Source organism: Adiantum capillus-veneris, chromosome 14 (genome assembly GCF_014529385.1).
Source record: "Adiantum capillus-veneris isolate H3 chromosome 14, ASM1452938v2, whole genome shotgun sequence".
Taxonomy (NCBI): domain Eukaryota; kingdom Viridiplantae; phylum Streptophyta; class Polypodiopsida; order Polypodiales; family Pteridaceae; genus Adiantum; species Adiantum capillus-veneris.
In genome coordinates, this window is record NC_140944.1 from 136,548,392 (window position 1) to 136,692,570 (window position 144,179).

At 43.1% G+C, this 144,179-nt stretch overlaps 4 protein-coding genes across 9 annotated transcripts; 3 read left to right on the forward strand and 1 right to left on the reverse strand.

Moving 5' to 3' along the window:
* Positions 1-10,341: 10,341 nt before the first annotated feature.
* On the reverse strand, positions 10,342-11,174 carry LOC147443202 (uncharacterized). Its single transcript, XM_086529487.1, has one exon. The coding sequence runs from the start codon at positions 11,062-11,064 to the stop codon at positions 10,342-10,344; it is 723 nt and encodes a 240-aa protein (XP_086385613.1). The 5' UTR covers positions 11,065-11,174.
* Positions 11,175-14,670: 3,496 nt separating this feature from the next.
* LOC147443203 (serine/threonine-protein kinase VIK-like) lies at positions 14,671-89,307 on the forward strand. Of its 3 annotated transcripts, none has more exons than XM_086529105.1 (11): positions 14,672-15,300; positions 41,680-41,754; positions 41,831-41,947; positions 42,333-42,427; positions 42,799-42,919; positions 43,003-43,082; positions 87,622-87,681; positions 87,760-87,875; positions 87,999-88,084; positions 88,760-88,875; positions 88,961-89,307. In XM_086529105.1, exons 1-11 carry the CDS (start codon positions 14,998-15,000, stop codon positions 89,115-89,117), a joined length of 1,326 nt encoding a protein of 441 aa, XP_086385231.1. In that variant the 5' UTR covers positions 14,672-14,997; the 3' UTR covers positions 89,118-89,307. The 3 variants fall into 3 exon arrangements, with proteins under 3 accessions (XP_086385232.1, XP_086385231.1, XP_086385233.1); XM_086529107.1 differs by having other exon boundaries at positions 15,162-15,300; positions 41,666-41,754; XM_086529106.1 differs by lacking the exons at positions 42,799-42,919; positions 43,003-43,082 and having other exon boundaries at positions 14,671-15,300.
* Positions 89,308-89,475: 168 nt separating this feature from the next.
* On the forward strand, positions 89,476-111,985 carry LOC147443204 (uncharacterized). 4 transcript variants are annotated; one of them, XM_086529110.1, is made up of 5 exons: positions 89,476-103,843; positions 104,009-104,449; positions 104,546-104,727; positions 104,887-105,346; positions 111,214-111,985. In XM_086529110.1, exons 1-2 carry the CDS (start codon positions 103,643-103,645, stop codon positions 104,225-104,227), a joined length of 420 nt encoding a protein of 139 aa, XP_086385236.1. In that variant the 5' UTR covers positions 89,476-103,642; the 3' UTR covers positions 104,228-104,449; positions 104,546-104,727; positions 104,887-105,346; positions 111,214-111,985. The 4 variants fall into 4 exon arrangements, with proteins under 4 accessions (XP_086385236.1, XP_086385234.1, XP_086385235.1 ...); XM_086529109.1 differs by lacking the exon at positions 104,887-105,346 and having other exon boundaries at positions 98,290-104,449; positions 111,214-111,334; positions 111,425-111,985; XM_086529111.1 differs by having other exon boundaries at positions 98,292-104,449.
* A 21,279-nt stretch (positions 111,986-133,264) lies between these two features.
* Positions 133,265-136,258, forward strand: LOC147443205 (GDP-mannose 4,6 dehydratase 1-like). Its single transcript, XM_086529112.1, has 3 exons — positions 133,265-133,432; positions 133,786-134,222; positions 135,293-136,258. The coding sequence occupies exons 2-3, from the start codon at positions 133,830-133,832 to the stop codon at positions 135,950-135,952; spliced, it is 1,053 nt and encodes a 350-aa protein (XP_086385238.1). The 5' UTR covers positions 133,265-133,432; positions 133,786-133,829; the 3' UTR covers positions 135,953-136,258.
* The last annotated feature ends 7,921 nt before the right edge of the window (positions 136,259-144,179 follow it).

Consider the following 144,179-nt stretch of genomic DNA (forward strand, 5'->3'; position numbering starts at 1 on the left):
GTTGCCGAGAGGAAAAACATGTCACTTACAAAAATTGCACGATGTATGGTCAAAAGTCAAGCTTTGCCGCATTCTTTTTGGCTTGAGGCCATCATGTGTGCCACTTATGTACTAAACAAATGTCCTACAAAATCTTTGTAGTCTATTACTCCATATGAAGCATGGCATGATAGAAAGCCTTCTATTGAGCACATGCATGTTTTTGGTTGTTTGGCATATGCTTTGGTGCCACAAACACAACGCAGAAAATTGCATGATAAGGCTGTCAAATGTATTTTTGTTGGTTATAGTGGTGAAAGCAAAGGTTACAAGTTGTATCATCCACAAACAAAGCATATTCTGGTTTCACGGGATGTTGTGTTTGTGGAAGATTATGTTCAACCCTTGCTATCATGTACTAGAGACAGACTAGAGACAGGACTAGAGACAGTAATGTAAGCTCACAAGACATTTATGACACTTTGTTGCCTCTTTTCAGTGGTGGAAATATGAATGAAAATTCCAATGAGGCAAATGTTACAAATCAGTCTATTACTGATGCAGATGTACATGATGTACTTAATGAGGAAAGGGCTGAAAATGAGCAGTCTCGAGGTATGCTGAAATGGATGGTGCATGCTTTGCGTGACAGTAAATTGGATGCACCTTTGTCTAGTTGTACTCGTTTAGGTTCTCGCCATGCATCTTATGCATCAGATTGTTATGCTTTGGTTGTGTCTAGCCTACATGATGTTAAGGAACCTCTGTCTTTTGATGAAGCACATAATTCAAACAATTGGATGGCTGCCATGCAATCAGAATATGATGGACTTATAGAAAATGACACAAGGACTTTATGTTATTTGCCTCTTGGCAAAAAGGCCATTGGTACAAAGTGGGTTTACACATTGAAACGCAAGGTGGATTGTGAGGTTGATCGCCATAAGGCTCAACTTGTTGCAAAAGACTATGTGCAACAAAAAGGCATAGATTATGAAGAAACTTTTGCTCCCACTTGTCGTATGACTACTGTTTGTTTTCTATGTGCATTGGTAGCTCATTTTGGTTGGGATGTACATCAATCAAACATTATTGCTGCTTTCTTAAATGGTGACATATTTGAGGAAGTTTATGTAACGCAGCTTCACGGTTTTGTCAAGAAAGGACAAGAGGACAAAGTATGCAGATGTAAGAAGGTTTTGTATGGGTTGAAGCAATAATCTGCTTTATGTTGGACTGTTACGAAAGCCTCGTTTGACCAAATGCGTGTCAGCTTCCTCTTGGTATGAGAAAGCTGACACGCATTTGGTCAAACGAGGCTTTTGTAACAGTCCAACAGAAAGCACATTGTATGTCAAGCGTGAGGGCGATGTACTTCTCCTTGTTGTTCTTTATGTGGATAATTTATTGATCACTGGTCCCGATGAGGCACATATTGCTAAATTTAAGGTTGATTTGAATTCTACTTTCAAGATGAAATATTTGGGGATGTTGCATCATTACTTGGGCATACATTTTAAGCAGTGTGATGGTGGTATTGCCTTGTGTCAAAAAAGTTACATAGAGACATTGCTATGTAAGTTTGGACTTGAGGATTGCAAACCTATTCCCACTCCCATGGAAATAGGTTTGAAGTTAAGTCTACATGATGCTGGTGATCTTGCTAATATCACTCTTTATCAAACTGTTGTTGCCTGCCTCATTTAAGTATGCAATACGAGGCCAAATATTCAGTTTGCAGTCTCACAAGTCAGCAGATTTATGCCTAGCCTAGGGTCTAAGCATTGGCAGACTGTCAAGAGGATTTTTTTCTACTTGAGTGGCACTTTACATCTTGGCTTGTTTTATCCCAAGGGGGGGGATCATTGCCGCCAGACTTACATGCTTTTTCGGACTCAGATTGGACTGGTTGTTTTGACACGAGAGTGTCCACAAGTGGTATTTGTTTCATGCTTGGCAGTTCATGTATATCATGGTTGAGTAAGAAGCAACCTACTGTGGCCACTTCTAGTTGTGAGGCTTAGTACAGGGCAGTCTTCACAGCTATGGTGTGTATGGCACAGATGCCTTATGGCTGATTTGGGTGTTCAATAGGACATTGCCAACACTATCTACACTGATATAGTCAGAGCGCATTTGTAGTTGCGAGGAACCCAATTTTTCATGCTCGCACAAAGCACATTGAGGTGCATTACCACTATGTTAGGGAGAGGCTCTCATCATGAGAGATCAGCTTGGTTTATGTGCCAACACAGGACAACCTTGCTGATCTTTTCACAAAAACATTGTCTCATGAGAAGTTCAAAGATTTCCGCAAAGCTTTGGGCTTACTCCCCTTTGTGGACTGATCATGTCCTCATGGCATGGCACTTCCCTTTACTCATGTGCCAGCTCTCGTTCACCCTATCACTCCCAGGGGGGATTTGTTACCATATACATGTGGTAGTGATATGTGTGAACACACTTAGGACCTTCGGGGCATTTTTTCCCTCTTTAGGAGGTTTTTTTCCCGTGCATTGTATATATGCCCATTCATTCTAGGGCTATCCATCTTTTCCATTGCACACTAAGTAATATACTCTCACTTGTGTGCCTTGAGCTTCCTTTGTCTTCTCCAAGCTGTGTGCATTTCTCTGCAACCCTAATTCCAACATTGTTATCCTACATTTTAGATTACTTTTCAATCTAATCTTCTTCCTCTCTCTCCCTGCTAAAACTCTATAGAAGCAATTAACATCTCATACAAAGCATTGCTTCCATGACGTGTATTTTTTAAGTAGACTGCTTCTGCTTGATAGTGTGAGCGCTCCATTCCATGGCTACTCCAAATACCGAATGAATCATAGGTGTGGAGAAAAGATGTACCATGTGTAAAACGTATGTGCTACAAACAACTGTAAATGACTTTAGTTCAAACATAGAAGCAATTAGACTATAGAGATCAAGTGTTTAGCCCACCATGTTGTTGTGTGTTTCCCCCCTCTCAACCATTTGGGCTATGAAACTATTGATTACAAACTTCAAGGTGGAGATCTTATCAGAGATTAGCTTTGCCTTTCAAGAAGAAGAAAAAAATCATTAACAGACTACCACACATGAGTACGTTTAATTGCAATGCCTGCTTTGTTACCTCTATAGGTGGCTATATCCCACACCTTTTTCCATAATTGAAATTCATCGGGACTTTGGGAGTCAAACGAGTTTGAAAGAAAATGCCTCTCTTTACTACCACCCATACATATTTTATTGGGGCGATCGTGTGTAGATACCTTCTTTTCCCTACTTAGCTCAACCACACCACCATGGAGACCAACATTTGATAATATAGTCTCAAGTTCTCTTATACACTCTTGCCTTCCCTTTGTAGACTCCATGTTTCAATCATAATTAATACAGAGCATTAGCAACTTGTCAAGATTACAAAAACGGGCATGAAGGGTACACACATGCATATTTGTCAGTGGAATTTATAGAATAGGATCCCAATCTTTCGTATATTGATTAGGGGATACACTTTGGTCATAATTAAGGATACCTTGAAACCATTGTCGTAGTGCTTCTCTAGTGCTTTACTCATTGTTTGTGTAGTGGGTACACCTTTCACAGAGTTGGCTCCAACTTTACCACAATTTCCATTTCCACCTTTTGACTTACTAGCCTTTGCACCCTTGCCTTCAGTGATCATAAAGACTTTACTGTGGTAGAAATAAATGGATGGAAAGAAGGTCATGGCACCTTGCTTGCACCCTAACATACACTTCACAGTTCTCAAGTCTCCTGCCAACTGCCATTCAACCAAAACCGAAACCTGCAATCTTTGTCCTCCGGTTGTTGTTCGTATGATGTCAACAATCAACGTGTGATTGAAATACCACTTAACTTATGTGTCTCATGTGGGAGATAAAAAGGTATAAGCCACCAAATATTTTCTCCAATTGAATCTCAAAACACGTATTTTTTGTCTCGTTGACATTTATCTCAACATCGACACCCACCGAGGTTTGGTTCATCAAGGTGATGCTTACTCTTTCGAGACGTTAACCTTTCACAACTTTGCACTCATCAAGCTTCATAAAACAAAGATAAATTTACCATCACACTCTTCTTGTGCCAACCCATAAAACTTGATCATTGACTCTTGGAGCTTCAACAAGTTAACATACACATTGTTGAACTCATTGAAGTGGAAAGATTTGTTATCTTCCAAGGACATGACATCATCGACATATTGAAATCCGCTTAATAAGCTTGCAACGTCATTATTTTGCAAGGCTCACACTGTACAGTGCTAGAAGCAATCCAAATAGTCCCTTTGCCCTGTGTCCTAGCATAACGGTTCTGTACAAGGCTTCATAAGCTTTGAAACTTATTCTTGTATTGTCACATACCTCCATCCTCTCTTGAGGCAACCCAATGTTCTTCAATTAATTGAAATACTTGTGGCATAAAACTTTGGCAATGCTATCATTGGATGGATCATCCAATAGCTCCACAAGCTCCTTTGGCTAAATGATTAGATTATGTCACGTTGCTTCAGCATCGAAATTCATTCTCATCATCATTTGAACCAAATGCTTACAGGTTGAAATAAAGTTTCAGTAGCCTGCAAAAAATGTAGATTGTACTTAGATAACTGTAATTAAAATCAAATACATTATGACCCCATTAGGAAGTGAATGGAATATAGGAGGGCCTCTTTTTATTGTAATTTAAGGAAATGCTTAATGCCTAAGGCTTAAGCATTATGAACCCATTAGAAAGTGAACTGAATATAGGAGGGTCTTTGGCAGTTTAAGGAAATGATTAAGGCTTAAGAAAAATTTGACCAAGCTTAGAAGAGTGGAAAAAAAAGACCTATATCGGCCTTTTTAAGAAAACTATCTTTATATTTTGTCTTTTAAATTTTTTACCAAAAAGGGAGATAGAGAAGTTTATTTTATAATATATATTTAAATTTTTAAATTGTCTTTTTTCCACCCCTATCCTCTCTCTCTTACATCGAAACCACTCTCTCTCACTTTGAGGTCATTGAATGAAGCACTTTTTAACCCTCCACCCACCAATTTTTTTTTTCATATTCTTTCATTGCATTATCTCTCTAAAATGTGAGCTAACTCTCCCTCTCCCTCTCCCTCTCCCTCTCTCTCTCTCTCTCTCTCTCTCTCTCTCTCTCTCTCTCTCTCTCTCTCTCTCTCTCTCTCGTATATCAAAGTCACTTCCCTCTCCCAATCATTGAAAGGACATTCTTTGCTGCATAATTTTGATAAAAAGTGGAGAGCTCCTAAGGTTGCAGATCTATACACTCTCCCACTCTCCCTTCCTTTATTCTCTCTCTCTCTCTCTCTCATGCTTCTCCATCTCCACCTCCAGCTTAGAGCAATGTGATACTCCATTGTGTCTTTGTGTAGCATTATTTCTCTCTCTAGCACACTCATGAATAACCATTTGAATTCAAAGGAGACTAGCCAAGATTCCCTCCCTTTCTTCCCTCCACAACATCATCCAAATCTCATATCTTTGAATTCTCTTTGCTTCTTTCCTCCATAGCCAACATCCTTGTAGTCGTCACCATTACACCTTCTCTCTTTGTTAGCTTACTCCAAATGTCATTCAATCCCCTTCCATTTCAAGACATTACTACCATGCCAAAACAATATCGTCTAAATGTTGAATTTGAGAGCAAGAATATGCAACCATGCAAGTTGGCACATCCAATCCCAATGTTGCAGATTAGCTACGAATCATTGGGTGCAATGCAATCAATTTATGAATCGATACTCATATTTACTTGACCGATCCTCTAACGATGCATCACTACCATTTCAAAATGTCAATGAGCTATTGCATTTGTAGGTGATGAAAGAGATGGCCTATTTGGCTATTGCAGGAGATTGTATTCTATGTTCTGAGATGAAATGGAAGCTAGAATGCAACTCTTTGTTGCAAGAGAAGTATGTCAAGGACATTCAATAACTCCAAAAGGAAGCCAATGAGAAGACTAAGTAGCTCAACAAGGAAACGGTGAAGCTCAAACAAAATCAGACCATCAAAAAGAGGAGCAAGAGTGGCATTTGAACAACTACACTCAACTACAGCACACTGTATGTAATATGCACTATTCAATTGATAATCTCACACACATTTTCCTTTGCTTTCATATCCACAAATGCAAGAGACAAGGGATATATATGCTTATTACAGGGCACACCTACCAATTGGCCTCTAGGGCATGAAGGTGGTACTAGATGTACACTTTTGCATGAATATAGTTTTTTCTTGAGGCATGTGCTCGATTCCACAAAATCTATAGCAGCTTGTAGGCACCGCACATCACCAATATAGAGAGAGTCTAAGAGCATTGAGAAGTGATTATTGTCTCACTTGTTACTTGTGCCAGGGATGTATATTCAGCTTTGAAGCTAAGCCAGAGAGAGAGAGAGAGAGAGAGAGAGAGAGAGAGAGAGAGAGAGAGAGAGAGAGATGTTGGGAGCTACTCAAAGACAAAGTAGTACTAGCTTGTTGTCAGCTTGACATGCCCAACAACCTCATCACCCCACTGCTCCCCGCCATTCCACCATGGAGGCCACCACCACATTCAAGAAACCCATAGTCTATTGGTAGTTCAAGTTGGGGTAAGGAGATAAGGGCCCGACAGGCTGAGCTACGATGGCCCAATGGGAATTCAAGAGGCTGACGTGCATGTGGAGCCTGGTAGCACAAGAGTGATAAAAATAAAGCAAGTAGGCAGTGCGTATTGAAGCCGGAGAGAGAGAGAGAGAGAGAGAGAGAGAGAGAGAGAGAGAGAGAGAGAGAGAGAGAGAGAGAGAGAGAGAGAGAGAGAGAGGTCAGCAGGCTGACTCATGCAATGCAGTGGACCGTGGTTTTGGCTATCATACTGTTCAACTCGTGGGGTTGAAGTAGTTAAACCATTAATCCTACTGCCATGAGAGCAAAAATATGTGTTGCTTGTGGAGTTGCGGACTTTGGAGTCGAGTGGCATAGAAGAGAGACAGGTGGGACAATGACTGCCTCAAGCAGTTGCTACAAGTAGGGAAGGCAAACTCAATTCTCCATGACTTCTACACAAAAGGACTACCTAAGATTTAACACTATATTAACAAACTACAATCTTGGTAGCTAGTGTAGAAAGGCATTGATCCACATTTGTCATTAACAATGTTGCCCATGATAAAGAGAGATAGAGAGAGTGTGCGCCTACTTCTTTCTTCTTACACTTTCACCACCCCTAAACAATGTCACATATTACATTGACTACATATCTCCTTAAAGACTACGAAGGACACCCATCTATTCTTAGCAATAAAAGGACTACATATAAATGCTACAAATTCAATGTGTGTGTGTGTGTGTGTGTGTGTGTGTGTGTGTGAGAGAGAGAGAGAGAGAGAGAGAGAGAGAGAGAGAGAGAGAGAGAGTTGTTGGGGGCTACTCAAAGACAGAGTAGCGTCATCTTGTTTTCGGCTCGACATGCCTAACGACCTCATCTCCCCACTACTCCCCGCCATTCCACCATGGAGGCCACCACCACGTTCAAGCCCTTGAAATAAGTGTCCATGTATACATCCATCACCTTCGAAACACTGACTCCAGGTCAACTCCACTGGCCAGCTCTCACCACAACAACCCTCGAATCAATTGTGCACTATTTAAGTCAGCTAGATTGTGCTTATTAACTACCTAATTACAAAGCTTATCAACTACTGTCGAACATGCTTATTAACTACCAAATTCCACGTATGTAGTTATCTAGGATCGTGTCCAAGTCATGGTCTGCAACTCCTTGTCGGGTACATCAACTATGTAATTTGGGCTAATGGCTATGGAGAGTATGGGTGGGGTTAAGGGCCTAGAGGGTAGAGTTTACAAAAAACATGAGCTAGTGTTGAATAGGGCCACGAAGGCAACGAAGAGTACGCAACCAGGGCCAATGGCTACAGAGAGCAGGGGCGGGGTAGCGACCTAGAGGGCCGAGGGTACAAAAGCAGAGCTTGGTGTTGAATAGGGCCATAAAGGCAACAAAGAGCTCGGCACATAGGGGAGAGAGGGAGTCAAGAAGTAGCCATTGCCAACCCATGACTTGGAGAAGCTAATTGGAGAAGCAACCGAGGTCGGAGAGCTCGTGACTCTCATCCTTATCCTTTTTTTGCACAACGCTCTTGACTCTTGGAAGTCGACCTCGCCAAAATTTGTGATCTCGCTTTGTTTTGCTCTAGAAGGTGCCGGATCTTGCATTCATCAACATGTGTAAAGGTCAATCTCTTTGTCGTTATATTATCTATACTAATTATACTAGTAAATCAAGGGGGGATTCTGGTCCCCTCATAGGCCACGTGGCGCTAGCAAATTTCTCCAACGAGTGTGGCTTTCAGCCCAACATCACAGGTGATGCTCAACGTCGAGATGCGCAAAGAGAGAGAGAGAGAGAGAGGCCCCCGACCAGCCTAGTAGTATCTATACTCTATACTATATATAATGCAACTTAAAATTTTTAAGAAAAGAGAGAGCCTCCACGTGTCGCACTCCGATACATTTCAAAGAAAATCTTAAAAAACATTTCATTTGAAATGCAAAAAGTGAAAGGTAAGGACTTAAATCATAGAACATGAAAAGACTTTTTGACTTTTTTGAATGTTAGCAATGTGAACTCAAAAGACCAGAACTCAATTTAAGGAATGTGCAGTCAAAAAATTAATACTCTAGACCTCCACTTGTCACTCTTTGTTTCACTTCAATGAAACCTTACAAAATATCTCATTCTATGAAGTTTGAAATTTGTGCACCTTTTTAACATTCAACCTTTCAACTGGCAAGTTTTTTTTATAAAAAGAGGGTTGACTCTACTTCTATTCCTTTTCTTTATGGAGCTTGAAAATTTCTTAAGCAAGGAGACTTACCACTTGTCAATGTATGCAAATTTCCACTCTAACGTGTGTGCATGCAAAATCGTTGTCATTGTCCCTCACTTGCCCCTGGGCGAATAGTAACCATTTCTCTTTCTTATGCTTGAAGATGATCACCTCAACCTCAACATTTTGCCAGATATTGTACAATCGTGTGCGTGCACATGCATACGTATGAGAGAGAGAGAGAGAGAGAGAGAGATTCCTTCAATCGCTTCCTTGGGAGGTTCACTGTTCGGTACCCCCTGTATAATGTGCATTCACGGGGTATTTAAAAAACCCCTCTTTTAATGAATAAAATGACCCCTTATTTTAGGATCTTTTTTTAAAATTGAATATAAAATCCCCTTATTTGAACGTATCTCTATTAAATTTCTTAACGTGTTTTCATTTTAAAACCCCTTTTTTTGAACTCACGTTATACATTAACATGATTACAAAGTGCACCCATCGAGGTCGCTTCTTACCAGAGAGAGAGAGAGAGAGAGAGAGAGAGAGACGCTCCTTGAGTCAGAATGTTGTTGTGGGGTGTGTGTGTGTGTGTGCGCGCACACACACACACACACATGAAAGAGAGAGATTTCAGATTTTCATCGTTCACTCAGCCAAAACACTCAGACCCATGTGTGTGTGTGTGTGTGTGTGTGAGAGAGAGAGAGAGAGAGAGAGAGAGAGAGACGTTTTCTAAGCCAGAACGTGCCAATGGAGAGGGAGAGATAATTGTACACTACTTAGCTAAGAAAGAGCTACCAAATACATGAGAGAGAGAGAGAGAGAGAGAGAGAGAGAGAGAGAGAGAGAGAGCTATCGCCAGACACAAAAGGAGCTTCTCATTCACAATAGAGATTGAAGGACACATCCAAAAATGCTTTTGGGTAAGTTGTTGGCCTCTACACACACACACACACACACACACACACACAGAAGAGATGCTAACAGCCATCCATGATCGAGTCTCCGAAAGATAAGCTATTAGATTTCACATTTTTCACCATTCGCTCAGCCAAAACACTCAGACCCATGTGTGTGTGTGTGTGTGTGAAGAGAGAGAGAGAGAGAGAGAGAGAGAGAGAGAGAGAGAGAGAGAGAGAGAGAGAGAGAGAGAGAGAGAGAGAGACTTTTTGTAAGCCAGAACGTTGCCAATGGAGAGGGAGAGATAATTGTACACTACCTAGCTGAGAAAGGGCTACCAAATACATATGAGAGAGATAGATAGATAGATAGATAGAGAGAGAGAGAGAGAGAGAGAGAGAGAGAGAGAGAGAGAGAGAGAGAGAGATAGATAGCATTATCGTCCACGGAGGTCATATATGACCCATTGGACCGGAGAAAAAAAACATTACAACGCAGCCTTTTAAGTGAGGGCATTGGATACATATCAGTTATGGACTGAGGGTCCGTCAACAGGGTAGAAGATAAGAAAAGAAAAGGAAAACAAGACTTAAACTTGAGTAGGGTTGGATGAGGGGAGAACCCCTTTGGGAGTTTGAAACTCTTGAATGATGGCCTTCCCCCCGCGGTAGACTGCCCATTTGCCTTGCTTTCGGGCTTCTCCGACCTTCTTGAGTTCGCACTTTTTAACCTTGAGTTGATTCATGGTCAGCTCCTCAGCAATCCAAACCTTTGTTCCTTTGAGGAGGTAAGATTGGCGCAATAGCCTCACTCGCTCCTCTTTGTCCTTAAAAGTGAGAAGGCAGTGCTCCGGTGATACTTTCCTGTGTGTGTCGTTAATCCAAGAAATGTCTTCTGGCTTGATGGCGATGGGCTGAATAATATCGTTGAGCTTGATGATTGCTTCTTCAAGCGTGTCCTCGGTAGTGCACCATGGTGAGGGAAGCCCACCTATTCGGATCTTAAGGGCATTCTCTTCCTGGAGTTTCTGCTCGTGAAGCTCCATCGTCACACAAGTTTGTACTTTTGCCAAAGCCACAGACTTAGCATTGGTGACTTTCACCTCAACTTCTCTTACTTTGTCTGTGGCAAGATCGACCATGGAGTCGAAGCGCGCCTCAAGCTTACCGAGGCGAGCCTTGAGATCCCGATTCTCTTCCATAAGCTGGTCAAGGGCTCTTTGAAGCTGTCCAATCCGGTCGGTCTTGCTCGGTGCTGCCACAACGGCTGCAAAACTGGGTCGGCTCCTCATGGTGACCTTTGGTGTATTCATGGTAAAAAATCGGGCTGTGATGGCTGCTGCTCACTTTGTCCCAAAGTGCACAGAGATTTATCTGGGTTTGATTTGAAGCCCTTAGCTTTTAGGGGGGCGGGGGCTCTTTAGGTTCAGAGTGGCGAGAGAAAGAGAGAGAGAGGGAGAGAGGAGGAGTCTCCTCTGTCGGCTCGGGTGCCACCACCTGCAGCAGCAACTCCAACAGCTTCAGTAGCCCCTCGTCGTCCCCAGCAGAGGGAGGCTCGCCTTCACCATCGTTAGGCTTCTCGAGTCTCCGTTGCTGGTGTCGTCTCGGCTCTGCACGCTGTCACAACAGCAGGTCACGAGGATGCCGCAGGTTAGCTTGGAGGGGGCGGGGCTATGGCTTCATACCTCCCCATAGGGCAGCCCCTCGCCCAGGGGGAGGCTGGGGGACAGAGGACGGTGGCAGTGGCAACCTGCACTAGAGTTAGGGTTAGAGAGAGAGAGAGAGAGAGAGAGAGAGAGAGAGAGAGAGAGAGAGAGAGAGAGAGAGAGAGAGAGACGTTTTCTAAGCCAGAACGCTGCCAATGGAGAGGGAGAGATAATTGTACACTACCTAGCTGAGAAAGGGCTACCAAATACATATGAGAGAGATAGATAGATAGAGAGAGAGAGAGAGAGAGAGAGAGAGAGAGAGAGAGAGAGAGAGAGAGAGAGAGAGAGGAGATGCTAACAACCATCCATGGTCAAGTGTCCGAAAGATAAGGTATCATAGCTTGTGAGTGTGAGCCTTGCCAAAACCCGTTGACCAATTTTGCATGGGCGGAGTCAGACTCCTACTCAGAATTTTCTTTGTTTCACAGTGGTCTGTGGCTCCATGCTGCCTCACAACATTCGTTACCCCAAAAAACAATATTGTTTTAAATTATGAAGAAGATTGTGTTCTTCTTGAGGTTGATACCACTTCTATTCCTTCTTTTATGGAGCTAGAGAATTTCTAAAGTGATGAGCACTTCCAAGTTTTTCTCTAGACTACAACCTGGAGGAGCTCAGCAAAGGAGGACATTGTGGGCAATTTAGCAACAATGCAAGTGCACCCATGTGTGTGTGTGCGTGCGCGCGTCTGTGCGTGAGAGAGAGAGAGAGAGAGAGAGAGAGAGAGAGAGAGAGAGAGAGAGAGAGAGAGAGAGAGAGAGAGGCTTATGGCACTTGTGGTTAGGAAGAGACATTGAGGGCCCTGTTCACTTTATTGAGGGCTCGGGAAACATTTTTTTGGACCTAGCTTTGGAACCTTTTCACATGCATATGAGCAAGCTAATACCAAATTTGAGAGGGATAATCACACTAAAAATATCATATTATAACTAAAAATTCCATAATTTGAACCGGCTTGAGAGCCTTCTTGCCCAAATTTGAGCCGACCAGTTTTCATTTTGAATAGGCTTTGGATAAAGCGAACCTATCTTTTCCCGAGCTCGGGATTGTTTGTGTGTGTGTGTGTGAGAGAGAGAGAGAGAGAGAGAGAGAGAGAGAGAAGAAAAGAGAAGAAAAGTTTTCAATGTCGTAAAATCAATTTCAATAGACCTCAAAGATCTTTTTGGCAAGTTTGAAGTAAGAGAAACAATCTACCACACTTGGGTGATAAGAGAGAGAAGAGAAGAACAATAATGCCCATAAGAGAGAGAGAGAGAGAGAGAGAGAGAGAGAGGAAGAAGAAGAGAAGGTGAGTATTCACGTGGTAGAAACACAACACACACACACACACACACACACACACACACACACACAAAGGAGGAGAAGAAGAAGAAAAAGAAGGTAAGTTTTCATGTTGTAGAAACAATCCCCCCCCCCCCCCCCCCCCCAAAAAAAAACAAACACACACACACACACATAGAGAGAGAGAGAGAGAGAGAGAGAGAGAGAGAGAGGAACAAGAAGATAAGTTTGAATATAGTAGGAACAATCCAGAGGACCTCAAACATCTATTCCATGAGTCTTAAACTCAAGATTTGGTATTTAGTAGGGAAATTGAGGAAGAGAAAAGACAACTTTTAACTTAATTGAAACGAAGCCACAAAACCTTAAATATCTATCTAGCAAGTCATGAACTTTAAAACTTTTACCATAACATAGATTTTTTGGCCCTGAGAAGGAGGTGTTTGCATAGTTCCATGGCCATTTCATGAGCTTAAATATCAACATATTTATGTAGATAGACATGAGTTACAAGAGTGTATCCAATAGCTCGTAGGTTTGTCTTAATTTCCTTGCCGTATTGGTGTTATTGTATACATTAATGCAACATCGATTGTATAGTTTGATATTAAATGATGGGATTAGAATGAAAGCATCGACACTTTTACAAATAGAAGTAGAGGAGAGCTTTGTGAGATTAATAGCCATGTTCTTTTTTAACTGCAGCAACATGCGGGTCACATACCTTACTTGGTCTATCTTACATCCATTAATTAATTTTGTATCGAGATTCTAAGCATCTGCCAAATCTCGAAGGAAAAGGGCTCGTAGCCCCCGTTCATGTGTGCACCCCGTCCCCCAATCTCCCTCTCTGTACTCGTGAGGAGACCACTTGCAGACCAAGACAGTTTCTCACGATTCTAATCTGTGTGCATCCAGGACACCTATAGACTCCATCGCCTCTGATTGCTGCTACTTGCCTCGTGTTATCGCTGCTTTGCTTCTTTGCCATCAGCATAGTCTATCAACGCCACCCCCAGAGTCCACCGCCTCGGACTCTCCTACCCGACCGTTCGCTACCCCGTCTCCACCAAGCTCTTGCTTGTCATTGTTGCGTCGTGGTCGCTCTCTGTTCATTGTAGCTGACACTCGACTTCTCTCTCTCTCTCTCTCTCTCTCTCCCTCTCTCTCTCACCCCTGCAATTTCTTCACCTTAATGCTTCTGGCAACCGCAAGATTGCTTCATGCAGACAAACAAGAGGGGCTAATCCACAGGCCCTGCCTTGTAAACAGACAAGAGGGAGAGAGAGCAATGTCATTGTTGCGACTGTGGCTTACCTGTTTGCACACAAAATTGCCATGCAAAGTGTCGGCATGAAGACTACACCCATCCCAGCTCGTTGACAATGCAGATGATCGCCAGAGACAAACGTATTGATTTATGCCTCAGATTCCAAGGAATGTGAGAATCTAGAGGTAAAATCGCCCACTCCTCATTGTTCTGCAAACCGAGCCTCCCTCGGCTCTGTGCTCTGTTTTCCCCATTTGTGCCCTCTAATCCCTACTTTGATCTCTCTGAGCAGCCTGATCATTGGTGCAGAGACAGAGAGAGAGAGAGAGAGAGAGAGAGAGAGAGAGAGAGAGAGAGAACGCCTTGGCTTCGCCCGTGCAATATTGCCTTGCGCACGCATGCCTCCCTGCCCACGCGACACTTGTCCCTCTCCACTCTTTTCCTTTCATTTCCATTAATTTATGAGCATCTTCTATGATTCTCACTAAAAGAAATGCAAAAAAAATTGTGGGGACATACTAAGGTAAATATTATAGTATAGATGCTCAAAATGGGATACGATAGGCTAGACATCCTATTCAAAAACGGTAGCATTTGGGAAGACAAGTCGATACCCACAAAGTGGGTGTAGAGAGAGACCTTTAGTATTTGGGTGCATTATAAAAATGTTGGTCGCGTCAATCTGATGCAGCAGTAGTCAGTCAGCACAATAAATGAGGAAAGGCGCACCGTGCATGGCAACTTGCAAGTCGTCCTGACTCCTTCCTGCTTTGCTCTCCAAGAGCAAGAATCCTCCAGGCTCCCTCTTCTTCTCTTCCGCGGGCAGATTTGTGAAATTTGTGAAGGACCCAGCAGCACGTCAGGGAGTGGCGCATCTTGACAACAATCTTTTCCTGACACTGAAACAGGAAGAAATTTTCGCATCTCGCTGTTCATGTGTGTGAATTAGGGGAAGAAAGAGAGAGAGTGAGAGTTAGAGAGTGTATATGGCCGAATCCTGGCCGAGATCGCCCACTTCAGCCATTGGATCACCTTCTCCAAAATCCCCTTCGACGCCACCAGACTCCCATCGGATTGCTCGAACATCTCAGCTTTTCTGGCACACACGTAATGATGATGAGGCTGCTGTGGAGCGATTGCTGCAGGAGGATCCCTCACTTGTCTCAGCATATGATTACGATCATCGCACTGCCCTCCATGTCGCTGCCTTTTTCAACCGTCTCAGAGTTGCCGAAATTCTCATCCGCTACAAAGCTCCTGTAAATGCTACAGATCGCTGGGGCAATTCGGTTAGCTCTCTCTCTCTCTCTCTCTCTCTCTCTCTCTCTCTCTCTCTCTGCATCTTTTATGTTTCTTGTAGAAGCTATTGTGTATCATGCTATGATCTCTCTCTCTCTCTCTCTCTCTCTCTCTCTCTCTCTCTCTCTCTCACACACACACACACACACACACACACACACACACACACACACACACACACACACACACACACAGCTGGTTGATGGCTTATGCTGTATTTAAAATAGCGAATCCATTCTGCATTTCCTTTGTCGGTCATAATTGCTAGCGTCTTGACATGCAAGGCTTGCATCTTTGTGCTCTTTTCCTTTCCCCGGCTTACTGGCTTGAAACAAGCTTGGCCCTATGAAGGTCGATGGTGAACAAGATGACAACGTTTTTCAACGCAAACATTGATACCAAATTTGATGTTTTCTTGCAAGCAATGTCCTGAATTTGTAGTAATGTATTCAACAATAGAGCTTTAAATTTAGAAGCACATAGCACAATTTTTAGAAGGTTGCAAGCTCGGCCATTCTCTATTTTGAAGATCATGAGAAGTGCCCGCTTTTATTTTCAAGAGCATCATAAATTTACTAGATAGGACTTTGGCTAAGGTGTCCAATCTTGCAGAGCTATGTCTTTTCTAGTTATAAAGCATAGTAATTGGCAAGCTTGCTTAGAGATGATTCATGAGGTACTATTTTAGGTCCAACGAGCAGGTTCAATGCTAAACACTAAAATATCTTCATTCTCTTTCTAGAAGTCTAACGAAGGTGCAACAAGAAAGATGAAGTGGATGACGATCAAGTCTACAACTGCGAGCAGCACAAGTCCTCTTGATTTAGGGCAGCCATTGGATCTCGGATCCACCGCGAGAATCTACTTCAAATCAACGCCCAACCGTGGACAACCCTCCGTAGCAATAATGCACATCTGCAAGGGAACAACATTTCAAAATACTGGTAGCAAGGGGGGGGAGAGAGCGTCAAAGTTGATGATGCGGAAGCGTAGAGACCAAGGGGAGAGAGAGAGAGAGAGAGAGAGAGAGAGAGAGAGAGAGTCTCCCGAACCAATCAACCTTGGCAATGAATAACTGAATGTGTACACAATGGAGGCAAGGCGTTGCTTATATAGCAATCCCAGTAAATTGCCCTACTCAAGACTTTGGCAAATAAGTAAAATAAATACCTAAAAGCCAAACTAAATAATGGGATCACATTGGGCAGTTCACTTGAGATGCCTAAACTTTAACACCCTCTCTGCAGCTCATAGTGGACATCAATAGTGAGACCAAGTCGGTGAAGAAGCTACCATGGACACCCCAACACCGGCCGAGATGGATACACCTTGGTGTTGCTCTCCTCAACTCTGTACCTGAAAGTAATGCCATCTTGAGCATCGGTTGCCTTTGTAGAAACTTGAATCGTAGACCATACTACGTCCAATAATCCCCATTCGTGAACTGTGAACACATCACGTCCAAAATATAAAACTTTAAGATAATGAATTGTTGGAACACATCCTGTCCATAATCTGACCAACAACAATGGATTGGTGCACTCATCCTTGGTGTTTTAGACGTTTGATTGGTTCCTTGCCAGATGCATGTGCATTGAACTCCGACTTACGGGTTCAAACACCAATAACTTGAACTCCAACACAAGGGTCCAAATTTAATTATAGGGAGCATTGCTTGCCCCTCTCTGCCACTCACAAGCCTCTCTCTGGCTGAAGCTAGTGGTGACACCTGTCATTTGACTAGAAATCTGACGTCGAGGCCACTGTGGCTACCGCCATGAATGCCATGCCGATCTCCTCGTTCAAATCTTTATTACCGTTATCTTTGTCCAGCTTGCCTTTAACTTTGTCTTCAAGTGAATTCCTGCTTTTGTCTTTGGCTTCCAACTCCCGAGCCAAACAAAGCGTCGAATTACAATCATGACAAATGTGGTCATACCTCGTGGGTACCAAGGCAGCTAATAGAGTACTGGTACTGTCATCCTTGCCTAACTGATCTTTGGCGTTGTCCTCTACCGAACTCCTCCATTTGCTTTTGACTTCACAAACTCGAGCCAAACAATTTGTCGGGTTCCTTGAAAAGTGTGCCGTTGCATAGGCCACTACATGGATGGTTGCCGATCCGTTATCCATAGCCACTTGTTGCTTTTGATCGTTGTCTTCTCTGGTCCTCGAGCAAGGTAGGGACATATTGAAGTTGTAAGATCTGGTAATCGGGTACCTTCTTGCACTCCAAAAAATGGCCGTACAAACCAAGTGGCAAATGCTCCAAGCCGATTCAATTCCAGCGCAAAGGTAACTCCACACGCAATGGGCTTTGGACAATCTGCTATCCCTCTTTGAAATCCGAAACTTTGTCGCCGATAGCCGCTTCGCACGTTTACCCTGTGGCAGGCCTTGAACAAATCCGAAGCTCCACAATAAACTGTGCATAGCAAGGGCTAAGAGTTCCATCCAAGCTGATGTCAATCCGCTCCACGGCTTATGCCAAACTGCTCTAAAGATTGGGTACAAAACCCTCTCGTAAGTTCCAATTTCTCCGCACCTCCCAAGCCGCTCCAAACTCCAAGCTCCCCACACGCTTCCTTTGCAAATCCTCCTTCCAAACTACCACCTCTTCCAGCCGCTCAAAATACTGCAAGACACACAAAGTGTGTCTCCTCCAAGGCCGTCCACTCCTAGGACTCGCATGCCACCTCTTACTAGCTGGCCCACAGGGGTTTAAAACGTTGGGTCAATTCTGCTGGCGCCGCCAAGGGGTTTGCCTGTCGGCGTTTCAAAACGCAAGGGAGGGGAGGATTTTTGCCGTCAAGGTGGCCGAGTAGTGCGTTTCAAAACGCAGCAGAGAAAGAGTGCCACCGTTGAATGCCTAGCAGCGTTTTAGAACGCAGGCAGGCAAGGGGCCGTCAACAGGGTAGGTTCTGACAACGTTTTAAAACACTATCGCAAGGCAGGGGGGAACACCAAGTGGCGCCAACGCAGGGGCATGAGAGGGAAGCAGTGACAAGCGGGTTCGTCCTTAACGAGCTTTTCTCTAGAGCAGCTCTGTCACGCCAAGGTTCTTCACGCACGAGCTACACCAAGCTCTGATACCACGTCAAAGTCAACGTTGCGGAAGTGTAGAGACCAAGGGGAGTGAGCACGAGAGAGAGAGAGAGAGAGAGAGAGAGAGAGAGAGAGAGAGAGAGAGAGAGAGAGAGAGAGAGAGAGGGATGAGAAAGAAAGCTGCCAACACAAAAAGCTAGAGAGAAAATGCGACCGGGAATCTACAAAGGCTAGAAGAGGAGAGAGCGTGATCCCAAAATGCTGGCCTCAATATTGCGGTAGCCCAATGTGTACAAGAATGGGGGGGGGGGGGGGGGGGGTATATGGACCTAACACATTTACCGGACCCACCCAGAATACTCCACTATCTTATAAAATAGGGGCGCCTTGGTAGGAATGCCACATCATCGGAAAAAGATCCACCGGGCACAAATATGCCACTTGGCTTAATTATGCCACATCATCTAGTTGAAACACAGGTGAAAATTGCAATGTATTGAGAGTGCGATCTCGTGGAAACCTAGGAACAAGGGTCCCGTCTCATGCAAGCCGACTAGATGGGCACATACATGGCTCGTACCCTTGCAAAAGGTACGTCTACCTCAAATATGGTCAGACAACCACAAAAGAGGGTTAGACACAACCACAAAATAGCCCCTACTCTCTAATTTTTTCTTGGGGAAGCCAGTGGCTACGGCTGGATTGAAGATGAAACATTAACAAAGTCTAGCGTATCTTAGCACAAGCGCCGAATACATCCACACATAAAATCCTGCAACTACCCTTTAGGCAATAAAATACACACATACTGAATAATGATTTATAGAGTTTAAGAAAAGCAATACACAACACACCTCTCTCTCATTTTGAATAGTGAACATGCTCACAGACTTTGAGAACACACAGAAACACGCGACAACAGTGGCACAAGACATTGCGTTGTCACAAGATGGGCACCACGTGCCACTAGAAAAGAACAGACTGAATAGACTTTTAGCACTTCAATAACAACTGAACTGAGAGAGAGAAACGACACGCGACATGGAGTGGCGGAATTCCACCCCAGAGAGTATTGGCCAGTACAAGCCGGTACTCTAGACTCTGCACCTTCTCCAGGAAGCATGCCAGAGAATGAGCCCTAGCCTCATATTTAAAGGCCCTTGGCCTGAAAAGCAGTTACAGTAAAAAGCCTTTAAAACTCAAAAGCTTATCGTCCAAAAGCAAAGCCAAAAAGCTGCCAGCGTAAATCACTGAAATCCGTACAGCCTGCCACGTCATCAGCCAACGCAATTTTTGGAAATCTCCCTGTTGCCCTTAGGGTTAGGGTTATGGTTTCTGCAGTTTTAGGGTTAGGGTTTTCAAAATTAGGGTTGGTAGGTTTTAGGATAGGGTTTCTAGAATTAGGGTTTCAGCAGTTAGGTTTTTTGGCAGAAATTACGGTTAGGGTTTCTACTCGAGCAGCCACGTCATCACTTTGTGACAGTTTAGGCCCCTTGGCCACATCTGTAAGTTGGCTCCATTCTTTAGGCTTTGACACGTCAGTAGTTTGTTACAGTTCTTCATAGCTCCTGGGTCACAGAAAACAAGGGCTTTCAAGCCGTTGACTTTTCCATAAGCTCTGCATAATTCATTAAAACTCTCGCTATGTATATCATAAATATCGAGTACTTGTCCAATAGTAGGTCTAGCCCTCTTGGCCGGAGGTGGCCCCAGGGATCTGTTTGACGTGGGAGCAAAAGGTTGCACTGAGGATGTCGAGGCTTGCTCAGGACATGTATTGAACAAATACCTTGTTTGGAAACATTCGAAGCATCAGCCTTCTTGTAACAAGGCGTCTCGTTGACGGTGTGTTAGACGGGGCCGTTGAGGTTGGTTTCACGGGATTCCCGAGAATTTGTTCGTTGTTGCCGGGAGTTCTGGTTAGTGGTCGGAGGTTCTTCTGTGGTAAACTCCAACTTTTCCTTCATGAGCTTGTAGCCGACCGCGGCATGGTCCATAAGCTCTTGCATGGTAGAGACTTGCTTGGAGAGAGAATATTCCTGCAATGGTGATGGTAGTCCAATGGTATAGCGCTCGCACTGGTCCTCCACGGAAATGAACTTAAAGGACACCGGAAGGTACACGTCGAGAAACCTTTGGTTATAGTCGTCCATGGTTTCGGTAGCAAGCATTTTCAAGTTGCCCCACTCTGTCAAAATCCGGACTTCAAACATCGAAGTCATGTAACTACGTGCAAAAACTGTCTTGAAAGCTTACCAGGTCCTTGGAGCATGCGGTTGTGTTGCGATTGAACTCCACCATTGCATAGCATTATCTTTAAGAAATCCCGCTACTCGAGAAATCTTGGATTCTTCTATATAGTTCCCCAAAGCATAGATGTTGTCGAATTTTTGTAGGACCTGCAATGCTTTCTTGCGATATTTCACCTCGGAAAAAGTGAAATTGGACGGTCGTGCTGTTGCCAAATTGGCTTTATCTGACAGAAAAATAATTCTAAATGAATTATTGGATTTATAAGTGAGAGGGTTTTCTCGCTTGAAACACCAAGGAAAAATAATTCTAAATGAATTAAATTTTAAGTGAGAGGGTTTTTCTCACTGGAGACATCCGAGTACAGAATATTCCTAGTACGTCATTCAGAATAATGACGGGAGCACTGTGAAAGGGAATATCTGTAAGGCCACCAAGAACGGGTACTTTTGATGCGTCACATTGGATGGGTGACAGGGAGCATCGGGAAGAAGTATCCGACCATCCGGGAACGGACATCTCTGATGCGTCATAGGATGGGTGACATAGAGCATCGTGAAGGAGATTGTACTGTAAGTTCGGTAGGAAAGGACTAGGTGATGGGTATTCCTGATGCGTCACAAGGTGGGTGACGGGTGCATCGAAAAGGGAATATCCATAGTCGGGAGGAAATTCCGAACTGTGTTAGAATTGTGCACAAGGAAAAAGCAAGCACTTGAATGAAGATGGGTTCAGAGGAAACTTTGAGGAAAAACAGATGCTTTCTGAGAAAGCAGGATTGCTTTCCGGGAAAGCAGATGCTTTCCCGCAAGGAAGTTTATGTTTGCATTGCAATTGTGCGTGTGATTGCATCCAGGGACGCCTGGGAAGTGCTGTGAAAGCATTGTTTTTAACTTATAAGGTTTTATTGAGTTTTTGGGCAGGTTCAGACTATTTTTTAAAATACATCAGCTGCCCATTTAATAAGTGGGCAGCCATCTGATAAATAAGGCAACAGATCAGCCAACGTTTTCTCTCTCTTTTTCGGGTAGAACGGAAAAAAAAAAGAAAAAAGAAAAAAGAAGAAAAAAAAACGGCCGCGATCTCTACGCGAGCAGCTATGCGTGCCTGTGGCTAGGAGCTATAAAAGCATCACATGCCCTCACTTAGAGGGGAGGATCAGTTTTTGCAAGAAGGAGATGCTACTGCAGAGTTCACCCGCAAAGAAGACGTTTGCCGGTGATGTCCATGACTATCCCAAGTGTACCAGATGTCGCCAAGACCCGGTGCGCGAGTTCCCTCGCGAAGAAGTGCCTACGAAGCGTGTTTCCATCGCGACAAGTTACTGTTTTTCTCTGTTTTCAGCCCATAAACGTCGTAGACGGGGTTGATTTACGAGAAGGAACCCGAGAACACACCTCTTTTGTGTGTAGGATTGGAAGAGAGGATTTTCTATGGAGAGATCTCTTCCGGGGAATTGCTTTTCGAGAACGGAGTTGCATTTCGAGCGTCGAGACTTTGAAGGTAACGATTTTCATGTTATGAACTCTTAAGTATTTGTTTGCAGGTGTACTTCCTCTTAGTGAGGGAGTAGGAGCAGAGGAAGGTATGAGCCTTTGCAGGAGAAAAGCGCTCTGAGGAACTAGAGCTAGATCAGCCCAAGGGTTTCGTAACCGAGTTTGGGAAGTAGATCCACGGATCGGAGAGAGGTAGTCTCTCAAGTTGTGATCCGGAAGTTGGGATTCCCAAGTAAGGACTTCGTGTCCGGGAAAGCAGAGTTGTTCTGCGGGAAGAGGACTCTGGAAAGAGAGTTGGAAAAGAGTTGCAGGGATGCCATGCCCTGAGTCTGGAAGGTGAGATCCAGAGGCGAGAACCTTGATTCTCAAGGAATTGGAATAAGGAACGGAAGTTCCTTGGAATAGGGTTTTGCCCTAGGAATTGGAAGCTGAGGCTTCCGGGAACCATCAAGTCTTATTCTAGAACGAACGTGGTAATACGTTCGGTTCAAGTGCTTGTATAGACTTCTCCTGAGTAATAAAGATACTATTACGGGGGGGGACCAACCCATCTTCTGGTCCCCAGTACTGTGTTGATCTTCTCACTCTCTATCTCTCTCTCTCTCTCTATTTATTTCTCTCTATATCCTCTGGCTTCAGTAATAAGTGATAAATCCTATTTATCCGAATGTATTTTATATTGTTATGCGCTCCCGTTTGTGACAGTGGTATCAGAGCATGGTCTCCTCTCTTTCTCTGTAAAGGAGGACGACTCTGCGAAGATACGGGAAGAAGCCATGACAAGCCAAGAGAGAAGTAAGCAGGCGGAACCCTAAGTCTAGCAAGGAAAAGCTCGTAGAGTTGGAATTTTTTATTTTTATTTTTCTCTCTGCAAGAAGTCGACACAAGGCTTGGGATTCTCTGAAAAGGCGAGAAGAGCATGATGCTCAAGAACCTAGAGAATCCAAGGAGCGGAATGCTCGGGATTCTTTAGAATCCAGAAAATATCCATGAACGTCAATCGAGAACTATAGCCATGAAATCCCGTCATTCCGGGAAGGATATGAAGAAGGTCTCTAGACCTAGGAACACTTCCCGTCAAGTTTGATACTTTTGACGGAAGGGAAGATGCCCCGAAAGCTACCGCATTGATTCGACAAGTTTGAAGTTGCCTTTGCAAACGGCAATTTCTGAAAAAGTGTCGAAGATGAGGCATGTGATTAAACACCTCAAGGGGATTGCAAGTACTTGGTGGTATACCAAAGCTCTGCAAGGAACTTACAACAAGACTTGGATTCAGTTCAAGGCTGAATTTTTTGACAAATTTTTTTCCTCTATTCTTTGAAGAAGGCATCCAAGAAGATTGGGATCGGCTTGCCCAATAGGAACACGAGTGAGTCAAAGCAAGTAGTGGTTCACTCTTGCCAAGGTAGCTCCATTCTTGATCCTCTCTGAGGAAGGAAAGATGAACAAATTTAAAGGACTTTTGCCCGAATTTGTAAACCCATCTGCAAGATACTTTGCAGCAGATGGTGGAGTCAGCAATACAAAGCTGAAAGTGTACGCCTTAGTGTACATAGAATCCAATCCCCGTGGTGGGACGGGAAACATTGAACACAGAAAGTTTGGAGTAAGGGAATTAAATCTAACTCCAGAGTTCTTGAATAGAAGACCCTTGAACTTTAAGTGAGAGGGCAGGTTTTTAATCAAAGTTACATCTTTGAGGAAATCATAAAGTGCATTATGCTTGTTTGCTCTTTTGCACGAGGTATGGTTGTGTCTAACCAAGACAATCACTCTCGAGTGTTTATGAGAGTAAGGTTGAGTCAGAACATTGTTTATACGATGAACTGCTTTGCTTAACCATCCGGAAGATCCATGATTGATATGGTATCCGGTAGTTCTCCAAAAAATTACCTGCTATTGCGGGTAGGAAATTATGAAGGAACCATTCTGAGTTTTCAAGCAAAGAAAAGCTTTCATGAAGCTTGAGTACTCTTTAAGCCCACACCCCCTACCCGGTAAGGGAAGATATGGTAGTGCTTTTTGCACAAGTGAATGAACACTCTCTTTACGAGGGAAGGAACAAGCGACGACTACGGCTTGTGCTTGAGGAATCCAAGGATTAAAATCCTAGATTATTTGATGAGCGGGTTTTGCTCTAAGATCGAGCCAAGTGATCGTCAAGTTGAGCTTCTTCGCTCTAAGGATCTTACGAAGGGAAGGTAATTTTCCAGGTTCACCAAAACTCTAACATAGCTTAAGAATTATGTACACCTTTGGGTACATGGATAACACACAAAGATACAGACCTATGCCAAGGTGGGTCATCTACAAGTTGAATTTTTTTTCTGCTAAACGGAATGAGATGAACCAACTTCCTTTTCAGGAACTCGACGGGAGTTTGGTATACTCTCTTGAGCGCCTTTTTATGCGCAAGGATATTCCAACACGAGAATCTCTATTTGAGATGTGTTCGGTAGAAGGATTCTCTACGGAGAAGTGCTTTTACCATTATAGTAGCAACTTTTGGTTGCGGTAGATGTTTCTCCATGAGAAGGTCAAGTAGCATTTACACGCTGCTGGAATAAATTCGAACTATTATGTTCGTAAGAATATAGTTCGCCAACCGTTTCAAAATGGTAAGAATTACATATGGGAGAACATCCCTGAGAATCAAAGAAGGTTTGCTCTATTGTGAACCGGGTTTGAACGTACGTTCAGAAAATGTTATGGCTAGAATCCTATCTGCCTTAGATTTTGCAAATCATCATTGATGCTCGCAAGGTGAATCATTTTTTATGATTTTGTAAGGAAGAGACGCTAATGGGCGTCGGGAAATCACTGCTGGTGGTAATAACTCGCAGGAGGAAAAGATTGGAAGGAAGTGCCGCCGTGCACAAAGAATCTTCGGATTGGAACCGTCCGCCTACGTTGAGCGACGGCCCGAAACAAGAACCTTCTTTAAGGTGATCGCAAACTTTGTTTGTGAAAGAAAGACATCGAGCTTAATGCTCTATGACTTGAGCATTCCCTATGTGGGAGGACACAAGAGGTTTAACACCCTCTGGACTCACAGCGTAGGATTATGCGCAAGGATAGATACCTAGATTGATTTCTAGGAGGATTATTCTTCTCGGGATTGAGAAGGTGGAATTGAGTTAACAGATTCTCGGATGAGGAAACTTCCAATCTGTTGGAAAGACGCGAATGACGAGTTCTTACCCGACTCGTAAGTTTAATGAAAGGTGAAGCATATCCTCGAGGTACCAAAGGAAAGACATGATCCGGTAAGGTAAGTATTGAATTATTGAATTATTGAATTTTTGTTTAATTTCATTTTTAAGTTCTCTACTGAGAAAGGACCAGCTCAACTCACCATTGAGCAAGATTTGGAATTTTTCCGGTTTCTCCCCGGCAGTTCAGTTGGACCTCTACAATTGAGGACAACTGTTTATAAGTGAGAGGGATGTTGCCAAATTGGCTTTATCTGACAGAAAAATAATTCTAAATGAATTATTGGATTTATAAGTGAGAGGGTTTTCTCGCTTGAAACATCAAGGAAAAATAATTCTAAATGAATTAAATTTTAAGTCAGAGGGTTTTTCTCACTGGAGACATCCGCGTACAGAATATTCCTAGTGCGTCATTCAGAATAATGACGGGAGCACTGTGAAAGGGAATATCTGTAAGGCCACCAGGAACGGGTACTTCTGATGCGTCACATCGGATGGGTGACAGGGAGCATCGGGAAGAAGTATCCGACCATCCGGGAACAAGAATCTCTGATGCGTCATAGGATGGGTGACATAGCATCGTGAAGGAGATTGTACTGTAAGTTTGGTAGGAAAGGACTAGGTGATGGGTATTCCTGATGCGTCACAAGGTGGGTGACGGGTGCATCGAAAAGGGAATATCCATAGTCGGGAGGAAATTCCGAACTGTGTTAGAATTGTGCACAAGGAAAAAGCAAGCACTTGAATGAAGATGGGTTCAGAGGAAACTTTGAGGAAAAACAAATGCTTTCTGAGAAAGCGGGATTGCTTTCCGGGAAAGCAGATGCTTTCCCGCGAGGAAGTTTATGTTTGCATTGCAATTGTGCGTGTGATTGCATCCAGGGACGCCTGGAAAGTGCTGTGAAAGCATTGTTTTTAACTTATAAGGTTTTATTGAGTTTTTGGGCAGGTTCAGACTATTTTTTAAAATACATCAGCTGCCCATTTAATAAGTGGGCAACCATCTGATAAATAAGGCAACAGATCAGCCAGCGTTTTCTCTCTCTTTTTCGGGTAGAACGGAAAAAAAAAAGAAAAAAGAAAAAAGAAGAAAAAAAAACGGCCGCGATCTCTACGCGAGCAGCTATGCGTGCCTGTGGCTAGGAGCTATAAAAGCATCACATGCCCTCACTTAGAGGGGAGGATCAGTTTTTGCAAGAAGGAGATGCTACTGCAGAGTTCACCCGCAAAGAAGACGTTTGCCGGTGATGTCCATGACTATCCCAAGTGTACCAGATGTCGCCAAGACCCGGTGCGCGAGTTCCCTCGCGAAGAAGTGCCTACGAAGCGTGTTTCCATCGCGACAAGTTACTGTTTTTCTCTGTTTTCAGCCCATAAACGTCGTAGACGGGGTTGATTTACGAGAAGGAACCCGAGAACACACCTCTTTTGTGTGTAGGATTGGAAGAGAGGATTTTCTATGGAGAGATCTCTTCCGGGGAATTGCTTTTCGAGAACGGAGTTGCATTTCGAGCGTCGAGACTTTGAAGGTAACGATTTTCATGTTATGAACTCTTAAGTATTTGTTTGCAGGTGTACTTCCTCTTAGTGAGGGAGTAGGAGCAGAGGAAGGTATGAGCCTTTGCAGGAGAAAAGCGCTCTGAGGAACTAGAGCTAGATCAGCCCAAGGGTTTCGTAACCGAGTTTGGGAAGTAGATCCACGGATCGGAGAGAGGTAGTCTCTCAAGTTGTGATCCGGAAGTTGGGATTCCCAAGTAAGGACTTCGTGTCCGGGAAAGCAGAGTTGTTCTGCGGGAAGAGGACTCTGGAAAGAGAGTTGGAAAAGAGTTGCAGGGATGCCATGCCCTGAGTCTGGAAGGTGAGATCCAGAGGCGAGAACCTTGATTCTCAAGGAATTGGAATAAGGAACGGAAGTTCCTTGGAATAGGGTTTTGCCCTAGGAATTGGAAGCTGAGGCTTCCGGGAACCATCAAGTCTTATTCTAGAACGAACGTGGTAATACGTTCGGTTCAAGTGCTTGTATAGACTTCTCCTGAGTAATAAAGATACTATTACGGGGGGGGACCAACCCATCTTCTGGTCCCCAGTACTGTGTTGATCTTCTCACTCTCTATCTCTCTCTCTCTCTCTATTTATTTCTCTCTATATCCTCTGGCTTCAGTAATAAGTGATAAATCCTATTTATCCGAATGTATTTTATATTGTTATGCGCTCCCGTTTGTGACACGTGCCGACATCTTTGAAATCTTTGGGTTGGTTAGGCGCATATCCTATAAGGGTATCCATATGGACTCCAACCATTGTAGCCTGGTGGTGGTGGCGGTTGTGGGGGTGGGGGCAATGGCGGTGGCAAAGGCGGTTGCACTGGATCTGGGTCAGATGGCTGCACCATATTCTTGAAAACTCCCCCGATCGGAAAGACGGCTGAGAAGGTTGCCTGTTGGAAGCTCTCGTACTTTCTGATGCCGGCGGAGGAGGTACCACACCTGGGGCATCAGAGGGGGTAACATTTAGTTCAAAAATTGTTGAAAACTTTGCAGCATCGGAAGATTCTGCTAAGGATGCCGCGAAAGAATGTCGTGAAGCTCGTTTAACGGAAACTTCAAATATTCTGCTGAATCCATGAATTCCATCTCTTGGGTTCTTTATGGCTTATGCCCTGTAAGATAGAGCGATGAAGACAAGAGCGCGCCCGATGCGCGATGAAGTAAGGGTGGGAGTGCCTAATAAGTCCGGGGTCAGGACCCGAAGATACTTCAAGTAAAATTCAATAGCTCTGTTTGCTCCTTTGTAGGACCGGTATGCTTTCAGAAAAGTACATGCCTGATGCTCTGATACCACTGTCACAAGACGGGCACCATGTGCCAATAGAAAAGAATAGACTGAACAAACTTTTAGCACTTCAATAACAACTGAACTGAGAGAGAGAGAGAGATGACACGCGACATGGAGTGGTGGAATTCCACCCCAGAGAGTATTGGCCCCAAACCTTGGCGCCCCTTTTGGTATTTCTTTATATTGCATCAACACAGTACAAGGCGGTACTCCAAACTCTACACCTTTTCCGGGAAGCATGCCAGAGAATGAGCCCATGGCCTCATATTTAAAGGCCCTAGGCCCCAAAAACAGTTTACATGAAAAGCCTTCAAAACTCAAAAGCTTCTGGTCCAAAATCAATTCCAAAAAGCTGCCAGCGCGTTTTGCGGAATTCTGTACAACTGCCACGTCAGCAATCAGCGCAAAACACGGAGTGTTCGTATAGTTGCCACGTCTTTTTTTTTTTTTTTGTGGGGTGTGTGTGTGTGTGTGTGTGTGGGGGGTCTTGCTGTATTTTAATTCATTTGTCACTGGGGCCCATCGGACAGGGTCCCCATAAGTTGGTAGGACTTCTTCTTCTGTTACTTGTTCTTCTTAGGGTTAAGGCCCCTCGGCTAGGATCTGCAAGTTGGCTCCATTCTTCAAGGCTTTGACACGTCAGCAGTTTGTGATATGCGTTACATTTGAGGGATTCAATTACATGAGTTATGTCCACGATTGAGGAGAACAACTTCTTATATTGAGTTTGAAACTCGAGTTGACTTTTCACATCTCCACTTGTCCTAAGGCATATTAAGGTCTACAATATCTACCTTCCACACCTGGCACAGCCCGGTGGTTGATTTGCAAAAATCAGACTCATTTCCCACAATCCTTGATCAAACTTCTCAAAACATGTCAAGTGCCTTCTTCAAAAACTTTTTCTGTTATTAATATCATTCTTTTTTTAACAGGTTAAGTGAAACTTACTGAAGTGCTTGGAATTTTATCCAAGATTGAGAGCTATACAAGAAAATTTAAACCTACTTACAGTCCCACAACATAAACTTCAAATCGAACCTCCTCCTTACCAGCCTTCTCTTTCTCACTCCCTTTTGACGACCTCTTCCTGGTCTTCAACTTCCCATCCATCATTTCTACATCAGGTTGATCATCTGCTTCATTCTTTTCTTCTTTAGTCACTTCTAATTCCTCATCACACCTCACAAATGCTGTATTATGCATTGGTAAAACTTTAGCAATCTTTTCTATATACTCCTGCTCTTTTGTTCCTGTTGTCTGAATCTCTTACTGACCTACATCAATCTCTTGATATACTGCCTGTTGAGTTTATGTACCTGAGAACTTAATTGCAGAGGTATGAAACATGACTCCTTTTTTTTCTACCTTCTCTTTCATTAGATCCATCTACAACTTTAACTCCATGTTCTCTTGCTTGAATTTCCCCAACATGTCATTAAGTTCTTCGTTTTCCTTTAACAACTCCACTTCTTCCTTTGGCATAAATCCTGTGACAGGTCTGCATATCGTTTAGAAACCATAGCCTCCATTTTTTCCATGAGAATCTGCCATACTCTTCTTCAACATCTACTTCAGCATCAATAAGTAAAACGCCTTGCAACTCTATGTCCTCATTCTCCTATACCTTCTTTTCCATCATGGGTAATGGTTCTATTCTCCTCTTGAACACTTCATTTTCAGCCAGCAAAGTACTATTTACTTCCCCCGATGCTTCTAGCTTCCCCACAACTAAAGCCTTCATTTCATTGGTCCACTCCTCAAACGGCTCCAAGATTTTTTGACCTTTAAGGTTTCTTTTTTCTTCTTTGAGCTTCAACTGAATTATTTGCATCTCTAACTGATGTTCATCTCCCAGCCACTTCACTTTCTTTTCCAAATCATTTGACTTATGAGCTGCCAACAACTCTATCTAGTGCTTTTGAATTGCTTTAGCTTGGTCAACTACATGTGCACCCAACTTTATCACATAATCCATTGCCATGCTGGAAGTAATCAGAGATTCTGACACATTGTCTCTCTGTTCCTTCATTTCTTCTGCTTTTTAGACTTGCACTTCTTCAACTCTGTTTATATCTCTTCTAGGTACCTTTTTGTCTTCATTAAAAAACTGTTTTTTCCTGGTTGAGAATCTGACTCCCAGTTTTGGTATAGCTTTTAATCCCTTTGTCAATGATGTCTCAAACACATCATCTTCACTGACTTCCACTTGCTGTATCTTACCTCTTTTTGCCTCAGCACTATCAGATACTCCTTGAACCATTTCAACAAATGACTTCTTGTGATTTCTCACTGATATTTTTGGTGTCACTGATTCGAGTCCCTGTTTCTCTGAACTCTACTATTTTGCATCAATAACTTGTATTGGTAATGGAACCACTGAAGAAGAAAATTAAGCTTGCAAATAGTGGCCAATCTGCATCAGTTCATTGACTTTCTTTTGTCCTTTAACTCAATGTCTGCCATCGGTTTTTCATATAACTATCTTGCCTAATGTACAGGAAATCCCTTCTTAGCTGCCCTGAAAGGTCCATATGCCTCTTTAGACATGCAATCAAATTTTATGAGCAAACACATCCTTTCCATATACCATCTAAGTCGTGCCTTTTTGAACACATTTGTCCCCTTCAACTGATAATAGTACTTGTTTGTGGTTGGTGTCGCAAACTCTCTTCTCATCTCTGCATCAGAAATTACATGTGCTCTATAACTATTGAGCCTTAACTTGAAAGCTGCTGCCACCAGTGCATCAGAAATTTGCTGATCATATATATTCTTTTCGCTTGTCATTCTTACATATTCTAGTTGGGCATTGGCATTTACATTCTGACACCACTCTTCCCAAGGTAGATTTTCAAACTCACGTAGTCCAATGAGTTTAAGCCATAGCTGATTTTTGTTATGTGACAAGTTCAGATCATATCTGAATTCATATTGGCTATCAGCAGCATCCAATCCCTTGCCTGCAGACATAGCTTCGACCACCTGAACGTTTGGCTCGTCCGCCGTCTCCATTTGACTAATTTGTGCCATGGTGCTGAGAGTTGCTAAGCATGGTGATGTCCGCCACGGAGGGACTCGTATAGTCTCGATGGATAGCTCTAACTCCAACTGTGCCACTTGTGCATGTGGAGCGTTAAGTGTCAGGTGCAACGGAAGAGAATAAGGATTTGCTCGAATCTAGTACTCCGCACACGAACACAAGGGACACTTTACTTCACTTGAAAGAACTGAACTGAACTGAAAGAAAGAGAGAGACGAGAGAGAGAAAAGAGACGACACAGGGATGTCGGGTCCCAACCCTCGAGGGCCCCCTTGCTCTGTTGCCAGAGCAAGTACTTTCTTTATTCTTGCACAATGCTGATATAATGACTAAATGCCGAGATGCTGATGCTAAGGGATACTGACACTATTGATGCTGGGTACTGGGTACTGAGGTACTGAAGGGGTATTGGGGTTCTATGTCGAAGAGGATGATGTCGACGATTGGTACTGCGGGCTCTATGTCGAAGACGGGGAGGTCGACGACGAGGTCTGTGTCGAAGACAATAAAGTCGAGACGAGGTACTAAGGGTCTTTGTCGATGATGACGACGGTATTGTGTCGAAGACGATGAAGTTGACGACGGTTCTGTGTCGAAGACGATGATGTCGACGACGGGTATTGCTGGTCTATGTCGACGACGAGATGGTTACTGTGACGATGACGACAATGGTGTCGTCGTCAAGTTCTGCGACGATGGCGACGAAGGTGTTGTTGTCAAGATAGGTATCTGCGATGATGATGACGAAGGCGTTGTCGTCAAGATAGGGACTGCGATGACGATGATGGTGTTGACGACGACGGCATCAAGGCTGACAACTGAAAACGCTAGATGCTCTGTTATGGATCTGCTACGGTGGTGGTACTACTGAGCTGATCTGCAACCGCCGAGTCGTGCAAGGGCTGAGAATGCAAAATTTTAGCTGTTCTGGGCTGGAATTGCAAAACGTTGGCTGTCTTGGCTGAAAACTGAAAACGCCTTGCTGATCTACTGCTGGTGGGTCAATGCGGTGAGGAACTGCAAAGGGGAGGTGCGGTCCGGCGAAGTTGAGGGCTGAAAACTGAAAATGCTGGTGGCTGTGGGCTGAAAACGCTGAACTGCTAATGCTGAAAACGCTGGGCTGAACTGATGAGAAAACGTTGGGGAGCTTGAGGGTTCCTGTCGGTTTGTTGCGGTGCATGTCCTTTCTGTATCCTTGCTTCTTCTGCTTCTATTGAGTGCCCAATGGGTTTCTTTTATAGATCTTTTGTAACAGACTTGGACACTCCAAGTCAAGAATCAATCGCGATAGCACCAAATAACCACTTCAAAACAATTCACAGATCACAATAGATTTACACTGGCCCGGCGGAGTTCCGTGCCTAGAGATATTGGCCCCAAAGATTGGCGCCCCTTTCGGTATTTCTTTATGTATTAATCAATGATCAAAGTACAAGAGAGCGGTTAGGGTTTCACTCTCAAACTTTGCGTCCAGATGCTCTGAGAAGTGAGGCCCTCACCGCATATTGGGATACCCAAAAGCAGAGCCCTAAAGCTTGAAAGCAAAAGCAGATTCTCTCTCTCTCAATGAGAGTAAAAATAAAGCATATTCTCTCTTTATCTCTCTTCCAATTTCCTTGCAAAGCTAAAAAGCAAGGATTTGCGTCGCTAAAAAAAAAACCAATTTTTTTTTTTGCCTCCGCGAGTTTTGGAAATTAGGTTTCTGGCAGAAATTAGGGTTTGCAGGAATTTTAGGGTTTCTGGCAGAAATTAGGGTTTCTGCTGTCGGTAGCCACGTCATCACTTTGTGACATACCCCCCTCTTGAAAGCATTGTAATCGACCGCGATTACGCCTGCAAAACCGACAAAAGCCATAAACCGTCTTAGCAGACACTGACTGTTAGTACCTACGTACTAGGGACACACATCTAGCACATGTACCAAATCGACAGTCACATCACACGACATCACAGGACATCACTAGACATCACAGAACATCACATGACATTCAACATTCATTCGGATCTTAGACCATGATTTATCAGCAATGTAGCTAGCAATCACATCTAGGTCCAATCGGGACCTTATCGATGTCCGATTGACTAACCCCTATTGCAACCATGTCTATTCGAGATCAATCAGACGAAAATGTTGCAGTCATTTCGTCTATCAGTTCCTGCACTCAAAAGAAGTTAAGAACAAATAAGTATCATTATCAGGAATTCCATTTCATAAAGTCATCGAGTAGAATACTGTGAGCTCTCAGTATCCCTGAAGCTCAAAGAGACATCAGTGACTTTAGTATCAAAATCAAGGCATCTGTTGACAAAGGAGTGGAGTGACTCCCCTCTTGTGCATCCCACTGCACCAGATCTTTGGCCAAGCTGAATTTCTGGGTTCCGTTTGGAGTAGACTATGCTAAACCCAAAACATCGAGGTAAAGTTTCACAATCCGAGGAGTATCTGCTAGGTCCTTCTCCTCCATCCACTTCGCATCAAATGCAGGAAAGTTCTTGAACTTAACCAAGAACCGCCTTCGGACTTTACCTTTCTTCGTATCCTCATGTGCCAAAATCTGTTCAGGAACAAGGATCTCCTCGTTTTCTTCCTCTTTAGGTTGCTCATCAGGCTCCCCATCATCAGGCACATCACCCTTAAAAGGTTTCAAGAGACTCACATGGAATGCATTGTGAATCCTCCAAGTATCTGGCAGTTTCAATCGGAAGGAGACATCATTTATCTTTTCAGTTATTTGGAAAGGTCCGTAGTATCGCATACTAAGCTTCGGAAAAAGCCTCTCCTTTCCCTTTTTCTTTCGTAGGCGTGCCTTCTCAAAACGTAAGAGCACCCAATCATCCTCCTTCAATTTCAAGTCCCAACGATGGCGATCCGCTGCTTTTTTCTGTCGTTCTTGAGACTCCTGCAAAGTCTCGCGAACCTTGGCAAAAGCCGTATCCAAATCTCGCGACTATTCATCCGCTTCAAATATCTAATCTTTTGTGCTCAGGAAGGATGGAACCTTCGCAGCACTTTCAACAATCTCAAATGGCATCTTCCCTGTCGAAGAGTCTATCTTGTTATTGTAGGCAAATTCCACCAAAGGTAAGTTCTTTTCCCATTGAGTCTTCTGATCCGAGATATAAGATTTCAATAAATCTAAAACCTCTGAATTGGCAATCTCAGATTGCTCGTCAGTCTGCAAGTGGAACGATGGCGAGAACTGCAACCGCGTGCCCATGTTCTCCTAAATTGCCTTTCAAAACAAACTCGTAAATCTGGGGTTTCTGTCGGAGACAATCGTCTCAGACGAGCCATGTAATCGGAAAATCATCGTGATCATTCTGTGTTCTCGGGAGATCAAAAATGAAATCCATTTCAATATTTTCCTAGGGGCGGGTGGGTATGGGTAAAGGCTGTAACAATTCGTGTGCCTTATGCCTATCAAACTTGACCTTCTGGCATACTGTGCACAAACTCTTCCACATCCTTTTTGAGTCTCGGCCAAAAGAAGTCTCTCTCTACCCCTTCATGGTGGTAGCAATGCCGCGGTGACCCGTAAAAGGTGGACAGTGGCATTCAGTCGTAACCTTTTCCCGCAACGGCCGTGTAATTCACAACATAGTCTTTCTCATCAAGTAGCCTTCCCCAAGGGAGTATCCAGCTCTACTGTCTCCCCATCCCGTATCCGTGTGAAAATATGTGCAAAATCTGTATCTGTGGCATACTGATCGACCATATCCTCGAAGCTCCTATGATGTATCGTGGAAATAGCCAGAACCAACGGCTTCCGAGACAAAGCATCTGCCACCACATTCTTCTGTCCCTGCACATGGACAATCTGGAAGTGAAACTGTGACAAGATGTTCGCCCACCGCATCTGCTTTTCCGAAAGCTGCTTCTGCGGCAAGAAGTAGCGCAAACTCAGATGGTCTGTAAAGACAGTAAAATCCACTCCGAGTAGGTAATGCCGCCATTGAGTAAGAGCATGGATAACCACCAAAAGCTCTTTCTCATAAATCTGTGCTGTCATCTCCGGCCTAGAGAACAATCGGCTCTCGTAAGCAATGACATGGCCTTCTTGCATCAAGACCGCACCCAAACTACGACCACAAGCATCACAATATACTTCAAATGACTTTTGCAAGTCCGGCAAAGTCAAAATTGGTCCCGTAGTCAATTTCTCTTTCAATGTCTGAAAGGCAGTCACCTCCGTGGATCCCCACGAGAAAGGGACTCCTTTTTGTATCAAGATATACAAAGAGGAAGCAACCTCTGCAAACTTTCGTATGAACCGCCCGTAGTACGAACACATTCTTCAAATCGGGCCAATCACGAATAGTGTCTATCTTGGCCGAATCCACTTGCACTCTTGCTGCTGAGACAAAGTGTCCCAAAAAGTCTCTGAAGCAGATGATCTTTGTGTTCTGCCTCATTCTTGGAGAAACAATGATATCATCAAAGAAAGTGCCAACAAATAGCCTGTACTCTCGAAAAATCCCGTCCATCATCCGGTCAAATGTCGTAGGAGCATTGGTTAAGCCAAAAGGCATCACCAAAAACTCAAATAACCCAAAAGTAGTCCGAAAGGCTGTCTTGTAGAGACGTCTCCCGGCGTGATTCGGATCTGATGATATCCACTCTTCAGGTCAATCAAACACGAGGATCCCTGTAACCTGTCGAGTATATCATCGATCCTAGGAATTGGAAATCTGTTCTTGATGGTGATTTTGTTGAGAGCTCTATAATCGATGCACATTCTTCAAGATCCGTCTTTCTTCAAATCCAACAACAATGGAGAGCCATACGGTGAAGTACTAGTCTGGACAAGACCCTTTTCCAAGAGGTCTTTCACTTGGTTCATAATCTTTTCATTGTGTACTCGGCTCACACGGTAAGGTGGCCGGTTTGGTGATGTGCTTCCAGGTATCAGGTCAATGGTTTGATCTTTAGGCCCTCTAAAAAGCAATCGGCATGAGTGTGGAGAAAAATCTTGGCGTTCTTTTGATCATGTCAAAACATATTCAACCTTTATTCATCGTTCAGTTCTCTCCCAAAAGAATGAGTAAAGAAACTGAAGTTCATCAAGTACAATTCTCTGAGCCCTTCATTTATCAAAGTCGCTTTCTCGGCCCGGTAGTCAACCACGGCGTAGTTCTTGTGGTACCAAGGGATCCTGAGTAGAATGTCACTCGTGTGCCTTGAACACCTCTGTTATTGCATTTGCCAATGCTCGGTGTAATGGCAACCACCTCCGCTTGTGGCGTCAATCTGTCGGGCGTAATTCCAAATCGAGCCGCCAATTCCAAGTGAAAAGAAGTCGGCCTTGGCTCCTTCAAAAGAGCTTCCTGATCCTTCACTTTGCCCCAAAAAGCGGCAAAGTTTGTACTTTCATTCATTTGATTCGGTGCAGGTCCCACGCCATGTGGTACTAGTTCTGCTTTTCTATCTGCCTTTTCTGCCACGTTCCTCAGTTGCTCTCGAACTCTCAGGCCTGTCGTTGTCTTTATCATTCTGTTCTTTTTGTGCCTTTTTAGGGCACTTCGCGGAGATATGTCTCTGTTCCCCGCATCCAAAGCACTTCCCCTCTCTGATGAAGCGAGCTCTCTCCTCAGGAGTAAGCTTGGGTCGTGCATCCTTTTTCTCTGGGTTGCTCTTTTTCTTTCTACTTTCATTCCCAGAAGTCTGTTCGGCTCGTTGAGTCATGGCCTCATCTGTGGGGTAGGTCAGATTGCTAGAGTGAATGGCAAAGCCCCGCTTCGCATGACTCATCAACTTCTGAATAGAAGCTGACTTCTGTTCCAAGCAGTGATCTCGGATCTCTGTAGGTAGACCCAAGGTGAACCGCTCAATCTGTTCTCTGAACGAGATCTTCTTGAATGAAGAGGCGGGTAGAAAAGAGCTCCAGAATCTTTCACAATAAGCATTGATTGTCTCTTTCTTGGTCATCCGAAGATGGTTCCAAGCAGCTCGTATATCTCGTTCATATTCTTGCATCAACCAAGAAGAAATAAAAAGCTTTTTAAGTTCCAGCCATTTAACTGGCGCAGTCTTGTTTAAAAGAAGCGTGGACCACCAAGTACGAGCATTCCCCTTAAGGTAAGAGCTAGCTCTCCGAATCTTGGAGTGCTCTGAATAGCGTCCTCCCGCGAAAGCAATGTCAAACTGCTGTATAAAAGACAAAGCCTTCGAAGCATCTGAGTATCCTGAAAAAGTATCAAACTTGATCGAGTGGCCACCTTCCTTAAACTCTCGGACTTTCTTGCTTTTATCTTTGAGAAAGTCATACTGGCTGGCTTTGTAAAAATTCTTCTTGTTCGCATAGAAGTTTCCGTCATCGGAATCTGAGCTGTCTGTAGACGAGTCCTCAGTAGAACTGTCAGTCTCTGGGCGAGATGTAGCCTTCTTTGCCCTTTTCTTGCCCTTTTCGAAGCTTTGTTTCTTGCTTCGCTTTTTACCTTTTCTGTCTTCTTCGCTCGAATTTGAAGAGCTAGAAGAACTGTCAGATGAAGAAGAAGAAGAAGAAGAAGAACTGGGTACTCATTCAAATCGAACACGCTTCTTCTGTTTCTTTGCCTTGTCAAATGTCGACTGACGACCCAAATATCCTGGGAAGTCGATGCTTTTCTTTTGCTTTTTGCCGTGCTTTTTGGCTTTCTTTTGCGCGTCAAAAAGCTGAGCAATCCGTGCATCAACCACCTCTTGTAATTCCTTCTCTGAATACTGTTTGTGATCAGAAAGTTTCTTGAGAGCGGGTTTCAGTGATGGTGTAGTGGTTTTCTGCCACTGTTCATGCACTTCCTGAAAAGAAGTCTTGCTCATATATTTGCCAATTTCGGATCCTTCGCAAAACTGAGCATCATCTTTGTTGCATCGTCGATCAATTGACGATGCTTCATCTCTCTTTGCTCCGCCTGAGTAGGCCGAGGCGGGCCATACTCTCTGTCAGAATCTTCGTTGTGATCCTTGCCCGCATCTCCAGATGCAGAGGGAGTCGACTGATCCTTGCGTGAAGCCATAGGTGCCACGGGAAAAAATTTGGGGATCGGATTTCCCATAGAAGAGAAATCAGCCGTGCTCTGATACCACTGTAACAGACTTGGACACTCCAAGTCAAGAATCAATCGCGACAGCACCAAATAACTACTTCAAAACAATTCACAGATCACAATAGATTTACACTGGCCCGACGGAGTTCCGTGCCTAGAGATATTGGCCCCAAAGATTGGTGCCCCTTTCGGTATTTCTTTATGTATTAATCAATGATCAAAGTACAAGAGAGCGGTTAGGGTTTCACTCTCAGACTCTGTGTCCAAATGCTCTGAGAAGTGAGGCCCTCACCGCATATTTAAATGTTACAAGGGATGCCCAAAAGCAGAGCCCCAAAAGCTTGAAAGCAAAAGCAGATTCTCTCTCTCTCTCTCAATGAGAGTAAAAGTAAAGCATATTCTCTCTTTATCTCTCTTTCAATTTCCTTGCAAAACCAAAAGCAGGGATTTGCATTGCTAAAAAAAAAACCAAATTTTTTTTTTCCGCCTCCGCGATTTTCGGAAATTAGGGTCTTTGGTAGAAATTAGGGTTTGCAGGAATTTTAGGGTTTCTGGCAGAAATTAGGGTTTCTGCTGTCGGTAGCCACGTTGTCACTTTGTGACATCTTTAGCAATTTGCCCTACCTACTTTTCCAACAAACTTACAAAAAGAATTGCGAAAGTCACTTTTAATAAAATGACTTATAAGAGGTGGTTCATGCGGTAAAATGCCTGCATGATGAAATGACTGTTCTTGTGCCTTCCTACGTATGTCCACTATGAGGTGGAGAGAGGGTGTTAAAGTTATGCATCTCAAGCGAATGCCCGGTGCGATCCTACTTATTTAATTTGTCATTTTTAGGTTTTTAATTTACTTATTTGACATCGGTTGGGCAATTCATGTGAAGGGTATACAAAATCCCAGAGTGGTATATAAGTACACTTTGGCCCCATTGTAATAATCATCTAATTCATTGCCTGGTTGGTTGGTTCGAGCAATCCTCTCTCTCTCTCTCTCGTGCATTCTCTCTCTATCTCTACGCTTCCACATTGTCAACTTTGACAATCACAACATCTATTCTTCTTGTAATTACACAAAAGGAATCCAAGATTTCTCGTGCGATAGCATTTCTGGAGGACAATGCTTATGCAATGGTGGAGTTTTCATTGTCTACCAAACCTCATGCTTCGAGGATATGGCAAGCCTTCAAGACAATTGTTGGTCGCAATTACGTCACATCTCTTATCTAAGTACAATTTCTTGGAGAGTGATGCACTTTAAAGATTCTCTATAACAAGATTAGAATTGGAGATGTGATGTGTATTTGCTAGTTTCTTTCTTAAAAAAATTAATTATGGAGGATTAATGATAGAGAGACACTATTGGTTGCCTTCATTAATACAAGAATTTTACCTTTTCCAAAGGTGACAACTTTGTAAGAACTTATGGAACGCGCAGTGGTTGTTTATAAGTTAATGAAAGGTAGACATATTTGAATGTGAAAAATTAAACAACCGTTGGCCTTGTACCCAATGTAAATTTAGCCCGCATTCCTCTAGTGAGCTACCTAGAGGCCAAGCAAAATTCAGGGTAACACAACTTTGATTTTTTTGATCCGGCATTTTATTTGATTTTGTCAAAAGTCTTTGAATTGACTATGAACAAAGGGGAACTTAGATTGAGTTTGAATAGCTACAGGATATAAAAGCAACGTTACCCCACTCATTGGGTCGCTTTTAGTTTCTATTCAAGGATACCATGGACAAGTCTGTCACAAAGTGACACGTGGCATGATCGATTGGACTGGAAGAGAGGAGCAAGAGTGAAGCAGGAGCCGGACTGGAAGAGTAGATAGAGATATGAGTCTCCACACGCATGAAAAGCAGCGAGAATCCCGGGGGGATGCATGGCGCGAATCATGAGACTATTGACATGGCATCCGTACGACGTAATGATGTGGCAACGTGCACGATGCAGGGTAGCTTTCCTGTCTCAGTTATGGAAGCGTTGACTTTCTAGGGCTTTTGGGCGCCGACTTTTGATAGTAGTTGCTTTTGGGCCACTAGCATTAACCTTAGGGGCCAATGCATTTGAGTTGGGAGCTCCACCCCATTGTGTCTTGTCTCAAGTATTCAGTTCTATTTCAAATTCAAGTATTTTGCAGTTTCAGTTCAGTTTGTGTTGGTGGTGTCTGTTTCACCCTAACTTACTGGTTACAAGATTTCCATAAGACTTGTAGAGCCAAGGCATGCCCTATAGAGCGTCACATCCTTCTAGCTCCATGGTGTAGAATCCTAGTGGGTATGCGACTGAGCAAATATTTGGACCTGCACATGGCCGTATTCATCCGAACTGCTTGTTCTTACATTCTATCGATTTTAGTTTTGCAAAAAGAGTTGTTCTTGAATAGGGTTATTTGAGTGTTTGAACTAGCCTAATCAATCTATTTGGACATGAAAGTCCTGCGAATAGGCTCTCTAAAGTTTTGGTTCACATTCCCCTAGGCTTTTCTATTCTACATGTCGGGGCGTCCAGTCCTAGTAGCATGTTTACATGGCACACCGAGTCCGTATACGTGTGACATGCTTGTTGAGTAACTGTTGGATCTAGAGGATGATGAAGAAACTCAAAAGCTTTGCAACTGTTGTAGATGTGGTGAATTTCGTGGTGATGTATAAATATCTTAGACCAAAAGGTCTTTCGATTCTGCAACCAGAAATTGATCACCTTTGACTTGCTCCATGTAGATGCATTTCTCTTGTGTTTAACAAGAATGAACTATTAAAAAAGGAACGAAGGTCAGACCACCACCTTGGGAGAAGTTTGACCCCCAAACAGATGCCCCTTGCGGTATTTATGCAAAAATGTATCACTGAGACTTTTGTGTCTATTGTTCTGTGAATACAAAGACTTACCGCAGCCTATGGATTGTTCTTACAGGCGCCCAAAAGCACCACCCCAAAAAGTAGCTGCTCAAAAGCAGAGTACCCTCCCAAAACCTAAGTAGAGTGTGTGTGTGTGTGTGTGTAGGAGAGATTGCAAATCAAAAGCAGGTGCTAGGTTCCTTTTTTTTTGGAGGACAAACAGCCATGCTTTTGATCGTCCTCCACATCAAGCTACTTTTCCGCTGACTGTTTCTCCTGCACATCTTCTTGGATTGCCTCCATGATTGTTGCAGCTAGTGATTGCCGCATCGAGACCCTCTGATGACACTTGGATGGTTGTATTGTCCCAGCAGGGTTGAAAGTGTATCTGTTTTAGTAGTTTACAAGCATTGTATGGGTTATGTGCATGATACAGTTTCTGGTTACTGTGATCATTTTCTGCTAGCAATAATAGCAGTATTCTTCATGTTATGTTTTTGTGTGACGTACTCACCTAATTGTGATTGTATGTTGGTTATTGTAAATGTTTGTGGTGCCTGATTTTTTGGTTTCATCTGTTTTGTTTACTTTGGTGTGAAAGATTCTGGCATGCAGCCTCTTGCAGATGCAGAGACTGAAGGACACCATGAGATGGCTGAGCTTCTGAAAGAACATGGAGGTCGTGTTATGGTAAGAAATTTCTTTGTATCTGATGGTATGTTCTATTTTGTAATCTTGACAGTCTTTTTTCTTTCGTCATTTGAAGGGAAGTCATGGTTCACGTCTGGAGGCAAAAGATGTTGCACCTCCTGTGCCTCAAAGATGTGATTGGGAAATTGATCCAAGTGAAATAGATTTTCAGAAGAGTAGCATCATTGGAAAGGTATCATTTAAAGGTCCTGTTTCTGACTGCTTATCTGAATTTTGAACAACATGCTGATTATGATGGGTATTTTTGGCCCCGCTAGCATGTGCTTTGGTGTTTTTGAAAGTGATGACATTCTTCTTACGGAATATTCTCATTTTTAGGGGCTATGTCAATGAGTACCAAGATAATTACTGAATTTTTACATATGTACGAATTCTTTAACACTTAATATTTGTAACTCAGGGTTCTTTTGATAATGCTTTGGTGATTTTGACAGTGATGACATTCTGCTTTAAGGATTATTCTTTTTTCAGGGGCTATGTCAATAACTGTCAAGATATCACTTACTTTTCACTTGTTTTATATCCAATCCCTTTAATAGTACATATTTGTACTTCAGGGTTCCTTTGGAGAGATAAGGAAAACAATCTGGCGTGGGACACTGGTGGCAGTGAAAACAATTCTTCCCTCTCTATCGGACGATAGATTGATTGTGTAAGTTCTGTGAAGCTGTCAACAAAGTTTGGTCATGTAGGATGAAACAATCCCACAGAGCAACATTTAAAGAACGAAGTTCTATTATATGGAACATTAGTCAAAATTTCTCTTTACTTTGTATGGGACAGTTGAAATCATACCATGCTTGCTTTGCACCGAGTCAAAAGCATTCATCACGAGAAATATAATTAACAGAATACAGGTTCTGCCATCTCAAAATAAGGCAAATATAGAGAAAAATTCACCACAGTACAATATCTAAACTAAAGCTGAATGGCAAATGAATCTCTTCAAGAACATCGCAGGGTGATAATAAGACCACTTTTCAGTATGCAATGTCATCTCTCTAAAATATTTCTTTACATCAGAGAGGATTTCAAGCATGAAGTGGAGCTACTGGTGAAATTGAGACATCCAAACATTGTCCAATTTCTTGGTGCAGTAACCATGAGGAAGCCCCTCATGCTCGTCACTGAGTATTTAAAAATGGTCTGTGTGTTGTGATTGCTATCTGATTCTCCCTTTCTATTAATGCTTGCCTTTCTCCGCCAGTTAAACCCTGTTTTTTTCAGGGGGATTTGCATCAATATATGAAAAGTAAGGGTGCCTTGCCAATTGAAATGGCAGTAGATTTCGCACTTGATATTGCCAGGTCATGATCGAACCTTAAGTTTTTTGATAGTATGCTTTTTCTTTATACAACTGTAGTGTGGACTAAGCAAAGCTGTAATCAGCACCCTGTATGTATTGGAAATGTGGTTTGCCTGACCTTTTAGCAGTGTGACTTAGGTGTTTTTAAGTTGTTTGTTTCTCATGAAAGCTAGGCCCCGTCAACATAAGCTTGTAGTATTTTGATGCAATCTTTGCCTGTTTTTATATTCACTGAATCAGGCTAGATTATAAAGATTCATGCAAGGTCAAAAGATGGCGTGTGCATTTTGAAATATAAATCATACTGCACATTTCGGCCGGTACATTTGTACATACTTATAAGATTTTCTCAAGTTTATCTTGAAATGCATAGACAAGCAAGGATTGTGTTTATAGGCGGGAGTGCAGAGGATCCAGAGCAGCTGTTTGAGGCTGCGTTTTTCCGCCAGGAGGACGGCGACTTGTGGCTTCGTTTTTCTCACGAAGACACCCCTTGGACCATCGTTCTGTCTCAAGAGGGAGCGTTTTTGCATCAAGAGGGGGCTGATTGGTGTCTGGTACGATTTTGTCGCGAAGTACCTGCGTTTTTCATCCGGTAGATGACTGAGGAGTGTTGCTCATGCTAAGCGTGAAGTTGGAAGAGATCTAGGTTGTGTTTTGAAGACTAGAAGGTGATTTGAGTGTGACTCGGTTTGTCTCAGTACCTTTGCAGATTTTCAGCCAGCTGGTTTGAGACTTTTGTGCGGCAAAGGGGGCTGATTTTGGACCAATTTCAGCCAGAGTACCTGCCCTTGTTTGGGGATCCCTTTTGACGGCAGGTTGCTAGCAGCCTTGAAGCGCGGTTTTGTACTTGTCCATGAAGGATTGCTTGCAACCTTGGAGTGCCATTGATAGTGGCGCGGAAAAAGAAGAATGTTGCAAACAGTCCTCATGATGTGGACAAAAAGAAAATTCTATGTAGACACATCCACTATTTGGAGCGTTTGCGAAGGTCTACTCATAGGGCAGAGTTACAAGAGTTTTTTGAGAGGAAGGTTTTGGTGTTTCCATAGGACCAAATGCTAGATGCCGCCAACTACCAGGACTGGAAGGTTCTTATGGAGGTGGTATTGGAGACCTACGACCTTATCTTTATGGTGCACGATGAGATTGAGTGCAAAAGGCTCCTACAAATGGGTCTCTTTCTTCGAAGAGTTGGAGAAGCTTTCAAAGCTTCAACATGCTTGGGATTGTGTCACAGGGATGGGCACCACGTGCCAATATCAAAGAATAGACTGAACAACTTTAAGCACTTTAAGTAACACTGAACTCAAAGAGATGTACGACACACGAGACGGAGAGTGGCGGAGTTCCACCCCAACAGATCACTGGCCCCAAACCTTGGCGCCCCTTTCGATATTTCTTTATATTGCTAATTGAGTACAACTCCCATGGCTCTGCTCTACATCCCCCACAGGTAGACTGCCAGAGTAAGAGCCCATGGGTCATATTTGAAGGCCCTTGGCCTCTAAAAGTAGTTTACATGGAAAACATCCAAGTTCCAAAAGCATTTGGCCTCCCAAAAGCAACCACAAAATAAGGGAAATCCGTACATCCTGCCACGTCATCAGCCAACAACATAAATCGAGGAATTCCGTACAAGCTGCTGCGTGGCACTCAGCGCAATTCGTGGGCGTTCGTATAGTTGCCACGTCATCAGCTTCTACGCCAAAGATTGATTGGTCCTGCCTTATTTTAATCCATTTAGGTCAGTTGGCACCCCATCGGACGGGTTCCCATAAGTTGGTGGGAACTCCTCTTTAGAAATAGGCCACTCGTCAAGACTTTGCAAGTCGGTAAAACTTCTTTTGCTGCATCTGTTGTTTCTATGGTTTAGGCCCCTCGCTCGAGATCTACAAGTCGGCTCCATTCTTCAGTGGCTTGACACGCCAACAATTTGTGACATCCCCCCTTCTTGAAAGAAAGTAATCGTCCGTGATTACATCATATCTGCAAAACAACTCAAGTTAGCTCAAAAATTTGTGAGGGTCATTCCGAGGGTCAATCCGAGGGACAATCAGTTTTCTCATTCCAAATTGGAGCTCTTGATATCGTGCGTCATTGGCTTCCCAGGAAAATCTCATCCAATAAGGAGTCTCATTTGAGATTGGAGCTCTTGATATCCTAGATCGTTGATTTCCTAGAAAAATCTCATCCAAAAAGGAGTATTCAATGGTTGGCACATCACAATGCAACACAAATGCTCACATATGCATGTTACAAGACATAGAAACATCCGCCGATGAACACTCCCCCCACAAATAACCATCTTGGTCCAGGCCATGAGATGTTCAACGACTCCCTCATCACTCCTTCCGCAAATAACCTGAAAAGGTCGGGGCCATGAGATTTAGAGGCCTTTTACTACCAAACGCCCCCTAGACCGCAGCTTGAGTCTTTTGGAGGTGTTGCTAACGTGCCAAGCCACTGAAGAATGGAGCCGACTTGCAGATCCCGGCCGAGGGACCTAAACCCTAGAAGCAGTAGAAGAAGTTTTACCAACTTGCAAAGTCTTGACGAGTGGCTTATTTCTAAAGAGGAGTTCCCACCAACTTATGGGACCCTGTCCGTTGGGGCCCAAGTGACCTAAAGGGATTTTAATAAAGCAGGACCAATGAATCTCTGGCGTAGAAACTAATGACGTGGTAGCTGTACGAAAGCCTGCGAATTGCGTTGATAGTGCCATGGTAGCGTGTACAGAATTCCGCGATTTATGTTGCTGGTGATGAAGTGGCAGGCTGTACTGATTTCTCTTGTTTTGCGCTGGCTGCTTTTGGGAGGCCAGATGCTTTTGGAACTTGAATGTTTTTCATGTAAACTGCTTTTAGAGGCCAAGGGCCTTCAAATATGACCCATGGGCTCTTACTCTGGCAGTCTACCTGTGGGGGATGTAGAGCAGAGCCATGGGAGTTGTACTCAATTAGCAATATAAAGAAATATCGAAAGGGGCGCCAAGGTTTGGGGCCAGTGATCTGTTGGGGTGGAACTCCGCCACTCTCCGTCTCGTGTGTCGTACATCTCTTTGAGTTCAGTGTTATTTAGAGTGCTTAACGTTGTTTAGTCTGTTCTTTTTCGCTGACACGTGGTGCCCGTCCTCGTGACAGTGGTATGAGAGCTTCAGGCGTGTGCTTTTCTCAAAGCATACCGCTCCTATCAAAGATGTACGTGCACATCTAACCCTATGTGTACGTGGACAAGCTACTTCAAGACAGGGGTTCAGTTCAGTTATCTTAGGAAGTGTTCTGGCACTTTTGTGAGTCTGTTCGCAGACCGTGCATGTCCAAGCACTTAGATTAGATGCATATCCTCTGGTTGCACATAACATGATTATCAGATTACCATCAGAACCCATCAAGAGCATTTTTACAGTGCATAGACCTATTTTCCCTATTTTAGCCAATTTTCACTTATTATTTTTAAGTGACTTCTGTTTGGAATTGGGTAGGGCAAATTGCTAAGCAAGTATATAAGAAACCCTAGCGCTAAAACTTTCTGACAGAAGAGGCAACAGGGACCTCACATCCAACAATGCATCTTCTCAGTAAGACCCCCCAAGTAGTTTACCTAGCGTTTTCTTCAAGGAGACCCCAGATCCAGCCTAGCGTTTTTGCATGAAGACAGCTAGCGTTTTGCATTGTAGATCAACCCCGACAGTAGCAGACTACAGCAGAAGCCTAGCGTTTTTGCAGCAGGACAACATTCAGCCCTTGCGTTTTTGCATCAGCATGACAGCCTAGCGTTTTGCAGATTCTCTGCAACAAGACCATCATTAGCACCAGCGTTTTCAGTTTTCAGCATCAAGACACCGCAATAGAAGTCCCGAAATTCACAGATCTCACCTTCCCGCAGCAGATTCTCGCCGCAGGGTCAGATCCATCGAAGTTTGCAGTTTCAGCCCGAAAAACGCAGATTTCAGCATCTGCGTTTCAGCGCGTCGTCGTTGCATCGTCGTCATTGACATTGTCACCGATATAGAGTCAGAATTAGCAGATGAAAGATTTGCAGATTTCAGCCTTAGCGTTTTCAGATTTCAGCCTGTCTCGTCGTCAAAATCGTCGGCAAGTCCAAAGCATTGTAGAGTTTTGTGCAATCAATAGTAGACCGCCCTCGCTGTAGAGAGTGGGGCCTTCGGAGGAGGGTTTGACAACATTCTGGTGTCATATTCTTCTCTCTCTATCTCTTAGTCTCAGTACCTTCATTCACAGTGTTTGTCCCACTCATCTTGAGCAAAGTTCAACTTTCACTTCCGCGTACCTTACATTGGTATTAGAGCTTTGACAGTGTTCTGTATCACTCAAGCAAAGAACCACATAATTTCTTTTGCTTGTTGCAGTCGCACGTAACCTAAGTACACTTGGGCGTGTCGATTCCTAATCGTGTTTTTGAAGAGTGACAGGAAACCCAAGAAAGAAGGGCTTGTCCAGCCTCCCCTTGTTTCTCTTTTCACTCATTGAGAGCGGACCGTGCACTTAGCGGCTGGCCAATCGACGTGAGGTGGGAAAAAGCAACCTTGGTGTGCGCGCAAGGCTGCCAAGGGGTGCGCCCGCAAAAAAGAGAAGAGCTTGGGTAAGAGAAGATCCTTCTCTAACACAGATTGCAAGCTAAAGAAGAACCTCAAGAACCTCAAGACTCCAGAACCTCAAGAACTCAAGAAACCAAGAACCCAAGACCCACAAGGACCCAAGTTCCTTGTGAACTTAAGAACCCAAGACTTTAGTGTATGGTCATCACCTGAAGCGGAATGGATACTTCGCATGGAGATGATGAGCATGGGAGTGGCGAAGAAGAATTTTCCCCACTAGGAGGTTTTTGTGACCCTCCCCCTTGCTGAGAGGTTCTATGTCGACAACGATGACGGGGTCTATGTCCACTACAATGATGTCGACGACGAGGTGCTGATGGGTCTATGTCGACGACGTTGATGACGATGACGAGGTACCGACGGGTCTATGTCTACGACGGGGTACTGATGGGTCTCTGTCAACGGCGATGATGTCGATGATGGGGTACTGTTAGAGTCTATGTCGACGACGATGATGACGATGACGATGACGATGACGAGATACGGAGGGGTCTATGTCGACAACGAGAATCTATGGATCCTTATGCCGAGCCAAAGCACAAGGGGTACTAGGTGCTGGGGTTTTGTGTCGACGACGACGACGGGTCTATGGCTGAATGCTGAAAACTGTTCTGTTGACTTGGCCGCGATGGAACGACCAACTGCGAGACGAGGGAAGGGCTGATCTGCTGGGGGTGCTGCGGCAGGAAGCCGGGAAAGGCAAAAACGTTGGCTGTCTTGGCTGAAAACGCTGATGGAGAAGAAGGCTGAAAACGCTCTTATAATCTTTGACATCCGTCCGTTTTCCAGGCGGACATGCCATGTTATCATTTTGTGACATACCCTACTCTTGAAAGAAATGTACTCGTCCTCGATTACACTTGCAAAAATCATACACAAGCCACAAACTAGTTCAATAGACACTGACTCTAAGTACCGACGCACTAGGCGACACAAATCCAGCACTTGCACAAGACGACAATCACTGAACATCCACATCACATTCAAATAAAATCAAATCAAGATCTAGAACTGTGATCTCTCGACAACTTGTTTAGCTGTCACGTGCGCACTTCACTTGCACTACGTGGACATGCTTCTGCTATAGTCTAGCACGAGTCATTAGCTTAGGACTGAGCCTGGCACCTTTGTGAGCCTCTAGCAAGACGTGCATGTCCAGGCTGGTTATAGTTGCATTCCCTCTCTTGCACAGGACAACATTTCAGCATATAGGCATTTTACCGCGTGTGAACCGCCCCTTAAGCCATTTTATCAATAAGTGACTTTTCATTTTCCCAATGTAGGTAGGGCAAATGGCTAAAGGACCTCTAAAAGAAATCCCTTGGGCGCTAGTGGAAGACAGAAGAGGCAGCAGTAGCAACAGAGGAACCTGCAGACTTGGGGATCGCAGGCTTGCACTTTTGTTCCAACTTATAAAGTACTCGTCCGATGGGGCCCTGGGGACATTAGAATAAATAGAAAAAAGCCAAATCGTGTGGACATGTTGACGTGGCAGAGTTGTACGGATGCTTCCGTGTTTTTCACTGGCTGTTGATTGTAGCAGGCTACAGTCACTTTCACATGACACTTAGTTTACAGTTGGTCTTTGGTCTGGTCGGTTCACACTAGACGGACTCCCTGGGCAGAGACACGTGGCAGGGATACGGTGGTCTAGTGGACATCGTGGCCAGGTCACCACCACCACCCAGTGGGGATAGACTTAGATGATGTTCTTTATGAGCCGTTGGTGGCTCTTGATGATTGTACATATGAGTAGTCGTTTTGGGCCAGTGGGATTATCCTGTACGTAGTCGTCTAGAGTGAGTCTAACAGAGAGCACGTCTTCACCATCCCGGCACATATGAGCCTCGACACCCCCATTGTACCTGTGAGTCCTGGGCTGGAGCTGAGTGTGCTGCCACGCCAAAGTCTGTATCAGTCTTTGAGATAGTCGAGTCATATGTTCTGGTCTGCTGTTGTGTCTTTGTGAGCTCTGTTCATGTCTATTGTTTCCTTTCTGTTCAGTTTGTTTGAGTGGGATTGTCATGCACATTGCACTGAGGACCACCCACTGTAGAGAGCACTGAGGAACTTCGGAATCACTATCTTCGGCATCCTTGCTATTCCACCCTCTCCTTACACCCTCTCGTTAGACAGCTCTCCTTCTTCAGACTCTGTTAAGCTCAATGGGTTTGATTCTGGAATTGGATAAACTCTACCCTTCACTCTCTGTCTTCAATCTCTGTCTATATCCTGTGTAAATCCCTTCTGTGTTGTGTGTGTAGGAAAGATTCTAGTCTTGGGCATAACCTATTCTCCTCAACCCCGACTCAGGCCTTTTGCAAAGCCCAGAATTCTTTGTTCTCTAACGTCTCAAGTGAAACTATGAAGGTAATTTATGAAGGTAATTTTTTCACCAGCAAGTTTACTTCGCGCTTTATCTGCCCCGGTTTCCTTCAGAGGGTTAGATGATCTCCGATTCCGAGAATCTTTCCTGCTCGTGCCTTGCTAATCCTTGTACCTACTGTGTAATGTAATGCTTCTGATGTCCTTTAACTCCTTCCCTTTACTTCTTCTTCTCTTTGCTTATGAGTGCCTTGGAAATATCATTATCACCTAACCTAACCTCACCATGAAGCATTGTTGCTGTGACGCCCTTTCTATAACCGAGTGTGGGAGATTGGCTATGCCATTTCCTTTTCCTCTTCAAAAACCCTCTTCAATAGCAGGTCTTGTCTCAAAAACCCTCTTCACTAGCAGGTCTTGCGTTCAACTCGTCGGCTTGATCTTTATGGTCTCTGGATAGTTTCCTACACGTTAAAACTCTCTTCTTCTTCTTTTACCAACCCCTGCCTTCACCCCTAGCCCTAGCCTCCCCTTCCCCTCGCCCTCGCCCTCGCCCTCGCCCTCGCCCTCGCCCTCCCTTATCCCCTATCCCCTCGCCCTTTCTCATCCCCTCGCCCCTCGCCCCTAGCCCTAGCCCAAACCCTTCCCCCTCGCCCTAGCCCTAGCCCCCTTATCCCCTATTCCCTTGCCCCTCGCCCCTAGCCCTCCCCTTCCCCCTCGCCGTCGCCCTCGCCCTCGCCCCTTATCCCCTATCCCCTCGCCCTTCGCCTCTATTCCCTAGCCCCTCGCCCTTTCCCATTCACGTGCCCCTCGCCCCTCGCCCTCGCCCTAGCCCTCCCCTTTCCCTCGCCCCTCGCCCTCGCCCTCCCCTATCCTCTCGCCACTCGCCCTCGCCCTCGCCCCTAGCCCCTAGTCCCTCGCCCCTCGCCCTCGCCCCTAGCCCCTAGACCTCGCCCTCGCCACTCGCCCCTAGCCCCTAGACCCTCGCCTCTCGCCCTAACCCTGTCCCCTCGTCCTAGCCCTTCGCAGCGCCCTCACCTCTTGAACTCCAATTCCCTCGCCTTCAGCACCCTCGCGCTCGCCAGTACTTTCTTTCGAAAAACAAAAATAAAAAGCAATCATAAAGGCGTCGCTTATCCTGCGAAAGCACTTCCCAGCAAGGACATTATTTTACTTACGAAAAGCAAAAGCGAAAAGCAGAGAGCGTTTATTATAGCTTTGGTACTCCATTCAGTCAATCATCCCCAGTACAGAAATTGGTCTCGCCCTTGCTCCTGCTACAGTGAGACTCATCAATCAGTTGAAGATTCTCGAGCACAGTCTATCAAGATGGTTCGGACTCGGAATAGAGAAAAGCATCTCCAGTCCGAGGAAGAGTCCTCTGCCTCTGGGGATTGCTCTGACAGTAAATCAGATTACACTCCTAGTTCAGAGCAGCTCTCAGAGGAATCTTCAGAGGAAGATTCACCCCAAATCAGTCACTGCTGACAGGGTCACCACTCTCCAGGTGTCTTGCCCGTCTGGTGCCCTTTCCAAGGTACCTTTAGTAATGATATATCATTTACAGGTGCCGAATCTGGCACTCAAGGATGTGTTCTCTCAGCAGCAAATGATACACTTGGGTCTTCAAAATTTGGCTCAGGCCAATTTGTCCTGCAATATCTCTACTGCCAAGCTAAGTTCCCTCTTGCTCACTTTTCCAAAGCTGAATGGTACTACACTTACAATGGAGGATATCGGACAGGCTATGGGAATATTGACTGTGCTGGCACCTCTGCCCGCAACCAAAACCTTCTCGAATCTCTCACCAGAAGAAACTGCAAATGCTTGCCAGGAACTTTTGCTGGACTCACATCCAGACTATCACAGGAGTCAGTAGCTGTATTCAGTGTTACAGTATTATTTTTTACTGCGCGCACCGGAAAGAACAGGGGTTTCATCTTCTCCAGGTTCTCCAGCAATATGCGATGCTTTTTTTTGTCGCTACCATTGCCTGCCGTATCCATTTCACCATCTGCTGTTTAAAGCGCTACAGGACAGGGCAAAGCGTTTTCGGACTCGGCGTAAAGGGAAAGCGGAAAGGTTCAATTGCTATGCAGCCCCTATTATGTATTGGTAGTGCAGATTATGCAGCAAAAGGCAGATGCAACAGCTGTTCTCACCCTTCAAGATGATCCAAAGGAACAAGATTGTTCCAAAATGGCCAAAGGGAAAGGCATCTTGCGCAAGAGGGCAAAGGTACAAAAAGATTCGTCTGAGCAGCTAGCAACACTACCCTTCTCCGAATCACATGTCAAAATCTCTGACGTCCATACTACAACACCAACAATGCGTATGTCTACTTCTGCGGCCACCTCAACTTTCACACCACCTCTTGTGAGTAGTGTTGCAGTCACTAAAACACAACCTCCAGTTGTGTTGCCAGCACCACGTACTACTTTAGTGCAGGGGCACCTAGGGGTACTGCAGGGGCATCTAGCTCTAGGACACCTACATTTGAAAAGCATGACATATATGAGAATTTTGCACCTCAGGCCGACAGACTTTTAGATGCGGACAGAAGAGCCATTGCGACGATTATGAATGTAGCCCTCTCATTGCAAGGTACCAACGGTCTGCATCGGGCTTGCTATGACAGTATGCAAAGGGAAGTGCAAGCTCATCTTCAACGAGAGATGGATAGGGACAATTGAATTGCTACGGCTCAAGATCGCATAAAAATCTTAACTCAACAGGTAGTGGACCTCAAACATATCGTCCACACTCAGCAAAAACAGTTAAAAGAGGCAAATGATATGGCCGCAGCAGTTCAGGACCTCTCTCCTGTGGTACATACACTGTGTCCCTCATGTGCAAAATACCTAGGCTGTGGCCATTTCACAGACAGTTCCAGCTACAGTTACAACTACAACTACAACCCCGGTTTCTACGCAAGTTCCTGCTATGGCAACACAGATACAGACGGACGTTTCCAAAGCCCATTCAGGGGATTCTCAAACAGCAGAGAAAGCAAATCCCACCAATATGGAGTCTAAGCCAGCAGGATCGGTCTCATCACAATTTCATGGACCCTCTATGGCCTCCCCCTCCCAGTCCCCATCCTTTCCTCAACACTTCTACGGCTTCCAAAACCCTTTTCCACCCTTTCAGCCTACCCAGTCTTTTCCTGGGTTTCCCCCAGCTCCACCTACTCACCCTACGCAGCTTGCTGCTGCTCATGGGGTGGCTACTCCATACCCGATGTACCCACCTCATGGCCACTATCCCTCACCATACACTTGGCCTCCATCTCCTTAACCACCTTTCTATCAGCCTCCTCCTCCTCCTCCATCATCCGACCACCAACAGTAGATCGGCGATATTTCAGTTCTTCAGTTCCGCTATCCGGGACGGGTAGCAGTCTTGTGGCGGGCAACCTGTAGCAGGCTACAATGTCACTTTCACAGGACAGTTAGTTTACAGTTGGTCTTTGGTCTGGTCGGTTCACACTAGACGGACTCGTTGGGTAGAGACACGTGGCAGGGATACGGTGGTCTAGTGGACATCGTGGCCAGGTCACCACCACCACCTAGTGGGGATAGACTTAGATGATGTTCTTTATGAGCCGTTGGTGGCTCTTGATGATTGTACATATGAGTAGTCGTTTTGGGCCAGTGGGATTATCCTGTACGTAGTCGTCTAGAGTGAGTCTAACAGAGAGCACGTATTCACCATCCCGGCACATCTAAGCCTTGACACCCCCATTGTACCTGTGAGTCCTGGGCTGGAGCTGAGTGTTTGCCACGCCAGAGTCTGTATCAGTCTTTGAGATAGTGGAGTCATATGTTCTGGTCTGCTGTTGTGTCTTTGTGAGCTCTGTTCATGTCTATTGTTTCCTTTCTGTTCAATCTGTTTGAGTGAGATTGTCACGCACATTGCACTAAGGACCACCCACTGTAGAGAGCACGACACATTATCCGCGCTATATTGATATGGCACTGTACGGAACCCTGCGATTTGCAATGGCAGCTTTTGGCGTCAGTTTTTGGACCAAATGCTTTTGGAACTTGTAGCTTTTCATGTGATTGCTTTTGGGACTCTGGTTTTGAGGCAACCCTTGTAAGAATAAAAGAGCCCTTGGGGCCTCACTTTGCAGAGCATCTGGACGCAAAGTTTGAGAGTAGAGGTTCCTTGGGAGTTGTACCTTGAAATGATTAATGATAAAGAAATACCGAAAGGGACGCCAGATTTCGGTCCCAATACCTCTGGGGACGGAACTACGCTATTAGGTGCAGCGGAATGAATGTTTGCGCTTTGCTCAAGATGAGTGCTCCGAACTGTGCTCAAGGTTCCTTTTGTTCTTATGGAAGGTAGAGCCTTCCGTTCTTAATGAGAGAATGCTATGGTCGCAAACAAAGTGAATGGACACTGTGCGTGCAAGTGTATGAGACTGAGAGATAAAGAGAGAAGAGAGATACGACACCAGAGACGTTGTAAAACCCTCCTCTGAAGGCCCCACTCTCGTCTGCGAGAGTCAGACGAGAGTGGTCTACTTATGATTGCATAATCTGGTACAAACGGTATGCATGAGACTGATGCAAGTCTAGGCTATGTTGACGATTACGACGGGGATGACGAGGCCGACACTAGGGTTGAAATCTGCAATCTTTCTACTGCTGTCCAAAAACGCTATGGGCTGAAATCTGCAAATGTTCTATCTGCTGAATTCTGACTCTATGTCGATGACGACGATGCGACGACGAAGCGCTGAAAATGCAGATGCTGAAATCTGCGTTTTCCGGGCTGAAACTGTAAACCTTGCGGAAACTGACCGTGCGGCGAGGAACTGCTGCGGGAAGGTGAGATCTGCGAGGTTCGGGACTTTATCTGCGGGTGCTAACTGCTGAAAACTGAAAATGCTAATGCTCCTTGCTATTCCGTCGTGGTAAAGCTGCAAAACGCCGGGGCTGATCTGCAAACCAAAAATGCTAGGGCTGAATTTCTGTTGCTGCTGTCGCCAGTTGCTCTGCAAAATGCAAATCGCTAGGCCTCTCTGAGGTTCTACTGTCACCGGAATCTGCAAAAGCAAATCGCTGGCTGATCTGTGATGAAAACACTAGGTGATGGCTCTGCTCCAAAAACGCTAGGTCTCCGGGGGGGGAGGGGGGGGGGGGGGGGTTCTGTTGAGAAGTTGCCTGTTGAGCAAGGAGCTCCTGCTGCCTCTTCTGCCAAATAGTGCTAGCTCTAGTTTGCTTATATACAAATTTAGCAAAATTGCCCTACCTACTTTTGTTGGAACGTCACTTAAATTAATAAGTGAAAAATGTCAAAAATAGGGAAAATAGGCTAAATACACTGGAAAATTCCCCTGAAGGATTCTGATAGATTCTGATGGGAATGCTTATGATCATGCTGTGTGCAACCAGAGGATATGCATCTACACTAAGTGACTGGGCATGCACGGTCTACGAATAGGCTCACAAAAGTGCCAGATCTCTTCCTAATCTAGACTGACTGGACTGACTGAACCCTTGTCGTGCTGTAGCTTGTCCACGGACACATAGGGTTGGATGTGTCACGTGACATATGCCAGGTCGTCTCTCTCTCTCTCTCTCTCTCTCTCTCTCTCTCTCTCTCTCTCTCTCTGTGCAATGCATTTGAGAACATGTGCAATGCTGGAGAGATCAAGTGTTGGGCTCTCAAAAAGTACCTCTTTGACACAATGGTGACACCGGTGCTTCTTTATGGAGTGGAAGCATCGGGAAGTCTACTTGGAAAGAGTTTGAGAATGTCCAAAAGCGTTTTCTCACCAACTTTCTCCAAGTCAAGACACAAACACCCTACATGCTCTTACTTCTTGAGTCCGGGTCGCTTCCCATTGAGGTCTTGGGCATGCAAAGGGTTGTGGAGTACATGCTTAAGACACAACGTAGCCCTTTGTATCGGCTTCCTAGAATCGCATATGAAGCAAGTCAAAAGGTCCAAAAGACATGCAAGAGCAAAATACTAAGTTTGGTGTGGATGCTTGACATCAAGAAATGGTTTGGAAGATGGGATGCATGTCACTTGGTCAAGGGTGCGTCGATCGACTCCCAAGTTAATGAGGCCTTCTTACAACGCCAATGTGTCACGGCTTGGGAGGAATCCGGAGGTTCTCGCTTCATCCATTACACCACACACGTTGTCCCAAACTACAAATCTCTCTTCTTCTCCGAACGAGGTAACCGAACCCATCTCTACATCCTTGAGCCCATCCCCTTGAGTGCGATCCGCACCATTGCCTCCATTCGTCTTAGCTCCCATTCTCTACGTTGCGAGACATGATGTTGGGGCACTGGCGAGGAGTCTCATCGACTTTACACCTTATGTCCTCATCAAGTGCGAGAGAGTGAGTACCGGACACTTCTTGAGTGCTCATCTTTTGACCACATTAGGTCCTCTTTTCCCCATATATTTAGCGATGAGCTCTCCCTACATACCTTCCTCTCCCAACCACGATGTGGACTCTCTATTGCGACGCTCATTTCAACCATTTTTGAGCATCGAGAGTCACTTCTGACCTCCACTCACACCACGTGACATGTTCATTTGGTACCATAGGTCATATTTGATCTCCGAGGACAATAATAGAACTCTCTCTCTCTCTCTCTCTCTCTCTCTCTCTCTATATATATATATATATATATATATATATATATGTCACCAGGAGGTGTATTTTTCCTGTTGCCTTCCGTAAATAAGTACTAGATATTTTTATTTATTTTTATTTTTACTTGTTTTCCCCGGGACCCTTGAAAAGATGCAAGTGGACATTGCATGGCCAGTGTGAAACGGCTGCGGCCGAATAGGTTTCTCACAACGGGAGTCTGGGTCGGTCAGTCTGGAACTGGTCGGGCCAGTTAGCACTGAATTCTGATGAGTATGGAAGCCTGTGTGCGCCAAATGAAGTCTGGGCCACTCGGAAAGTCACTTATAACTTTATAAGTCAATGGGAACTAGAGAATTAACTCAAAAGAGGCAAACTGGACACATGGCGGCTCCAGGCAGTTTTGCCACTTCCAACATGAAGAGGGGCGCCCAATTTGAGAGAGGAGGCTGATTTTTGATCATAAGTGACCTACAGTGTGTGTGTGAGTAGTGGGTGCAGGTCTACAGCTTTAATGGAAAGCTTGCCTTCTCCTCTGTCTCATGTAGCGCGATGATTTGCTCTCGTGCATCTCTCTCCCCCCTTTGGCACATATGGTAATGCCCCACTAGTTGGGCTACTCAGATGAACATGTACAATTCTGGGGGTTTATGCGCGTTTGCCAAGGCAAGAGCCTTCTGAACATGAACCGGATTAGCTAATTGCTAATCCACCACAGGTACGCACAGTTCCATCGCGAAAGATTGCGAGTTTGGAGAGTTTTCTCGCGTGAAAACTCGTCCAATTCATAGGGGAATTGTCCCATTGCGTGCGGGAGCTCTTGGGACACACGTAGGCGTGTTCGCTTTGCTAAAAACGATCCGAAACAGCGAATTACAGCCTGCTGTGTTTTTCTGCAGGTTTAGGGTTTCGCACCTAAACTGCAAGGGAACACCGGGGGAGCCTCGTGAGAGCCTTGGGATGCGTGTACAAGCTTTTGGGCACCCGGCAGTGAAAAACAGGGAATTACAGCCCGTTGAAATTCTGTGACAGCTCACCAAAAAGCTTCCGGATAGTGAGGGAATTCGTCCTAGACAGGTGCTTTTGACCTACAGGGGTTTTTGCGTCGTTATGCTGCCAAAATCAGGTCGAATACCTGCGTTTTCAGCCCTCGCCAGGTTTGGACAGCTTTGTGAAAGCTTGTGCGAAGTGGTCGGATCGTCTACCTTAATTTGAATAAAGAAAGACCGAAAGGGGTGCCAGTCTTTGGGGCCTACAGGGTGTCGGTCTCGTGTGCGCAGTGACATTCTAGTCGCTGGACGCAACTGTGTTCTCTTCCCTTCTCAGTGCTCTGTGTAAAGTTAACAGGTAATTGAAATAGTACCGCCCTCTACGTTGTACAGGCCGGTTATATGGTTCCATCGACGGGATAGTCACTTTTTCTTCAAAAAGTGCAGCGTGGATTGTTGTGGGTGAAAGCAACACAGAGCTTGTCGATATGGCAGAGAAGAGAGACCAAGTACCTGAAGAGGGATCTTCCTCACATGGCACGGAGAAAGTTCCTTCAACTCTTCAAGAAGAGGACAGGTTGTTTAGAACTCAACTGCGTTGCTGCATGGACATGTTTCAGCAGTTGGCTAACAACCCAAGGATGCAGGAGTTCTTACAGGCTCCGACACAGGGTTTTCAGCCTCCTACACAGGGCATGACTGAGCCGTTGCAGGAAAAGGAGATTTCCAATGCGCAGAGGACTCATGATGCTCGAGGGAAAGCCCATGTGGTTGAGCAACTAGCGGTGTCCAATGATCCAAAGAAACTTGCTTTAGCTGGACAAGAACCATTTGTGAATGGTCAAGGGAGTAATGAACACGCTATGCGTTAGACCCTTCCATTACCTAATACTTATCCTGGTTATTTTGGAGGTGGTTCAGTGTTTCAAGCTATGGCTGGACCTCCCACAGGTTATATGCTAGGGAATGTGTTCGGGACAATGCAAACAGGCATGGGTAACCCTATGTACGCGAACATGGGTGTCCAACCAGGTTTTAAGGGTGCCTACGGCCAGTTTCGAGTGCCTGGAACACAATTTGGTATGGCTGGTTTTTCGCAGCCATACGTACAAAATGCAGTTATGACAAGTAAAACAGTTGATGCGAGTGCTGGAATGAACAATCATGGAGCACCACTGTTACAGGCACCTGTTTATGATAATGTGGCTCCTTTGAGTCAGCTTAAGGATTACAAGGAAGGTGGGCAAGGAGTGAAGTTTGAAACTTTAAGAGGAACTGAGAATCAATTGAAGGCTTTGACCTTCATACAGCAGTTCGATGCAGCTTATGCTGGAGGAAACTTCACGGAATCTTCAAAGTTACGCAAGGCTGCCACTTTCTTGAAAGGGAATGCGCTTCAATGGTGGACCGCATTGTTGAACCAGCTTCAAGCCCCAACAACGTGGGTCCAATTCAAACAGCTTTTTGCGCCTGCATGGTTGACAAACACTTTTGAAGTGGATGTGATGACAGAATGGCACGAGTTGAATGCTAAACAGTGTGCGAACTTGGAAGAGTACAATAAACAGTTTTGGGCCGCACTATTGCCAGTCACCTCTTACACGTTTGTGCCATTGTCAGAACAAATTGAGAAGTACTGTTGCGGATTGCCCAAGAAAATCAGGGACTACTGCACAAAGACTACTATCATGAATATGTTTCAGTTGATAGAGAATGCAAGAGTGGCCAGCAATCTGTCGAAGGGAGATTCCGATGGATTTAATAGCCACAAGAAAGGGTCCCAGGGCAAACAGTTTTCAGCCAAGGGCAATGTTGCAACAAAGCCTTCTGAGCCTCCCACAAAGAAGCCCTCCACTGAAGAAGGTGATACGTCCAAGAAGCAATCTAAGTCTTCTTCGGGACGAGGACAAGGACAAAAAAGGCATTTTTCTGGCAAAACTTTTGAAGAAAGGAAAGCTCTTAGGGAGGCCAAGAAATGCTACATTTGTGAACAGGAAGGACATTTTGCAAATGAATGCCCACAGAAGAAGTCACAGGATAAGGATGACAAGTCAGATCATAAAGGGAAGAAGCCAAAGCCAAGTTGCCAGGGGAGTTACCTCCTGAGAGACCTGAGGATCATACTATAGATCTTGTGCCAGGTTCTAGGCCACCGAATAGACCACCATACAGGGTTAGTGCAGCCCAGCAGAAAGAGATTATGAGTCAGGTCAACGAGCTTTTAGAGAAGGGACTGATTCAGCCCAGTTCATCCCCTTTTTGTTCGCCTGTACTCTTAGTGCAGAAGAAGGATGGTTCATGGCGCATGTGCATTGACTATCGCGCCTTGAATAAGAATACCATCACGAACAGGTTCCCCATACCGAGGATAGATGACATTCTTGATCGGCTTTGAGGTCATTGTTTATAAGAATAGACCTAAAGAGTGGGTATCATCAGATACGCATTAGGCCAGAAGATGTCCATAAGACTGCATTCAGGACAACATTTGGTCTCTATGAGTTTCTTGTTATGCCATTCGGTCTCACAAATGCTCCGGCCACGTTTAATAGAATGATGGACAGAATTTTTAGACCACATAGAAACTTCGTGGGTACCTTCTTTGACGACATGATTGTCTATTCGAAGTCTGAAGAGGAGCATAGGGATCACTTGACTGCAGTTTTCAATGAGTTACGTAAGAACAGGCTACTCATTAATGCGAAGAAGAGTGAATTCTTTTTGCAAGGAATGCACTTCCTTGGGCACATTGTTTCAAAGGATGGGGTACGCATGGATCCCGCTAAAGTGGAAGCAATTAGGTCATGGCCAGACATGAAATCCGTACATGACATTCAAAGCTTTTATGTTCATACTACAGGAGGTTCATCCGAAATTTTGCTGAGATTGCTTCTCCACTCCATGCACTACAAGGAAAAGGAGTTACTTTCAAGTGGACAGCCAAGGAAATTTTAGCGTTCAAACACTTGAAAGAGAAGCTGACTTCAGTTCCGGTAATCATTTTGCCAGATCTTTCGAAACCTTTTGTGGTTCAGTGTGATGCGTGTGGCCATAGTCTTGGTGCAGTTCTAATGCAAAATGGCTGAGTAGTCGCATATGAGAGCAAAATTCTTTTAAAGACTGAAAGGAACTTGCAAGTCTATGAGAAAGAATTGCCGGCAGTAATTCATGATCTCACTAGTTGGAAACACTATCTGCTAGGGGCTGATTTTGTTGTCCAAATGGATCATCAAACCTTGCGATATTTTCTCACACAGACAAAGTTGTCTGAGAAGCACATGCGATGGGCAAACATCTTGTCAATGTTCCATTTTCAGATTGTGCATGTGCAAGGGAAAAAGAATGTGGTGGCTGATGCGTTGTCACGAAAGCCCCAAATTTCAGCAGTGTCAATTCCGTACCATTGTGAACTAGACGAAATGAAGACACAATATGCTGAAGATTGAGATTTTGCAAGGATCTATGACCAGCTTGTTGATGGGCAACATCACGAGCACTATATGCTTAAGAATGACTTTCTCATGATGCATGGAAAATTATGCGTTACTAAATAGTTACGGCCAAAGATTTTGATGGAAAGTCATGCTCCACCTTATGCTGGGCATCGTGGAATTGATGCGACAGTGAAAGGGGTTGAGGCATTCTTCTATTGGCCAGCTTTGCGTCAAGATGTTGACACATTTGTAAGATCATGCTTAGTATGCCAAAAAGTCAAATTTGACAGACAAAAGCAACCGGGATTGTTGTAGCCATTGCCGATCCCAGATAGGCCATGGGAAAGCATAGCAATGGACTTTATCTTTGATCTTCCAAGAACGCAAACAGGCAATGATGGGATATTATTTGTAGGTTCAGTAAGCAGGCCCATTTCATTCCTGTGAGGAAGAAGATAAAGCCAGAACACATGGTCAAGATATTCATGAGCAATATCTTTAAATATCGCGGGTGCCTCAGTCAATTGTCAGTGATAGGGATCCACGTATGACGAGTCTTTTCTGGAAGGCATTGTTTGAGAACATGGGCACTACGCTAAAGTTCTCTTCTTCGTTTCATCCACAAACTGATGGGTAGTCAGAAGAGGCAAATTCTACTGTCCTGGACCTGCTCAAATGTTATGTGTCAGAGCATAAGGCAACTTGGGAACACCATCTTCCATTGGTTGAATATGCTTACAATAACAGTGTGCATACATCAACATGTAAGGCACCATTTGAGATAGTGGAAGGAGGGAAGAAAGTCCCGCCCATTTTGCAGACTAAGGACAAGATTTTTGAGGCAGACAAGTATGTGCAAGATATGGATGAAACATACAGGAAGAAGACTCAGGCTAAGCAAAAGAAAGCTGCTGATCGTCACCGTTGTGAACTTGTATTTTCACTTGGTGATTGGGTGCTTTTGCGCTTTGAAAAGGCCAGGTTAAGGAAAAGGAAAGGCAAGGAACACTTAGTTCCTAAGCTCAATATGCGATATTATGGTCCTTTTCAGATTTCAGAAAAGATCAGCGATGTAGCTTACAGGTTAAAGCTACCTGAAGGCTGGAAAATACATAATGCTTTTCATGTCAGCCTTCTAAGACCCTTTGTTGGTGATGTGCCAGAGAATATGCTTGATGAGGAACAACCCGAAGTGGAAGAATTGGATGAAATCCTTGTTCCTGAACAGATATTGGCACATAAAGAAAGAAAGGTTAGAGGAAAGGTTGCAAGACGCTATTTGGTGAAGTTCAAGAACTATCCATCGTTGGATGCCAAATGGATGGAAGAGTCTGAATTGGTTGATTCACCTCAGCTATTGCAATTGTATCTTGAAGCCTTTCAGATGGAACCCATAGTGACTTGATGTAGCCTTTTCTGGAGCAAGGCAAGAGCATGGTTCATGATGCTCAAGAGAGTAGTTAAGCAATTGTATCTACTCTTTCCATACAGAATTTAGCTAGAGAAGTTTGTGCTTGAGAGTACACTAGAAGACTTCTATGCTTGATATATGTGTCGTAGCCAGGTTGGTGGGATTGTTTAATCGTCCAACGCTACATTTCCGGAAGCATGTATATCTTGGATTCCCATCATAGAATATATGTGATATCAGGAGATACTGCATGTATTATTGGCATGCAAGCGAGGTCGCTTGCAGTATTTCAAGGGTGGGGTGTGTCACTAGGAGGTGTATTTTTCCTGTTGCCTTCCGTAAATAAGTACTAGATATTTTTATTTATTTTTATTTTTACTTGTTTTCCCCGGGACCCTTGAAAAGATGCAAGTGGACATTGCATGGCCAATGTGAAACGGCTGCGGCCGAATAGGTTTCTCACAGCGGGAGTCTGGGTCGGTCAGTTTGGGACTGGTGGAGCCAGTTAGCACTCAATTCTGATGAGTATGGAAGCCTGTGTGCGCCAAATGAAGTCTGGGCCACTCGGAAAGTCACTTATAACTTTATAAGTCAATGGGAACTAGAGAATTAACTCAAAAGGGGCAAACTGGACACATGGCGGCTCCAGGCAGTTTTGCCACTTCCAGCATGAAGAGGGGGCGCCCAATTTGAGAGAGGAGGCTGATTTTTGATCATAAGTGACCTACAATGTGTGTGAGTAGTGGGTGCAGGTCTACAGCTTTAATGGAAAGCTTGCCTTCTCCTTTGTCTCATGTAGTGCGATGATTTGCTCTCGTGCATCTCTCTCTCCCCTTTGGCACATATGGTAATGCCCCACTAGTTGGGCTACTCAGATGAACATGTACAATTCTGGGGGTTTATGCGCGTTTGCCAAGGCAAGAGCCTTCTGAACAGGAACCGGATTAGCTAATTGCTAATCCCCCACAGGTACGCACAGTTCCATCGCGAAAGATTGCGAGTTTGGAGAGTTTTCTCGCGTGAAAACTCTTCCAATTCACAGGGGAACTGTCCCATTGCGTGCGGGAGCCCGTGGGACACGCGTAGGCGTGTTCGCTCCGCTAAAAACGATCCGAAACAGCGAATTACAGCCTGCTGTGTTTTTCTGCAGGTTTAGGGTTTTGCACCTAAACTGCAAGGGAACACTGGGGGAGCCTCGTGAGAGCCTTGGGATGCGTGTACAGGCTTTTGGGCACCCAGCAGTGAAAACAGGGAATTACAGCCCGCTGAAATTCTGTGACAGCTCACCAGAAAGCTTCCAGATAGCGAGGGAATCCGTCCTAGACAGGTGCTTTTGACCTACAGGGGTTTTTGCATCGTTATGCTGCCAAAATCAGGTCGAAAATCTGCGTTTTCAGCCCTCGCCAGGTTTGGACAGCTTTGTGAAAGCTTGTGCGAAGTGGTCGGATCGTCTACCTTAATTTGAATAAAGAAATACCGAAAGGGGCGCCAGTCTTTGGGGCCTACAGGGTGTCGGTCTCGTGTGCGCAGTGACATTCTAGTCGCTGGACGCAACTGTGTTCCATTCCCTTCTCAGTGCTCTGTGTAAAGTTAACAGGTAATTGAAATAGTACCGCCCTCTACTTTGTACATGCCGGTTATAATATATATATACATATATACATACATACATACATACATACATATATATCTATATATATATATATATATATATATATATATATATATATATATATATATATATATATATATATATATATATATATATATATATATATATATATATATATGTATGTATGTATGTATGTATTAAAGTTCAGGGATTTTGAAGTTTGTGTCCGTGTGTTGCTATTGATTTCTCGCTTGGGGTGTCAATAGCTGCACACGGACACAAACTTCAAAATCCCTGAACTTTAATATATATATATTAAAGTTCAGGGATTTTGAAGTTTGTGTCCGTGTGTTGCTATTGATTTCTCGATTGGGGTGTCCAAGCTTGTTACATCATCACGCAATTCTTGTGTGTGTGAGTGGGTCCAACTTTGTTTTAATGTCTTTAGGTCACTTGGGCCCCTTCATATGGGGTCCCATAAGTAGGTATTTCTTTTGCATCCTCTTCTTCTCCTAGGTTTTAGGCCGTCGGATCCTAGTCCATTGGTCGGAACTTGATGTTGCCACGTGAGCCGGCGGCAATTTCTAGAGAAGTGAGAGAGTGAGCGTTGTTGTCAGGGCTGTTTTTAGCCAATATGGGGCGCCCCCTTTTAAAATGCTTTATTTTAAGAAGTGGCTGTCCACTTATTAGTGGTCAACCTGCCACTTATTAAAATAAGTGTGGACCTGTTCAAAAACCCAATAAAATCGTGTGAGTTGAAAACTGGTACTACATAGCACTCGCAAGGCGTCCTTGGATACAACCTCGTGCATAGATGCAATGCAGACATAGGTTTCCTCGCGGGAAAGCATCTGCTTTCTTAAAAAGCACTTAGACAACTTGTTTTTTATCAAAAGCTTCTCAGAACCCATCTTTATTTCAGTGCTTGTATCTCTATGCGTAATCCTTTACCACGTTCGGATTTCCTCCTAGACTAAATAGAAATCACTCAAAGAATAAAGAAAACAATCCATTTAGCAAGTCACACATACACATGAGTAAGGTGGCAATTAGTGGCACTAATCACCTCCAAATTAGGTGATTGAGGGGCTTTTGATTTTGCAAATAATTAAGTCAAGAATGCACAAAAATTATGGGATTTAATTAGGATGCTACCTCTTGATGCTTGGGCCAAGAGTCGCACAAATTAGTGCAATCGAAAGCTTGTGGAAGCCTCTATGCAATGTTCAATTCATGCTCTTCAACAAGGTAAATAATTAGTGCAATCGAAAGCTTTGGAAGCCTCTATGCAATGCTCAATTCATGCTCTCCAACAAGGTAAATCGGGGAAGACGAGAAAAGCAAAAAACAATGCACATGTAATCAAGCAAGTCCAATGAAGAAGCAAAAAAATCACACACAACCCAATGCAACTACTACTAGTCATTGACAAGGCTAGTGGTCGTATAGATGTGTCCACAAACCAATGCTAGAGATGATTGAAATTGAGTAGCAATTAGCCTAAAGAGTTATGATTCAACTTACTGTTTAGAGAGAGAGATTACTAAGTCTAGCATAGGGATCTAATTATCCTAATTAGGAAGTACTAATTACGTGTTCGTTTTGATACCACATGTAATGCCTATGGTGGAAGGACCAATGAGGCAATTGTCATTGTGAGAGCATCATAACAATATGGAGTGAGTATATTAGAGATAGTGTACTCAATACAATGAAATGAACTTGGCTGGTTGATTATGCTTGGAGGGAATTACAAGTTTAGCATAGCGGGCTTATATAGACTCAATGATGGAAGGTGGAAATTAAGGCAAGAGGATATGCACCTCAAATGGAAAGGGCCAAGTAGCATGTGGGCTACAACATGTAGCATGTGACTATCAAGTGTAGCATGTGCGCACGACATGAGAAGCATGTGTTAGGGATTCCTATGTAGGAGGTTGTATCTATGCACATAGGGGTGCATGCTAGTATGCTTGGCTTTAGGGATTGATCATATATTGAGTGTAAGCTAAAGGTTTACCTCAATACAAAATGTAGAGAGAGAGAGAGCCTCAAAGTAATGAAGTAGGATCCAAGTAGAAGGGACCGTAGAAGCAAGCCAAAAACCGGGAGGAGTGTAGGCTTTTGAATCCAAAACATTAGTAAAGCCTAGAGGTGTGTCACGTGACACATCCAACCCTATGTGTTCGTGGAGAAGCTACAGCACGACAAGGGTTAAGTCAGTCCAGTTAGTCTAGATTTAGAAGTGTTCTGGCACTTTTGTGAGTCTGTTCGCAGACCGTGCATGCCCAGGCACTTAGTGTAGATGCATATCCTCTGGTTGCACACAGCATGATCATAAGCATTCCCATCAGAATCCATTGGAATCCTTCAGGGGAATTTTCCAGTGCATTTAGCCTATTTTCCCTATTTTTGACATTTTTTATTTATTAATTTAAGTGACTTTTGTTGGAAAGTAGGTAGGGCAAATTGAGTAAGTTTGTATATAAGCAAACCTAGACTAGCACTATTTGGTAGAAGAGGCAGCAGAACACCTTGCTCAACAGGCAACTTCTCAGCAAGATCAACCCCCGCGACAACTTTGGCGTTTTCTCTCAATAGAAGGCCTAGCGTTTTTGCACCAGATCAGCCAGCATTCTTGCACTTGCAGATTCCCGGCGACAGTAGACAGCAGATCAGCCCTAGCGTTAGCAGATTCCCACAACAACACAGCAGATTTCCCCGCAAGGTCAGATTTCAGCCCTAGCGTTTTTGGTTTGCAGATAAACCCCAACGTTTTTGCAGATCTTCGCGACAGATTCAGCCCTAGAATCAGCGTTTTCAGTTTTCAGCCTTTAGACACTGTGTAAGGTGCAGCGGAATGAATGTTTGCGCTTTGCTCAAGATGAGTGCTCTGAATTGTGCTCAAGGTTCCTTTTGTTCTTATGGAAGGTAGAGCCTTCCGTTCTTATTGAGAGAGTGCTATGATCACAAACAAAGTGAATGGACATTGTGCGTGCAAGTGTATGAGACTGAGAGATAGAGAGAGAAGAGAGATACGACACCAGAGACGTTGTAAAACCCTCCTCCGAAGGCCCCACTCTCGTCGGCGAGAGATTGGTCTACTTATGATTGCACAAACTGGTACAGACTGAATGCATGGGACTGATGCAAGTCTAGACTATGTCGGCGATGACGACGGGGATGGCGAAGCTGATCTAAGGGCTGAAATCTGCAAGTTTGTATCTGTTGTCCAAAAACGCTATGGGCTGAAATCTGCTGTTGCCGAAAACGCTAAGGAAAACGCTGATTCTGCTGGTCTTTAGGGCTGAAAATCTGCATCTACTGTAGGGCTGAAACTGATGGTTTTTTATGGCTGAAAATCACCTTCTGCAATGGTCCAAAGGCTGAAATCTGAGGCTGTTCTTGCTAGGACCAAAAGCGCTAGGCATGGGGGATCTACTGGCGATGGCAAGGGCTGAAAACGCTGGTGTTTGCAGATTGCTTGCGGTGATGCAAATGCTGAAAACTCAAGGTCTGGGATCTGATGGCGATGGGTACCTGATGCAAAAACGCCAATGTCTAGAGTCTGCTGATGAGGGCGATGACCTCTTGCTGAAAACACTAGGGATGAAGCTGATGAGGGCGATGACCTCTTGCTGAAAACGCTAGGGATGGCTCTTGCTTGGAGGGGAAACCACCAAGGGGTTCTTGCTTGAGAAGTTGCTTGTTGAGCTAAGCTCCTACTGCCTCTTCTGCCATTTAGTGCTAGCCTAGGTTTGCTTATATACAAACTTACTCAATTTACCCTACCTACTTTCCAACAAAAGTCACTTAAAAATAATAAGTGAAAAATGTCAAAAATAGGTCAAATGCACTGGAAAATTCCCTTGAAGGATTCTGATGGGAATGCTTATGATCATGTTGTGTGCAACCAAAGGATATGTATCTAATCTAAGTGAGTGGACATGCACGGTCTGCGAACAGACTCACAAAAGTGCCAGATCACTTCCTATTCTAGACTGACTTGACTGAACCGAACCCTTGTGATGCTGTAGCTTGTCTACGGACACATAGGGTTGGATGTGACACGTGATACACTGCAGATCAAGTCCCGAACCTCGCAGATCTCACCTTCCCGCAGCAATTCCTCACCGCACGGTCAGATCCCGTAATGTTTGCAGATTCAGCCCGGAAAACGCAGATTTCAGCATCTGCGTTTTCAGCGTGTCGTCATCGCATCGTCGCCATCGACGTCGTCTACGACATAGAGTCGGAATTCAGCAGATAAAGATTTGCAGATTTCAGCCCGTCTCGTCGTCGTCCTCACCGTTGTCGACATCGTCGGCAAGTCCAAGCATTGTAGAGATTTGTGCAATCATAAGTAGACCGCTCTCGCCATAGAGAGTGGGGCCTTCGGAGGAGGGTTTTTACGTCTCTGGTGTCGTATTGTCACCAACGTGCGACTACTATCTATCCTTTTTGTTGATTTCTTTCTTATTATTTATTTACTTTCACCTTTTGGAAACACCCCTCGGGAAATCTAACTGGCCTGCATTGCATAGCTAGTGTTGAACTGTCCAGAGGGAGTCTAGGCCTGAGGGCAAGAGAGCACTAAGGTTGGACAAGGACTATGGTTAGCCAAGTGGGGTCATTAACTAGCCAAACTGGAATCCTTTGTTACAGAGGCTACATTTCAGTTCTGGGTGTGGCTGCATTATACATGGCAGCATCTCCTAAAATTTAGGGAACTACTATTTTGGGACCTGAAAATGTCTTCGCGTCATTACGTGCAGTTTGACATGGGGATCATTTTGTTACTCTGTGGCCAAGTCAACAGAGGCTGCAGGTGAGATATTTTTAGACCCGAGGGTCTAAAGCGGGAAAATGCACAAATGAGTGACACTTGGCACTCTGAGGCCAGTTTACTGCTTATAGAGAAGGCAAAAATGTGATTTTCAGCTGTGAGCTCATTTTGAAGTTTCGTGTCACAGGTTAAGAGCTATGGAGTGCTTGCTTTCCCTCTTATGTACAGTGCGGTGCCAGGAGTGATGCCTTGCACGCTACGCACTGCCCTCTCTCTCCCCTATGGCAGTATGTTATGCCCCTCTAGTGGGCTTTTCAATTGACCAATGTACAATTGTGTGGGTTCATGTGCGATTGCCGAGGCAAGAGCCTCTTGCACAGGTACTGGATTAGCTAGCGGCTAATCCCCCGTAGGTACAAGGAATTCGGAGAGGTTTCAGGCCAGAAATCTCGTCCGATTCAAAGGGCAAGTAGCCCTACAGGTGCGGGAGCTCGAGGACTTGCTACGGATGCGACGGGCACGCGAAACGGAGCATGAAACAGTAAATTACAACCTGCTGTGTATTTTTGCAGGTTTAGGGTTTTGGCCCTAAACGGTCCCTAATACCCCCAGGAGGTTTGGGGACGCGAGGGGACCGTTGTACAGGTGATCTGGCGCATTTTCGGGGCTGAAAACAGAGAATTCAGCGTGCTGCAGATTCTCGCCAGGTTTTGCAAAGTGCCCGTATGCGTCGGGAAAGTCAGTCAATGCGTGGGAATACTGACTGTGATGGGTCCTAGTACAGTTATGCTACCGAAATCGGGCCGGAACAGTTGAAATTCAGCCAAGTTTGTGCGGGGCAGCTTGTAGGGAACCACAGCGTTTATTCCCTCTTCTGAACAATAAAGAAATACCGAAAGGGGCGCCTAAGTTAGGGGCCAATCTGGTGTCGGTCTACTTATACAGGTGCAATCTAGCAGCCTGTATCCCTCTCCCCTTTGTTGTGTCTTGAAAGTACAGGTAAAGTGGGCGACAAATTGAATGGGTGAAAGCAAATAAGGTTTAAGTCTAAAGTCTACCGTCCTTTTTGAAAGTACAGGCCGGTTTCACGGTTCCATTGCCGGGATTAAATCACTTTTTCCCATAGAAGTGAGCCTTGGTCAGTTTGGGCTTGGAGACACAGGGGATCATAGACCAGACACAGGAAATTGCAATTATGGCTAACAGACCAGATGATGTGACTGAAGAGGTTTTCTCTTCACAGGGTCAACAGACACATGAAGTGGGTGAGTCTTCAAGACCACCACAGACGGATGATGATATATTCAGGACCCAGTTGGCTACTGCTGTGGCTATGTTCACACAAGTAATGCAGAATTCGAGGTTTTTTGTCCTTTTTGCAACCTCCTCTTCCGTCTCAGCAAGCTGGGTCACTGGATCATATTCAAAAGCCTGTTAAGGCTCGAGCACAGGTGATTCATATTGCACAGTCAATGGAAACACCTGTACACTTGACGGAGAACATGCAGTCTCCACAACCTGTGCTTAAGGTGCAAGAACAGGTGGCTGAGATGCCAGTCTATCAAGCTGTACCAGTTTAGCCCGCCACCTTTCAGTAGCCTATAGCTGGTTCTAATGGGCAGGGAAGCAACCTATAGGCTATGCAACAGGTCTTCCCACCACCTTCAGTACACCCTGGCTATTTTGGAGGTGGATCGGTATTCCAGGGCATGGCTGGTCAAGCACCTGGAAATTAGTTTTACACGCCAGGAACAGTGTTCGGGGGTGCTCAAACGATGATGCCTAACCCCATGTATGGTGTCACGGGCATGCTACCAGGGTTTCAAAGCACTCAGGGCCAATTTGGGATGCCACATGCAAATTTTGGTATGGCTGGAATTACAAATCAGCAGCCAAATATGGCATTTCCAGGTCACCTTAATTGCGGTCAGGGAACACAAATGAACCCTAACAGTGTTCCCATGTTTCAGTCACTTCCATATGACAACTTAACGCCGCTGGAGAGGCCAACTCCGTACAAAGGTGGCAAAGGTGTGACATTCACGACCTTTACAAGGTTTGATGACAGGAAGAAGGCTCTCTCATTCCTCCAGCAGTTTGACAAGGCCTATGCAGGGGGAAACTTTACAGAGGCTTCAAAGGTCCGCAAGGCAGCCACTTTCTTGACAGGGAATGCGGGACAATGGTGAACAACTTTATTGCTTCAAGGGCAAGCTGCGTCCACATGGATTTACTTCAAGCAGATTTTTGCAGCATCATGGTTATCTGATGACTTTGAAGCAGATGTCATGACAGAATGGCACCGGCTTAATGCTGCCACTTGTAAGAATCAGGATGACTACAATCGGAAGTTTTGGAAAGCTCTACTTCCAGTAACTTCCTGTTGGGGTATAGGCGCCTGTGCCTTGCCCGGCCGCCCAGAGTCTGGGCGCCCACTGACTTGTATACCTTATACATATCATAAGTGTATAGGGGGCTGCTCACTCTTAGAGTCTCCCCACCCACATCGTGTCTGTCTCCTTCTCTCTCTCTCTCACTCTCCGTCTGTGGTGCTCCCCGATCCCCTTCAATTGGTATCAGAGCTATGGTGACCGCGGAGAGCACGACGGCTTTGAGAGCTTCGAGGCGATAGCTCGCTCGCTCTCGACGGTGGAGTTCGATCGCGGAGTTTCACGGAGAGCGATTTTAGCTTGAGGAGCATTGTCTTTGGAGCTTAGGAGCTTGGTGTGGTCAAGCTTGGTCGAGGAGGCGGTTGCAGCTTCCTTGGTGAGAGGAGCTTTTGAGCTCAGTGGAGCTCGTTAGAGAAGTGCTCGGCGGAGGAGAGCTTGACATTCGAGTGCTTGGATGCTGTTGTGGCAGAGCTCTTGTGTTGGAGCTTGCATTGAGAGGACATTGCATCACGCAGAGTGGAGCAGGAGCAGGTTCAAGACTGTGTGCAGCTCGTTTTTGCCATTTTCGGGCTCTATAACGCAGTTTTTTGCGTAGCTCCGTCATACAGAGTCAGATCTACATGATCCAGGAGTCTAGGTTAGGGTTTTGGCACGCTCCGGACGCGATGGTGATGTCTATTTGCTGAAATTATGCTTTGAATTACAGCAGGTATAGCAGCAAGTTTATTTGTGCACTTTCGGGTCCCAAAAACACTCTTTTTGGCATAGCTTTCACACCCGGACTCGGATACATATGATCCAGGAGTCTACCTTGGGGTTTTGGCATGCTCCGGACGCGCTCGTCATATCAGAATTTTAAAATTCTGAACGCTGAATTTTCTGCAGCAGCAGTTGTTTATTGTGTGTCGAGGATTCCACACATGGTTTGCTCTCAGATGTGAGAGTGATATTTGCTGCAAGTTTCCTCACAGGTGGGAGGATACGATGTATGCCTTATGTGGTTTGATGCTTAGGGAGACTAATGTGATTGCATTTTGAGCTCGGCAATGTATGCCTCGAGCATGTTTTTTGGCAGTCACAGGTAGAGTAGATATTTGTGTACTAGATTTGCAGGTGTTTGCAATGATGTATGCAAAGTGTGGAGATTGGTGCATGCATTTGGAGTACGGTTTGATGCACTTTGGTTGCTCATGGTTTTGAGCGTGCAGTCAGTTTGGTTTACTGGTTTTGTGGCCGTTTTACTGACGAAACTCTAGCGAAATTTTCCCAGGAGTTTTATGCGCATCATTTATGCGATCTAGGTAGAGATTGCGGGTTGCACTCAGCATTTGTGTGCGGTGTTCTCTGCAGGTGGGAGATTTGTGCGTGTGTATGCATCGATACCGCACAGTGTGGGCTTGGTGATTAGCTCACGGGTTTGATAGGCGTACAGTTATCTTGGCACACTCACAGGAGTGAGTATTGTGATGTATGCTTGTGTGGCTACGAGCTAGGTAGCCGGATTCGAGCACTAATGGCTTGAGGTTTTTCAGCAGGTTTCAGCTACAGGTTTACAAGTTTACAGGCAGGTTTGAGGGCTTATTTGGGTGTTGAATTTTCAGCCATTGTTTCCTCTTTGCAGGTGTCCATGTATGGCTCAGTTGTAGGCTGATCTGGGACACATTTGTGACTTGTTTATGTAGCTGTTTAAGAGCTGAATTTTGGGGCTGTTTTGGGGCTGATTTGCAGGCATATCTTACAGCCATATTTGCAGACTTTTGTTGATGCAATTCGAGCCAGTTTAGGGCTGATTTGGTTGACATTTGCTACTCATTGTTGGTTGCTCTTTGGCGAGCATTATGGCTGATTTTTCATTTGACTTCCAGCGTTATGGTCTGACACAGTTTGATGGTACAGATTTTGTTGCTTGGAAGGAACATATGCTTGTTGCATTGACAGATTTGGGGCAGGATAAACCCTTGCGTGGTTTATCGGCAAAGCCCAAGTCTATGAGTGATGATGATTGGCAGGATCTTGATGAGTTAGCAATGTCTACGATTCGTTTGCATCTGGTTGAGTCTGTTTACTGGCAGGTCTCGAGGGAGACTACAACTCATGCTTTATGGCAGAGTTTACATGCTATGTACACGACATCCATGTCTACAGGGGAGTCTAGTCCCAGTTCTATGTCCATGGGAGAGATTGGTCCCACACGCAAGTGTCGACGGCATAGAGACTTGCCATGTTGGCATTGTGGACATAGAGGGCACATTAGGCGTCGATGTTTCAGGCGTTTGAGACAACGGAGGCGTCAGATGCGTGATGCAGATTTGGGCATGACAGATGCTAGTGAGATCAGTACGGTGGTTACTGAGTATGATTGTGACGGCGATGTCACATTTACATCTAGCTTGTCTTCAGACGATCTTATGTCTACGGATTGCATATCGGATTGCACATTGTCTTCACATTGGTTACTAGATTCAAATGCTACTTTCCATGTCACGTCGCATCGTGAGTGGTTTAGCACGTTTTCTAGTGGGAGACTTGGTTGTGTGCACATGGCTGATGGTGCTGTGTATGACATTGAGGGTACAGGAGACGTATGTTTGTCCTTGCCCAGTGGTATGAGATTTACCCTGCGTCATGTGCGTTATGTGCCAGATCTGAGACGGGATTTGATCTCAGTCAGACAGTTACGGGATAGTGGATGTCAGATTTCGCTACGAGAGCGAGATTTTGTGATGCATTTGGGTTCGCTAGTGATTGCGAGAGGTGCCAGGAGTGGTACAGGTTACCCATTGCATGTGGATCACGCGAGAGACGGTGTTGTCTCTGTGATCATGCAGCCAGGTACACAGCGAGAGAGCAGGCGAGTCTCTTTTGCTTGTGGGTTGCAGGATACTTTGCATGGAGTGCAGAGTAGTGAGCTCGTTGTGCACACAGTTGGGGCACGACTTGAGCAGTCACACAGAGAGGTGACAGAGTCAGACATGCATGCTTTGCTAGTGACTGAGCAAAGCAGAGAGTCAGTTGTGCGAGATACTTCTATGCAGGATAGACAGGCAGAGCGGTCTTGCTCTAGTGAGTCACAACAGGAGGACGTTGTGCAAGAGTCTATGCATACGGAGTTAGAGCATGAGAGCTCTAGTGAGTCGCAACAGATTGAGTGGTCATGTTTGCAGTGGATGATTGCAGAGGAGGCTGAGATGTCAACGATTATGCAGTCATTCCTTTCTATGCTCAACAGTGAGCATGGGGATATAGTTGTGCAGGATATGTCTTCCAGCAGACACCTAGAGCAGCTGGTTTGCTCTGAGGTTGCACGACCGGTTGATGCGTCTTTTGCGGACAGTCAGGAGATGCATGTGGCTGACACGCCTTGTCAGTCAGAGATGCCTATTGCCAGGGATATATATGTTGATGCATGCTCCGTAGAGCTAGCAGGGCTCGCTAGCATTGCATCGGCATTCGGTGGTCTCATGTATGAGATGCTGATCTTGAGACCGGATATCGCAGCTGCAGTGGGAGCATATGTAGTTGGGATTGTCAGTCGTTTGTTGACTGATGATGGCACGTCTGGTGCGCGTACGTGTGCGGTACGTCTGGTGGTGTATGGACTTACACGGGAGCAGGACAGCCGGATGCACACGATCACAGCCAGCCAGTGGGCATCGGTTGAGAGCGGTTTTCTCTCACCTTTTTTAGTCTTTAGACTAGGTTCCCTTGCTTAAAGGCACAGTCGCCTTTAAGTGGGAGGTTGTTGGGGTATAGGCGCCTGTGCCTTGCCCGGCCGCCCAGAGTCTGGGCGCCCACTGACTTGTATACCTTATACATAGCATAAGTGTATAGGGGGCTGCTCACTCTTAGAGTCTCCCCACCCACATCGTGTCTGTCTCCTTCTCTCTCTCTCTCACTCTCCGTCTGTGGTGCTCCCCGATCCCCTTCACTTCCTATAGGTTTGTGCCATTGAGAGAACAGATTGAAAAATACTATTGTGGCCTACCCAAAGGATTGAGAAAATACTGCACAAAGACCAAAGTCACTACTTTGACGCAGCTCATCGAGGTAGCAAACACTGGCAATGGTTTGCTCAAGGGAGAAGATTGTGAATTCAATAATGGTGTCAAGGAAGGATCAGCCAAGAAAAATTCAGCGAAGAAGTATGTTCCCAAGGAGGCTCCGAAAGTGACTTAGGAGCCAGCGAACGCAGGGAAAGACAAAGCTACGGCTGAATCAGAAAAGGGACCAGCGAAGAAATGGAAAAGACGTTTTCCTCGCAAGTCGGAAGAGCAAAAGAAGGTCCTGAGGTCAGAGAACAAATGCTTTATCTGTGAGCAGCCTGGCCACATTGCTTACAACTGTCCTACAAAGAAAAGGCCAGCTGATTCCGAAGACAAGGAGGACATGAAAGGAAAGAAGCCCATGGCTTGTCTAGTGCCAGATATGGTGGGCGATAAGCCAAATTTAGATGCAAGTGAGCTTTGCAGAGCATGGGGAAAGGTCAGGGATCAAACAATGCTAATCTTCTTTGATCCAGGTGCCAAAGCCAATTTCATTTCCCCAGAATTGGCTTCAAAGTTGGGAATCAGACCTGAAGAGATGGGGTATACAGCAGAGGCAGGTTTGGCATGTCCTGGCCGTACAGAGGCTATGACACCCATCATCGGAAAGTTGCGCCTACATATCCAGTCCTATGTAGATGCTGAAGAATTTTACATCATGCCACTGGACGGATGTGATGTGTTGTTAGGTATTCCTTGGTTATTTCGTGTACAGGGAATCATGGATGCCTACAACAAAAAGATCACTGTACAGAGCAGGGGAAAGACTCACATTCTGGATGTAAAGCTTAAAGGGGAGTCTATTCCCACTGTATCAGCTTCTGCTATTACTTCTGTAATGAAAAAGCATCTTTCTGCGTACTTGGTTTTTGCATGTGAAGTGTCAGATCGTGATGAATCAAATTTATCTGTGCTAGATAAAGAAAGGTCAATGTTTTGCAACAGTATAGTGACTGTTTTTCCGATTCATTACCGTCTCAATTACCGCCAGAGAGACCAGAGGACCATGTGATAGATTTGGTGCCAAGCAGTAGCCCACCAAATAAGCCTCCGTATAGGGTTAGTGCGGCTCAGCAGAAAGAGATAATGGGCCAAGTACAGGAGTTGTTAGAAAAGGGGCTGATTCAGCCCAGTTAATCTCCATTCTGTTCTCCAGTGTTGTTGGTGCAGAAAAAGGATGGCTCATGGCGTATGTGCATCGACTACCGTGCACTGAACAAGAATACCATCAAGAATAGGTTCCCTATACCTAGAATTGATAATATTCTGGACAAATTAGAAGGAGCAACTATGTTTAGCAGGATAGATCTAAAGAGTGGGTACCATCAGATCCGCATTAGATCAGAGGATGTGCACAAGACTGCTTTTAGAACGACGTTTGGCCTTTACGAATTTTTAGTGATGCCCTTTGGTCTCACAAATGCTCCTGCTATGTTCAATAGGATGATGGACAGAATTTTCCGTCCACACCAGCAGTTTGTTGGTACGTTCTTTGATGACATGATAGTCTACTCAAAGAATGAAGAGGAGCATAGGCATCACTTGGCCATTGTGTTCAAAGAGCTACGCAGTCATAGGTTCCTCATCAATGCAAAGAAAAGTGATTTTTTTCTGGAAGAGATTCACTTTCTGGGACACATTGTCTCAAAGGATGGTGTCAGAATGGATCTTGCAAAAGTTGAAGCGATCAAGTCATGGCCAGATTTGAAGACGGTGCACGATATCCAAAGTTTCTTGGGACTATGCTCCTATTACAGAAGGTTTATCCGAAATTTCGCTGAGATTGCTTCACCTTTACATACTCTTCAAAAGAAGGCAGTCACCTTTAGATGGACACAAAAAGAGATTTCAGCTTTTAATCTCTTAAAGGAAAAGATGACTTCAGATCCAGTCATTGTGTTGCCAGATCTTAGGAAGTCATTTGTGGTCCAGTGTGACGCTTGTGGTAGTAGCATTGGTGCAGTGCTAATGCAAGATGGTAGGGTAGTAGCCTATGAGAGCAGAATTTTGCAAGGGCCAGAGATGACCATGCAGGTCTATGAGAAAGAGTTACTGGCTGTGATTCATGCACTCTTAAGTTGGAAACACTACCTGCTCGGTGCCGACTTTGTTGTCCAAACGGACCATCAGACCTTGCGATACTTCTTGACATAGGCAAAGTTATCTGAGAAGCATATGCGATGGACAAATATCTTGTCCATGTTCCATTTTCAGATTGTGCATGTGGAAGGCAAGAAGAACGTTGTGGCTGATGCCTTGTCAAGGAAGCCACAAATTTGAGCTGTGTCAATTCCTTATCATCATGAACTTGATGATATGAGAGAACAGTATGCAAATGATGAAGATTTTGCAAGGGTCTTCGAGCAACTAATGGATGGACAACGTCATGAACACTATCTTCTCAAAGATGGGTTCATGATGATGCATGGAAGATTGTGTGTCACGAAGCCATTGCGACGCAAAGTTATAGAAGAGAGTCTTGTCTCACCGGATGCAGGGCATCGTGGTATCGATGCTACAGTTAAAGCAGTTGAGACATTCTTCTATTGGCCTACATTGAGAAGAGATGTGGATGCCTTTGTGCGAGAATGCCTAATATGCCAGAAGGTCAAGTTTGACAGGCAAAAGGCACCAGGGTTATTCCAACCACTACCTATTCTAGATAAACCATGGGAAAGTATTGCTATGGATTTTATCTTTGATCTTCCGAGAACGTAGACAGGAAACGATGGTATTTGGACCATCATTTGCAGATTCATCAAGTAGACTCATTTTATTCCTGTCAGGAAGAAGATAAAGCCAGATCAGATGGCACGCTTGTTTATGAGCAATATTTTCAAGTATCATGGCATGCCACAGTCGATTGTTAGCGACCGTGATCCACGCATGACAAGTTTGTTCTGGAGAGGCTTGTTTGAGAATATGGGCACAACGCTCAAATTCTCTTCGTCATTTCATCCTCAAACAGATGGGCAGTCAGAAGAGGCAAATTCTACTGTTCTAGATCTGCTGAAGTGTTATGTGTCAGTGCATAAAGGAAAGTGGGAGCAGTACTTGCCATGGGAGTATGCATACAATAATACAGTGCATTCATGAACTGGCAAGGCACCTTTCGAGATAGTTGAAGGTGGCAAGAAAGTTCCTCCCATACTGCATACAAAGGACAAGATATTTGAAGCAGATAAGTATGTTCAGGACATGGATGAAATGTACAAGAAGGTCAAAGTGGCCTTGGAAAAGACTCAAGCAAAGCAAAAGAAAGCAGCTGATCATCACCGTCGTGAAGTGGTATTTTCACTTGGTGATTGGGTGCTTCTACGCTTTGAAAAGGCAAGGTTAAAGAAGATGAAGGGCAAGGAAAGACTGTTTCCAAAGGTCAGCATGCGTTACTATGGGCCTTTTCAAGTGTGCGACATAATCAGTGATGTTGCATATAGGCTGAAATTGCCTGACAGTTGGAAGATTCACAATGCGTTTCATGTGAGTCTTCTCAGACCCTATGTGGGTGATGTGCTAGAAGATATGCCAGCTAAAGATCAGCCGGAAGTCGAGGAACTTGACGAGATTTGGTCCCAGAGTAGATTTTGGCACATAAAGAAAGAAAAGTGAAAGGCAAGGTTGCTATTCGTTACTTGGTGAAGTTCAGAAACTATCCACCAATGGATGCTAAGTGGATGGAAGAAGGTGAACTTGCAGAGTCACCAACTGTGTTATCACTTTACCTTGAAGCCTTCGATTTGCAACCTACCTTGACCCCTTGAGTTTCAAAGCTACATGGATTGTCAGTGTGACAATGGCTTCTGAAACAAATGATGTACATGGTATCTAAAGTGAGCTCAAATCAAGTACATGTTACATCAATGTTAGAGCTGTACAAATTGTCAGTTTGGCAATTGCTCTTATGGAATGTCCAAAAGTTTGGTTAAAGTTTGGTTAGTGCTATAGAAGTGAGTATTTCTTGTCAGTTTGTCAAGGATACAGTAATTGCTTCTATTAAAGAGTACATGTGTAACTGCATTCTTAAACTGTCGGTTTGGGTATGCTCGAAAGTGTTACGGGATCCAACGTGTACTATAAGACAGTGGCAAAATGCGTAGCTACCATTTTGTCATTGGAAAGTTAGTGACTCAAAGCAATGGCAGAGTGCGAAGCTACCACTATGTCATTGGGACAGGGTTCACGCGCAGGCAATACATGTGTTGACGAGGTGTTGAATACACCAGGGTTGACAATGAGCATGTATGTGTCGTACATGTGTCGACAGGTGTTGAATACATCAGTGTTGACTGTGAGCATGTACAACATAGATGCAAACAAGGACGTTTGAGATCAAGAGGGGGGTATGTCACCAACGTGTGACTACTATCTATCCTTTTTGTTGATTTCTTTCTTGTTATTTATTTACTTTCACTTTTTGGAAACACCCCTCGGGAAATCTAACTGCCCTGCATTGCATAGTTAGTGTGGAACTGTTCAGAGGGAGTCCAGGCCTGAGGGCAAGAGAGCACTAAGGTTGGACAAGGACTATGGTTAGCCAAGTGGGGTCATTGACTAGCCAAACTGGAATCCTTTGTTATAGAGGCTACATTTCAGTTCTGGGTGTGGTTGCAGTGTACAAAGAGGGTCGGATGACCTAGAAAGATACAATGGCAGCATCTCCTAAAATTTAGGGAACTACTATTTTGGGACTTGAAAATGTCTTCGCGTCATTACGTGCAGTTTGACATGGGGATCATTTTGTTACTCTGTGGCCAAGTCAACAGAGGTTGCGGGAAAATGCACAAATGAGTGACACTTGGCACTCTGAGGCCAGTTTACTACTTATAGAGAAGACAAAAACGTGATTTTCAGCCGTGAGCTCATTTTCAAGTTTCCTGTCACACGTTAAGAGCTATGGAGTGCTTGCTTTCCCTCTTATGTACAGTGCGGTGCCAGGAGTGATGCCTTGCACGCTACGCACTGCCCTCTCTCTCCCCTAAGGCAGTATGTTATGCCCCTCTAGTGGGCTTTTCAATTGACCAATGTACAGTTGTGTGGGTTCATGCGCGATTGCCGAGGCAAGAGCCTCTTGCACAGGTACTGGATTAGCTAGCGGCTAATCCCCTGTAGGTACAGGTGAATTCGGAGAGGTTTCACGCCAGAATACTCGTCCGATTCAAAGGGCAAGTAGCCCTATAGGTGCGGGAGCTCGAGGACTTGCTACGGATGCGACCGGCATGCGAAACAAAGCCCGAAACAGTAAATTACAGCCTGCTGTGTATTTTTGCAGGTTTAGGGTTTTGGCCCTAAACGGTCCCTAATACCCCCAGGAGGTTCGGAGACGCGAGGGGACTGCTGTACAGGTGATCTGGCGCATTTTCGGGGCTGAAAACAGAGAATTCAGCATGCTGCAGATTCTCGCCAGGTTTTGCAAAGTGCCCGTATGCGTCGGGAAAGTCAGTCAATGCGTGGGAATACTGACTGTGATGGGTCCTAGTACAGTTCTGCTGCCGAAATCGGGCCGGAACAGTTGAAATTCAGCCAAGTTTGTGCGGGGCAGCTTGTAGGGAACCACAACGTTTATTCCCTCTTCTGAACAATAAAGAAATACCGAAAGGGGCGCCTAAGTTAGGGGCCAATCTGGTGTTGGTCTACTTATACAGGTGCAATCTAGCAGCCTGTATCCCTCTCCCCTTTGTTGTGTCTTGAAAGTACATGTAAAGTGGGCGACAAATTGAATGGGTGAAAGCAAATAAGGTTTAAGTCTAAAGTCTACCGCCCTTTTTGAAAGTACAGGCCGGTTTCACGTATTCTCTTCTCTATCTCTCAGTCTCATGCGCTTCCATTCACAGTGTCCATTCACTTTTTTCGTGTCCATTGCACTCTCTCACTAAAGGAACGGAAGGCTCTCCCTTCCGTAAGTAAAAAGGAACCTTGAGCACAGTTCGGAGCACTCATCTTGAGCAAAGTTCAGACATTCATTCCGTTGCACCTTACATTGGTATCAGAATTTTGGCAGTGTTCTGTATCACTCAAGGAAAGAACCACAAGAATCACAAGATTTTTTTTGGTTTTTTTTGGTTGTTGCGGTCGCATGAACCCAAGTTCGCTTGGGCGTGTCGATTCCTAGTCGTGTTTTTGAAGAGTGACAGGAATCCCAAGAAAGAAGGGATTGTCCAGCCTCCCCTTGTGCCTCTTTTCACTCATTGAGAGCGGACCGTGCACTTAGCGGCCGGTCAATCGACGTGAGGTGGGAAAAAGCAACCTTGGTGTGAGTGCAAGGCCGCCAAGGGGTGCGCCCGCGGAAAAGAGCAGAACTCGGGTGAAGAGAAGATCCTTCTCTAACATAGATTGTAAGCGAAAGAAAACCCTCAAGAACCTCAAGAACTCAAGAACCCCAAGAACCAAGACCCACAAGAACCCAAGTTCCTTGTGAACTTAAGAACCCAAGACCACAAGAACCCACAAGAACCCAAGACTTCAGTGGATGGTCATCACTCAAAGCGGCATGGATACTTCGCTTGGAGGTGATGAGCATGAGAGAGGCGAAGAAGAATTTTCTCTACCAGGAGGTTTTTCCGACCCTCCCCCTTCCCCATCTATGCCAAGGATTGCACTAACTCCTATGAAGGAGTTGCCGCAGTTGTTTATGGACAAGAAGTTAGACCGAAAAGCATAAATATAGAGCGTGAAGACGAAGAAAAGATGGTAGCCATAGAGAGTCAATACACAGAAAGAGTGGCAACCATACATCGGGAGAACAAAGCAAGACAAGTAGAATATGACCGCGAGACCAAAGTACGACAAGAGAAGAGCGATCAACACATGAAAGAATTCTTGCGACTCTTTTCTCAAGTTCAGGCACAGATGCAAGCGATTCGGGAAAAGGAGACTCTCTGAGTCTCTTCTTCTTCAAATCAAGACACACATGATTTGCATGATGATTTGAATGACAATGATTTGCATGATGATTTGAATGATAGTGATGAGCATGATGATTTGGATGACAATGACAAGCATGATGATTTGCATGATCAAGATGTGATTTCTGACAAGCATGATGATTTGCATGATCAAGATGTGATTTCTCACAAGCATGATGATTTGCATGATCAAGATGTGATTTCTCACAAGCATGATGATTTGCATGAAGATGACGTGATTGTTCACAAGGATGATGAGTTAGTTGATGCTTTTTCTAGCGAAGCTAACCTCGTTGTAGATTCGATCAATCACGAAGGATCGATCTTGGCTCTTGAGCCTAGGTCCAAAGAACCCTCACAGGAAGTACTGTGTTCGCATGATTGTCAGCACGCATTGTTCAAGTGTTTCATTCGTGATCGTTTCCTATATTTTAGTCAACGTCTTTATGTGATCCCTTTTCCTAGGCATGACATATTGTACGTTGAGCACGTTTCTCTCATGAATGAGCACAAATGAATGCGGATTTTTCATGAAAAGCTGAAAAGTATGCATTCAAGGAAGTCACATTTCCTGTCTCTTGGCATGACACATTTGTAGAAAGAGCACATGACAGTATGAGCACCAAGCATGGGCATTTCCGTTGTGAATTGCCAAAGTTGATTGCTCTAGATGATAAGAGAAAGATTCGATCTCATTGTTTGCGTGTGTGTGGTGAATGGTTTGGCACTCCGTCTCTTTGTTCATCTACATTGCATGCACAGTCTTTGAGGAAGACAAGATTTTTTTCCACTCACTTTACATGGAATAGGTATGTTCATGGTTTTGTGTTGGAAATGGTTTTAGGAATTTTCAGCCATGGAGATTCTTGAAGAAGAAAGAAGCATGACTCTCGACGAAGTTGAAGCATCGAAGGAAACTTAGAAGACTTTGTGTCGCTTTCGGTGGGGCCCAAAGAAGCAAGCGTTGCAGACCTTCATGAAGTTCAAGTACCGCACGACCCACACATTAGAGTGGGCCGACGAAGAGTCCCTTCTAGGATTCCGGATGCAATTGGCGATCTCTCTCGACGCCATACAATTCGGTACTAGTACCTCACTTTGAAAAGAAGGGGATGTCACATGACACATCTAACCCCATGTGTCCGTGGACTACAACACAACAAGGGTTAAGTCAGTTCAGTCAGTTTAGATTTAGAAGTGTTCTGGCACTTTTGTGAGTCTGTTCGCAGACCGTGCATGCCCAGGCACTTAGTGTAGATGCATATCCTCTGGTTGCAAACAACATGATCATAAGCATTCGCATCAGAATCCTTCAGGGGAATTTTCCAGTGCATTTAGCCTATTTTCCCTATTTTTGACATTTTTCATTTATTAATTTAAGTGACTTTTGTTGGAAAGTAGGTAGGGCAAATTGAGTAAGTTTGTATATAAGCAAACCTAGACTAGCACGATTTGGCAAAAGAGGTAGCAGGAGCACCTTGCTCAACAGGCAACTTCTCAGCAAGACCAACCCCCGTGACAACTTTGGCGTTTTCTCTCAACAAAAGGCCTAGCGTTTTTGCACCAGATCAGCCAGCGTTTTTGCACTTGCAGATTCCCGACGACAGTAGACAGCAGATCAGCCCTAGCGTTAGTAGATTCCCACAACAGCACAGCAGATTTCCCCGCAAGTTCAGATTTCAGCCCCAGCGTTTTGGTTTGCAGATCAACCCCAGCGTTTTTGCAGATCTTCGCGACAGATTCAGCCCTAGAATCAGCGTTTTCAGTTTTCAGCCTTTAGACACCGCAGATCAAGTCCCGAACCTCGGAGATCTCACCTTCCCGCAGCAGTTCCTCGCCGCAGGGTCAGATCTCGCAAAGTTTGCAGATTCAGCCCGGAAAACGCAGATTTCAGCATCTGCGTTTTCAGCGCATCGTTGTCGCATCGTCGCCATCGACATCGTCTCCGACATAGAGTCAGAATTCAGTAGATAAAGATTTGCAGATTTCAGCCATTAGAGTTTTCAGATTTCAGCCCGTCTGGTGGTCGTCCTCACCGTCGTTGACATCGTTGGCAAGTCCAAGCATTGTAGAGATTTGTGCAATCATAAGTAAACCGCTCTCGCCATAGAGAGTGGGGCTTTCGGAGGAGGGTTTTACAACATCTCTGGTGTCGTATTCTCTTCTCTATCTCTCAGTCTCATGCACTTCCATTCATAGCGTCCATTCACTTTGTTTGTGTCCATTGCACTCTCTCTCTAAAGGAACGGAAGGCTCTCCCTTCCGTAAGTAAAAAGGAACCTTGAGCACAGTTCGGAGCACTCATCTTGAGCAAAGTTCAAACATTCATTCCGCTGCACCTAACAAGGTGGGAGGCAAAAAAACAAAGCAGGGAGGAGAGTAGAGGGTAGAGGAGGGCTGAGGATGGAAGTAGTAGTAGTGAGCTCCAACCCTCACTATAGCTCACATCCTCATTGTCATAAGCGGCGGCGTCATCACCACCATCATCATTACCATCACCATCACCATCATCATCATCACCTTCGTGGCGGCGTGGGAGAAGATGAGCAAGAGAGAGAGGAGTGCAAATGTGCTCAAATCCGCATCTCCCCTTTGCACACAATCTCTCTGTAGACTAAAGCACTGAGCGCGCGGCCAAAAACTGCATCCCGAATTTCTTCGATTTTTAGCCGTTAATTGGGCGCGCGAAATCCTTGTCCGTACGTCATCGGTACTCGTACGTGTACGACAGTACGGATGCATGTCCGTACGCGTCCGAAAAAAACCATGGTGTATAGATAGTTGCATGGAGCATAGACAGAAGAGCTCTAGCATTTCCGGCTGATATGGGCTTCTAGACCTTGGCAAACACTGTTGGCGAGGTGCGCACACTTGGTTGCCAGTGGTTGAAAAATTGTCTATGCTGGGTCTCGCGATTCTTTGTAGAGGGGTATGCTTGTTGCAATGGTGGATTGGACTGTAGATTTCTCACGAGCACCATAGTTACCAAGGAACGTGTTCCCTAGGCCCTGGAGCTCAGGAACGCCGTTTCCTCCCCCTCTGCCAAGCCGGAACGTCCCGGAACGTTTTGCCGTTCCGGGTGACCACCTATACCGGAACGGCCGGCCGGACCAGCTCCGGAACGGCCAACTCTCAAAAATGGGGAGAAATAGGCAGTTTTTTGCAAATTTGTAGTGAACATTAGGTGTTTTTTTAAGTGTGCAAGGACTCAAAAATTAAAATGCACCCCCTCACACCCATTCCCTTCTCAAGCATTATTTGGGTTTTTTTTATGCCTTTCCCGTTCCGCACCGTTCTCTTTTCGGACCCCTGGCCGTTCCCACGTTCCATGGTGGTCGTCGTTCCCGTTCTGCGTTCCGGGTAACTCTGATGTGCACATCTAACTCTATGGGCATGTGGATAGGCTGACTCCTACTTCTAGGGTTCATGACAACCTAGAAAGTGTTCTCGGTACTCTTGTGATCTTGTAAGCAGGACCTGCATGCCTAGGCACTTTAGAGTAGTTGCATACGCTTTGGTTGCACATGAGCACCGTGAGTGTTTGCTAGGTGTAGAGACTGGTGGGGAGTGTTCCCATTCAAGTTTTTAGTACCCCGGCCTAGGTAGTTTACCTGCATGTGAAGCACCTCTTATAAGTGAGTTTATTAACTTATTTTTAAGTGACATTTAGTGAGTTTATTAACTTATTTTTAAGTGACATTTAGCCCATTATTTAGAATTGTGGTTTTTTTATCAGCATTGCTTGGCCCAGCTTTAATTCCATACATAAGTGACCCTAGGGGTCACTTCTCAAGCACAAGTACCCACAGTACAAGCACCAGCAACAGCATGCCTTTGAATTTCCCCAGCAAGACCATTAGCATCTCTAGCGTTTTTGCACTAGATCAGCATCCGATCAGCCTACAACATCCCATCAACAGCAGCGTCTTCAGTCTTCAGCCATAACCTTGCCGTACCGTCGCAGATCCAGCTATTCACGCTAGCGGTTTCAGATTCAGCCCTCAGATCATCCAGCGTCAGTTTTCAGCCCACCCTCGACATCGGCCATAGCACGTCAGCCATAGCCTCATTGACAGTTGCAAATCCCATCAGTTCCACTAGCATTTTTACATTTCAGGCTTTAGCCTCTCAGATCCCAAGCATCTACAAGATCATGAAAGGTGGTCATGGATGCAAAGACGTGTTCATGGTCTTGCCGCATTTTTTCATCTGGTATACAAATCTCCCGATCTCTTTACTAATCCTGAGTTACCCACCGATAGGGATTCTTTCTTGACAAAGGCATTGCAGGAGGGGGAGCGTGGAAAGATCCTTGAGGAGCTTATTGCCTACAATGATGGGCGCAGTGGAGCGGCATTTGCTTCTCCTTCAACTTGGAAGCGGGCCTGGAGGAGATTAGGCACCTCGCCTCTACTTGGCCCAATGCCGATAATGTTGTAGATGAGGGAGGTGGCCTGAAGGCACTCCACCTCTATTGCAAGGCCACTTGCTATGTTGGGGAGAGAGCAAGTCGGATGGTGGGCTCTGCGGGGTCGGGTGAGGGGGCTTCATTTGAGTCCCTCTGGGGTGGGACAGGAGCCTCCATCTATGTCTAGAGGATGGGAGCGCGAGGGCGAGAGAGCAGGGGGAAGGGGGGTGTGAGGGCAAGGGATGGAGGAGGGGGAGGGGGCTGCACTCTAAGGAGGGGGGCAGCAGGGGAGGGCGGGCTGAATGGCAGGTGAGGAGTGGGAAGAGCAGGGGTGGCTGAGGATGGGAGCGCGAGGGCGAGAGAGCAGGGGGAAGTGGGGTGTGAGGGCAAGGGATGGAGGAGGGGGAGGGGGCTGCACACTCTCAGGAGGGGGGCAGCAGGGGAGGCAGGGGCTTCAGCGAGCTCTGCGACCACCCTTGGCCTTTCTTTTTAAGGCACTTGGCCCCAAAAGCCCAGAAGCAACTTCAACATCACTTGTTATTTGAAATTTCTATGAAGAGCTCAATCATTTGATATAAATAACTACCACCCAAAAGCAACTCCAGCGCAGAAAATCAGCCACATTAGCATGGGTTTCGTGCCATGTCGTCATGTCCATACTACCATGTCAGCACCCGTTTGTATAGTCCGGGATTTGTGAATGAATTGTGCCACTCATGGGCATCTGCGTGCAGACTTGGGCAATGAGGTTTTACTCTGGGTTGGCTATGCTTTGCTTAGTTCGGCACGGTCTTGCTGTGTGACAGAATGGATAAACAATTTTCTAAGAGAGAAAAAATAGAGACAAAAGAGTATTTTTAAAAGGTGACATAAGAATCAGAACTTCATTTTACAAGAATTTCACTAGGAAAATGTTCTTAAATTTCCAGCAATTGGTTGCACTTACTGATAAAATGAAAGGAGATTCATGAAGCTGTACGATACATTTTTGCAGGGGTATGATGTTCCTTCACAGTGGGCCAAATGTTATAATCCATCGAGACCTGAAGCCTCGGTAAGTACATTCAACGTGCTGGACCAGGTAAGGAATGACAGCCAAATGGTCTTTTTAATGTTCTTGAGTGGACTGCAGAAATGTCTTGCTTGTGGACGAGCACCATCTAAAGGTTGGTGACTTCGGATTAAGCAAACTTATTCGCGTAAAGAATCTTCATGAAGTATACAAGCTTACTGGTGAAACTGGCAGCTGTAAGTCGTGAGTGCTCTAGTGTGTGGGTTTGTTTAGTAAATACAGAATTGGATGTAGGTAAAATTCTTGTCTGATGTGCTTAAAAGTATCTTTCATCTTATGGTTTATTGGTTGTTGTCCAGATCGATACATGGCTCCGGAGGTTTTTAAACACAAGCCATATGACACAAAGGTGGATGTTTTCTCATTTGCCATGATTTTGTATGAGGTGAGTTGACATTGGAGTAAATTTTTACTTGGTGCACTATATACCATGCTCCTTTTGTATGGCTTTTATTTTCAAGGTATGTGCATCATATATGCCTGACCTTGACATGTCTGCTACCAACACTTTACACTGGCTTTCTCTGAGTTCAAGACTTGTCGGATAGATCTTTGAGGTCTCTGGGGATTGTTCCTACGACATTAGAACTTCTCTTCTTCTTCTCTTCTGTGTTTACAATGGAACGTTGTTTTTGTTTAATAAGCCGATGTGTAAAATGCTTTTGTTTTGTGTGTTGATCGTGCAATCACTGCATGAACTTCTTTTTCATATGTGCTGTTGCTTTGACCCTTGTTTCTGTACGCTATTTTGCTATTTGCTACCATTCTTTGTCGCGTGTGTTGATAGTTTGTTCGATGACTGGCAATGTTTGGAAAGCGATGTCTAAAAGCAAACAGCCAGAGGACGTGCTTGCATTAGGAAAAATATGGATTTTGCATGGGCTTTGTAAGGAAGCCTAATTTTAAGGGCATCGTGTGCATGTTTGGTTTTGTTTAATTTCTGTGTGTTTATCTTATTTTCACCCTTTCCTCAGTCATCCATGTTTGCACATTTTGCATATTTTACCTATGCTTATTTTAGTGAAGGGTACGAGCTTAGTGTTGTCTAAATTTTACTTAGATGCTCGAGGGCGCGGCTCCTTTTTCATCCATTGAACCTTATGAAGCAGCGAAGATAGTTTCGATGGATCGGCGTCCTGAGATAACGACCAGAACATGCACACCAATGCTGAAAAAGTATGTCGTGTGTTTCTTCTTTTTCCTGTTCTTCAAACCAACTTAAGTTTTTCCATTTTAAAAGTTCAAATGGTACGTTTTGAAGCTTGATAACAAAGTGCTGGGATCGAAATAAAGATCAAAGACCTTCGTTTGCGGATATTTTGAAAGTGTTGGAGAAAATCAAGGGGGAGCTTCCTCCACAGCATGAATCACATTTTCCATTCTTCCACCACTCGCCAAAGGTACATTCAGGGGGCTAATTGTATAACGGAGTGCTGTAACCTAAAGTGGCCATTAATTGGCTGCACTGCATTTTTTTGCTATGTCGCATAGCGATATTGATTTTAAAATTATATTTGGTTTCTGCAAACTTCAAGTTCCCTCTACATTCTATGCTCAGCGCTACTTTTAGAAAAATGAACTAATTTTTTAGATGATTCTTCCAGGGAATGGCTAAGGATATTACACCTTTCACCGAAGGAATGTGGCTATTTGAGAGAGAGAGAGAGAGAGAGAGAGAGAGAGAGAGAGAGGGAGAGAATAATTGCATGCAAGGCTTCTCTTTTATAGGCAAATCAGACTCCTCATTTCATCTACTCTTAATTGTTTCGACTTTCCTGGACAACTTTTCACCTTTCATTTCCTCCACGCTCTTGACTATTCACACTTTTTCACATCCTAATACAATCCATTTTTCATAAGAGATCCACATTTCCTACTAGGATTTCTAACCTTTTGCCATTCACTTTCAAAGAAATCTACAATTAAATTGAATTAGAGCCACCTACAAGGGTGCAAAAAACATTTCAGATCGTCATTAATCCCAAATATCTATGGCATTATGTTTCTTCATAGCATCATGAAATTTCCATTGTTAGTGGTGGTGCTCACTCTGTCATTTCATTTGTTCTTAGCATATTTATGAAATTGTACCTGGCAATGTGCGTATTTTTGTTGTACTCGGCATCATCTTGTCATATACATGGTCCAGCTCTTGAGAATATCATTTATGAATGGACATGATGTATTCAGAACTTGAGCCAATGAGTCCATTGGGGAGGGGGCACTCTATTAGTAGGGGTATGTGCATGTCTATATGCGTAGGTAGTACAACTATGTAAATGCATCAAGCTAGCTAGCTAGCTAGAGAGAGAGAGAGAGAGAGAGAGAGAGAGAGAGAGAGAGAGCCTCTCTCCATGACTCACAAATAAATGATCGGATAGCAATGAATGATTGGTTTGAATATATATATCCTTCTCTCTCTCTCTCTCTCTCTCTCTCTCTCTCTCTCACAGGAAGGACTCCAAGTGCCAAGTGAGTTTATGCTTGCAATTTTTCAAATCTATGAGAAGGTGATGTACATTGTGACCAATTCTCTTTGTTTTTCAAATTTTAGATTTTTTTGTAAGCACTATTGGGGTTAAACAAGGATGTCTATTGTCACCAACTCTCTTTGTTTTATGCATTGATCAGGTGGAATAAATGGTATTACTTTATGTAAGAAGACAGCATTGAAGGGTGTCGCTATTTGCAATGTGGTAATCATGTTTTTGTTGTATGCATATGATGTAGTGCTTCTAGTACACACTTTAGAGGATGCACAAAAGCTTATGGTTGTCCTTAAAAAGGTTTTTCTTGCATAGTCGGTTGATTGTGAATGAATCCAAAACAAAGGTAATGCCTGTGAAAACCAAGCATAAGGAGAAACCATGCATTGTGTACAACAGTGAGACTTGAAGTTGTTGAGAGCTTTATGTATCTTGGCTTTGAGGTTTTGACCAATCACAAGTGGTATGAATGTGGCATGTGTCATTTTGAAGCCAAAAAGAGATCATACTATGCATTTAAGAACATGTGTAATGCGAAAAACATTAAGTGTTTGGTTCTCAAGAAGTATCTTTTTGACACATTGGTGACACCGGTTCTTCTTTATGGGGCTGGATTGTGGAGCGGGAGATCTCAAAGTCTACTTGGAAAGAGTTTGAGAATGTCTAAAAACGTCTTCTTACAAACTTTCTCCAAGTTAAAACACAAACATCATATATATGCTTCTACTTTTTGAGTCGGGATCTCTTCTAATTAATGTTATGGACATGGAAAGGGTTGTGGAGTACATGATAAAGATCCGTTTGACGGGCTTTTACATCAACTTTCTACAATTGCACGGGAAGTAAGGAACGTTCAAAAGACGCATAAAAGCAGGATCTTGAGCGCGGGATGGATGCAAGACATAACGAAGTGGTTTGGGAGATGGGATGCATTACGCTTGTTACATAATGTCTCAATAAACTCCCAAGCGAATGAAGCTTTTCTACAATGCCAATGTATTATGGCTTGAGAGGATTCCGGTGGGTCACGCTTCATACATTACACCATCCATATTGTCCCCAAGTACAAAACTATGTTCTTCGCAAAAAGAAGAAGTCATACTCACCTTACATGCTTGAGACTATCCCCTTGTGAGTAATATGCATTGTCGCAGCCATTAGGATTAGCTTCTACTCCCTTCGATGCGAGACAGGGCGTCGAATAAATGAAAAAGAGTTAAATCGATTGTGCACATTATACTCACTGCAAGTTCGAGAGTCTGAGTATCACACACTATTAGAGTGCTCAGCTTTTGGTCGCATCCAAACTTGATTTTCTCAAATTTTTAGCCATGACTTAGACTTACACACTTTCCTCTCCCAACCACAGTGTGGGCTCTTCATTGCAACTCTCATCACCACAATTTTGAAACATCGAGTATCACTCATCAACCACACACATACTGCATCACATGTAACATGTAACTTTGGTCCTATAGGTCATATTTGACCTTCGAGGACGATATTAAAAATTATCTCTCTCTCTCTCTCTCATCCAACCTTAGTGCAATCATTGCATGAAAATGATGAGCTTGTATACCCACAGTTGTGTCATGGGGAGGGGGGGGTATATGAGCAGTCTTGAGTTTCATACATAGTCAAATATACTGAGCAAAAGGAGCTACCGCCATAGAAAAGAAGATAATAAATACAAGCAAGTACAAAATACTACACCTACATTTGTGAATGCAAAAAATAAAGTAAAGTTATTTCTTTGGACAATGTTGAGTGGGATCACAGTGTTGTTGCCTCCACTGTTGCACATTCGACACATCACCATGAGAAATTTCATGGGCAAGTCTTCCATATACATTGTAAGAGGATGGATCCATAGGAGGTCAAGACCTCGATAGCACTCCAGCTATGTGCCCTCTATTGATCGAAACAAGATTAACGAACGGTAAAGAAACCTTGATTTACATCTACATGAACCCTTGGCTAAAATCTTCTACTTGTTGGTGGTAATAGAGTCAACGAGAAAAGGTGGTCAGATGCTAGCACCCCCTCTCTTGGAAGCCCTTGTTGCACCCTCTTCAAATATAGTTGACACTTCTGCAGATGGCTCACTACATTGTCCCTTGTTAAGCCTTTCACATTCATAGGCTACATTATGGTTTTTAGTAACGCCGTTTGCACGCCAAGGTGAGTGACTGCATCCAGCAATCTCTTGTATAACTCATGTGTCCATACAAGATGAGGGCGCTTTAGAATGCAGACTGAGGCCTCCTCATGTACATTCTCAGTTGGAGAAGGCGTCGATTGGCCTGCAACATTGCTTCCCTTAGATGTGTAGTGCTCTCTCTCTCTCTCTCTCTCTCTCTCTCTCTCTCTCTCTCTCTCATTTTAAACCTTTGGTAAGAGCGAGCGGGATGCGTGGTAGGCGGGTCGCATGAGCTTGTGCTTTTGAAGGGCATGCACTTTTTCAATTAAGGGTCTTTTCCTCAAACTAGAATTGAAAGATTAGAGCACTCAATTTGTTAAAGTATCTTGAATTGCCTCTCTCCATGCCATTCTGAATGGATGCTTAGGTCATGCTTAGGTATTTATCATCTTTCTTGGGTGCCTTTCCTTCCATCAACATTTTGATCTTTATATTAAAGTTCTTCACATGTTGTGTGCCATATAGTGTACTTAGCTGGGTGGGATAGTGCGGATAGCATTTAGACGCCCTCCATCGGTTTTAAGAACAATGGAATTCCAAAATGATGGACGACAATGTCCACTCTAGAAAATAAATAGACATCACCCAAAGACTTGAATAACCTAGAAAGCAAGAGTTGAAGCAATAGGATATAGATAACTAGAGAGTAAGCTTCTAGATGAAACTTGGGGAAGCCATATGCAAGCCTTTTGCAAACACACACGTCCTCTCCAAGAGAACCCATGGCCAAAGCCATAACCAAGCTTGCCATAACTTGATCTTCTTCTCGTCGTTACATTCTCCCTCTTTTCTCTCCTAGCTCTCAACTTTGCCATAGCTTGAATCTCCTTTGTCTCATTCCATTCTGTCATACCAAGTAGTACAATTTGTGATCTTCAAGTGAAGGTGAAGAAGAAGAGGGTCGACTACGTCACCAAGCTTCTTCAATAATCCTCAAAGCAAGGAGAAGACTCTACATATATATACCAAGGTATTTTTTTTTGTCATCTTCATGCTATTGTACATCTTGAATTTGGTTTTCTTTTCATTCTGAGTTAATTCATGTTGAAGCTCTCATGTTTTCATAAGCAAGCTTTGAGTCTTGCTTGCTTGAGAAGAACAAATTATTAATTTTTGTTGTTCCTTTCAAATTATGATTCATTCTTAATCTTTAACTAACAATGTTGCTAACCGCTAACTATAATGTTATTTCAAGTTCTTTACATTACCAAGCTAGTATGGTATAGAGAGAGTAGAAAACACTCTCTTTATTCAAAGGTGCTTGGAAATCATACTTATCTAGATAGTATGCATGATGAATGGCGACTAATATCTATAATTATCCCATAATCCCCTGCAAAAATCTCTTATGGACTTTTAAGTTACTCTTATTCTCTTACCTAAATTACTCAATGGGTATAAATGCCATAAATCAAAGACACTTAAGTATTGGAATTTTTTTGTGTGTAAAACTTGGAACTAACCTCATTTTCTAAAAGAGACATTATAATTTCTCCAAAAGGAATACTTTCATGAAAGGATCACAAATTTCTTCGATTATGTATTCAAGTTAAGTGAAAAAATAGAATCTTTTTTCCCCTCTCTACAAAGTATGTGTGTAAGATTTTTAGTGATCTAATTAAGTTAGCATCTAATTCTCTCAAGAGGAAATTGTCTTGAAGAATAATTTTATCATAATCAAAGGAGTTTTTTTTTCTTCTGAAAGAGGATTCTCATTCCAAGTAAGATTATTCTCCCCCCGCTCTCTTGTCATTTGGAAAACCTCCAAATCTTTGAGTCTCTCCTAAATCTTTTCAATCCTTTCTACGGAAGCAGAGGTATACCTAAATCCAATCTTAAAGAAGGATTTGTTAATTGTTCATATTCCATTGTATGAGCATATTTCACTACACTAGCATGTACACTCTTAAGAACTTTGCATTTACTCTTATACTATCATTCATTGAAGGGTTCTACTTTTGCATAATCAATTATCTACACTTGCATAATCAATCAAAGGAAGTTTTATGATTATTTTCCTTAAGATTAAAAATTGGTACACTTTAAAGTTTGCATTTACAAATCATGGCTCACATTAAAGCAAAGGTCATTGTAGAGAGCATTCACATTGTTCATTTCAAGTTTATCTACTTTCATTTTTTTTTTTTGCAATTACAAAGGGGGAGTAAGGGGATAGCTTCACGAAAGTGATGTCCGTGTTGCTTGCACATAAAACTCCCACCACTTTCATGGAGATGCCCAATGGGTGGCAAATGATGCAAGAAAGAAAAACAGGGAGACGATCAAAGACGCGAGTTAACCTTGAAACCTATGTCAAGACAAAAACTTAACTCCCAAGAAACTGAGAAGATTTGATATGGATAGCCCTAGCGTAACATAGAAAGTTTAAGTGTGGAATTTATCTTGAATGTTTGGAAAAAGGTTGGCGCATGTGTTTACTTGTGGGATGCAGTGGGAGATGGTCCTTTCTATCTAGGATTGATACCTATTGGACTATATTTTGAGTTTGGGTTCATTTAATACCCTGGAGTTGGGATTGGATGGGAGTGAGTCTCGATTGAGTGGGAGGACCCGTGGATGCGTTTAGAAATCGGATTAGTCCGAGTAGGCCTGATGCCGATGAGAATGGAGGCAGGAAAATGGATCGAAAAAGAGATTAGATAAGGGATGAAGATGTGGTTTAATTAAGTAACTCTTCTAATTGTTTGGTAAAAAGGAACCTTGGAAAGGCAAAGAATCTAAATGGGATATTCCTCATCAGCTAAATATTTACTCTGCTTCTCATATTATTTATCTAAAGGGAACATAGAGTAGAGTAATTTTGTAAGCCTTTTCCAAACAAGATAAATAAAAATAAGAATTAGAAATTGTGTAAAGGCACCGCCTCCACATGTGGCAGAGGAGATAGGATACGCAAAGGAGACATGATACTTGAGTCCTAGGACGAGGAGAGGAATCCCAAAATCCAAGCCAACAAAATCGAGCAAACCGTAAACCGAGCAAAACTTACGATGTTTTTTGACACAAAAGCGAGCAAACCATAAACGAGGCAAAACTTACAATGTTTTTCGTGCAAACCATAAACCAAGAAAAAGTTATAATGTTTTTTGACACAAAATCGAGCAAACCATAAACGAGGCAAAACTTACAATGTTTTTTTACACCCTTGTGCAATATATTAGTTGTATATATCTTGGATATTTGCTGGTTAGAGACACTTCCTACTAAGTTTCTTTACCTTAAAAACAATTTTTAAATTGTTATATCACTAATACATGCCAAAAACCTTCCATCAACATTGACATTAACCAAATTGGTGTATTCACTGCAAGAGGTTGTGTGCTCTTGTGACGCTGTTACTGACGAAAATACATTGGGTTTTTATAACCCGGGCGTCGCTAATAGCGTCGATATGGGAACGTCGCTATAGGTGTCACTATAGCGGTCGATATATGCGTCGTTATAATCGTCGCTATATAGCGACGATTATAGCGACGTTTGCATGCCATCTATAGCGACGTTTATAGCGACGCAGCAGAGCCTTTATATAGCGACGTTCATAGCGATGCCCGAGAGGAAAAAAAATTGGTGGCAGGGCATTGAATGCCTTGTCACCCATCAACCATATTGAATGTTTTATTAATTGATTCACCTTTGAAAAAAAGTGCAAAGGTAGATATAGACCTAAAATAGTCACCCACAAGACAATATAACCATTAACTCCATCATTCATAGTGCGTATTGTTTGCAAAATAAAGATACAAAACTGACAAGCGTGAATTGATGAAAGTAAATCAAGGCCGATTGTACATATCATAGGCAAAATCACTTGTTGTTAAACTTTGCAAATGTAATAGTTACAACACCATTGTCATTATTAAAAAAATATACATGGTTTTCAAAAAGACGTATAAAAGTCGTCTCATGATACATAAGCTATGACAAAAAGAAACTAATGCTATCTAGCTACGGCTAGACTGACGTCGTCTGATCAGACGTCTCATGTCCAAGTGGCATATCTGTCGAATTCTGCAAAAAAAAAAAGAAGACAGCTTTTTGTAAATATAAACATATAGTGACGTTTATAAAACAATACAACAAATAGAAAAGAATAAACCCTAATACTAACCATGCCGCCGCGAGAACTCAGAATGTCAAGTAGGGCGTTTAAGCCCTTCCTGCCTGCGTACTCGCGCTCGTAAGGTGTGGGATCATGTCCTGTCATCATCGACCACTGTCAAAACATACAAAGAATCCATTATGTTAGAATTTAAAAACCCACAAACCCTAAACTATCAAACATAAAGAGCAATGCGAAAACACTTACAAAATCGGCCTCAAATGATGCCCACCCGCTGCTCCCCAAGTGGTGCGAGCTCCCTGTCTCTACTCGCTCTGGCTGTCTCCTTTTGTTACTTCCACTTGTCGAGATTCTCACGCGCTGCTTTCTTCGCATTCTTTCAATCTTCTTTGGCTAGCCAATGTGGTGTGTTCCACCCATGCTTGATTGCTTTTTGCACTTCGGAACGCTTGTGCTTGCAGTATTCGCGCATTCGAACCTTCATCACGTCTTCATTGAAGCGCTCATCCCGTGTTGGAATGGGAAACTCGTCATGAAGCATGCTGATGACTCTGTCTTTTAAATCAGTTGGTACTTCACTCTAGGTGTTTAGTATGTAGTGTCTAAACACCTGAGAGCAAAGACTGGGCATGCGCGAAATCACCTTCTTGTCTTTATCATCCAAGATGATGCCGCCGTTGAAGTCGACGGAGTAAGGCAAGCCCTCTCGCCGCTGATGCGTGAACCTGGGTGTCCCGACAGGGGTCTCTAGCGGCGTGTCGACGGGGGTACGGACGTCAGGTGTCTCCACTGGAGTCTGAGCCCCGAAGCGAGGAGTGTCCACTGGAGTGACTCCTGGAGGAGTAGCTAGTGGTGTGTAGCCGCTAGGAACGGCTGTTAGCCGTGCAAAACCTGGTGTCGATGGCGATGCCGTGGCTGGTATCGGGGCGGGCAAAGAAGGGGAGGGTAAAGAGCCTCGTCAAACATGAGGCGGTGTCGAAGCATCGGCGACGGCATCCCCACATCGTCTCGTCGACACCGAAGCTTCGGAGCGCGCTGAATGCTCTGAAACAGAGGGAGATGCAGATGGAGTAGGAACGCGCGATGGTGCGCCAGAGCGATGACAGTCCACGTACCACTGTCTCTGCTGGGGTGACAAAGAAGAAAGAAACTCCTCATCATCCATACCTGCATTAAACACACAAACATTTAAACTTAATATTGAATGAATGGAGTAGAAAACATGGACAAGTAGATAGATAGATAGAGAGAGAGAGAGAGAGGAGGGATTCCTGTGTAGAGAGTTTTCATTGAATGAGGGTGAATTTGTAAAAGAACTGCGCTCCGGATGCGATGGAGACTGAAGCTGCAATCACGAAGGAAGTCCGTATCTGCTCATAGATGTTGCTTGCCCCGCCACTAAATCTAGTTGATCGGGTGAAAGAGACGCTAAGAAGCAGTAGTAGTGCTTCTTAGCGTCTCTTTCATCACTAAATCTAGTTGATTGGGTGAAAGAGACACTAAGTAAGCAGTAGTAGTGCTTCTTAGCGTCTCTTTCATCACTAAATCTAGTTGATTGGGTGAGAGAGAGAGAGAGAGAGAGAGAGAGAGAGAGAGAGAGAGGAGGGATTCCTGTGTAGAGAGTTTTCGTTGAATGAGGGTGAATTTGTAAAGAACTGCGCTCCGGATGCGATGGAGACTGAAGCTGCAATCACGAAGGAAGTCCGTATCTGCTCATAGATGTTGCTTGCCCCGCCACTAAATCTAGTTGATCGGGTGAAAGAGACGCTAAGAAGCAGTAGTAGTGCTTCTTAAAGTCTCTTTCATCACTAAATCTAGTTGATCGGGTGAAAGAGACGCTAAGAAGCAGTAGTAGTGCTTCTTAGAGTCTCTTTCATCACTAAATCTAGTTGATTGGGTGAAAGAGACACTAAGTAAGCAGTAGTAGTGCTTCTTAGCGTCTCTTTCACCCGATCAAAGATCTAGCGGTGAGACGAGCTGCATCTATGAGCAGAGATAGATCACTCCCTTCGCGATTGCATCTTCAGTCTCCATCGCACCCAGAGCCCAGTGCTTGTCGTCCCTGCTTGTGAGAACATACCTAGAGCATACGTACCTGGAGTGGACGCAAAGACCATTAAATACAATGACGCATATAAATAGAAATGGACAAAAAGCCACGTGAACACAATATATATTATAAAACGGGCAAAATTGTTCAAAACGGAGAATCGTACAAGAATCCCAACTATCTCTTTGGAATGTTCAAAGGCTAGCAACAACAGAACGCGTTCTTTTTCTATTCAGCTTGAGTGATGGAAGAGGCAAGTCGATAACTCAGAATTTTCAATCGAAAGAGAGAGAGAGAGAGAGAGAGAGAGAGAGAGAGAGAGAGAGAGAGAGAGAGAGAGAGAGAGAGAGAGAGAGAGAGCACACAATCAAATCTTGCAGTCGACCAACCAGGTGGTGGAGGTGCATGTGGCCATGGATTGCCCAGGATGTGAGTGCAAAATCAAAGGAGCGTTATACAACATGGAAGGTACTTAGAGAGCCAGAGTTTTTACAAAACGGAGCAAAATTGTTCAAATACAATATTTATGGCTTTAAGAGATCTCTCTCTCATCCTCGCATAGCTCAGCATAACTTCCTATACCTATATAGAGCTCTCCGTTTAAACAGATGTCCTCCGTTTCATTTAGGATGTGTGAGGTTAACTAGTTTCTTTCCTGCTGCCATTGAAGCAGATGAAGGTCGACTCATGAAGCGATCTGCCAAATCTTCAATGCCGGGATTGGTGGATCTCCTAAAACCTTTCAAATAGGCATTATATTTCACACTTTGAAGCACAGCTAAAGCCATATCTCCACATGCTGCCTCGTACAAACTTATGTGATCCTTATTACCAACAGAGGTACGCATACTAGCATGTTTTGACTCATACAAGTTTGTATGAGGGAAAAAGATACCTACAACATCTTGTGATACAAATATTTCTCCCCAATGAGGCACTCTTACATCCCAACAAGACAACCATGTCTCTAATGAAGCAATCTCCCCTTCAATGGCCATTCTTGTTTTCCAAAATCTTCTAAGCTCTCCCTTACAATGCTCAGCTGCATTCTCTGTAGGTGCAGTTCTCCACTTGCGACACAAAATCTTGTGCTCCTCTTGAAATGTGGGACGGATGCAATTGGTAGTATGTCAAACCATACTTTGCTCCCAATGAAACAAACATGATCTCTCTTTGTTTGGAATAGACTTCTTTGCTCCTCCAAAATAAACAGTACGCACAACAAACCAACTGCCATGAATCCCCTGAACTCTCGCTTATCAAAACCCTATTCCTTAACCACATTGTTCAGCATCTTCCAAAATTCAATTTGAGCATATTTATTTCCCACGCTAAACTTGACAGTTGTAATGGTGAGTAGCTTTGTACATAAGAGGGTCATAGACATGCGCTGACATAGTCGGTCATCCTTGAACACGATGAACATGATCAAAGTGCACCCACATCTGCTTCAAATTATCTCCAGGGAGCATCCGATTCACCAAATGAACTCCATTTCCTGGTCCCTGAATTGACATTTTAAATGCATGCGGCTGTACCTTATCACCCAAATGTCCTAGAAAAAGGATACTATGGATAAAAGGATCTGTGCACTTTCTTTTCAAGTCAACAGTACCTCAAGACCCTTTGAAGTGATATTCTTTGATCTTTTTGCAGACTCCAAACTTCATTCTACTCTCCTTTTATTTGAAAAGGAAGTCATAATGTCAAGGAATTCAACAAACTCCAAATCTTTAATCATAGCACTTGCTGTTGAACTTGCTTCAATAAGATTTTCCATGATAAGTTCATGAGTGGTGGCCCACTCCAATTGTTTCACAGTCACCAAAGGATCTTGACTTGCATGATCAATCAACATTTCATCTATGTGACTTTCAACCATCCGACTCCTCCCTTCTGCACATGGATGATTATATGTTCTCCAAGATGCAAAGCACACCTAGTACAATTATGCTTATCTCTAGGCAAACAATAGTAAATAATTGCAGGACATGTAGAGACACTTTCTTGCATTTGTCCACAATGAGTGCATATCAGTGTGCCATATTGAGAGGAGATCAATCCTTTAGGACTTGATTTAACAAGACGACCTCTCCATGAGACTCATTGAACATATTTGAGCACAAATAAATGGACAATCAATGTTAATGCAACGCAAATGCCTAGAGCATCTGCTAAATCTGACAATACCATTAAAGCTGTCACTGCTACAAGTGACATACTCTGTCCACATGTGACTATCATATCTTTGCTACATACCACTCATACCTGAAGAATGACCAGCTGGTGGTAATTCAAAGCAATATACCCATCATAATGAGCTCGGAGCTCATCAATAGAGACCACTTTCTTGGCTTGATGGAGCGCAATATGTAAATTGCTTTGCAAAGGCATGCACTTAATCATGTCAATCACACTCGCATTGATCTCTGAGTGAGGTACTTTGCAAAGATCATTATTAGAACGGTGGCCATTGTTGTCTTTCTTGTCTTGAGAAACTTTGCCAATGCCTACATCAATCTGATCCTCACTTCTAATATCCACCTTGTAGAACTCTGTTGCTCATGATCAAGCATAAAAGTTTGTTCACCATCTGCTGATATAGTAGCTTCTACCTTGACTTGCGGTCCAAATAATGTTAATGGACGGAGACAAAAATTAGGATCATGGACCTCAAAATATTCTTGCAAAGAAGGAAATGTCAAAAAATGATTCTATTCTCAAACATCACTAGCTTCTGTCCACGCCCTGACCCAAAAACTATAATGCATCTCCCCATGGGTTAATAGTGTGTTGAGTAGAAGGTTAAAAATATTGATCTGGATAAGAAGAAAGCAATGGTAACCTATAGATTGATACAGCTGGTTAAAAGAGAATGGACTGATATGGTTACAATTCTTTTCATAGCCATAAGCCGCCTAGGAGGCTTGCACGTTCTTGTTCCCATAATCGACAATCATTGCTTTATAAAAATATATTATAATAAAAGGTTTTCACTATATAAAATATTTACAACATGAAATATAAAGTATTCAAAACGAGCCTACTTTTAGTTTAAAAAACACTTTAAAAACCTTTAAAATTTTGGAAACACTACCATAGTAATGACAATCAAAAGTGCTAGCCGAATTTCACCTACCCTCTCAATATCTCAAGCCCAAATCCCCTCTTCAAACCTGATGCAAAATTAGACCTGCGCTTGTTTTTCTCTTCAGACGTGATGAAAAGAGTTCTTCTAAAGCCCTCTGCCTGCGCTACTCTCAAGCCCTCTGCTTGTGCTAAAGCAGTCCTCTGCTTGTTCTTCTCATGTCCTATACCTGCGCAATGTCATCTCTAATTGCACTAATGAAGTCCTCAGATTGCGCTATTGCTTTTAGTTTAAAATTATTCCTTGGTTTATGATGTCTCAGAGCTTCATGTCTTAGAGTTTGAGTGTGTTTCATTAAATGATGACAACAATACTTTTTAATGCACATTTTTTTTTCTTGATTTATTCGAGCTCCACATTCACACCATCCCTAGAGCCTTGAAATACTTCCCGAATTAACCTCTAAGAACTCCCTGTAGCCATCCATACCAGTGTGGATGGCTAGAATGAATTTCTAAACGTCAAATTTTATCTATCTGTAAGCTCTCTCTAGTTATCCACGTCGGCGTGGATGGCTAGGAGAAGTTTTAAACATAGATTATATGCATAATATAGTTATATGCAAAAATCTAGCAGGTTGAATGAAGAGTGATTTGCAGAGTTCTATTGGCTCTCTCTAGCCATCCACGCCGGCATGGATGACTAGAAGGAGTTTCTTAAGACATTGTTTTTTGATTCTGGCAGTGATTTTTGAAGACATGATTTTTGAATTTGGTCATGCTTTATTAAACTCAGTAAGCTCCCTCAAGCCATCCACACCGACATGGATGGCTAGAAGGAATTTATGAAGATAAAATTTTATAATTTGGTCATGCTTTTCTTAAATCTATAAGCTCCCTCAAGCGATCCACACTGACGTGGATGGCTGGGGGGATTTTCAACAATAAGATAAAGTTTTTGATTTTTTGAATTGCCTCTAGGCATCCGCATCGGCGTGGATGCCTGGAGGAAATTTCAGCGACGTAAATAAATTGGTTTTGGTTGTGCTTTGCGAGTCCTTCAATTCATGGACAAGGTCAAAGAGGGAGACGACTTTCTTCAACTCAAGATTCCACTATCTTAGAAAGTAGTGATCAAATAAGTGCAGTCGCTATCACAGATATGACAAAAGGTTTGGAGACACAAGAAGAGGAGATGCAAAGTCAAGACTTGGGGCTTGGCTCCATAAATGAAGTTGATGAGTCTCTTGCCCCGCAAGAGGCATGTTTACAAATAGTGCCTTATGTCGTAAGAGATGCAGTAGCAGTAATCAGATACAGACAAAGGGGATGAGCACAAGCTCTACATGCATAGAGGACAAGATATTCTTCAATGTACTCGCATGTTTAGTTGTTTTGATTGTCCACCAATTCCTTTATGTCGATTGATCCCCTATGCAAGGGTGAGAGGATTAAGAAATGATGTCACTAGATTGAAAACTGCTTTTGCAAAAGAGGGCTACATGCAAGAAAAATGAGCTTTTATTGTTTCAATTTGGAATTGTAAGAAGGAGAAGGCTTATGTGACAAGTATTTCATTTCTCTACTTTGATGTTCCTTACTGTCTGGTTGTTGGGTGTTTTTCCTTGTTATCATAAATAGTTGTTAATTGTTCTTTTTTGTGTATGATTATCTATTTTGTAGCGGACCTTATTTCTTCATGGGACCCAATATGGGTTGATATACACAAAGAGTTTGAAATTGAGCTTTCTAAAATACCAAATCTTCAAGTTCTCTCTAATAAAATGTTCTACATTTGGGAGGGTAATCATAGAACGGTCACTTGGACGACTGGTATTAAAGAGAGATCTTCCTCTGATCGAGAGAAACATTGGAGTGTGCTTTGTACAGTTATTGATCCTACACGAGTGCCAGAGATAGATCTTCTTAGTAACTTGCAAAGAATGAATTTTTAAGTTTTATGACTTTCCATATATTTTAGCACAGAATTTCTTTTATGTTTCTGACTTTGTATGTATTGTATATGAACTTGGAATAGAATGAACACACATGTCCTTGTTGTCACTCATATAAGGGATGAGCTTGTCAACTACATTTGTGCAACAGATTATGAAGCCTATGTAAAGGGGTTTCCAAAAAAAGATCAAAAGTTGATTGTTGCAGTCCGTAAGAAATACTCGAAGGGTGTGGAGCCTTTGTATCCACTTACTCGTCAATACTTGGGAAAGCTCCTATACGATGTAAGTGTCTCTGGCTTGCTTTTTTAGAACCATCTTATGTTTGTTTTTTGTGAAAATTATATATTTTTAATTATGTGTTGAAGGTTAAAATGTCCAAGTAATTGAGCCAAAGAGTATGTGTTTTTTTTTTTTTGCAAATTATATATTTTTAAGTATGTGTCGAAGGTTCAAGTGTCCAAGGAATTGAGCCAAAGAATAGAGCAAGCTAGGCACACAATGACAAATGAAGAACTTATAAAGGAGGAGGAGAAGATTCTCAATGATTTAGCACTCAAATATGGAGAGCGCGTTGGGAAGGTGGTTGCATTATTTTTGTCTAGGTGTTTTGCACATAGTGTAATAGTTGTTGGAACTTGGTTCTTTTATTCGTTGCTCACAAATTGAATTGCTAAATATTGTTGATTTGAATCTTGCACTGGATTGGATGGTTCGAGTTCTTGCGCTCAAGTGGGGTCCTGACAGTTGGACTACGCTTGAGAAACTAAACTTGATTGATATGCATGATGCTCTTGTCTTGAGCAAATTGCTATGGGTTTCCTTGCTTGAGGCAGACAAGATTACTAGAGAATCTTATGGTTTAAAGAAAGGAGATCATGTGTATCACATGTAAGTAAAGATTCTTTGACTTTTAAGAATCTTCGAGGTAGAATTGGTAGTTTTTTGTGATTATTTTAGTTTTTTCTCCTATTCCTTGTTTTGTAGTTGGATTCATAGAGAGAGCCTTCTGCAAAGGATTTTGGACAGGGCCACAAAGTTTGTGGAGGACTTTATCATTATTGTTGATGGTATTTTGCTGCCTCATGATTGCTCTCTTGCCTCCTATTTTGAGGAGCTCAAGTTTGAAGCACGACCCTATCTTTATCCTTTGGAAACCTCTCTTGAAGGTAAGACAAAAGATGTTGACAAGCAAGCTTTGAAGAAAGTGGACACAATAAGCATGGCATCTCAATGGCTAGCCTATAGGTCAAGCTAATCATACTTTTATTTCAAGAATTTTATAATTATGAAGGTTGCAGTGATGTTATTTTGTTTGTTTGTTTTAGATTTCTATTATTCTTGGTTGGAAAAGGCTTTCTTCTAGGAATCCCATTCTTAGCTAAGCATTGGGCACAACTATCTACTGGGGAAGAATGCATGTACTCCCCTTCCATGCATAAGCTCACTACTTGGGAGATGGAGACATGTCCATGGTGGATAGACATGGCTTTTGGGCATCTATTGGCTTGAGAGAGAGGGCTTCACAATACTATGATCAGATCTGGTGGCACATCTGCTTGATGTGCCTCTCCCTCCTAGAGTGGATGAGGTGATATCCAATATATGGTTACTCCAAACAGTTTCAAACATAATTTGTTGAAGATATTTATACTCTATTTTTCCTTATATTATTTGTTTTACATATTGGTAATATTGTGTATTTTTTTTTTCTAAGCTACAAATACTTGTGCAAGGGAAAGGAGGTTGTTGAGACTAGGGTGGTAGAGAACATGGACTGAGAGCATGGTGAGCTATCACTTATGATGCAATTGTTTGTTTTGTTTCATTTATTGGAGTTAAGTCACTTTGTTTAGCCTCTTGTATCGCAGTAGCTCCTGGGGAGATTGTTGCAAAGAAAAACATTTCTTCTGTCTACATCGTTGATATTCCCTTGTCTTCTCTGTCCTCATCGTCTGACTCATGACGCATGGCCATTTCTAGGGACTACATAGCCATTGCTGCTAATTTTAGGGCCGATGTTTGACATCCAACATGGATTCGTGTTCATGAGCACATGGGATGTGCACTGTAACATTTAATGGCCTAGTAACTTGTGTGTAGCGGAAAATAGCATGAACATAGTGAGCATTTCAGAATAGATTTCTAATGAGATCAACAAGAGTGCTTGGGTGGAGAGAGCAATAAAAAGCATAACACCTAGTTAGATAGCATGAACAATACTTCAAAAGAGAGAGAAATTAAGTAATTGACAACAGTTGAGGACCGGATTTGCATGGAGCCGGTCCCCCCTCCAAAAAGGCTTTGTATTATGGTTTCTCCCATCAAGAGAGACACTTTACAATACAATTCTTTGTGTTCCTTCAATACTAGCTAGTGCAATGAAGATGGAAAATTCATGCACTAAGCAAAACACTTATCAAACACAACATCAATTACCTCACGGTTTCAGACCCAAGACCTCACACACCTTCGAAGATGGTGAGAGCTAGTGGGGTATGAGAGTAGATTGAGAGGAAGAAGGAGTATTCTTACGAGAAAGATGTACATCTCCTTACATAATCGCTGATATTAGCATAGATTAGCTTACTAATTAGCATGGTAGAGGAGATGAGCATGCATTGAAGCTTGGCTCTTGGTTGGATTTGCATCACAAAGCCAAGAGTTGTTGGTGTAGGCCTCCCTTCTCACACGCTTGGATTAGGTGGTAAGCTTTCCATTAAAGCTTGAGAAGGAGAGAGAGTCTTCGTTGCTTCACACATGAGATTGTGTGAGTGTGTGTGTGATAATGCCTTGCAAAAATCAGCCCCCTCTCTCTCTTGGTCGACCCCCCTTCCTAATTACTCATGCTACAACCCTATTGGACCTCGCCAGCCTCAGGCAATGGAAATTAAGCACCATAAGTGATAACCGTCTGACAAGTGTCCCCTTTTTCCATTTTGTGAGAGCTTTAGGTAATTATTTAATTCATCTAAACTCTCATTGGACCCATTTGCCTACTGGCCAATAGGAATCAGGCAAGCCATTGGGATGCTGAATGCTCATTGGTCCCCTCGGGAGACTGTCCAATAGTCTTCTAGAGAGCTTAATTCCAATTGGTTCTTTTATTCAGTGTTTTTAAATTAATTAAACTAGATTTAATCTAGCCTAATTCTCATTGGTCCACCTCCATGGCCATCCAATAGGATTTGAGTACACCTTGTGGGCATCTGGCCTAGGGAGCTGACATGTGTTCCTCTTTCCCCTTGTACAAATGAAGCTTGTGAGTGTGTGTGGGTGTTTCTCTCTCATCCCCTACTTCTTGGGCTCGTCCCCTCTTATGTAGGGCTTGACAAAGACTTTTTGGGATACACTCAAAGCATCCAATTTCCCTAATGTTTGACCTTTGGACACAACCTTTGAATTTTGGAACCTTAGAATTTTGGAAGTCTCAATGGGATTTTGAGCCCATTGCTGCACATAACTCTTTTGTAGATGGCCCCCCCTTTGGATCCCTACTGTGGCCAGTCTGCTAGCTTAACCAATATTCTAGTTTTTTCTCCCCTGGAACCTCCCCATATCAAATGATCAGTTTAACATGAGAAAATCATTTAGGAGGATTAGATATTTCTTATTATGACATTACCTCTCTCTTGAAATCATAGTCGTCCTGGACTATGGGGTAGAGAAGATAAAGCATATTCATTAGTCCTTTTCCTCGCGGGTAGAGGATCCCTATGTTACCCTACGCCATCGTTCCAGAATGGATGACTAGTCCATTTGGCGCTTGAGAGCCTCAAGCATGTCTTCACATTAGTCCTATCAGTCTTCCATAGTAGAGTGACAAGCTCTACTTGGTGTTCGGGAGACGTCGTCTCCGCAAACTTGATCTAAGCATGCATACTACATTTTTGTGCACAATAAAGAAAAAGAGAGTCTTATAAGACAAAAACTTTGTTCGTTTTAAACATTTGTACATTTGCCTACTCTAGGGAAGCATTGTAAGCATTGACAAGGTTTAGGTTATCCTTTAATTGTATGCCTTGCATCCATCTAGCATCTTCAAAAGGATAATTCTTAAACTTAATAAGATATTTTCGGATAGTCTTACCACCTCTTAGTACCTTGTCTTCATGTCGGAGAATGGACTCGGGATGCAACACCTCTTCTTGGTCCTCGATCTCCGGTGGGTCTTCAATAGTTGGTTCTTGAGTGGCTCTCCTTTGTAAGGCTTTAATAGGCTCACATGGAAAGCATTGTATATGAGCCAATGGTTGGGCCACTTGAGTTGATAGGCCATCTCATTGATTGGCCTAAGAATTTGGAAGCGACCATAGTACCTTTTTGCTAACTTAGCATAGTACTTTTGGTGTCCCGTAGGATTCTTGCCTGTCGTGTGCCTTAATCGAGCTTGGGAAATTTGAGTAAGACCCAATCATTTTCTTTAAAGGCTTGGGCTCTTCTGCGCTTGTCAGTAGATAGCAGCCTTTTGCATTTTTTGTGAAATAGAGATAGCATCCTTAATCTTTTGGAAAGATTCTTGTAGGTCTCGGCTATACTCATTTGCAGCAAAGCTCTTTCCGTGTACCTTAACACTAGGTTGGTAATGGGACACTTTTATATCCTATTAAGTGACCATTTTCCTTGAATTATGTCAAGAGTTTCAAAATGGATTTTGAGGTGCTATCTATCTAGAAAGTTGTCTCATGAGCTGAAAAAAACTCGACATTTTTTTGGAATATCAATTCCATCTTTAACCTTGTCCTTGCACAACATTTCACAACCTAAATTGTGTGAAAAAACGGGTCCTGTTTTTGGCTTTTTTTCAACTTTTTGCAACTATACCACTCTAGAATTCATGTTTGTGAGGTCTATAATGCTAGAGAACTATCTTTAGTAGTCCTCAACATGTCTTGATGCTTCTAGGGAGAAATAAATGTTAAAGTTGTAAGTTATGACCAAATTACAAAAACGGGTCCTGTTTTTGGCTTTTTTCAACTTTTTGCAACTATACCACTCTAGAATTCATGTTTGTGAGGTCTATAATGCTAGAGAACTATCTTTAGTAGTCCTCAACATGTCTTGATGCTTCTAGGGAGAAATAAATGTTAAAGTTGTAAGTTATGACCAAATTACAAAAATTGTCAAATCCTGCTTTTTAGCCAATTTTAGCTCTTCTATGATTTTTTTGGTGGCTTTGATAATATCCAAATGCAGTTTTGATTTTCTATGTCGCATATTGTAACATAAAGCTAATATTCCTTGAGTTTTAGGGCACCTAATACCCTATTTTGCATAGTAGACAATGATGGTTGATTTTTTCAATTATAGAAGAAAACGAAACATTCTAGTATATCAAGTATAGCTTTTTCAATATTGTTAGTTTCTTGTGACAACTACATGCATTTTGTAGGTAGAACCATATCTAGTCATGAGGATCAAATTTGGCTAGATATTGAATAGTTTCTATGGGATTCCACAACTCATAATGTTGAACCCAGTTTTTTCATGTTTGCTGTATTTAGCACTTCATATTTGTCCCCAAGGTTCCCCTTGGTAAGAGATGTATTATTCTTTTGACATGATCCATGGCTCCTTATGAACCTAAAGGACAATAGGGAACTAAGAAAACATGCATATATTATTTGTATTGAGCATGGCTATAGAAACTTTGATGATAGGTTTGCAGAATGGTAAAAATTCAACTTTTTTTGTACCTATTTCTTTTGGCAAAACAAAAAATAGTGAGTGAGAAGCAATCATATGTTCTGATCACCAACCCATTGAAGTTAACTAGGGAATTTATCTCAAGTCCTACAAAAATCCCTAATCTTATTTTTATGCAACAAAACGTAAGAAATGACTATTTTCATGAAAATGTACTGGTCCATCAACTTTGGAGGCTTGGTGTGACCAAAAGATGAGAAATTTTACAAGTTTCTTATTTTTTCCATGTGTAGCAGGCCTTGAACTATAACCTCATGAAAGGATTTTACAAAATGAGTGGATCTACTATGGTTTTGGAGGTTTTTTTCAAAACCCTGAAAGAACACTTTTATGTCCTGTTAGGTTACCAACCTAGTGTTAAGTAGCAAGGTACTTTTTGATCTTCCCTCAATTACCTCAAAAGGTGCTTTTCCCGTGGAAGTATGTACAATGTTATTGTAGGCATACTCCACTAAGGGTAAGTACTTCTCCCATTGGGATCTTTGATCTACTTCCGATACATAGGCTTTTAGTAGATCGAGAATTGTTAGGTTAGCTATTTCACTTTGGCCACCCGTTTGCGGGTGATAGGCCGAAGAGAAGTTTAGCCTTGTCCCTAAATTCTCAAAGAGACCCTTCCAGAAATTATTGGTCATTCTAGGATCTCTATCTGACTATGGACATTGGCAAGCCATGGTACTTGAAGATTTGTGCAATGAAGAGGGTTTCCATTTGATGGGCTTTGATAGTCTTTTTGATAGGTATAAAATGAGCTTGTTTACTGAACCTGTCCACTATTGTCCATATTCCCGTATTCCCATGGATAGACTTAGGCAATCCAAAGATAAAATCCATGGATATGCTCACCCATGGTGAATTAGAGATTGACAAAGGTTGAAGCAGCATAAGTGATAGCCTTCTGAAAAGTGTCCCCCTTTCCCCTTTTGTGATAGCTTTAGGTAATTATTTAATTCATCTAAACTCTCATTGGACCCCTTTGCCTCCTGGCCAATAGGAATCAGGCAAGCCATTGGGCTGTTGAATGCTCATTGGTCCCCTTGGGAGACTATCCAATAGTCTTCTAGAGAGATTAATTCCTATTGGTTCTTTAATTAAGTGTTTTTAAATTAATTAAACTAGATTTACTCTAGCCTCATTCTCATTGGTCACCTCCATGGCCATCCAATAGGATTTGAGTACACCTCGTGAGCATCTGGCCTAGGGAGCTGACATGTGTCCCTCTTTGCCCTTGTGTACAAATGAAGCTTGTGAGTGTGTGTGGGTGTTTCTCTCTCATTCCCTACTTCTTGGGATCGCCCCCTCCTATGTAGGGCTTGACAAAGACTTTTTGGGACACACTCAAAGCATCCAATCCCCCTATTGTTTGACCTTTGGACACAAGCTTTGAATTTTGGAACCTTAGCATTTTGGAAGTCTTAATGGGCTGAACCTTAGGGTCTTTTGAGCCCATTGCTGTACATAGCTCTTTTGCAGATGGCCCTCCCTTTGTATCCCTATTTTCCCTCCTTTGGATCCCTACTGTGGCCGGTCTGCTAGCTTAACCAATATTCTAGCTTTTTCTCCCCTAGCACTTCCCCATATTAAATGATCAGTTTAACATGAGAAAATCATTTAGGAGAATTAGATATTGATTATTATGACATGCACGTTTGGATGGGACCTTGTGCGTGCGTGGTGGGAGAACAGTCGCATGGGCTGCTGATTTCATTTTTTTGGATCTTCCCATTGGTGGTTCCCACTTCGCCTCCCCTGTTGTGCCCCTTTGGGATATTTGTAGCGAGGACCATGTTTGTGCAGGCATGCAACTTGCATATTAGAATTTGTCAGAATTTGGGTGGTTGTTAATCATGGTCTCTATGGCAGGTTTGTGCTTCAATCATAATTTTATACCATACTTGTCTATATTTTTGTTGTGTGTTTTCTATTGTGAATTTTGAAGCCTCTTGTAGGAGATACCATTGGCTGGGTTGAAAGATTTTCTGTGCATCAGAGATGGCTATTCATCGTCGCATTGTAGTCCTCCATCATGGAGATTATGGGTATGGTAATAGATTTGGTGGTCGGATTGAGGTAATGCTCTTCTACATATTAACTGTTTGTTTCTTATTTTGGTGTGTTATTGTTATTCTTATTGTTCTAATTGTCTATGTTGTGGTGTAGTGTCATTGTTTTCTCTTACTTATGGTGCATAGGGTTGGCATGCAACCACCTTGCTTTGTGGCTGAGAGAACCCCACTATTCAATCGACTTGGTATGCAGCCTTTGGATTCTTACATGATGCTACACCATCTTCCAGAGTCTTCTTTAGCGAGATCATAATCAGAGTAGCCATGGCGTGGTGGCTTGCAACAAAGTCATTCTTTTATTGCATGTTTTTTGGAGCTTCTTTGTAGGCATGGAGGTTTTTGTTTGGAGTTGGGATGTGGTATAACGCTCATATTGGTAGCATGCTTATGCACATGGTAGGTGTGTGCAGCAGTCAACAGTGATGACACTTTGATTTCAGATTATGTGCAACCATTATTTTGCCCTAAAAAGCAAAGAAGAGAGGGGGCCTCCACCTCTCTTGATGTTGATGATGTGGGTGACATGCCTTTGCGTGTCAACCCCTTTGATGACTAGTGAGAGTCCATCATACTTTAAACTATTTTGTCACTTTTTTGGTATCATTGTTCAATATTTAAGAATTATGGGTAATGATTCAAACAACAATTTGAGGTTTCTCGTGTTTCTATGATGTAGGTTCTTTATTTCTTACATGTGGGTTGTGAGACTTATCTTTTTCTTTTTGTATAGAAGTGTGTTGCCGGTTTATGCTGAGTGGATTGCAAAAACCATGGCTGCTGATATACGATACGATTTGACACCCACAAGAAGTATCAGGGGTGAAATGTCTTTATTGATGACAAGTGTGACTCTTCATAGTCACAAGATGGACATTTCTTGTTGTTGTTAGAAAAATGCACGTCATGTTGCTCTCTACATCCCACCCAATATTCCACTTGTTACCTTACAATTCTAAAGAAATCTTTCTTTTTTGGGTATAAGATATGACAATTGTCTCTTAATATAGTTTAGAAACTTTGTAGATGTATGAGCATTGTTGAGTTGCATTAGATTGCTCGTTAAAATTTAAAGTTAAAATTAAAATTATAGTGTTGAATGTAGTTGTGGATAATGACATAGTTTGTAATAACTTTGCTACTTGCTCGGGCTTCTCATTGCTCGACAAACCTTGCTCGGGTTTTGGTAATACTCGGACAAGGATAGGGATATTCCTAAAGAAGTATGTGTGATTGCTTGAAAGATAACTAGATAAATTTAATAATACTAAAGAAAAAGAGAATTAAAATTTTTAAATGGAAAAAGTTGGGAATGACCTGATAAACGCACACTCCCAAGGGTACGAAACTATTTGCATGATGCTTGCTTAAAATGTATTCTCTGGCTAACTTGATTGGACTCTTGTTTTTCTAGTATCATAGTACTACCTTGGAAATATGCATTTACCAAACGGTTTGGCGGGAGGGTGGATTCTGGAGGGTTATATTGCTAGCTAAAAAGTTGATCCAAATTTTTATCTTCTACATTAAGTTAAGTTAAAAACATGAAAATGGATTTTGATTTTTCGAGTAGGGATCAAACTTGGGAACGAGGATTTGTGTAGTTTGTAATAACCCTCATCTTAGGGGAATGCAATGACGGCTGTGCTCGGTCATAACCAAGAAAAGATCATTACTGACCTTGAACCAAGGAGGATGAACCAGAGAACTCCCGCTAGTTGACCCTGGAAAGTTGAATTCAAATTTAGTCTGATGACTTTGATTGGAAAGTTTGAATTGATAAGGAAAGATGTTTTGGCATTAGGAAGCTAATGGGGTATAGGAGGGCCTCTTTATTTGGTAGTTTAAGGGAATGCTTAAAGCTTAAGACAAGTTTGACCAAGCCTAGAAGAGAGGGCAAAAAGACCTATGCTGAGATTTTAAAAAAAGCCATTTCCATATTTTGTATTTGAAAATAGTCTATTTAGTAACTCAAAAGAGAGGTGGGTAAATGAATTTTGAGATGTTCTTTTCCCACCCCTCTTCTCTCTCTAACATATAAAACACTCTCTCTCACTTAAAACTCATTAAAGGAGGCACTTCTCAGCCCCTCCCCCCCTTGCCAAAAAAAGTAGATTTTCCATATTCTCTCATTACATTCTATCTCTAAAACATGAGCCAAATCTCTCTCTTTCTTTTCCCCCCTTTTCTCTCTTGTCACTTTCCCTCCCAATCATTAAGGAACATTCTTTGCTACCTCTTTCTACCAGTGTGCAGATCTTCCAAGGTTGCAAATCTGTCCTCTCTCTCTCTCTCTCTCCCCCCCCCCCCCCCCCTCATGCTTCTCCCATTCCAGCTCCAGCTGAGAGCAATGGAAAACTCCACTACCTTTGTGTGCAGCACTCATGATCAATAATTTGAATTCAAAGGAAATTGAGCTGCACTGCCTCTCTTTCTTTCCTCCACAATATAATCCTTTTCTCCTATCTCTGAGTACTCTCCACTTCTTTCCTCCATAGCCACCTTCACCTGCTTGTAGTAGTCACCATTACATATTCTCTCTAATTTTCTTGATTAACTAACACAAATGTCATTAAATCCCCTACCAGTGCAAGACATTACTAACAAGTCAAAATGATATTTGATTAAACACTGATTTAGAGCAGGAGTACGCTACTGTGTGACTTGGCACATCTAATCCCAATGCTGGAGATTAGCTACGGAACCTTGGGTGCAAGGCAATCAACTTATGGGTTGATGGTCATATTTACCCTGGCAATCCAATGACCAATGCATCACCGCCCTTTCGTAATGTCACTGAGCTACTGCGTTTTCTTGGAGATGGGAGAGACGGATTGTTTGGCTACTTCTGGAGATTATATTCATCTTTTGTCAATGAAACGGAAGCAAGAAAACATCTCTATGCTTCCTATTCATCATTGCAAGAGAAGTACGTGAAAGACATTCAGCAAGTCTAAGAGGAAGCCAATGAGAAGACGAAGCAACTAAACGACAAGATGTCAAAGCTTATTCAAAAGGTAGAGCATCAAAAAATAGAGCAAGAGCACCGTCTAAACGATTATGTTCAGCTACAACACACTGCGCGTAATATGCACCGACGAATCGATCATCTCACTTACATTCCATTGGGGTGCCACATTTGCAAGCGCAAGAGACATGAGATGTCTATGCTATCTTCAAGCGGTGGAACTCAAAAGAAACATATCCGTCAAACTCGGTAGGAATACAAATACAAGCTTCTCATTTCTTACATTTTCTACAATTTGTTGTAATATTATTTCAATATGCAGGAACTTGACTCGGATGATGATGGGAATTGATTTTGATGGTCAAAAAATTGGACATACTCCACTGCAACATATCATCAAATTAAAGGAGTTGGTGGAGCTATTGGATGATCCATCCAATGCTCGTGTTGCTAATGTTTTGCACCAAAAGAGCTCAAGAGCATTGTGTAGCCTCAAGAGATGATGGAGGTGTGTGACAGCACAAGAATAAGTTTCGAGGCCTACGAAGCTTTCTATAGACGTGTCAGACTAGGTCACAGAGCAAAGGTTTGTTTAGGTTGCTGCCAACACCTTATAGTGCCAACGTTGCAAAAAGGTGCGCCCATAATGATGTTGCAAGCTTGTTGTGTGGATTTCAATACATGGAGGATGCCCTGCCATTAGAAGAGAGAAAATCCTTCCGTTAGAGTGAGTTCAATAATGTCTATGTTGACTTGTTGAAGCATCAAGAGTCAATGATCAGATTTTATAGGTTGACACAGGAAGAGTGTGATGCAAAAGTTATATTTTTTATGAAACTTGATGAGTGTCAGATTGTCAAAGGTCAACGACTCAAAAGGGTAAGCGTTACACTTATGAATAGAGCCTTGGTGGGCATCAATGTTGAGCTAAATGCTAACAAGAAGGGAAACACCTATTTAGGTGTTCAATCTAAGAAGAATATCTGGTGGTTGGTAGCTTTTCATCTCCCACATGAGACACATGAGTCCCTCAAATGGTATTTTAATCACACCCCAATCGTTGATGTCATTCGAAAACAACAAGAAAGACAACGATTGCAGGTTTTAGGTCTGGGTACGTTCCAAGTGGAGTGGCATTTGGCAGGAGACTTGAAAACTCTCAAGTGTATGTCAGGGTGTAAACAAGGTGCAATGACCCTCTTTCCATGCATTTATTTTTGCCACAATAAAGTCTCATTAGAAACTGAGGGCAAAGATTCAAAGGGCAACAAGTCAAAGGGCGGTAAGGGTAAGGGTGACAAAGTTACAGTCAACTCTGCGAAAGGTGTGCCCACTACACAAACAATGGGTAAAGCACTACAAAATTGGTTTCAAGGTATTATCAATTGTAACCAGAGTGTACCCCCTAATCGAGACATGGACGATCCAAATTGGGATCCTATTCTACTAATTCCTCTGATAAATATGCATGTGTACACTCTTCATGCCCGTCTATGAATCTTGACAAGTTGCTTATGCTCCATATTAATTATGCTTGGAATATGGAGCGTGCAGAAAGAAGGGAAGAGTGTATCAAAGAACTCGAATCTATTCTATCAAAAGTTGGCCGGGTGCAGTAGAGTTATCAAAGGACAAGAAGGCATTTGGAAGTACACGGGATTGTCCTAATAAAATATGTATGGTGGTAGTAAATCTAGACATATGCTTTCAGACTATTCTGACTCCCAAAGTCCTAATGAGTTTCAATTGTGGAAAAAAGTGTGTGACATTACCACCTTTAGAGGTGACGAAGCAGCCCTAGGAATTAAGCATGCTTGTGTGTGGCAGTCTATAGATGATAATTTGTGTTCACTTAAAAAGGCAAAGCTAACCTGTAATAAGATATCCACCTTAAAGTTTGTAATCAATAGTTTGACAACGTGAATGGTGGATGCTTGGGGGGAGACGCACATAACACATTACATGGTGGGGTGAATACTTTGTCTTTGCAGTAAAAAAACATCAGTGTTTGAACTAAAGTTTTATTATTTTTTCAGCACATTCTTTTTGCTCATAGCTCATTTTTTCTCGACACATTCAATTCATTGGGTATCTGGAGTAGCCAAGGAATGGAGCACTCACACTATCAAGCAAAAGCAGTGTATTTTAAAAATACACAGCATGGAGGTGGGAGGAAAAAGGGCAATGCCCTACATGAAATGTTCAATTGGTTCTACAGAGTTTTAGCGGAGAGAAAAAGAAAGAAGACTAGAGTGCAAAGAAGTTTGAAATGCAGAATAGAGAAATTGGTTAGCGTGAGGTGATCACAATCATATCATGCTTCTAGTGCAAAAGATCGATTCCGACGATGGTTGGAGACAAGGTGACGAAATGGCAGGCGTTGGGTGGAAAACCAATAAATTTGACACTAACCACTTCTATGTAAATATACATTGTAATGCCACGTGATTTGTTGACGCCCCAATTAGTGGTTCCATGGGTCAAATTTTGCTAATTTTGGAGTTTTTTGAAATTTTTATTAGTATTATTGAGTTTTTAAGTTTTTTAAATAAAAATTTTAGTACTATATAAGTCAAAACTCACAACTTGAAGTTCATTTCTTGTTTGCACATTCTAGAAGATCCTCTCGAGCACAAACGTGCACGCACTCATATTTTGCACCACATGGACGATTCATACGAGCAGACTGACACTACGCACAACAATACCACCAAAGCCACTCATATCGCAAAATATTCGTAGCCAGAACCTTATGCACAATCTACGGCTTCAAATCCACATCCCCAACCACTAGTGGATAACCCAGTGCCCCAACCCTCTCCAGACACCCAAGAGCCTCCCCAACCAGATGATTTAACCACCATGTGACATATTTTGGGAGATCTCAAAGATTTAAACCGTGCCAATCGCACACCTTTGCCAGATCCCCCATCAGTTTCATCCCTACAGAGAGCCACGCAAGAAACAAGAGAAACAGAAGAAGAATACCGAAGTCCACTTCAAAATCCAAAGCCCTCACCTGATGTCACAAAAACTGGTGCTCAGGCCACCGCGGAAACCATGCCGCAAAAGATTCCTCCACAAATCAAACAAAGAGTAATCAAGGTAATACCAAGCGATGTGGTTTTTAAAGCACGAGAGGCCAAGAGGAGGAAAAGAATGAGGGAGATGGAAAAGAAAGAGGTAGCTGAGAAGGAAGCACAAAGAGTGCAAGAAGACAGAGAGAGCACGAGGAATGGCAGAGAGCCGAGGCCGAGAGAGCTCATTTGGAAAGCTTACAAGCAAGAGCAGAGGCAGAGAGAAAGGCAACAGAGGATAGATCTCAAGCCACCCAACAAGAAAAGGCTAGGAGTTCAAGGCCTTCAAAAATACCTCAAAGAGCCTGGTCACAGGTGGTTTTTGGTTGACCTTTTCCTTTGATTTTCCCTTATCCAAGCCCTCAAGCACAAGTAAGACCAGAACCATGTCCCAAGAAATGAATTGGGTGCCTATGCACCCCATGCCCAAATCTATGAGATCATCTTCATCCGTTGTCATGTAGTCCCATTGTGAGGCCTTTAATAAACCTTAACAAGCAAAACCAAAAGTTTTTGTTAGCCGCATAGAGATGCTTGAGGAAATCCAATAGCAACCACGCCGTGTCAGGTCCCTAAAAAATTATGGCATATTCTTCCATGTGTTGCACCATATAGTCAAGAAAGCTTTCGAAAGCCTCTGCATAAAGGTTGGCATAGGCCTGCATGTCAATTGTCCCTTCAAACAAGTCTTACCTTTTCTAATTGTGTGAGACTGCATCATAAAAAATTGCCATGGGGCCATTCGCAAAGAAGATGTGAAGAGAGCTTAGAGCTAGAGTTTTGTGAATGTGAGAAATGAAGTTTAAAACTTAGAAAGTCACTTACATACCCAAAGTCACTTTTTAAAAAGCACTTAAAACCATAATTTTAAACAAATCACGTGACAAAGCATTGAAAGACACCAACATTGAAAACATTCGTGCTCCACATCAAAGAAATTGCATGTTTCAATAAAAAACTTGAACAAGTTGAGAATAAACAAGTATGCACAAAAACAAGATTCAAAACACCGTATGTATTAATGGGAGCAAAATCCCTGTCAGTTACAAGATTTTACAACAATGCATCACGGAAACAGAACGTTCTCACACTGAAATCTCTTCTCTTTTCTGGAGCGAACAACCTTTTCATTGATTACAAAGAGATATTGCTTGGGCAAGGTACATTTGAGATTAAGATACTCGTCGCGAAGATGACTAAGGTGCCAATCATTATTCAATGTAATATGGTGCACTGCATCATCATGGAGACATATTTGCAGGTCAACTAATTCTCTAGTGGCAACATTGAAGTCTAGTGCCTCCCATTCTCCCATCGTCAGTTTCCATCTTCTATAGGGAAAGACCATCGGCAAGCTTTGCTTCGCAATATGGTATCTGAACACCACATTGTCAGTAACTACAGAGCACTTGATTCTATCTCCCTGGTGGTTGACCACCTTAGTCTCCCATCCTTCTGCAAGGAATCCGTTGATCGCACTTTCCCCCTTTGCAAGTCCACATTGTTGGTGTCCTGTGAACATTCTGAAGGAAAAATATAAACACAAACACATGAAGAGACATAAACCATGTTACTGTGGCTTTGTGGGAACCATACGTGCACTTCATTGCTAATTGCACATCCACCTTGATTCTCCTTTTGGTTGCTGCGATCAAGGCACTGCCTGGCTTAGGCCATTCCAAACTCTCTGTTAACTGAGCCAACGTCAGTTAACAGAGATGCTAAAGATCGAAGCCTTTTGAATGCACATCAAAGATGAATATGAAGAGGCATGAAGATTGGAGTTACACACTTTTCACATTTTTCCAAAACGGCCATATATTGTAATTTCTTGATTTATTTAGCCATTGTGATAATTGTAACGTGTTATAAGCTCAATAAGAGTTCCAGGATGTAAAGAATAGGTCAGTTAGTGTACCTAGGTTATAGATACAGTAAGTTGTGGAGCCTCAAAGGTCTTGGGCGTCGGACATTACACATTTTAGACCTTGGCTAAGGTATAAAAGCCAACTTTGTAAAGTTTTGATTATGTTTTTGGATAAGAAATACACAGTGTGAGCTAACGATGCTCACTTCTCTCCTTCTCATGCTGCCTCCTACTCCCTTGTAGGTTGTCACATTGTAGTGTCGTCTGTTGTGTTGCAACCGCAGGCAAGAACTCTATGCATTGATGTAAATATATCATGGTAAATCGTAGCTTTTGGTGCAGCCAACCTGTGGCCTAATGTCATTATTAGTAGGAATTTAAGCTAGGAAATCACAAAGTAAGTATAGAAGGGGTATTGGGGCATCATTGCTAAGCATTTAGATGCATTGGGGGTCAGAAACGACTAGGTGAAAATCTCACTGCTATTAATAATCACAATTTTTGCACTTCTTCGAAAGTGAGATTTGAGACCATAAGCATGTGTGCTTAGGTCTTATATACTTGTCCTAGAAGTTTCATAGCATTTGGATGTCGTTTGATGTTGTAAAACGATAATGGTTTGCTTGCCGATTAGTGATCTTCTTTTGATAACTTAGGTCATTTGAGTGTAGCTTGAGTTAGATGTGAGTTGTCTGTTGTTTTCCAAGAGATGGACACCCTCTTGTAGCCTCTATGCACTAGTCGAGTCAGCTTCGTCTCATGGATTGACAATTATGTTCGTGGTTCTCGCTATGTCTGCAATAAGATAAGAGTGAGGTTAAGAAACCCATCCACATTTGGCGCCATTTCCGGGGATGAATAGACCTAAACTAGGGAAAAAAGGAGCCTCTTATGTAGTTATCCTTTAACTTCTAGGATCACCTATAGTAAAATTTCTCTTGAAAACTGCATAGCTTAAGAATGTCCTCTTTTGCTATGTGAGGTAGCTTGGAAAAAGATTGTACTTGCTAAGTACCTTGTAGGATTGTAGGATTAAGTTATGATTTTGAGAATGATTGATGGGGACGAGACAAGTCTTAAGATCAAGGCTCAGAGAACCGTAAAAAACAAGGAAACAAGTGTTTGTGGACACCTTCCACAACCCAATTGCAGTAGAATCTAGGAGTAGGGTAAGTAGAAGCCGGAGTGGGATATGAAATCATTTCTCACTCCAAAAGAATCATTTGCGAGGTGTTTATGTGAAGCTGTGGAATTTTAGATCTACGGCTTAAAGCAGCACCAAAAGACTGTCAAACCATTGAATCTGGCTGGAGATTATGCTCATAAAAGTTGTATGAACCAGCGTGGGTAAGCTTAAAGATGCATTTGAGGTAGATTTTCAAGAGTTTGCAAAAACTCAGATTATTTACATTTTCTTGAGAATATAGGCCAAATTAAGTTTTGACTTGACTCAGAGGCTTAAAACATGTCACAAGAAGACTGACCATTGAAAATATTGCAAAAATTGTTCATTTTAGGTCAAAAATAAATAATAATATTTTTTGCTTTTGGATCAAAATGGATCAAGATTGATACTAGAGACTCTATGCATGGTTACAAACATCTTTTGTGAAGGCTCATAGAGTTTGGATCACAAAACATACCAAAAAGTTAATAAAAACTGAAATCTATACTGATTGTCAAGAAATTGAGTTTGACTTGATAAATCTTGTTCAAATTTGGTGAGACTTGACTCAGAGGCTTAAAAGATGTCATAAAAAGACTGACCATTGAAAAATTTGCAAAAGCTGTTCGTTTTAGGCCAAAATAAATAATCACGATAATTTACTTCAACCTAGATCACCCGTTATGGTAGGGCTGTCTAAGGAGAAGATACAACAAGCGAAGGATTTTTTCCAAGACCATTTTGAAATGCTTTAAGTTGCTACACAGAATGTTAAGCAAGCTCAAGATCGATATAAGAAGTATGCAGATGAGCATCGTCGTCTTGCTACTTTCAAAGAAGAAGACAAGGTTTTCCTCAAGGTTCTAGAGCATTTAAAAAGTTTGAAGACGGAAAAAATTGCTAAACTTTCACCACGCTATTGTTGACACCACTCTCAAACATATAGGTCAAGTGACCTGGGACCTTAGGAAAGATGGGGCTGACCTTGAGGTGGGAACCTTGCCCAAGCTTGAGGTGCTTGTCGTGCTTGCTGACTAAGGTGCTTGAGGTGCTTGTCATGCTTGATGATTAAGGTGCTTGAGGTGCTTGTCGTGCTTGAAGCCTAAGGTGATTGAGATGCTAAAAGTAAAAGGGGATCCCTACACAAGAGGGGGCAAGCCATGAAGCTAGGGGATGAGAGAGAACACTCACACACACTCTCAAGGCAAGAAAAGACTTAGGAGGAAACAAGGACACATGTCAAGCCCCTACCCATGTTTCCCTCATGGTATGCTTGGATCGTATTGGATAGCCCTTAAAGAGGTCCAATGAGAATTTAGTTCTATTAAATAATTATCTAAGAAATCTTCAAGCCCTCTCTCTCAAAGGGGTAAGGAGGACACTTGTCCAAATGCTACCCTTGTTGCTTGATATGCACAAACATGTGATTGGCTAAGCATGAGGAGTTCCAATCAAATCAAATCTTGTGCTAGAAGAGGGGGTCGACCCAAGCAAGGAGGGGGGTAGCTTGTGCATATACTCCCTCTCACACACTCACACACACTCTCATTCTCATTGTGTGTAGAGCAAGACCTCCATCTCCTTCTCCAAGCTTGAGAAGTTGAGAGCCTACACCAACAACTCTTGGCTATGGAATGAAAATCCAACCAAGAGCCATGCTTCAAAGCAAAAGCTTGCCATCTTCTTCATCTCCATTACTATGCTACTATGTTATGCTAAGCTATAAGAGTAATAACAAGTGAGGTGTCATAAGAATCAATATCTAATTCTCCTAAATGATTTTCTCATGTTAAACTGATCATTTAATATGGGGAAGTGCCAGGGGAGAAAAAGCTAGAATATTGGTTAAAGCTAGCAGACCGGCCACAGTAGGGATCCAAAGGAGAGAAAATAGGGATCCAAAGGGGGGGCCATCTGCAAAAGAGCTATGTGCAGCAATGGGCTCAAAAGACCCTAAGGTTCAACCCATTAAGACTTCCAAAATGCTAAGGTTTCAAAATTCACAAATCTTCAAGTACCATGGACTGCCAATGTCCATAGAGTCAGATAGAGATCCTAGAATGACTAGTAATTTCTGGAAGGGTCTCTTTGAGAATTTAGGAACAAGGCTAAACTTCTCTTCGGCCTATCACCCGCAAACAGATGGCCAAAGTGAAATAGCTAACCTAACAATTCTCGATCTACTAAAAGCCTATGTCACGGAAGTAGATCAAAGATCCCAATGGGAGAAGTACTTACCCTTAGTGGAGTATGCCTACAATAACACTGTACATACTTCCACGGGAAAAGCACCTTTTGAGGTAATTGAGGGAAGATCAAAAAGTCCCTTGCTACTTAAGGTACACAGGAAGATCTTTGCTGCAGATGAGTATAGCCAAGACCTACAAGAATCTTTCCGAAAGATTAAGGATACTATCTCTATCTCACAACAAAGGCAAAAGGCTGCTGTTGACAAGCACAGAAGAGCCCGAGCCTTTAAAGAAAATGATTGGGTCTTACTCAAATTTCCCAGGGCTCGATTAAGGCACACGACAGGCAAGAATCCTATGGGACACCAAAAGTACTATGCTAAGTTAGCAAAAAGGTACTATGGTCCCTTCCAAATTCTTAAGCCAATCAATGAGATGGCCTATCAACTCAAGTTGCCCAACCGTTTGCTCATACACAATGTGTTGGGATCGGAGAGCACACACACAGAGAGCCAGCACGAAGAAGGAGATAGACACAGTGTGTGGCGGGGCGGTACTCACTCTACAATGTGTAGTTAAGAGTATAGTTATTATGAATGAGTAAATGAATGGCTGTACATGGGCGGCTGAACAACGGGCAGCAGGGCACACGGGCCTTTAACCCAACAATCTCCCACTTAAAGGCAGTGTGCCTTTAAAGTGGCCAAAGTACAGCAAAAGAAGTCAAGCCATACCCATCAGCGATCTACAATGTGCAAACCGCTGTGAGGCTAACGACTTTGTGAGTAGATCAGCTGGGTTATCGTCAGTGTGTACCTTGACAAGCTCTATGCGCTTGTCCTCTAGCACCTCTCATATGAAGTGATACCTCACCTCAATGTGCTTTGTCTTCGCATGGAAGACAGGATTTCGTGCCAACGCTATGGCACTCTGGCTATCACAATGTAGAATCGGAGCATCACCAGCCATACCAAGATCTCCCACTAGTCGTGAGAGCCATACGGCCTCCTTGGCAGCGTCAGTGGCAGCCATATATTCAGCCTCTGTAGTGCTCAAAGCAACACATGGCTGTAAATGTGATGCCCATGAAACCGGTCCACCTGCAACTGTGAACACATAGCCGCTAGTAGACTTCCTCGAGTCCACTGACCCTGCATAGTCTGAATCTGTATATTCGCAAACATACATATCCTTCTCACCATAACATAGGGACAACTCTGAAGTCCCTCTCAAGTATCTGAGAATACCTCTCACTGCATCCCAATGACGCTTGCCCGGGTTAGACATGTACCTGCTAACCACACCAACTGCATGAGCAAGATCTGGACGCGTAGCCACCATGGCATACATCAAGGAACCAACAGCTGACGCATAGGGAATCTGAGACATCTCTGTAGTCTCCAAATCTGTCTGAGGGCAGTCATCATGGCTGAGTTTTACATATGGAGGCAACGGGGTACTAATGGCCTTCCCCCCTTCCATATGAAAACGCTCAAGCACCCTGTCAATGTACTCTTTCTGACTAAGAAAGAGCATCTTGCGAGAACGATCACGAGTGATCCGCATACCCAAAATATGACTGGCATCCCCAAGATCCTTCATGGAAAAGGTCTCATGTAGCCTATGTTTCAAGGCATCCACATCAGAAATACACTTCCCTGCTATCAGCATGTCATCCACATACAAAACCAAAACAATAAGACTACCATCTACAGCCTTGGGAGTATAGAGGCATGGGTCCTCATAACTGCGTACATAGCCCAATGAACTCATGAATGCATCAAACTTACGATACCATTCACGAGATGATTGCTTCAGCCCATACAAGGTCTTAAGAAGCCGGCATACCATCTTCTTTGAACCATGAATAACAAACCCACTTGGTTGCTCCATGTACAAATCCTCATGCAAGTCCGGATGTAAGAAAGCTGTCTTTACATCCATTTGCTTCAACTCCATGTCTTCTGTAGCTACCAAAGCAAACAACATACGCAAAGTAGACATCTTCACCACTGGGGAGAAGATCTCGTCAAATCAATGCCTTTCTGTTGCTTGAATCCTTTAGCCACAAGCCTTGCTTTGTACCTAGGCTTTGCATCCATTGAACACAATTTTATCTTGTAAACCCACTTGCATGGTAGTGCCTTCTTACCCTTTGGCAAAGGAGTAAGCTCCCACGTTTCATTTTGGATCAACGAATCCATCTCTGACTGCATAGCCTGCTCCCACTTGAGCTTGTCAACACTAGACATGGCCTCATCATAACATGATGGCTCCCCGCAATCAGTCAACAATACATAATCCATAGAAGGCACAAAACGCTGAGGCTGTCTTGCACGCCGCTCTGAACGCCTCAAAGACTGTGCAGGAGGTGCATCTGGCTGTCCCACATCTACATGATCTCCCAACAAGGGCTGATCTCCCACTTGAGGGTCAATGGGCTGCCCACGAGCAGCCATGGGACCATCATACCGATGACCATCCTCCTCAAATATCACACGCTGAACCTCAACCGTTCGCGGTGATGCTCTATACATAGAGTCCTCATGAAAAACAACATCATGGCTGCGCACAATCTTCCTGTCAATAGGATCCCACAATCGATAACCCATCTCACCAGAGCTACCATAACCCAAGAAGATACATCTCTTGCTCTTTGGATCCAATTTGCTGCGTTTTGCCTTAGGTACATGTACATAAGCTTCACAGCCAAAAACACGAAGGTGACCATACGAAGGTGGCAAACCTGTCCATACCTCTTCAGGCACTTTGAAGCCCAAAGGAACACTAGGTGAACGATTTATCAAATGCACAGAAGTGGCAACAGCTTCAGCCCAAAATCCATTTGACAAACCAGCCATAGAAAGCATACTACAGACTTTTTCCTGTATAGTCCTGTTCATGCGCTCTGCCACACCATTTTGAGGAGGTGTATAGGGAGCACTAAGCTCGTGCCGTATACCCTTCTCAACACATAATGTTGTGAAAGCATGAGACATAAATTCACCCCCATTGTCCGTACGTAAGCACTTCAACTTACAACTTGATTGGTTCTCAACAAGAGCCAACCATTGCTTAAATATATCAAACACCATATCCTTCTTACGAATGGGGTATGCCCATACCTTCCTGCTAGCATCATCAATGAACGTAACAAAGTACATAGCACCTCCAAGAGAAGCATTGGGCATCGGCCCACATACATCACTATGCACCAAAGCTAGCTTTTCCAAAGATCTGTGTGGAACACTTTTCTTATGAGAAGACCGAGCATGTCGACCATAAAGGCAATGCTCACAAAACTCAAAACCACCAAAATCTGAAACGGGAATGTAATCCGCACGTGCCAACAACTTCAAACCTTTCAGTGACATATGCCCCAAACGCTGATGCCATAAAGAAGCAGGAGGTTGCTCAGTGATCCCCACAATGTGATCAGCCACACTAGCTACACAAAGGGAATACAACGTATTCCTCTTAGCACCTTTAACCAAAACAAGGCAACTGACCCACACTAATCAAGCTTTTTGCAAGAGCTGGCACATGACGCACACGCTGCAAGACAAACATAGTAGAGTTTGGCATAGCCAAATGAATATTTCCAATGCCATGAATCTGCATAGAACGCCCATCGGCAATCCTGACAGTACCTATGCTCGAAGCATCATAGTCATGAAACCACGACCTATGAGGTGTAACGTGAAAAGAAGCACCACTGTCAATGACCCAATCCATAGGCATACTACTCTCATGAGTGAGAAGAAAAGCGTCATAAAATAGGATGCAAGCAACACATCACCAAGCTCTTCACTAGTAGCACTAGTCGGAGCGCATACATGGTCATCTTGAGAGCTACACTCTCCCTGTGTTGCATTTAACTCCTCAATCTTGACATTGGACTTAGGCTTGTCCTTAGCATCATGGTCTTTCTTCTTACCATCTCCATTTTCCCTTTTCCACTTGTAGCAATCCTTTTTGAAATGGCCTTTTCTACCACAATGAAAACATTCCAACATCCTTTTTACTTGTGCCTGCACGGGACTTGCTTCTAGATTTACCCCTGTTGGACTTATACTTGTCCATAGTCCTGCCTCTGACAACCATTGCACTAGAAGACTTACTACCTGCATTATTCTTTCGATTAATCTCTTCCGTGAGAAGACTAGACTCCACATTAGTACTTGTCAACTCATCCGCAGGAACCGAGTTACTTATGGCTGTCCTAAATGTGTCCCATGACTCAGGCAACGTGACAAGTAAAAACATAGCTTTTACATTGTCCTCAAACGTAATTTTCTGCGTAGCAAGTTGGCTGAAAATTGTATTGAACTCATTCAAATGCGCATTCATGGAAGCACCTTCCTCCATTCGCAAATCAATAAGCTTTTTAATCCAATACACCATAGAAGCAGCCGAATGCTTATCATACATATCGCAAATCCGCTGCCATAGCTCATAAGCTCCACCCTGTGCATCTTTCACATTGTAATAAACAGACTTTGAAAGGGAAAGCCTAATGGTAGACCTGCACATCTCATCCAACTCCTCCCAATCATCCCTCTCCATGTTCTCTGGCTTAACTCCCTGCAACTTTAGAGGTCGAATCTGTTTCTTCTGCACCAAGACATCCCAAATCTGATCTTTCCAATATGAGAAGTTAGCACCATCCAACTTCTCAATATTTAAAACTGTGTCCTCTTTAGTGCCCATTACAACAAGAATGCAACAATGAGAAACCTGTAACCAACCAACAAACTGCCACGATAAAGTAGTGTTGCAAATCTGACAACACCTGCTGCTCAATCAAAGAGCAAACGCATAGAGTATAAATCAGCCCATAATATGGTAAAAAAAACGTACGTAGAAATCCACAAACAAATGCATAAACCCGTGACACCTGTAACTCAACCGGCCTAGGCAAACCGTGCCACAAAATGCATCAACAATGAGCTGTCATAGAGGCATAAACATACTCCATGTCTGAATAACCACAATAGAGACATAAGCTGACCAAGCTTACACAAATCCGTGAGCATAAATGGATCCAAGTGAGCATATAACCAATGCACAAGCTCAACGAAGTCCAATCTCTACTGTCAACCAAGTACCTGTCCGTACTCAAACCGCAACACTGCAAGCAAGAGCAAACCCGCTCTATGTATAAGTGAACCAAATCTCCACAATATCATGCATAAAGAGTGTCTGTCAAACTGCCATATCCACATCCATCAACATACACAGATGATGTAAACCTGTAGCTCAAGAACACGCATAAACAGACTGCCCAGAAGAGTAGAAGCTCCCACTCAAACCACAACCATATACATGGCTGTCCCACAGTCAAAATACATGTTTTGTAACCACAGAAGAAACCTGTATCCAAAGCTCCCTGTAACCTGTAACCCGTACCCGTACCTGTACATGTACCTGCACGTGTACCTGTACCTGTAGTCAAAGAAGACAATGTCGCCAAAACTCCCACTCTATCTGTGTGTATGAGGCCACTTCAAGAAGAGGCTACACACTCTCAAATGAGTTGTGGGCTCACGTAAGTGGAAGACACTACAACAAAGCTCTGGCAGCAGAAAACTACCAAAGAGAGCTGAAAAAATGCAGCTCCTAGTCTGTAGCTCGGATGGGATTTCTAATGGCACGAATGGCTCCGAAAGGGGGGTTAAACCACAGGACACCTGATGAAAATACTCGCGGAGTGCTGAACCTTCCAATGCCAAGCTCAGAAAAACCTTATGCTCTTTAGAAATGCGCGCGTGCGCGAAACCGAAAAACGGCAATGAAAACAGCAGCAAGTTTCAACACACTCAACAATGATGATGAAACTCTCAATACTCTCACTACCAAGCTCTGATACCACTTGTTGGGATCGGAGAGCACACACACAGAGAGCCAGCACGAAGAAGGAGATAGACACAGTGTGTGGCGGGGCGGTACTCACTCTACAATGTGTAGTTATGAGTATAGTTATTATGAATGAGTAAATGAATGGCTGTACATGGGCGGCTGAACAACGGGCTGCCGGGCACACGGGCCTTTAACCCAACACAATGATTTCCTTGTGAGCCTATTAATGCCTTACAAAGGAGAGCCACCTCAAGAACCAACTATTGAAGACCCACCGGAGATCGAGGACCAAGAAGAGGTGCTGTAGCGCGAGTCCATTCTCTGACATGAAGACAAGGTACTAAGAGGCGGTAAGACTATTCGATGATATTTTATTAAGTTTAAGAATTATCCTTTTGAAGATGCTAGATGGATGCAAGGCATACAATTAAAGGATAACCTAAACCTTGTCAATGCTTACAATACTTCCCTAGAGTAAGCAAATGTACAAATGTTTAAAATGAAAAAAGTTTTTGTCTTATAAGACTCTCTTTTTCTTTATTGTGCACAAAAATGAAGTAGTATGCATGCTTAGATCAAGTTTGCGGAGACGACGTCTCCCGAACACCAAGTAGAGCTTGTCACTCTACTATGGAAGACTAGGAGGACTAATGTGCAGACATGCTTGCGGCAGCTTATGCTCTCAAGCGCCAAATGGACTAGTCATCCATTCCGGAATGATGTCGTAGGGTAACATAGGGATGCTCTACCCGCTAGGAAAAGGACTAATGAATATGCTTTATCTTCTCTACCCCATAGTCGAGGAAGACTATGATTTCAAGAGAGAGGTAAAATGTCATAATAATCAATATCTAATTCTCTTAAATGATTTTCTCATGTTAAACTGATCATTTAATATGGGGAAGTGCCAGGGGAGAAAAAGATAGAAGACCGGACACAATAGGGATCCAAGGGAGGGAAAATAGGGATCCAAAGGGGGGGCTATCTGCAAAAGAGCTATGTGCAGCAATGGGCTCAAAAGACCCTAAGGTTCAGCCCATTAAGACTTCCAAAATGCTAAGGTTCCAAAATTCGTCCAAACATTAGGGGAATTGAATGCTTTGAGTGTGTCCCAAAAAGTCTTTGTCAAGCCCTACATAGGAGGGGGCGAGCCCAAGAAGTAGGGGATGAGAGAGAAACACCCAAAAACACTCACAAGCTTCATTTGTACACAAGGGAAAAGAGGGACACATGTCAGCTCCATAGGCCAGATGCCCACAAGGTGTACTCAAATCCTATTGATTGGCCATGGAGGTGGACCAATGAGAATTAGTCTAGTTTAATTAATTTAAAAACACTTAATAAAAGAACCAATAGAAACTAAGCTCTCTAGAAGACTATTAGACAGTCTCCCAAGGGGACCAATGAGCATTCAGCAGCCCAATGGCTTGCCTGATTCCTATTGGCCAGGAGGCAAAGGGGTCCAATGAGAGTTTAGATGAATTAAATAATTACCTAAAGCTCTCACAAAAGGGGAAAGGGGGACACATGTCAGAAGGCTATCACTTATGCTGCTTAATTTCCATTGGTTGAGGTTGGGGAGGTCCCATAGGGCTGTAGCATGAGTAATTAGCAAGGGGGGTTGACCAAGAGAGAGAGGGGGCTGATTTTTGCAAGGCATTATCACACACACACACACTCACACAATCTCATGTGTGAGGCAAAGAAGACTCTCTCTCCTTCTCAAGCTTTAATGGAAAGCTTACCACCTACTCCAAGCTTGTGAGAAGGGAGGCCTACACCTACAACTCTTGGCTTTGTGATGCAAATCCAACCAAGAGCCAAGCTTCAATGCATGCCCATCTCCTCTACCATGCTAATTACTAAGTTAAGCTATGCTAATATGAGTGATTATGTGAGGAGATGTACATCTTTCTCGTAAGAATACTCCTTCTTGCTCTCAATCTACTCTCATACCCCGCTAGCTCTCACCATCTTCGAGGGTGTGTGAGGTCTTGGGTCTGAGACCGTGAGGGAATCGATGTTGTGTTTGATAAGTGTTTCGCTTAGTGCATGAAGTTTCCATCTTCATTGCACTAGCTAGTATTGAAGGAACACAAAGAATTGTATTGTAAAATGTCTCTCTTGATGGGAGAAACCATAGTACAAAGCTTTTTTGGAGAGGGGACCGGCTCCATGCAAATCCGGTCCTCAACTATTGTCAATTGCTTAATTTCTCTGTCTTTTGAAGTATTGTTCATGCTATCTAACTAGGTGTTATACTTTTTGTTGCTCTCTCCACCCAAGCACTCTTGTTGATCTCATTAGAAATCTATTCTAATGAAATGCTCACTATGTTCTTTCTATTTTCCGCTACACACAAGTTACTAGGCCATTAAATGTTACATGAGGAGACTATTTCTTTCTCGTATGTTACTTCTTCTTCCTCTTCCCTTCCCTCACTCCCTGCTAGGTGGTCTTGGGATTGAGGCCAAGGATATGTTAATGCTTTTGTAAGTTAGTTAAGGGCATAATGTTGGTGTATGAAGTCTACCATCTTCATTGCACCAATGAGGTCTCAAGGAACACAATCTTGTATTGTACCAAGTCTCTCCTTATGGGAGAATCTATAATACAAAAGCCTTTTGGACGTGGGATCGGCTCCACATAAATCCAGTTCTTAGATGTTGTAAATTCTCTAATCCACTCTCTCTCTCTCTCTCTCTCTCTCTCTCTCTCTCTCTCTCTCTCTCTCGTGCGCGCGCGCGCGCGCGCGCACACACACACACACACACACACACACACACACACACACACACACACAAGTATTTTTCATGCCAAGCTAATTAGGCGTAATGTTCATTTTGCTACCTTTGCACAAGAACAAATAACTTTCTTGAAGGCTTTCCATTTACTTTCCAATGGTGCATCATGTTGAGTCTTTTTCATCCATAACTTTTGCTCAACCATTCAATGTACATTGGTGCCCGTGTGAAATCCAAACATAGTGACAACTTCTCCTCCCTTTCGCTGAGATTATCATGCTTAGTTGCTTCTCCACATGCAAGTTTAATACATAAGGCCCGATGGTCTGATTCCAGAGTCCATTGGCCAAGTGTAAAATTCTTTATGCAATATATGATGGCTTTGGAGAATAGCATATAGTCAATCACACTATCTCCATTATGTTTCCTACATGTAGATCCATTGGTTCCACTCCACAAAGAAACACCATTGGCAATGAATATACCAGTGCTATTGCATGTGTAAAAGTAACTTTCCATAGTGATCCGGATTTTTTTCATCCATTGAAGTACGATCTTACAAGTGAACTTCCTCCAACTCCCTTGAAAGGAATGGCATATCAAATTGTTGAGTATCATGCTGCAATGTTTTTATGTGAGCATTCATATCTCCAAAGACAATAACATCACCTCTGCATTTAAAATAAGCAATGTCCTCCTCTAAATAAAAAATGGTTGATCTCTATACATGCAAGCATAGAAGGGGGAATCATGATGAGGAATGTAGCAACTGGATACAAAAATGGCCATACATAATGTTTGTGTTTGCTATCTTTCACAATTGATACAAAATCTTCCAATCCTTTCTTAACCATACATGCTACCCCTCCTTGTACTCTTCGTTGCTTGAGATTCTTTGACCACATCAATGAATGTACGTTGCAATCCTCCATAATGGGGGACATTGCCAACTCCATGCCATATGTGTTAAGTATGGAGCCTGATTTACCCTTGTAATTTTCTGTGGTAAAAGCGCACATTTGTAAGGCCCCCATTATGAGGAGAAGCCATCGTGCGTGAAGGAAAATCACTCAACGGAAACCAAAATTTTCACGGACAAGAATCAGGGGCAACTTTAGAGGCCTCGGGGACGGAGGCCCCCGAGACTTTTTTTTCCGCCGGAATATTCCTTTGTCGGAATATTATGGCCGGACGGCGGCCGGAAAGTGGTCGGAAAACAACCGGTCGGTTGGCCGGTGGCCGGTAGTCAATGGCCGATGGCCGATGGTCGGAAGTCAATGGCCGGTGGCCGAATTCAAAAGCGGACTTGTCTTCTCAAGGACGGCCACACATGGGCGGATTGGAGGGTCCGATTTGGACTTATTCACACAAGGGCGGCTACACATAGCTGTCTCTCATAAGAGAGGGCAGCCCTTTTGGCCTATACAAAAAGGCCATTTCTACACACATTTCATAGTGTGAAGTTGATGAAACAAGGTGAGTGTGAGGTGGTGAGAGTGAAGCAATGCGGGAGCTCTATTAAGGGTTTAACCCCTTTGTAAACTACTTCTTCTTTTGAAGTGCTAAAGCCATTGAGTGGCTGCTTTCCCGTGGACGTAGCTCACATTAGGTGAATCACGTATATCGTGTGTACTCTCTCTCTCTATCTACTCTATAATCTCTTGTGTGTGAAATCTATCTCTCTCCATTAAATAATCTACTCAAAAATCTATTTAGCTACGTCTTATTTCCTAACAATATGTATGTATAGTCTTTTTTTTTGTTGATGGTGGGCACATGCATCTCCATGCATGAAATGCATCTTTAAAGATTAAAATCTGCATTTCTTATCCTTTACACATTGTCTAACTCCAAATTCTAATCGTGTGGTGATATCATGGAGCCCTTGGGAAAAGCTTTGAGCTATGAAGCGTCCAGAAGAGGTTATGACCTGATGTAAAAGGTAGAACTCTACTCCGCTTTTTGAATTCACACCATGTGCACATCAAAAAAATCAAGCAGCAAGATATTACACATTTTAGACAAAAAATTTACCAGATTCTTCAAATTTGGAATTGTGTGTCCTTTTGGTTGAAAAATTTGTTTCCTAGGAGAGGTATGAGGCCGGACCGACGAGGGGAAATGGTAAACGTTTGTATTCTTTTCTACCAGCAAGCAAGCCTGGTGGTGGCTGGATCTGCACATTAGGCTGCATCTCTCCGATAGCCTTCTTCCATCTTCTGCACTGCGTTTAGAGGTATGGCGAAACTACTGTCTTTTTGTGTTCATTCTGCAAGCCTTTGAGCTCTCTACTTTGCGGTGTTCTTGTATTACTACTGTGCTCGTGCATCACACACACACACACACACACACACACACACACACACACACACACACACACACACACACACACTGCCTAGCAGAAAAAAAGAAGAAGAGTTCCCAAAGAAAACCAGAGAAGTCGAGCTTTTTGCCTTTCTTGAAGCTGTTTTAACGCAGACTTGTGTGTGATCTATGCACTTTGATGGCATTGAAGCCGCCTAAACTTTTCATTCAACTGATTTTTTCTATGTGATTCATTCAACTGATTTTTTCTATGTGATTCGACAGATCGTGAAGCAGGTAAGTTTATTGCTTTCTATTAGCAAACCGTGATGGAGGAAAGCATGCCCAAGAAAGCTTTAATTACGGGTATTACTGGCCAAGATGGATCTTACCTAACAGAATTTCTGCTGAGCAAGGGCTATGAAGTTCATGGAATCATAAGAAGGTCATCTAATTTCAATACGCAGAGGCTTGAGCATATCTACATTGATCCTCACAACTCCAGTGCCCGAATGAAATTGCATTATGGTGATCTCAGCGATGCATCTGCCCTCAGAAAATGGGTGGATACGATCTGCCCAGATGAAGTCTACAACCTTGGTGCCCAGTCCCATGTGGGTGTGTCTTTTGAGAACCCGGACTACACAGCAGATGTGGTTGCCACCGGTGCCCTTCGCCTCCTAGAAGCTGTTCGGACTCACATCGAAACCACAGGCAGACAGGTAACATTCTATATGCACTTCCGATCTCAATGATCTAGAACTGGATGTGAAAGTACGGCTTCTAACTTGTTTGCTTTTGTTGATTCAAGTGTTGCAATGAATGTGATTGAGCTGAATTTTTTTGCTGGAGGCCATCTTGACATAATATGTATGGATCAGAACATCTTGCTTTTGCTCCAGCATTAGTTGTTCTGTTAACTCTTTCAACTTTTGAGAACAAAGCTATCACATGGTTTTGTTTGGATCTTGATCATTCAGTAATATGGGTTTTGGATGGAGTGTCCAATTTTCAAATGACTGGCTATTCGTTTTTTTACATTCCTCGCTATGCGTACAAGTATTGTTAAAATTTGTACGTATGTTTTTTAATCTCTCTTTACCCTTCTGATATATTCACAAGCTCAGATCTTGCAGTCCTTTGAACGTGTAACTAGGTGGATGCCTCTAATGGCCCCATAAGGTAATCCACCACCGTGCCTCCTGTCCATGTATGTCGTCCGTGTGGGAAGCATCAACCCGCCTGAAGTAGGCCACTATCTCATCTCGTTATTAATAACGAGACGGCTGTGTGATCCCAGCTGTAGTAGACGATCTCCATAATGGCCTCTAACTGGCCCTGAGTCCTTGGATGTACGGGTAATCCCCACATCTGAGTGTATCATCTCTTAATCCTCATCATCATACATGTCACTCTGGTGAGTCTGTGTATTGGCTTTGAAGTCCTCTGTGAGAAAGACCTCTCCTAGTGTAGAGTGATGCATAATCTCCTCTGTGTATGGGTGTTGAAGGCCCCGTGAGGAAGACCTCAATCAATGTAGAGTGGTGATGGCTCCATCTCTTCCTCCTCTCTATGTATCTTTTTTATTTCTATGTGAAGGTACAAACGTTGCGAAAAGTTTCTTTCCTTGATGTAGGTTCATCAGATCTTTCTGAGCATGGGATATTGTGGTGTCGAGCAAACAGATCCAGGAGTTTGAGTGCTTGCTTTTTGAGTTAAAAGTTAAACTGTTAAAGCGTGTTATCATTTTTCCAAATTCAAGGTTCTTACACTGGCGGCTCTTGACACGCAGGTGCGATACTATCAAGCAGGATCCTCTGAAATGTATGGTGCTACGCCACCTCCTCAAGATGAGGATACCAAATTCCATCCAAGAAGCCCCTACGCAGTCTCCAAAGTTGCGGCTCATTGGTACACGGTCAATTACAGAGAGGCTTATGGTCTTTTTGCATGCAATGGCATCCTCTTTAACCATGAGTCACCTCGAAGAGGAGAGAATTTTGTTACAAGAAAGATCACCAGGGCTGTGGGGCGAATCAAGATCGGGCTCCAGAAAAAGCTCTTTCTCGGGAACTTGAAAGCTTCTCGTGATTGGGGATTCGCAGGAGATTATGTAGAGGCGATGTGGCTGATGTTGCAACAAGAAAAGCCAGATGACTATGTAGTTGCAACAGAGGACTCGCACACGGTGGAAGAGTTTCTAGAAGAGGCATTTGGGTATGTGGGACTGAAGTGGAGAGACCATGTGCAGATTGATCCGAGGTACTTCCGACCTTCTGAAGTTGATAACTTGAGGGGCTCCGCCGCCAAGGCAAAGGCAGTGCTTGGTTGGGCGCCCAAGGTGAACTTCAAGCAGCTGGTAGCTATGATGGTAGACTCTGATCTAGAGAAGGCGAAAAGAGAGAAGGTTCTTGTCGAGCACGGCTACATTGATTCTCATCAGCAGCCATGATGGACTCAGAAAGAATCAATAAAGTCTTCTTCGTTGCTCTTTTGTGGGCTTACTGACCCTTGTATTGGATCGGTGGAAATCGGATCTGGAAGGGGTTCAATTATTCATTATCAGATTTTGTGGACGTTACTCTCTGAACATCTCAATCATAGCTTTTCTGAAGAAATTTTTTTATTGCCTTCATTTTTTCCCTTACAAACAGCAAGAGTTATGTTTCTGTTTACCGGTGAAGATTGCCGGTTATTCAAGATACAATCAATTGCAAGATGTTGCTGCACTGTTGGAATTATTTCGATTTCGTGTGGACATCTCAGCCTTATTTAATTTCTGGTTTGCATGTGGATGCTTTTTGGATTTGAGGAAGCTCAAGTCACAGATGCAAACCCTTTGGCATGTTGTGCTTTGTTGAATTGGTACCTGTGGAACCTTTGCTACTTCGATACTAGCTGAGTCTGTATGTCACCCTTGACGTATGGCTCACTTCATTGGTTCTATATATTATCTAATTAAAATGAATTTCATCCAAACTTGCAGCTACTCTGTGGGCACTCCAATGTGATTAGGAATGTCATAGTTATATTGCATTTCCATATCCTCTTTTTTCAAGAAAGAACGTAGAATTATTGCAAGTCATCAACTTCAAATAGGTACTCTTGTTTATTTGTAATTGGCTCATGTGCTTTTCGAGTGTCGTCTCATAGATCCTTGCTAGATGCGGTATTTTGGATCTATTGGTAAGCGAGTCTATGTGGTTGCACTCTTTATCTTTACCTCTATAGGTGTGCGAGTCTATGTGAATGCACTCTTAATCTTCACCCTTGAGTTTCTATTGTTAATCTTTGGCAATCTTGAATGGATCTAGATGGCCTTCCTTCAGTTGTTGCTTTGCTGTTGTGGAGGCATCCCTTATTGGTAGGTAGGTGCTCGTGCTGTGACAACAGCATAGTATACTTTGCAGAACTCTCCCCCCTCTTTAGTCAGTCAGAGGGGTAGTATGATCCAATGGTTAACTATGGCAAGTCCTTAATCAAGCTAAGAAGGATGAGAAACAGGAAAAGACCGCTCCATCAATGAAGGTACCAAGAGCTTTTCCATCAATGAAGGTGGGTTCGAGTCTTGTCGGCGGATAGAATTTTGAGGTCTATTGGGACTGTTCCTACGACACGGACATTCTCTTTTCTCTTCTCTTCTTGGTTGTTACTTGACCATTTGTGCTTCCAACACCATCCTCTCTTTCTCTCTCTTTCCTCAATGCCATATTGATGTAGCACTTTCCCTTGCATAGAATTGACATGCTTCTTGTTTCTGATATTATCCTTGTTCAATCCAAAGCCCTTGCTACCACATCCTTAACCTAATTGAATGCAAGCACTCAAAAGTAGTTACTAGAGCAAGCAATCTTTATTTCACGAAGATTAAACAGACTCTACATTAGCAAGCATGACTATATGATAACATCAGACTCTGAATGGAGCAAAAGAATACATTGAAAACTTGACACCTAAAAAATTGTCTTCATGGAGAGGACACATACACTCAACTCAACACACACATTCATGTGCACTGTGTATAGCTTTGGCCCCTAAGAATCCCAAATCAACAATGGGATCCTACTCGAAGATTTAAATATTTGGTAGAGAATGGGCCCTTGGTTTGGGCACCCATATCAACCTCATTAACCGCATGGAGAGAGTAATCTGTATTTACTTATCGATTTCACACCTACATCTTCCCTCTTCTTCGTCACTCTGGGCAGACGTGCTAGCCATGGTGATGATGAGGAGTTACCTGACTTACCTATAGAAGCATGTGCAAGGTGAGGCCCCCTCTGGACCTCACTTAGTCCTTTATATGTTGCATCTATGTGAGTTTTCTATCGCTGAGTAAAAAGTGTCTGAAAGAAGGTGTAGAAGGTGTAGGGAATGGGCGCTAGGAGGCCTATTCTGCAGGTCAGGCGACCGGCGGCAGTTGGGAGCTTGCTGCAGAATGGGTCGACCAACGGCCATTCCCAGCCGCTGTCACTGTCGCTGGGAGGCTGACAGCTCAGCACCCAAAAACGGAATGTTTTGCCTGGATTACACGTCAGCATGCGGAAAAATAGTTGCGGGATGTAGCCGGTGACTGTCTGCGAAATCAGTCGACCAGCGACTATGACGGGGTAGGGAAGGTCTTTTACTGACCTTTCCCCGTAAAAAGTGCAACCCTATGGTGACCGGCGGGGAGTTGGGAGCCATGGTGGGAGCAGTTTTTACGAGGGTAAAGTCAGTAAAAGACCTTTGCTGGCCATCAAGGTCTAGGGCAGTGGGGCCAAGCACTGGACTCTGACGATGAGCACGTGTAGTGCTGCAATGCAAGTTCAGGCAGTTATTTTTCCGCGTGCTGAGTGCTGACATATGGCAAAATGATTGTCAATCATTGCCATGCGTGATTAGGCCCGCTGACTTGTCTCACATCTGACGGCCCATGCTGAAATTACGGACACTAGATGAGTGGCCGAGATCTCCTGCCCCGTGACCCTGGACCTTGACGGAACCGACCCCGTCTTAGGTAGTCATAACTTTGCGCCTAACAAAATCTCTTTTGTGCGACATATGGAAGGATTTTGTTATCCATGTCAGCCTCATGCAGTGTTCGGGAAAAATCATTTTCCAAACATACAAAATTGATTTTGTCAAGAGGAAATTTCAGAAAATTAGGTTATTCTTTTTGGGTTTTTACACTTTTTTTGACTATTTCGGGGCGGAATTTCTCCTTTTCCCCTTGCCCTCAATCGGCATTTTTGAAATTGAAAACGGCACGATATTCAGCTGAGACACATTTTTCTAGAACACTTGTAAGGAGGATACAAGTGTTGTCAATTCCAAAAGTGGTTTTTCCTCCTACTTGTGAAATTTTATTTTTAAGGGGATACCTTGCATTGGGGACCTCCAAGATGTAAGTACCACTGTGGAACCTGCACATAATTATCATTGTACTAATCTTTTTTTATTGAAAGAATAACACCATGCTCATGTGGCTTATTTTGTATTTTTGTTGGGTATTACGTATACCTTGGAGTGTATTGATTTTCTCAAATCTCTACACAATTCAGAATGTGTTACCCACCATAGCATGGCAATGCGTTTTTTTTTTTAATACTAGCACTATATTTTGCAAGAGATGACGTGGAAATAAGTCTTCTTTTTTAATCATTTTATCGGGCTATGCTGCCCTAGTATCCGGTATCACAGTATATATAGATATATATTCTTTTGAGAGCTTGTTCTAAGTGTGGGTTAGTGTTCACTACCATTGCACAACCAAGGGAAACCTTGTTGTGGACTAGCATTGGGTTGTAAGAATAGCCATAAAAGGCGCATAAGATACATTGTGATCTTACTCCTCTGTTAGGACACATTTCTAGAACTTGTCCCAAAAGACTCCAAAGTATTTCCTTTCTTACCAATCAAATAGATTGAAGAAGAATCTATGGGAGTTGACCACAAGCTCTAGATATTACCCAATAAAGGCTTCATAGCTCCTATCCAATTGAGGATCTGGCTATTCCTGGTAGTCCTTCCTACAGTTTCACTTGAGCATTGTTGTCTTGAGCTTCTAAAGGGGATACAATCTCTGAAAAAGGGGAATTGGTTAAGGCCCCCTTTACCATGAGTTTTCTAGACAATGTTCTTTAACCATAGGATTGTATGGAAGAACCAAAGGGGTCACGGTGTTTTAGTTACAATCGAGTACTATTCAGATTATACCTAGAATGTCTATATGCCTTATATAAAGTGTGATTGTAAGTTCTTGGACAATAGAGGCCCTTCTATGTGGTTTGATCATGCCATTTGGTATGTTATCAACCACCTTGAGCTTATCTTCCTAGATAGACCTCTCAAATATCATTTATCCCTATTCTGCTCATAATTAGACAGCCAAGCCTAGAAATTGGTACCCGCTTAAATTGCCTTTATGCACTTTAGGAACATGATGTTAGAAGTTCTCAAAGAAATTAAAGCAAACAAACGTGGTACTTTCCTCGCTTCTTATGGTACCTTTGCTAGGGTCAAAGTAATCCAAAGCATGGTTAAACCTTGTTTGGAGAAAGAATCTACTTCATCCGTAAAAAGATCGAATTCTCTTCTCTCTCCTAGTGGGCCCGTTTCCTATTAACTCCAACTTCATCTAAATCCAATTTTCTAAGGGAAAAATCTAGGAGTTTCAGTGGAGGGAGAGGAAGAGTCCCTCAAGTCAAAAATTTATTGGAGCTTTGATGTGTGGCAATTATCTATCAGATACTCTGGAAGAAGACCGTTTTGCATTCTCCAAACCCTAGTAACTTACTTTTTGTATGCTACCTTTTTATCAATAAACTTTTTGATGTATACCCGCCTAAGCTTATTATTTGTAGAAACTTTTAGAATCAAAATTTTGTATCATCAATTTGGTGAAGCTTATTATTATAGAAGCTTTTACAATTAAATTTGGTAATCATCAATTTTTGGAAGAATGCAGCATTTGGATGGAAATATCTAGATCCTATCAAAGGTATCCTTTGTTGAACAATTTTTTAGAAAAATGATGTTTTCCCTCCTTGCCTCTGTGAAAACCATGATTTGTGCAAGAATTGGATGCTTGTTCCTCAATCAAAGGACTATAAATTAACCCACAAGAAATGGCCATGAGCCTATAAAGCCATGTACTTGTCTTTTCTAAATGAATGAGCAATCACTAGCTCTCTTCTAGAATAAATGTTTCTTTTATTTACCCTCCATAACCCTCTCCATCTCCACCAATTGGTATCATAACCATAGAGTTTCAAAACCCTAACCCTAATCTAAAAACATAACCTAATTATGTTATGTTTGTATTATCCAACCTTGACATACTCTCTAGAGTGCATTTAGTTCTTAAATTATGATTTAATCATGATATTAGCAAAGTAAATATCATTTTTTCAAAAATTTCAGATCCCTAATTTTCTCCAAAAAGGTGAGCTGCTCTAATCTTTTGTACCCTGACTTAGTGAGCTCTGAACCACCTATAAGATCCCAAATCACGTCATGACTTCAAGAAATTGTAGGGTAACTCATAGAACCCTCAATTGCATCGTCAATTTAACTTATTAGGTATCATCTCTCTCAAATTTTCTTGATGTGTCAGAAAAAGATAATTTTCAGATGTGAGCAAAATGGATCCTCTTGGCTTAAATCCCTTTAACTCAAATTCCTTGACTGTGAAAACCCTCAGTTAAAGGGAGTCCTCCACCTAGAAGGGATTGTTCTAACTCTAAACCAACAAGGGGTAAGGAGCTTGCCAAGCTAGTAGTTTTTGACTATTGCAAAAATTGGAATTCCAAAGAGGGACACTCAATACAACTCCCAAACCATAAGGAGTCTAATCCAACCCTTTGTGAAAATTTTAGCTAGCCAATATTGATATCTATTCACACCAAGTTTCATCAATAAAAGAGACATATATAAGGAGATACATTCAATTGAATTGTTGTAAACAATTAGTTGCAAGAACTCATGAAAAGTAATCTTTTAAGATTGAGCCTATTTTAGTCAATCAAATCAATTTGTTGTTCCATATCAAGTTCTTTGCTCAAGGTACTTGTCACATTTAATGAGGAAGTTTCTTGAGAAGCTTCCTATGCATGGGGGGTAAGATGCTTGAGTCAAAAAGAGAACCTACTCACTTAATGAGGAAGTTGCTTGAGAAACTTCCTATGCATAAAAATCTCAAAGTTAGGGGAATTCTAAAAGAGCACATGGGACACATGTCATACTCTCACTAAGCTTAACCACATGGTGTGCTTGAATGCTATTGGTTGGGCTAAAGAGGGGTCCAATTAGATTCTACTTCCATCTAAAAAATATCTAGATATTTTCAAGCTCTCTCTCTCTAAAGGGTAAGGAGGACACTTGTCAAAAGACTACCCATATGCTTGACTGCATGGTGGATGTGATTGGCTAAGGGGAGAGGGGTCCAATGAGCTTGCAGCAAGTAGAATTTTCGCCCAAAGCAAGAAAGGGGGGTGCTAACACACACACTCATTTGCAAGGCTATTCTCACTTGGTGAAAGTTGAGGAACACCACCTCCTTCTCCAAGCTTGTGAGAGTGAAAGCCTACACCAACACTCTTCGCTATGGAATGCAAATCCAACCAAGAGCTATGATTTAATGCTTAAGCTTGCCATCTTCTCCATATTTATTACTATGCTATTATATATGCTAGCAAGAAGAGTAATGATAAGTGAGGAACTATTTATTTCCCCTATGGAATATTTGTTCTTCCTCTTCCCTATCCTCATTCCCCGCTAGCTCTCTCCACCTTCGAAGGTGTTTGAGGCCTTGGGACTGAGGCTTGGGATAGTTAATGCTTTCTTCAAGTTTATGTTATGCTTGTGATGCATGAAGATTTCCATCTTCATTGCATCACTTAGGTTACAAGGAACACAAAGATTGTATTGTACCAAGTCTCTCTTGATGGGAGAAACCATAATACAAATGCCTATTGGAGGGGGGATCGGCTCCATATGAATCCGGTCCTCAACTATTGTCATGTTCTCTAAACTCTCTCTCTTGCAAAAGTATTATTCATGCCAAGTTAACTAGGAACCATGTTTATGTTGCTACCATCAATTAAGTTCACCTGCTATGCTCACAAAGTAATCTCTCAAAAGTGTTTCACCTAATTTTCTAATTCCGCTATTCTCAAAGTTCATAGGCCATTTCCATTACATTGGTATCAGAGCATTATGTTTCACTTTTCTTACTTAAGAAGAGAGGTCCTTAAGTAGCCTATTAATGGTTGGTTTTGTTAATTATATTAGGGTAAGTGGGATTGGGATCTATTATCGGTTTTGTTGAGCCCACTATGTGGGATATGGTGCACACCTCGAGAGCTTTGGTTTTAATAATGGAGTTTTTTTAGACTTGTCTACGGCTTTATCATTAATGAGCCATAAGAAGTTTGAAAGGAGCTATCCCTCGGCAACTTCGCTATGTTAGACTCACTCCACTACTCTCTATAATTAACCAATTAGAGCCCTGGGTGTAGATACTGATAGCCGTTTTTCGGCTCTCCATAATTGCCATAGTAAGTTACTCCACCCTACCAAATTCACCCAAACGCTATGGCTATCCCTACCATTTCACTATACATAGGCGTGTGTGAGTTAGGGGGCTTTTCCCATATCTTTTTAAAAACCCTCAATTAGTTAGTCACTGGGCTAGTTGAGTCAAAAAAATAAAATATATTATGGCCCATTTGTGTGTAAATATTGCATTATATATATGGCCTAAATATAGGGATTTTTATAATTATTCTGGTATTTTATTTAAATATTTATACTTAGGTGTGTGTTTTATTAAACTTGTGTATGCCTTCTTTCATCCTCTTACACCATAAGTATATTTTTTGCCAATATGTACATACTCTAACCCTATATTTTTTCTTTATACAAATCACTCCCACATTTTTACCCTCACCCTCGTGAAAACAAAGTATTGATTTCTACTCATTGGTTACGTTTATTATATTATTTACTTGCATACCTTTTCCTCTTTCACCCAAAATAATTCAAGGAGGGACCATATCATATGATTCCAATATCTTTCCATATCCATAACTCCTCCATATTTTTATTATTATTTTTACTCATTATTCTAACACCATGTGCTCATTGAGCTAAAGTCCATGAATAACCCATACACTAGTCCCACCATGTATATATTTCTTTATTCACCAATAATCCTCCTCCATGCATGGGTCAAGGGAAAATTGGATGCTTTGTATTATAATATGACAAAGGAGGGGCTCACTCTTGGATGCATTGTACAAATTCAACAAAGGATGGGGCCACTAAAAGACTTTTGCAGGCATAAAAATAGGCTTTTTGGTGAGAATTTTGGCACCTATCTCCACTCCGAATTTGGAGCGGTGGTCAGAAGAGAAAATGCAGCGCACGCTCTAAATAATCACCTCAAAATTTTTCATGATTTTTGGAGCTACCAGCGGTGAGCTATGATTTTTTGAGTGGATCCCAGTCTGCCTACTTTTCTCACAAGTAGCCCTTAGTCTTCTCTCACCCTTCCACACACCTACTCACTCTTACACATCCCTCCCTCTCCTTCCCTCACTCAAACCTACAATTTCCATGGCTTCTCCCACCCTCTTCACCATTACCCTTCTCTCTCATCCCTATAGTTCTTTTATGAACCTCTACATACATACACC

Bases quoted from the DNA above. Each gene is read 5' to 3' on its own strand.
- LOC147443203 (XM_086529105.1), top strand. From the start codon at position 14,998: ATGGCCGAATCCTGGCCGAGATCGCCCACTTCAGCCATTGGATCACCT. The intron at 42,920-43,002 runs GTCTGTGTGTTG...TGTTTTTTTCAG, and splicing joins TCACTGAGTATTTAAAAATG to GGGGATTTGCATCAATATAT. The intron at 88,876-88,960 runs GTATGTCGTGTG...TACGTTTTGAAG, and splicing joins TGCACACCAATGCTGAAAAA to CTTGATAACAAAGTGCTGGG.
- LOC147443202 (XM_086529487.1), bottom strand. From the start codon at position 11,064: ATGAATACACCAAAGGTCACCATGAGGAGCCGACCCAGTTTTGCAGCC.
- LOC147443205 (XM_086529112.1), top strand. From the start codon at position 133,830: ATGGAGGAAAGCATGCCCAAGAAAGCTTTAATTACGGGTATTACTGGC. The intron at 134,223-135,292 runs GTAACATTCTAT...CTTGACACGCAG, and splicing joins TCGAAACCACAGGCAGACAG to GTGCGATACTATCAAGCAGG.
- LOC147443204 (XM_086529108.1), top strand. From the start codon at position 104,268: ATGGTTCGAGTTCTTGCGCTCAAGTGGGGTCCTGACAGTTGGACTACG. The intron at 104,450-104,545 runs GTAAGTAAAGAT...CTTGTTTTGTAG, and splicing joins GGAGATCATGTGTATCACAT to TTGGATTCATAGAGAGAGCC. The intron at 104,728-111,213 runs GTAAGACAAAAG...AGCCTCTTGTAG, and splicing joins TTTGGAAACCTCTCTTGAAG to GAGATACCATTGGCTGGGTT.